General features: G+C 37.9%; 1 protein-coding gene and 1 pseudogene across 2 annotated transcripts; both read left to right on the top strand.

The window, feature by feature from the left end:
• Positions 1 to 31,764: 31,764 nt before the first annotated feature.
• Positions 31,765 to 72,812, top strand: LOC114024764 (annotated as a pseudogene).
• Positions 72,813 to 77,125: 4,313 nt separating this feature from the next.
• Positions 77,126 to 112,348, top strand: PHF6 (PHD finger protein 6). Of its 2 annotated transcripts, none has more exons than XM_027837859.1 (11): positions 77,126 to 77,296; positions 81,554 to 81,737; positions 81,942 to 82,043; positions 94,233 to 94,366; positions 94,637 to 94,680; positions 102,102 to 102,271; positions 102,433 to 102,576; positions 103,650 to 103,754; positions 106,515 to 106,648; positions 108,716 to 108,845; positions 109,142 to 112,348. In XM_027837859.1, exons 2-10 carry the CDS (start codon positions 81,600 to 81,602, stop codon positions 108,843 to 108,845), a joined length of 1,101 nt encoding a protein of 366 aa, XP_027693660.1. In that variant the 5' UTR covers positions 77,126 to 77,296; positions 81,554 to 81,599; the 3' UTR covers positions 109,142 to 112,348. The 2 variants fall into 2 exon arrangements, with proteins under 2 accessions (XP_027693660.1, XP_027693666.1); XM_027837865.1 differs by lacking the exon at positions 77,126 to 77,296 and adding an exon at positions 78,706 to 78,795.
• The last annotated feature ends 31,831 nt before the right edge of the window (positions 112,349 to 144,179 follow it).

Raw genomic sequence — 144,179 nt, 5'->3', positions numbered from 1 at the left:
TCCACAACGCCTGCTTCAGCTGTCTTCATGACCATTGGAACAAATTGTTGTCATCTGCCCATTCTGCTGGAGGAAGTCTTCACATACTTGTGGTAGACATCCCTGTAACTCACCAATAGGTCTGAGACCTGTTGGTTACCCTTAACTTGGTTTAGCCCATTTTCCAAGATGGTTTTACCAGGGTGTGGCCAATGAGCATACTACAGCTTCTTAGAGCCACAGGTGAGAGTTGGGTGGAAGGTGGACAACAAAGGTAGATCAAAGAAAAAAGAAAAGAACCTATATATACAAAAATATCTATAGCAGCTCTTTTTATGATGGCAAAGAATCGGAAATTAAGGGGATGACCATCAGTTGGGGAATGGCTGAACAAGTTGTAGTATGTGATTGTGATGGAATACTATTGTGCTATAGGAAATGACAAGCAGGATGATTTCAGAAAAACCTGTCAAGACTTATATGAACTGATGCAAAGTGAAGTGAGCAGTACCATGAGAACACTGTATACAGTAATAGCAATGTTGTAAGGATGATCAGCTGTAAAAGACATATGATCAAGACAATTATCCAAGACAATTCCAAAGGACCCATGATAAAAAATGCTGTCCACCTCCAGAGAAAGAACTGATGAACTCTGAGTGCAGTTTGAAGTATAATTTTTTCACTTTCTTTATTTTTCTTGCTTTTTTGCAACATGGCTAATATGAAAATATGTTCTGCATTATTTCACATGTATAATTGATACCATATTGTTTGCTTTCTCAGTAAGTGGGAGAGAGGGCAGAGGGAAGAAGAGAATTCAGAATTCAAATTTTTTTAAATGAATGTTTTAAATAAATAAATAATAATTTTTAAAATTAAAAAAAACTTTCCCCTTCAAAAAAAGAAATTTCCACTCTTACTCCTCAACTGTGTACTATAATTCTCTTTCTCTCTCTGAACCTACCAATGAGGGGCCCCTCAAAAACACAGGATTCAAGCCCCCAAAACCGTCTATCCCAGCAGAACCAGCTGCTGCTTCCAGATGGGAAATAGAACACATGTACTGACCTACAGGAGTTCTGGTTTTGTTTCTTCTTGTGTTGCTTTGTGTCTTCCCCTCCTCCACATATGAGGGCAGAATCAGGACTCAGCAGTAGGAGAATGCACGGCACTCCAACACAGCTGGGAAGCATCAGCACAAGCCTCCAGCAACCTTCTGCGTAGGAGAACAGAATCAGGCCTGACACAGGAGGGTGGAGTTGGGCCCTAGCAAGTCAGCACAATAGTGCCCAGACCTATAGCAACACTCTGTTGCAGCATAGGACAGAAGATCTAAGGCCCTAGGAGTAGCAGTACTCTTGCCCTAGCCCATGGGTACCATATGACCCCAGTAGAGTGATAGGATAGAGGCACAGGCCCTCACAGTGCCAGCCAAGAGCAGGAGCTAGAGCAGGCCGAAGCAAAGGCCCTAGCAGCCGTGGGACATTGATGGGTAGAGATGTGGGCCTGGTAGAAATAGAGAGCAAACTGGCTCTCTGCCCAGTGACAGAGGTATGGGCACTGCCATATGCAGTAACAAAATGCAGACCCATTGTTGCCCAATACTTATCATAATGTAAAAATGATTGGCATCCACATTGCTGCTACTATAATACTCACTGACCATTGTACAACTCTTCCCCAGGGAGGGCTTGGAGGACCAAAGGGTGACATTGTTGGGAGGGAGTTGGCTCTATGGCAACAAGGGAAAGACAAAAGTGTCTAATAAGCTACCACAAAAGAAAGGGGTATTCTGTCAGAGGCCTTTCATGGGCAAAATGTTGTATTTCATCCTCAGTTGATCTCCCAGGGAGGGGGAGGTCTTCATTGGCAGGCCAGAGAACACTAAGTGAGTGGTCATACAGTGCAACTCATCCTGACTTGTGATAAGGATCAGTGACTAGGGAAGACAAAGTAGGAAGTGTAATCACCTTTGCTATAACCCTGGTATGTCTACTGTCGCTCCTGTTCATGGTAACCTTTTTACATTGAAGGATACATTATGAATAGCAAAGACTTGGCATCACCCGCCACATGAACCTGATCATTTAGACCACGTACTTATTTGTTTCTAAGATTCTCTCAGACTCAGTCAGTCCTTCAGGGAACTGTTACATTGGTAGTTTGGGTTTGATTATGTTTCTCTTAGTTTTTCTCTACCTCATTTAAGTGGTATGTGATTCTCTTAAAAAAAGACAAAAAACAAAACTTAAGGACCTTATCAGCAAGGAGTGGAGTGTGGTAGGACCAAAAGCCTGACCCTTCCCCCTTGCAGATTAGGCTAGTTTTTCCTTCAAAGGTATTGAGATATTACTCTAAACGTGGTTGATCCAGGGAACTAAGGGCCTACAGGCCTCAAGGCTGCAGGTTCCCCACCCCTGGGAGGTTACTGATGTTACTTCCTCATTGAGCCTTCATACCAGCAGTCATAAGAAGCTGGAAGGGTCCCTCAGATATCTGGCTGCTGAATTGTGATGAGAATTCAACTTTCAATGTCTTATCCTTTTTAAATATGCTCCTTTTGCTATGACTAAATAAACCTTTTTCTGTAAACTACTGAATGATCTATGAGTGTCTCATTTTGTTCCAGTATCAAACCTAAACTACTAGGGGAGTTCTGGGCAAGTCAAAAACAAGGATGCAGGTGTGGAGGCACCTCCAGAGTGATAAGACAGCTGAGGCAAAGTGGAAAAGGGTGCAGAGTCAAGAGCAGAACCAGGACATAAGTGAGCATGATTGGCCTTGGAGTTTCCATAAATGAAGGTTCAGGGCAGAATTCAACAATGAGAGGAAGGGATCACAGAAGAGATCACACAGGGTAAGAAAACAGTTGGAACAGAGTTGGAAAAGTCGGGAGAATTGGGAGTAAAATGAGGAGAGAAGTGAGGGTGATGGGTCATGGCACTTCCCTAAATGGAAGGTCTTAGTAAGAACTCCCCATGAGAAGGAAGAGCCTGCAGGGAGGATGAATCTCCCAGCGTGAGAAAGCAACTGGGGCAGAAGAGATAAAGGCTGCAGATTCAGAAGTGTAGCCAGGAGAGAAGTAAATGTAGTTGGCTTAGGTACTTCCTCAAATGGGGAATCCAGACTGGAACTCACAAATATGAATTGGGGAATGCAGGGTCAGAGTCATCTCTAGATTGAAAAGTTAACTGGGACAGAGAGACAAAAGTCCATAGAGTCAGAAATGGACCCAGGAGAAAAGTGAACATGGTTAAGCTTGGATGCTTTCTCAAAAGGAGGTTCCGGTCTGGAACTTACAAAGACAAATAGCAGTCCATAGTCGCAGAGGCATCTCCAGGGTGAGAAGGCAGCTGGTGTTGGAGAGGAAACAGCCAGAGAGCCAGGAGCAGAAACAGGACAGCGCCATTCTGAAAAGGGAGTTTCTGGTCAGTGAAACCCTAATAAGAGGATTGGGTCACAGGAGTAGAGGCATCTCCAGGGTGAGAAGGCAGCTAGGGAAGAGGTGGAAAAATACATAGTCAAGGGCAGAGTTGGGGGAGAAGTTAGTATTATTGACTTGGACACTTTTCTCCAGTGGAAATTCTGGACAAAAACTCATCAGTGGGGTGAGGGGGACATAGGATGAAAAGCATCTCTGGGGTGAAAAGCTAGCTGAGACAGAGGTTGAAATGTCCAGAGTCAGGAATGCAGCTGGAGGAGATGTTAGATATATAGAAAGTAGAGATGACAGATAGATAAAGCATTTATTAAGCATTTACTATGTGCCAGACACTACTAAAAGCTGAAAATATAAATACAAGTTAAAAGACAGTCCCTGTCCTCAAGGAGTTTACATTCTAATGAGGGGGAGAAAGGCAACATATTAAAAAATTGCTAAAAACCAGAAGGGAGTGAAATCTAGAAAAGTAGCCCAAAGTATCAGGGGCCGAGCCAAGTTAGAAGAGAATATGACTCCTTCAGCCTTTGACGCTGTCGACCATTCTCTCCTCCTTAATACTCTCTTCTCTCTAGGTTTTCAGGACATCCCTCTCTCCCGATTCTCTTCCTACCTATTTGGACAGCTCCTTCTCTCTCTCCTTTGCTGGATCCTCCTCCGGATCATGCCCTCTAACTGTAGGTATCCTTTGCAGTTCTATCCTGGTCCTCTATACTACTTCACTTGATGATCTCACCAGCTTCAATGGATTTAATTACCATTTTTATGCTAATGATTCTCAAATCTACCAATTCTGCCCTAATCTCTCTGCTGACCTCCAATCGCACTTCTCCAACTGCCTTTCAGACATCTTGAACTAGATGTCCAGTAGACATCTTAAACTCAATATGTCCAAAACAGAACTCATTATTATTTACCCTTAAAGCCTCAAATTGAAATTATGGGGAAAGAACTCACCCAGCAGAGGAGAAAATCATAGAAGTTGCCATTATGAGAAAGTTGCTGAGGTGACAAATGTTTCCTTTATTAATTTAGATACTAAGGTATGTGGAGCACATAAGTTTAATATCAATATTGGTTCATTGTCTATGGTTCCTTTTAGCATAATGCCATTTCCTTCATCTCTCTTTATATTATGACTTTTTTTTTCCTTTGTCTGATAACACGATTGCAAATCCTACTGCTTAGAAGATACCATATATGTTTTAACTCTAAACTCTCCAGTAATTTGCTCACTTCTATATTTTCCCTTTTGTTTAGCCCTCCATTAGATTTAGCCAATTGTGAGACACATTAAAGTCTTCTACTTCTATCAAGATAACCAAAGAGGAGATTAAATCGATCCTTATTTACTGATGGAATGATGGTGCACTTAGAAAATCTCAGGGAATAATCATAGAAACCAACTGAGGCAATAGTTTGAACAAAGTTACAGGCTACAAAATAAATGCACAAAACAACAGCATTTCTATGCAACAATAAAAAAAGAGGCAATAAAAAAGAGGTAATGTCATTCAAAATAACTACAAATTACATAAAATACTTGGGTTCAATCTGCCAAAGCACACTTCTTAAAAGTGTATAGACTCAACTATGAAGGGTTCCTCAAAAAAATAAAGAACAACTTACATGTCTGGAAGAATATTCAATGCTCATGGCTAGATGTGGGAGGCAGCAGTTTTCCTGAGATAATTCTTCTTACTCTGACACAATCCAATGTCATGTGTGAAGGTTAACAAGAAAGGGAAATCAAGGCAAACTTCGAGCAAAGTTATGGTTTATTACTAGGGGTGCTACCCACCAACAAAGCAGGTCTCAACCCCTTGAGTAGCCAAAAGACCTGAATGAAGGGTGCAATCCATTTTTATAAGCATAGAACAAAGAACAGAACAAAAACAGTATAATTGGCCAGCATTACAGAGGAGAGAGATTACAATTGGTTACCTTAAGGAAAGCTGTCCTAGTCCCCATGTGGGATGAAAAGCACCTCTTTCTATCTCTAAGGAATGCTTTTGAGAATTTATGGGTCCTAGCTGTATCCTGAGATTACTGATAGGGTCTCAGGTACATAGACTCACTGGCGCCTGGGGAATTAGATAAGACCACCTTAATGGCTAAAGATGGGACAAGGTCAGCTAGTCCTAGCTTCTCAAGGATACCACACAAACCTTGCAGGAAATGGTGAGATAATGCTTTATGAGAGTATGGAGAACACAGTTTTTCTTTAACTAACAGCAATTCTGGGAAAACTTAGCCTTGGTATTTAACTTCAGAGAGGAGGAGGCTGAACTTTAGCACACATAAGCTTCTTCATCCAGAGACAGAGAAGAGAAGTATGGTTACAGAATAAAATCACTTACAGAGTAAAATCAGATATAAAATACAGGATCAAGAATTAATTCTCTCACCAGATACAATTTCCTTTGGCCCCAGCTTCCCTAGCGGCTTCCCTGGTGAAGTTTCCTCCCCTCACGAAACCTGATTGGCCCCAGCTTCTCTGATTCCTAGCCTAGGGCCAATAAAAAGTTCAAGCCATTTGGGCTCCCCACATCTCAGACTTGGTGGGTATCTGAGACCATGGGAGTCTCTGTACCCTGAATGACTGATCAAACACGTTTCCAAATGGAGACGAGGGGGGTCAAGTCCAAAGAAGCTAAGAGCTTCTGTATTATTCCTATTGTTGTACATTCTTGCCTTGTGTGAGCAAAGCAAACCTTCTCCTTTGTTAAATGTTAATTGCCTTAAGAGTGCCTCCTCTCAACACTGAACCTGAACTAAGATCCCTAGCTTTAGAGCCACACTTATGACACTAGGCTGTGGATACATAAGAAAAGTGACAAAACTATCAAAATTAATTTATAATTTTAATGCTGTACCAGACTATCAAAGGATATTTTGCACAACTTGATAAAACAAAACAAAAAAAAGAAGTAAAAGATCTAGAATATCAAAGGAAATAATGTAAAAAGGTAAGGATGAAGGTTCGGACCTATACTAAGCAGGAGTCATCAAAACCATTTGGAATTGATTAGAAAATAAAGACGTTAACCAATGGAATATGATAGAAAAGGAAGAATTAGAAGTTATGGAAATCAATAACCCAGTATTCAATAAACCCTCAAAACATAAATCACTTAGGAAAGAACTCCCTGCTTGCTAAGAACTGCTGGGAAAACCGGGAAGAAGTCTGGCAGAAATTAGGTTCAATGGACATCTTACACATTTTTTACAATAAACTTAAAATAGATATACAACCTGAATATTAAAAATCATACCATACAAATGATTAAATGATAAAAAATTTATGACCAAAGAGGAGATAGAGAGCATTACAAGATATAAAATGGATGGTTTTTGATCATATCAAATTAAAAAAGGCTTGCACAAACAAAACCAAGGCAGCCAAGATAAGAAGGAAAGCAGAAAGCTGGGAAATAATTTTTACAGCAAATGTCTCTAACAAAGGCCTCATTTCTCAAATATATAGAGAACTGAGTCAAATTTTTAAGAATACGAGTCATTCCCCAATTGATAAATGGTCAAATCATATGAACAAGAAATTTTCAGATGAAGAAGTCAAAATTATCTGTAATCATATGAAAAAATGCTCTAAATCACTATTGATCAGAGAAATGAAAATTAAAAGAAGTCTGAGGTACCACCTCACACCTATTAGATTGGCTGATATGACAGATAAGGAAAATGACAAATGTTGGAGGTCTGTATCCCAAAGAAATTTTTAAAAAAAAGCAAAAGGACTTATTTGTACAAAAATATTTATAGCAGCTATTTTTGTAGTGGCAAAGAATTGGAAACTGGAGAACGGCTGAGCAAGTTGTGGTATATGATTGTAATGGAATGCTGCTGTGCTATAAGAAATAGTGAGCAAGATGGTTTCACAAAAACCTGGAAAGACTTACATGAACTGATGCAGAGTGGAGTGAGCAGAACCAGGAGAACAGCGTACAAGATAACAGCAATATTTTACAATGATCAACTGTGAATAACTTAGCTTTTCTCAGCAATACAATGATTTAAGACAATTCCAAAGGACTCAAGATGAAAAATGCTATAGCCTCCAGAGAAAGAGCTGATGGAGTCTGAATACAGATCGAAGCACACTATTTTCTCACTTTATTTTTTTTCATGGTTTTTTGGTCTGTGTTTTCTTTCACAACATGACCAATAAGGAAATGTTTTGCATGATTGCATATGTATAACCTATATCAAATAACTTGCTGTCTTAAGGAGGAAGGAAGGGAGAGAATTTGGAACTCATCTTTTTAAATGAATGTTAAAAATTGTTTTTACATATAATTGGAAAAAAATAAAATATTATTCAATAAATGAGATACGAGATAAGGTGAGAAGATGGAACTCTAAGCTAATGGCCTCAATTTTTCCATGAAGTATGAAGTGAGGTTCCAAGCTGAGAAAGTAGGGGAGGGGTAACATGGGAGGCTTGAAGAGAGACAAGAAGGTTCAGAAAAGCTGCGGTGTTAAATATATTAGAGAATTTATTAGAAAAGAGTAGAAAGATTGCCTTGTTGCAGAGTAGACCCAGTTGAGATTAGATAACATAAATTTGTAATGGACCCAATCAGGATGATTTTATGACTTCCTCCAGCTCTGTTTAGCAGTGTGTGAAGAGGAGTGAAGGAGATAAATGATAGCAATAATCTAAGTGTAGAGCTTGACAAAGTATGAGAAAATATTGATGGGTAGAAGGATTTGTCTTGGTGAGGAAGGAAAACAGGGTCAGCAGTCATAAGGCATTGGGAAAGTGGAATGATAAAAATATTTTGACCAGATAAAGGAATTTTTTAGAGTTCATGAACATAGAAGTGGAACATTTGTGAGTGATGATCAGGGGTATGACTATCTCATCATGGAGTGGAGGTAGAGTGGAAGAGTAGGCCAAAGGAACTGAGAAGTTAGAGTACTTAATAAAACATCAATATGTATGTTGACGTCTCCTAGTATGAGGGCAGGAGTTGGGGTGGAAAGACAGTGAGCCAGGCACTGAACTCACTAAGAATGGAGGGAGACTGACCTGGGGGTTAGGTAAAAGCCATCACGATCTGGATTGGGTGATAAACTTGGATAGCTTAAGGCTCAAAGGAGGAGAGGAGAAGTAGCTGAGTGACTATGGCATAAGGAGGGTCTAGAAGAGGTAATAAGGACTGAGGAGTATTCCAATTCCTCCATAACAGTGAGTCAAAGTATGAGAGAAATTATGGCCAATGAGCGAAAGGCGAACCAGGAAAGCACTGTTACCAGAAATGAGTCAAATCTCACTGAGTGCCAGAAGATGGCAGGAGTGAGAAAGGAAAAAGTTTTGAGGAAAATATATTTAGAACTAATATCATGACAATGCCCTGCTCTAAAATCCCTGATCTCACTTGAATCGAAGACCTAATTAGTGTCTAATAAAAGACTTAAAAATTCTAAGAAGGGATCCTGACTTCCTGAAACCAGGATTAAGAGAGATTGTCTCGATTATGGTGGCCAAACTAACAGTGGTAATGTCTTCTTGTTCATTCTGAATAAAAAATGTATTCCTTTGTATATCTTTGACTAGATAGAAAATGGAATCCATAGGAGTGGTTAAAGAAAAAGTAACTGGTTTAGGAAAGACACTTTCTCTGTGAGTTCACCTTAACATTAAAAAAAAAAACTAAACCACTTTGAGGGATGGAAGTCAGCATTCCAACAGATAGTATGAGGTCCACAAACACTCTCTCTATGATTCTACCTCCTCCATAGCCAGGATGCCTAGGATTGGAGTTAAAAGAATATTGAAAGTGTGAGAGGAATGAATAAAACACTTATTAAGCATCTATATGCAAAGCTCTATGCTAAGTACTGGGAATACACACAAATGAGACAATTCCTGCTCTCGAGGGACTCACATTCCAATGGAGAACGTTTCAGCTGTAAGTACAATGGAAAAGTCCCAAGGGCACAGGGACAAAGCAGATGGTGATGCCTCTTCTTTAATGTCATTTCTATTGATGAAATCATATCAGTTTCTTCTATCGAATCATTTGACAGTAGTAAGAACTTTGATGACAAGAACTTTCTTGGGGCAGCTAGGTGGTACATGGAGGGAGCACCCGCCCTGAAGTCAGGAGGACCTGAGTTCAAATCTGGCCTCAGACCAGACAGTTGACACTTATTAGCTGTGTGACGCATGGCAAGTCACTTCACCCTATTTGCCTCAATTTCCTCATCTGTCAAATGGAGATAATAATAGCACCTGTTTCCCAGGGTTGTTGTGAGATCAAATGAGATAATATTTGTAAAGCACTTAGCATGATTCCTGACACATAGTAGGTAGTATATCAATGCTTATGCCTTTCTCCTTTTCCTTTCCTTGTATCACCTTCCACATTCAATTTCCCTGCTTCCTTCAAGTATACATATGTGTGTATTTCAGACATCTTGAATTGGATATCCAGTAAACATTTTAAATTCAATATGTCTAAAAGGGAACTAATTATCTTTTCCCCTTAGTCTTTCCCCACCTCCTACCTTTCCTATTACTGTAAAGGACAACACCATCCTCCCAGTGCCTCGGAGTCGCAACCTAGGAGTCATCCTGGATTCCTCACTGTCTCTCACCCCACCCCCATAGCTAAGTTATTCCCAAGGCCTGTTGATTTCACCTTTGCAACATCTCTTGAATACGCCCCCTTCTCTCCTCTGACACTGCCACCACCATAGTACAGCCCCTCATCACTTTACACTTGGATTATTGCAATAGCTACCAATGGGCCTGCCTGCCTCAAGTCTCATCCCACTCCAGTCCATCTTCCATTCAGCCACAGAAGTGGTTTTCCAAAAGTACAAGTCTGATCATGTCACCCCAATACCCAGTAAACTCTAGTGGCACCCAATTGACTCTGGTATCAAATACAAAACTGTTTGGCATTCAAAGACTTCTATAACATAGCCTCCTCCTACCTTTCTAGTCTTTCTACACCTTACTCCCAACATGTACTCTTCAATCCAGTGACACTGTCCTCCTGACTGTACCACAAACAAAATATTCCATCTCTCAGCTCCAGGCATTTTCTCTGGCTGTCCCTCATGCCTGGAGTGCTCTCCCTCCTCTGCTTCAACTACTGACCTCCCTGGCTTCCTTTAAGTTCCAATTAAAATTCCATCTTTTACTGGGTGCCTTCCCCAACCCCTCTGAATTCTAGTGCCTTCTCTCTGTTAATTATTTCCTATTTATCCCATATATAGCTTGATTTTACATTGCTTTGCATATTGTCCCCCCCCCATTATATTATAAGCTCCTTGAGAGTTGGAACTGTCTTTTGTCTCTTTGTATTCCCTGCACTGAACAGAGTGCCTGGCACATTAAAGGTAATTAATTAATAAATGTTTATCAACTAACTGACTAAATAGAAGCTACTGCATACTTCTTAAGGAAGCTTTTGAGAATAAAGAGATAAAAATTCCACTGTGTACTGCCCTGGTTGGACGACATGGGGAATATTTTATTCAACTTTGGGTGCCACGGTTTAGGAAGGACATCTATACACTGGAGGGTGTCCAGAGCAAGTCAGTCAAGATTCAAGGGGGCCATGAATCAATGCCATATAAGAGACAGCTGAAGTAACTGCAATGTTCAGCCAGGACAAGAGGAGAAGCAGGAAGGACAGTACTGTTGTCTTCAACTACTTGGAAAGCTGTCATGTGGAAGAGGGTTTAGATTTATTTTGTTTGGCCTCAGAGGATTCTTTTTCACGTTGCTGTCCTCCACATCATGGCAATCACTGAGTGTGGTACTCTCTTGGTTTTGTTTTTCTCCCTCTGAATCACTTCATGGAAGTCTTCTCCTCCTCCTCTGAAGTCCTCATGCTCCCCATTTCTTTTGGTATTGTAGCACACATCACGATTTGGACAGCCTTTCCCTAATCAATGGCTATCCAGTTTGTTTCCAGTTGTTTTTTGCTGCCACAAAGAGTGCTGCTGCCATAGCATCAAATCTTCCTTGTCTGCAATATCCTCCCACTGCCCTCACTCTAGTGGAGTGGTTTTTATAGAATTCAGGTTCACAAAAGAAAAAAGAAAGATTCTTTGAATACATAGGGATTAATGATAGACAATTCCTTCCCTCCCTAGGGCCCTTCCACATAAGGGCAGGTGCCTCACTGCTCTAAGCATTTCTTATTTATCTTCTTTCCAACTCAAGTCTGGACCCCTTTATTAGATTTTTACTTATACAGCTTGTTAATTTCATTCTTAAAGCCTCCCTGTTAAGCACTGGGAGCAATTGGCTTTTAGTTTTCCTGACCTACGCATTCTCTCCCGTTGCCTAGAGATCCAAGCTCTGAATCTTCTCTGTCCTTTCTTCTCTCCTTGTCATAGAGAGCCACAATTGTGTGGTCTGAATGGGAGGCAGACTCACAGGGGTCACAAATTTACCACAACAATTTAAAGCCCTGCTTCCACATTTTTAATTAAATGTTGTTCTTTATTAAACCAGGTAAACTAGACTTCAAAATCAAAGCATTTGTTTTGGGATGAATTCAGTGTCCTTGGGTTATTTTGCATTCGTTAGATGCAAATTATAGCACAGAAATGTAAAGTGCAGAGGGATTGTGACCTGCTTTGGGGGAGGGATTACCTATAGCAAAGAAATTGAAAATCCAATAGAGCATGGGATACAACTGGAAAGCAGGTTTTTGTGGGAACAAATGGCGTTTTCCCCCATCTTTACCTACAACAGTAGTTTTGTGTCTATGGGCAAATTGTTCAAGACAGCCTTGGGTGATGATTGATTTGGTTTCTGGATCCCACTCAAGTTTAGGGAGCCTCATGTTGAAACAAATTGCTTGCTTCCCTACAGCTTGAGAATAACAAATGGAAGGCACTGTGGTCTAGTGTAAAGAGCACTGGACAAGGAGTCAGAGGATCTGGGTTCCACAGTCGATGAAACACTCTTTCCTCCTCTCTGTACAGAGGTGGGGGACTGCAGGTGTGGAATGCTACACACACTGTCAGACACAGTTACTTTATTGCATGGCTTTGTTTGACCATTTTTCTTTGTCCCTATGGAGGGTTCAGTGTTGGTGGTTTACTGGGAAATTATTATATATCAAAAAAGAATAAGCATCCATAAACCAATCAAAAAACAGAAAGGATACTGGGCTGGGAGTTAGAAGACCTGTCTTTTTAGTCTGAACTCTATTGCTTACTGACCCCATATGGGACCTTGGACAAGTCACTGAACCTCCTGAGCCTTAGTTTCCTCATCCCTAAAATAAGGGCAATAATTCCTGCCCTATTTGCTTCATATAATTATAATAATCAAATGAGATAATGCACAAAGGAGATAACATATCTCCACAATGTAGAGATATTGGTCAACAAGTCAGCAAGCAATTATAAGGTGTGTACTGTGTGCCAGGCACTGTACTAAGCACTAAGAAAGGGCAAAAAACAGTTTTTGCTCTTGGGGAGTTCACAATCTAATAGGGAAGACAATATGCAAACAATTACGTACAAAGAGTTTTATACAGACTATATTGCAGATAATCTTAGAGGTAGAATACTAAGATTAAGGAGACATGGAAAAGACTTCTTGTAGAAAGTAGGACTTCAACTGAGACCAGAAAGAAGTCAAGGGAGCCAGAAGGTAGAGATGAGGAAAGAGTTTCAAGCATGAGCACCAGCCAATTAAAATGGAGTCAAGAGATGAAATGTCTTGTGCAAGTGATTACAAGGAGGCCAGTGTCATTGGATCAAAAAGAGTCTGGCTGACTGGGAGGACGGTAGTACTCCTTATAGTTATATGGAAGTTATGAAAGGGGGAGGGTTTGAGGTAGTGTGGAAAGAATACTCAATGACTTTGTAATTAGGGGACCTGGGTTCAAATCCTGCCCCTATCACTTATTACTTGTATGACCATAGACAAGTCATTTAAACACTTTGTGTCTCTATTTCTTCATATGTAAAATGAGGGGATTGAACTAGATAAACTTCAGTTCCTTCCATCTCTAAACCTCTTATTCTATGCCTGTTAAAGCACTCTATAAACTGTACATTGTTATATAAATAGGCTATGATTATTGCTATAGGACATGTATACATTTTTTATTTTTAATTTATTTAAAAATTTTATTTTTATTTTTTCAATTCTATTTTATTTTATTTTCAGAACTAAATTCTTTCCCTCTGCCCTTCCCTCTCCCTCCTTACCTCCTGCCCACTGAGAAAGCAAGAAAAACAAACCCATTACAAATATGTATAATCAAGCAAAACAAATTTCCATGTTGGCCATGTCCAATAAAACAAAACAAAATATAAGCCTCAATCTGTATTCTGAGTCTATCGCCTCTCTTTATGGAGGTAAGTAGTATGTTTCATCATGAGTCCTCTAGAATTGTGATTGGTCACTGTGTTGATCAGAGTTCCTAAGTCTTTCAAAGTTGTCTTTAAAATGTTTTTATTGTAAATTCTTCTCACTTCACTTTGTATCAGTCCATACAAGTATTCCCAAGTTTCTCTATAACCATCCCCTTCATCATTTCTTATAGCACTGTAGTATTCATCTCATCCACATGTCATAACTTGTTCAGCCATTCTCTGATTGATGGGCATCCCCTCAGTTTCCAATTCTTTTCCACAACAAAAAAAGCTGCTATAAATATTTTTATACATTTGGGTAATTTCCCTTTTTCTTTTTTCTCTTTGGAATATAGATCTAGTAGTGTTATTGCTGGGTCAAAAGTTATGTACTGTTTAATGGCTTTCAGAATGGCAGGACCAGTTCAAAGTTCCATCAATAGTGCATTAATATATCTGTTTTCCCATATCCCTTTCAGCATTTATCATTTTCTTTTTTGTCATCTTTGTCAATCTGATAGGTATTATTAGGTGGCACCTCAGAATTGTTTTAATCTGCACTTGTCTAATTACTAGCAATTTAGATCATTTTTCCATATGGCTATTGATAGTTTCGATTTCCTCCTCTGAAAGCTATCTGCATATTTCATAACCATTTATCAATTGGAGAATGATTCTTATTCTTATACATATGAATCTGTTCCCTATATATCTTAGAAATGAGATCTTTATCAGAAAAACTTGATGCAAAAAATTTCCCATTTACCTGTTTCTCTTTTAAATTTAGTTGAATTAGTTTTCCTTGTACAAAAACTTTAAATTTTTTCGTAATCACAGAGTCAATTTTGTTTTCTGTGATCTTCTCTATCTCTTGTTTAGTCATGAACTCCTCTCTGATCCATATTATCTGACAAGTAATTTCTTCCATGCTTCTCTAATTTGTTTATGATGTTACTCTTTATGTCTAAATCTTGAACCCATTTAGAGCTTGTCTTGGTATAGAGTATGAGATGTTGGTCTATTCTTAATTCCTGCCACATAGATTTCCACTTTTCCCAATAGCTTTTGCAAAATAGTAAGTGAAGGGGCAGGTAGGTGGCGCAATGGTTAGAGTACTGGCCCTGGATTCAGGAGGACCCGAGTTCAAATCCGGCCTCAGACACTTATAAGCTGTGTGACCCTGGGCAAGTCACTTAACTTCATTGCCTAACCAAAAAAAAAAAAAAAAGTAAGTGAGATCTTTGGGTTTATCAAACACTAGGTTACTGTGCTCATTTGCTTCTGTATATTATATATCTAATCTGTTCCACTGAGCAAACTCTTTTTTTTTTTTACCCAGTACAAAATTATTTCAGTGATTACAACTTTGTAATATAGTTTGAGATCCAGTACTCCTAGGCTCCCTTCCTTCATGCTTTTTTTATCTGTTCCCTTGATATTCTTATCTTTTGTTCCTGTCTTGGGCTGGGCTAAGGTAGCCTACCATGAGCTTGGGGAAGACTGAGAGGTATACATTTTGTCAATGTTGTTACTAGGGATTGTTATGCTGTAGTTTTCATTCAAGAGATAAGCAGTGTATTGTTTCTATTTCACTTTGCCTTCTGGTTCTCAGAGAATTGGGTAGTTTTTGTTTATTATTTTTTTAAATATAGTATACAAACTTTTACTTTGGATCATGATTTTCACATGGATGAATCTTAAACTGTTTCTCCTTTACCTGCTTTCCAAGCCAGTTGTTTTTTATAGCATATACTTTACAATTTTCTATTTTTCAATCTTTTATTTCATTTTAATATTTCTTGTTGTCATTTAAGTCAATGTTTTATGTTTGGCCCATTCTAATTTCTGGGGAGTTCAATTCTTGGGTAGTTTTACCACCAATGATCCTAGGCTAGTCTTCTTACTATTCTTCCTTCCCAATTACTCTATTTTTTATCTCTTGTTTCATTTTTTCCAGGTACCCTTATAGTACTTGTGGTCAACTCATTTTCTTTGAAATTCTACTTGGACTTGTTTTGTAGTTACTTTCTTCTGGGTTTACCCTCTCACACTTTTCTCAGGACGAATTATCTCTGGCCTCAGTTTCCAGATTGAGGGCTTGTGCTTGTGTCAAACTTCTCTCTCATACTCCTGGATGGTGTGGGTATGCCCTGATATATCCTGAGTTCAGTGGCTACAAGTAGGCCCCACTTTCTGCAAGACTCATCTGGCCTTGTCTCCTACCGTGATACAAGCTCAGGCTGCCTGGATACTGGGCTGGGCACTGGTTGTATGTAGACACTGAAGTAGTCATGGGCAGCCTGATGATGGGTTGGGCACAGACTATCTAGATATTGGCATGGCTATGTCTCTTACCTCAGGTGGGGCCCCTGGTTCACCTTGAATTAGGTATTTCCCTGTCCCTATGTGAGTAGGTAATATTCATGGAAGCTTTTATGGCTGCCACATCACATTGCTGATTCATCTTGAATTTGCAGTCCACCAAAACTCCCAGATCTTTTTCAGACAAACTGCTGCCTTACCATGCCTCTCCATCTTGTACTTGTGAAGTTCATTTTTGAACATAAGTATGAGATTTTACATTCATCCTTATTAAATTTCATCTTGTTAGATTCATCCCAACATTTTAGCTCAAGAATCATTTGTTCCTATCCTGTGACAATTAGTCTATTGTAGAATGGATTTGAATTTCATAGATTTGTATCAATTCCCTATAGATCTTGGATGCAATACTTTTTTATATTCCTTCTGGGTGAGAGTAGCTTACTTTTTACAGTTTTTACAGTTTACAGTTTACTTTCACCTGGGAAGGAGTTTAATATACCTACACTGACTTTCCCCAGGGCTATCTGAACTCTCCCTCATACTGGCCCATTATGGTGGGCAGAGAGATATGAAAGAGACCTCCCTTCCTGAGGACATTGATATATGACACTACATTGATGACATAATGTTGGCCAAGCCAGATGAAGCTACAATGGCAGAGGCCCAAAACAGATAGTGGCCCATGAGAGGGACAAAGGGTGAAAAATCAGCCTTAAGAAGAATCCAGAGTCCAGCCTGTTTAGTCAAGTTTTGAGAAATATATGGGGTGGGGAAAACCAAGAGAATTCTGAACACAGTCTAGAATAAGCTAGTGACACTTCCCACAATCTAAGAAGGAAACCCAAAGAAATTGGGTTCGTCAGGCTTTAGAGAATATATATTCTCTACTTGGATATCCTGATGGCCCCCATTGACCAAGTCACCCACAAGTCTGCTTCTTTCAAGTGAGCCCCAGCACAGGCTTCATCCCTAGAAGATATAAAGCAAGCTGTCCAGTAGTCTCTCCCCTTGGGGCCTTATGACCATTCAAGGCCTATGTTTCTAGATATCTCACTCCATAAAGACTAGGCTGAGTAGAGTCTTTGACAGGCACTAAGATGTGGCCAGAATAAGCTACTGTTAGGCTTCTAAAGCTTCAGTTTCCCTGGAACAACCACTCACTATACCACCTTAAAAAATCAGTTGCTTGCCTGTTTCTGGGCCCTGAAAAGATACAAGGTCATACAGTCACTCCAAAGTTGCCCATTATGAGTTGACTGATGTTAGAGTTTCCTCTAACAAGATAGGGGAGTTGAAGAAGATAGAGGGGAATATATGATATAATCAAGTCAATAGTTAACAATGAAGGGGAAATAACTTCTGAAGGAAGACGAGGGCCTTCAGTAGAATGGGTGAAGAGGCAGAGGAAGAAATTGAAATATGGGGAAAGGAAGGGAAACATCTCATTTTAGTGGTGGGAAGAGGCCTCACCAAAGAATGCTTTCATGGGGGAAGAACAATACTCTACAATTAGAGATAGGAATCTTACTCCATATTAAAGGTATGGATCAATTTGGGTAGTATCATCATTGTAGCAAAATTGTCATGAACTAGCCATGAACATTAAATTTCTCCATCTGTTTATTTCTTTTATTTCTGTAATAATTGTTTTGTCTCCTTGAGGGCAGAGACTATTTTGTTTTTATTTTTACGTCCCCAAAGCCTAGCATGGTATCTTGTACATTGTAAGAGCTTAATAAATGTCTGTTTAATTTTTAAAAGAAGGAAATAAATTGTTTTGCAGTTATGTAGATATAACTCCTGTATGTGTCTTAATAAGTAACACTCAGACTTTTTATGCATGTTGTTGAAATTTTAAACGGTATTTCTCTTTCTAGATCTTCTTCCAGGTTTTTGTTAGTCATATACAAAAATGTTAATGCTTTTTGTGGATTTATTTTATATCTGCTGCTATTTTCCCAAAGTTATTATCTTACTCAGTTAATTTGTGCAGACTCTTTAGGGTACTTTAAGTAAGCAAACAGAGATAATTATCTTCATATAGAGATAATTTTTCATCCTTCTTTCCCACTTATTCCTTTAATTTCTCTTCCAGTAGAATGAAAGCTTCTTATGGGCAGAGACTATTTGATGTTTGTCCTTGTATCCTCAGTACTTAACACAGTTCCCGGCACATAGGAGTCACTCAATAAATGCTTGTTGAATTAAAATTAATTAATTTATGTTCTTATCTTTTTGTTATAACTAGAAACTGTAGGACCATGTCAAATAATAAAGAAGATATTGGGCATCCTTGGTTCACTCTTATTTTACTAAGATATCTTCTAGTATTTATCCATTATAATGCTATCTCTCAGCTTTAGATAAATAATTACAAGTTATTGACACTAAAAATGAGAAATGGAAGGAAGACTAGATATCAGAATAGATTATTAACATTTCCTGTAAAAATGTAACGAAGGAAAATCAGTGTCAAAAGCAAGTATTCCAAAAGCACCTAGAAATTGCCCGTTAGAAAACGCTTGATTTCCTTGTCAAGTAAAAAGATATGACAGCCAAGGACAACACTAGTTTATAGCACAAACTTATTTATAAGATCTTTCACAAGAGGTTAGAGGAAGACCACAAGTAGCATAACCTCATAAAAATCAATAATTATTGGAGGAAAATAAGTTTGCAGAAACCTTGGTGAGAGACCTAACTGAGCTAAGTCTTCCTGAAGTTATTTAAAAATAAAACTGAAAGAAGCACATGAAACAGATGAAAAGTATAAAAAGTATGTAATGATATTTATAACAAATCCTTTTCTCCATCAATTAGAGCGGAATCACCACATTTGCATTCTAACATCACAGCCCTCTATGTGCTACATGTGGAAGTTAAAATGACACTAAAGAAAACAATGAAGGGAATGGAAACTAGCCAAAATTGCAGAGTAGGAGAAAGATGTACAGCTCACTTTTCCCCTACAAATACTGTAACAAAGACATAGAAATATCACCAAAGTCCTGATGGGGAAATATGTTTTGATCATCTTTAAAAAAAAAAAAGAAAAGAATGTAGAAAGGAATACATTAGGGGAAAATGAAGAGGAAGGATGAGAGAAATTATGTAACTTAATTGGGGTGTGCAAGAAGACTATGCAACAAAGAGGAAGGAGTGGGAGGAATGGATGATACATAAACTTTACTTTAATCTGAATTGGACTAAGAAGAAAGAATACATACACATGCCCAAGTATACACACACATATGCACACATACACTGAATCGGGTGTAGATATACATTTTATTCACCAGGAAAACAAGAAGGATGGGGTGGGGTGAGAATAATAGGAAGGGTATTTTCAGGGAAGGATTAGTCATAAACAAAACCAATTCTAACTACATAGAATGGACCATGAAGAAGATGTTTAAAGGAAATAAAGAGTGAAAATCTACTCTAGGTGAGGGGAAAAAGAAAAAAAGAACAGAGGCAGAACCAGATTGCATCAACCAAAGAGTACTGACACCAAGCACTCTTCTCTCCACCCTCTTCTTTGTAAAGAGGGGTCAGAGAGCAAAGAGAAGAAAAAGTATAAGAGAATAGGATGAAGGAAAATACAAACCTAATAATCATAACTATGAAGGTGAATGGGATGAATTCAGCCACAAAACAGAAGAGCAGAGCCTTATGGATTAAAAACCCACATTATGTGGGTTACAAAAAATGCTCTTAAGGGAATTGTGGGAAGATGGCAGAATAAGGCAGGAAATCACCCAGCTCTCCCAAAATCCCTCACAAATAACTTAAAATAGTGCTTCAAATTAAATTTTAGAGCAACAAAAATAATTAAAAGTTGGAGTAAAGCAGTCATCCAGCCTAAGACAATTTGGAAGGACCTTAGGAAAGATCTGAACTCCCCAGTGTGCCCAAGAAAAGCAAAAAAAATATGAAAAGAAAGTTAACCAATTGGAAAAAGAGATCCAAAAATTTACCAAAGAAAACAACTCCTTAAAAAATTAGAATTGGGCAAGGGGAAGCTAATGACTTCATAAGACATCAAGGAATAATAAAAACAAAATCAAAAGAATGAAAAAGAAGAGAATGTGAAACATCTCAGTAGAAAAACAATTGAGGACAGCTAGGTGGTGCAGTGAATAGAGCACCGGTCCTAGAGTCGGGAGGACCTGAGTTCAAATCCGGCCTCAGACACATAACACTCACTAGCTGTATGACTCTGGGCAAGTCACTTAAACCCAATTGCCTTACCAAAAAAAAAAAAGAAAAAAGAAAAACAATTGACCTTGAAAACAGATTGATAGATAATATAAGAATTGTTTAACTACCTGAAAGTTATGATAAAAAAAAAATCTAGACACTATGCTTCAAGAAATTAAGGAAAATTGCCCTGAAGTTCTTGAACTAAAGGGTAAAATAGAAATTGAAAAACAATCCACCAATCAGTGCCTGAAAGATATTCCAAAACGAAAACTCACAGGAACATTATAGATAAGTTTCAAACTTCTGAGGTCAAGGAGAAAAAATTACAAGGAACTAGAAAGACAAAAATTAAATATTGTAAAGCCACAGTCAGGATAACACAAGATTTAGCAGCTTTTACATTAAAAAACTGAAGGGTATGGGATATAATATTCCAAAGAGCAAAGGAGTTGGGTTTACAACCAAAAATAACCTAACCAGCCAAGCTGAGTGTAATACTGAAAAGGAAAAAATTGAACTTTAATGAACTAAAGGACTTTCAGGTAGTCTTGGAGAAAAGACCAGGACTGAACAGAAAATACGACTTACAAGAATAGAGAGAAACATAAGAAGGTAAATACGAAAGACTAATTATAAGGGATTTAATAACGTTAAACTGTTTACTTCTTATATGGGAAAGCAATATTTGTAACTCTTAAGAATGTTATCATTAGTAGGGTAGTTCAAAAGAGTATACATACATAGAAGGTTTGGGGTTGTGCGAATTAGGATGGGATGATTCTAAAAAATAAAATTGAGTAGGGAGAGGTAAAATGGAACAAATTATCTCATACAAAAGAAGCATGAATGGAAGAACTGTTACAGTAGAGGGAAGGATAGGGTGGAGAGCAGGTAGTGTGGGAAATTTATTCTTTTTGGAATTGGGTTAAAGAGGGAATAACATATACATTTAGTAGGGGATAAAAGTCCTCTTACCTTACAGAGAAATAGGAAGGTAAGAGGGAAGGGGTAGGATAATGGAGGGACTCTTAGAAGGGAGTGTAGATTAAGAAACAGGTGGGTAAGGGGATAGGATAAGGGAGGGACTTCTAGAAGGGTGTGTGGATTAGGGAGACAGTGGTAGAAAAAATTTAAATGCTCTTGAAACCTAAAGATTCACATGAAGTTAAAATACAGGGCTATAGTAAAATCTATTATGCTTCAGTCAAAGTCAAAAGGAAAGCATCAAGAGCAATCATGATGTTTAGACAAGGCAACAACAAAAGTGGAATTGATTCAAGTGGTCACCTACCCAAAAATAATTCATAGAAGAACTTTAAAAAGACTTTAAAAATCAAACGAGAAAGATTGAGGGAAAAAAAATTTAAATAAGAACAATCCAAGAAAAACAAGAAGATTACGAAAAGAAAGTTAACCAACTGGAAAAGGAGATCCAGAAGAAAATGACTCCTTGAAAATTAGAATTGGGCAAGTGGAAGGCAGTAATCTTGGCGGGGAGGTGGGGGGCAGAGTAGGTTAAATAATGGGAGGGCAAGATAGTGGCTAGAAGTAAAGCAGAGGAGTCAGGAGTGATAGGAAATAAGAGATACACATAAACATAAAATAAAGATCAGGAGTAGAATTTTTTAGGGAAAAAAGCAGGAGTAGTAATCATGATCTTAAACAAAGTTAAAGGTAAAATAGATCTACTCAAAAGAGAAAAATAGGGAAACTATACTATATGTCAGCCATATTAATATTGTTTTAGACTATTTAAAATAACTAGATAGTATAAGGTTGGAATAATGCTGTGGTATAGGAAATGATGAGTTGCTGGACTTAGAAAAATATGGAAAGACTTGGACTTATGAAGGAAGATGCTATCCACCCTCAAAGAAATAGAGGACAAACAAGCATAGCAGTCTTACATAGATGCATATGAATGTATATGTCTATATATGAGTATGATTATGATATCTAAGTATATGTATGTGCATGTAACTGTATGTATGTGTGTATGTATGTGTGTATATATGTGTGTATGTATATATGTATATGTGTATGCATATACATATATACATGTATATATTCACACTTAATTGTAGCCTTTTGAGGGGATGGAAGAAGGGAGAAAAAAAAAAGTAAAAAGTGCACAGCAGAGAATAAAAGAAAACTTACAAGGAAATAAAGAAAAGATAAACAGCTCTGAACACAATGTGTAGTACTTACTACATAGGCTTTCTTGAAATACAAATTTATTGCTGTATATTTTGAATCCTCTCTTACATTCTGCTGTGCACCTGGCAATGCTTTTTTTTCTTTTCTTATTTTGCATTTAAGTTTATATGTATTTCTTTTTCTTTTCTAATTGTGTATTTAAGTTTTAGAATTTAAGTTTAAAATAAAGTAATAAAAAATAGACTTTATTAAGAGACAAACAGGCAAATTGTATTATGCTTAAAGGTACCACAGAAAATCAATTAATATTAGTACTTAACATATATGCACTGGATGGCACAGCATCTAAATACTTATAAGAAAAGCTAAATGATTTGCAGGGAAAACTAGACAGTGAAACCATAGTAGTTGAAGGCCTCAATGAATCACTTTCAGACCCAGATGAATCTAATTTTAAAAATAAGTAAGAAGGAAGTTAAGGACCCAAATAGAAAAATAGAAGTTAGATATGATAGACCCCTGGCAATTATTTAATGAGAATAGAAAAGGAGTATACATATTTCTCATGCTGCGCATGGCACTTTTACAAAAATTGATCTTATCATAAAAACCCCACATAATACCTCATCAAACCCCATTAAATACATAATATCAGAAATATTACACATATCTTTTACTAACCACAATTCAATAAAATTATGTTCAATAAAAGATCACTGAATAAAAAATTAAAAAATTAGTTTGCAATTAAATAACAATCCTAAAGTACTGGTGGGACAAAAACAAAAAGGGTGCAGAAATAGGCAAAGAGAATATAAAACTATTCCTAGATGTAGATGACATGATGGTTATTTAGAAAATCCTAGAGAATCAACAAATACATAAATTGAAACATTTAACAGCTTCAGCAAAATTTTAGGCTACAAAATAAACCCACAAAAACAGCATTTCTATATAATAACAAAATCCAAGAGGCAATAATAGAAAGAGAAATCCCATTTAAAATAACTACAAAAGGAATAAAACATTTTGGAGTCAATCTACTATAGCACACAAAATACTTACAAAGATTTCATTACGAAGTTTTCCTTAAAGAAAAAAAAATTTTTAAGCTGGAAGAATATTCAGTGCTCATAGCTATGCCATGCCAATATTGTATGAATTATAATTTAATGCTGTATCTATAAACTATAAAGGAAATGTTTAATAAAACTTGATAAAGCAAAACAAAATTCATTTGAAGGAACAAAAGATCTAGAATCAAGGGAAATGATGAGAAAAGGCAAGGATGAATAAAGAATGATACTTCTAGACCTCAAACTATTTTATAAATCAGTCATCACCAAAACCATTTGACACTGATTTAAAAATAGATAAGGAAATCAATGTAACAGACTTGACAAGGAAGAATCAGGAACAGTGGAACCCAATATTATTCAGTGCTCAACACACTTGAAAATATAGATTACTTAAGAAAGAACTTTCTATATGATAGTAATTGCTGGGGAAACTGAAAAGTGGTCTGGCAGAAATTAGGCTTAGAAAGATATTTTATAACGTATTCCCCAATAAATTCAAAATGGATGTATGACCTGAATTTTAAAGATTATGCCACAAAAATAAGGAAGTAAACTATATGCCTTTTATAGTCATTAGTAGGAGACATATTCATAACTAATAAGAGATAGAGGCAATTACACAAAATAGGTAATTTTATAAGATGAAATATAAAAGTTTCTTCACAAACAAAATTTATTCACCTAGGATAAAAAAGGGAAGCAGTTTTATGGTAAAAAAAACCCCACATATCAAGTTTCTGATAAGAATATGGTATCTGATACATGTTGGAGAAGATGTGGGAAAATTGAAACACTAATGCATTGTTGGTGGAGGCTGTGAACTGATCCAACCATTCTGGAGAGTAATTTCAAACTATGCTCGAAGGGCTATAAAACTGTGTATACCCTTTGATCCAGCAATACCACTACTAGGTCTGTATTCCAAAGAGATCATAAAAAGGGAAAAGGACTTCCATGTACAAAAATATTTATAGCAGCTCTTCTTATGGTGGCAAAGAATTGGAAATTGAAGGGATGCCCATCAATTGGGGAATGACTGAACAAGTTGTGGTATATGAATGTAATGGAATACTATTGTTCCATAAGAAATGATGAGCAGGTAGATTTCAGAAAAACCTGGAAGGACTTATATGAACTGATGCTGAATGCAGTGAGCAGAATGAGGAGAACATTGTACACAGTAATAGCAACACTGTGCAATTACCAACTTTGAGAGACTTAGCTATTCTCAGCAATGCAATAATCTAAGACAATTCCAAAAGACTCATGATGGAAAATGCTATCCACATCCAGAGAAAGAACTGGATGCAGATTGAAGCATACTATTTTCTCTTTTTTTGTTTTTTCTTTCTTGTAGTTTTTCCCCTTTTGTTCTGATTCTTCTTTCACAACATGACTAATGTGGAAATATGCTTAACATGATTGTATGTGCATAACCTATATCAGATTGCAAGCCATCTTGGGGAGGGGGACAGAGAGGGAAGGGAGAAAATTTAGAATTCAAAATCTTATAAAAGTGAATGTTGAACACTAAAAATAAATAAAGGAAAAAAATAAAAATAAAAAAATAAAAAAGAATATAGTATCCAAGATCTCTACACAACAGGTATATATAAAACCAAAAGTCACTCTCCAAATAAATAAGTGTCAAAGGATATGAACAAACAGATCTCAAAAGAAGAATTGAAAACTATTAATAACTATATGAAATAGTGCTTCAAAGCAATGCAAATCAAAACAACCCCTGAGGTTTCACCTTATACTCAGAAAATTGGCAAAAATGACAAAAGATGGGAATAGTCAATGTTGAAGAGGTTGTGGGAAGACAGGCACACTAGTACATTGTTGGTAAAGCTGTGAATTAATGCAACTGTTTTGAAAAGCAATTTGAAACAATCTAAATAAAGTTACTAAATTGTTTATACCCTTTGACCCAGAGATTCTAGTACTAGGTTCTCCAAGGAGGTCATTGATAAAAAGCAAGTCCTCATATGTACCAAAATATTTATAGCAGCACTTTGTGTGCTAACACAAAATGGAAACAAAGTAGGTTGTCCATTAAATGAGAAATGGCTAAACAGTGTTATATGGATGTAATTAAATGTTACTGTATTGTAAGAAATGATATATATGATAAATACAAAGAAAGGTATTACATAAAAAGACTTACATGAACTGATGTGGAAATAAACAGGGCCACGAAAATTATATACATGATGACAATATACACAATGTAAATGGAAAAAACAACAACTACAAAGCAATCACAATTGAATGTTATGGTCACATGAGCAAAAAGATGGAGGACTAGACATTGTCTCTGATCCCAATGACTTCTCAAACCTCTCCAAAACAGAAATTATACATCAAAGATAAAGCAACTTCAGCTGTCTCCATGGTATAGGACACCCAGAAACCAAAAGAAGGTTAAAAAAAAACCAAACCCATGAACTGATGCTCACTGACCCTGAGTTCATTAAACACCCTTCCCCTACTTCTCATGCTAACAAGGGCAAGCTGTATTAGTAGACCAAAGGACCTGATGTATACAAACTTGTAAAAAAAAAAAAACACCCACATCTCACTTCCCTCTCCCTCTTTCCAGTGCCAGGGCTATGACAGACAGCCAGTGTGGCCACAGCTCATTAGGAGCAAAAGCCTTCTGGGGGCTATAACCCTGTAGCATCAGCACTGCAGAGTTCTGAAATGCCAGTGCCAGGGCGAACAACTTGTGCCAGGGTGGACAACCGGTATCACCAACACAGGAGCTCTCTGAACTGCCAGTGGTAGCCCAAAAAACCCAGTAACAAAGGGAGCAGGACAAGACAACAGGACACAACATTGTGTATGTATATTAAGGAAGGGGGGAGAGCTATGCAGCATTCCACTAAGACTGAGGGAAAGAGCACAGAATTTAGCAGGACCTAGTTCTGATCACTCAAAAAGTCATTTGAGGCAGAGACCTAGGTTTGTGAACCATGAATTGTCTAGCATGAGAGGAGGCTAAGACTCTTTGAGATCCAGTCCTCAAGGAAACCACCATCAGAGGGGACAGATTCAGAAAGTGAAAAGGGAAAAACAAGGAGTTAGGGTGAAGACTGAAATTACCAAAGATTTCAAGAAGAAAACTAAAAGATCTTGAGCATAAGCAGAAAAATCAACAGGGAAAACTTTAACAATAGAAGGAAATATGGCCTTGTTCAGGCATCTATGAATAAATACTAGAAAATAAAGGAAAATAATATAACATTTGATGAAATAGAGGACCCTATGGAATATAAGAAGAACACAGAACTACAACATGATGTTCCTGAGTAGTTCAAAAGATAAAAGAGAATTTGAGAGTCAGAATTCATGGCCTATATAACAAAAATAATGAGCACCATAGAAAAACTGGGAATCTGCAATGGCAAGTCTCACCAAAGAAACAAAAGAGAAAACAATAGATTGGGAATGCAAATATACAGAAATGAAGAATATAGAAGAAGAAAAGCAAAAAACAATAGCATTAAAAGAAGATATGCTCATTATACAAGCAAAACTTACTGATCTCAAAGACAGGATGTATAACGACAACCTAAGGCTTCCAGAAGAACCCAACAGAACATCCAGGAGTGTGGGATATTGCATGTATTTTCAGACTTTTTCAGTGTATTGATGAATAATCCTAATTTTTTTCTCTTCATCCCTTTTTTCTTTAAAAACAAAATTCTAATTTGAAAAAATGTAAATGAAGGAGTTTTAGCAGTACCAGATCTTAAACTGTATTAGAAGATGGTAATTATCACAACTATCTCATACGGACTAAAAGAAACAGAAAGGTGGATCAGTGGAACAGAGTAGACATACAGTACACAATAGTAAATGATTATAGTAACCTTGTGTTTGACAAATGTAAAGATTTAAGCTTTAGGAATAAGAATTCACTATTAGGTAAAAATTGTTGGGAAAACTGCAAAGCAGTCTGGCAGAAACCAGGTATATCTTACACTATTTAACAAGATAAGGTCAAAATGTATACATGATCTAGATATAAAGGGAGATATCATAAGTAAATTAGGAGAACATGAAACATATTACTTATCAGACTTATGAATAGAAGAATTTAAGAATAAACAAGAAATAGAAAGCATTGTGAAATTTAAATGGATAATTTTGATTACATTTAATTTAAAAGATTTTGTACAAATAAATTCTATGTAGCCAAGATTAGAAGGAAAGCAAAAAATTGGGGGAAATTTTTAGAGACAGTTTCTCAGATAAAGGTCTCATCTCAAATATATAGAGAACTTTGTCAAATTTATAAGAATATGATATGATATGAATAGTCAGTTTTTGGAGGAAGAAATCAAAGCTATACAGTTATATGAAAAAATGCTCTAAATCATTATTGATTAGAGAAATGCAAATTAAAACAACTTTGAGCTATCATATCATACCTATCAGACTGGCTAAAATGATAGAAGGGGGAAATGACAAATATTGGAGGGGATGTGGAAACATTGGGACACTGAGACAATGTTGGTAGAACTATGAACTGATCCAACTGATCCATTTTGGAGAGCAATCTGGAATTACGCCTAAAGAATTATAAAACTGTGCATACCCTTTGACTCAGTAATACTGCTATTAGGTCTAATTCCCAATGTGATCAGGGGAAAAGGAAAAGAATCTATATGTTCTAAAATATTTATAGCAGCTCTCTTTGTGGTAGGAAAGAACTGAACATTGAGAGGATGCCCATCAATTGGGGAATGGCTAAACAAGTTGTGGTATATGTTTGTGATGGAATACTACTGTGGTGTAAGAAGTGACGAGCAGGTTGATTTTAGAAAACCATGGAAAGACTTGGATGAAATAATGAGTAAAATGAGCAGAACCAAGAGAATGCTAGATACAGTAACTGCAATATTGTTTGAAGAATAACTGTGAACAACTAAGCTATTCTGAGTATTATAAATATTTAAATCAACTACAAAGGACCTATGAAGGAAGATGCTAGCCACCTCCAGAGAAAGAACTGATAAACAGAAGTATGCATAGTATGGTTTTACATATGTATGTATGTATACATATATGTATATATGTGTGTTTATATGTGTATGTATGTATGTATATGTGTGTGAAAGGGCTTGACCCTGGGCCATTCAAGTATGGGGACATATTTGTCACCTTTCAGTGAAAAACTAGCCTAACCTATGATACAGAAGAAGGGAAGAATTCTGGCAGATAGCAATCGCATTACAGGGGTAAAGTAAGGATGTACATTATCACCACTACTATTAGATGTACAGATAGAAGTGTTAGCTATAGAAGTAAGAGGAAAAATAATTTGAAAGAATACACAGGCAAAGAAAAAACAAAAATATTATTTTTGCAAAAGATATGATAATTCACTTAGAGAACCCTAGACAGACAACTAAATAACTAATTGAAATAATTAATAACTTCAGCAGAGTAGCAGGATATAAAATAAATCTACATAATCAGCACTTTGTATATTAACAAAAGATCCCAGCAAGAAGAGATACAAAGAGAAATTCCATTTAAAATTATAATAAAATATCTAAAATACATCGGAGTCTACCTACTAAGACACAAACCAGAACCATGTGAATACAACTACAAAATACTCTTTATAGAAAAAAAGACAGACCTAAATAATTGAAGAAATATTCACTGATCCTGAGAGGCTGTCAATACAGTAAAAATGATAATACTGCCTAGATTAATTCATTTATTCAGCACCATGCCAATCCAATTGCCAACGGATTAATTTATAGAACTAGAAAAAAAGAATGATGAAATTCATCTGTAGGAACAAAAGGTCAAGAGTCTCAATGGCAATAATGAAAAAAGTGAGAAGGAAAGGAGTCTAACAGTATCAGATCTCAAACTACACTGTAAAGCAGTAATTGTGAATACAATTTGGTACTGCTCAAGAAATAGAGATAGATCAGTGGAATAGATTAGATATACAAAATACAGAAGCAAATGAATCTAGCTGTCTAATGTTTGATAAATCCAAAGACCCTTTTTGACAAAAACTTCCGGGACAACTGGAAAGCAGTCTGGCAGATACTAGGTAAATATTAATATGTCACACAGTATAATACCAAGATAAGTTCTAAGTACATACATGACTTAGACATAAAGGGTAACATTATAAACAAATTAGAGAAACAAAGAAGAAATTGCCTTTCAGATCGATGGATAGAAGAATTCATGACCAAAGGATAGAGAAGGTCATGGAAAATAAAATAAACAATTTTGATTATATAAAATTTTTAAAGATTTTTCATTTAAAAAAATTAATGCAGCTAAGATTAGAAGGGAAACATAACTAGGAAAAAATCTTCATAGTAAATTTCTCTGATAAGGATATCATTCCAAAGATATATGAAAAACTCACCCAAATTTCTAAGAATAAGAGCCACTCCCCAATTGATAAATGGTCAAAGAATACAAAAAGCAAATTTTCAAAGGAAGAAAGCCAATTTATTAATAACCACATGAAAAAGTATTCCAAGTAACTAACAGAGAAATGCACATTAAAGCAACTCTTTGACAACAAGTTGGCAAATTTTACAAAAAAAGAAAAATGATAACTATAGTAGCAGAAACATAAAACAGGCACATTAATGCACCATTAGCAGAACTGTGAATTGGTCCAGCTGTTCTGAAAAAGAATTTGGAATTATGCTCCAGAAGACACAAAACTGTTTATACCCTATATCCAGGTATATCACTACTAGGCCTATGCCCCAAAGAAATCAAAGAAATAAGAAAATACGACAAAAATGTTTATAGCAACTTTTTGTGGTGGTAAAGAAATGGAAACTACTATTAATTAAAGAATAGCTATAAGCAATCTTGGAATATAAATGTATTGTAATATTATCGTTCTGTAAGAAATGATACAGGGAACTTTCAGAGCATCCTTCAAAGACTTGTGAGAACTGATGGAGAATGAAGTAAACAGAACCAGGAGAGCAATTTATACTATAATAGTAATACTGTAGAAATGAACAACTTTGAAAAAAGAACTCTGATCAGTACAATGATTTCATTGCATTGGAATCCCATGATTCCAGAGGACCTATGACATGCTACCTACCTCCTGACAGGTGATGGATGAAAGATGTGGAATAAAACATATATTTTTTGGACACGACCATGAGGGAACTTGTTTTACTTGAATATGCATATTTATTACAAGAGTTTTTTTCTCAATGGAGCAAGAGAGATGGGAGAAAAAGAAAATAAAATTTTTAATTAAAAATATAATTGAACTAAAAAAGAAAACAAATGCTTGTTAATGGAAGGAAAAATAATTTTTTTTAAATTTTTAAAGAAAGGATTGACAAATAATTGGAGAGCTTTTCATCAGTACAATTCCATCCTGCTCTAAGCCTCATGGAAGGCAGAGCCAAGCAGTCCACCCTGCCAGGCTCTGCTCTGCTCTCCTCAATATTATTGTCCAATGGAAGACTTATTGGAAATAAACATGGGCCCTTCACTGAACTCAGAACTTCCTTTTCAGTTTTGAGCTAAAGGCAGAAAAAAATGATCATTTTAGGATAGATAACCATCTAGATGAGCACCAATTGTTATTGCGGATCAGCTGCAAAGAATGCATTGAATGATGCGGAGAATTCATGCAAAGAATGAATTGCATGTTGCTGAAGAAGAAGCACTGTATTATGGCAAACTAATTAAGTAACACTGGCATCTTTAAAAATATTTTTTGCAGGTCTTAACTTCTCTAGGTGACTTTGATAGTATATCACCAGTAGTTTTACAGTTGAAATGTGGTTCAGTGATGATGAAGAATGCTAACCACCTCCTTACAGAGAAGTGATAGACTAATTGCCTAATGAGAAATGAATTTTTGGATATGGGCAATTTGAATATGTGTTTTGCTTGATTATGCCTATTTGTTGCAAAGGTTTTGTTTTTCTTTTCTTTAAAGGGAGAGGAAAGTGGAATGGAGGAAAAAATAAATACCTGTCAAATGAAAAGAATAAACGTAATTTTAAAAAAATGAAATGTGGGGAGCAGCTAGGTGGCACAGTGGATAGAGCAGCAGCCCTGAAGTCAGGAGGACCTGAGTTCAAATCCAGCCTCAGACCAAACACTTGACGCTTACTAGCTGTGTGACCTTAGGCAAGTCACTTAACCCCGATTGCCTTAAAAAAAAAGAAAGAAAGAAAGAAAATGAAATGTGGTTCAGTGTCTGTATATGATAATGACCAACACATAGTAGCATTAGAGGAAGACTCAAAAGCAAAAGAAGCAGAAGCAGAAGCAGGGGAGGAGGAAGAGAAGAAAAAGGAGAAAGAGAAGGAGAAGCAGAAAACAGAAGAAGAAGAAAGGAGGAGGAGGAGGAGGAGGAGGAGAAAAAGAAAAAGAAGAAGGGAAAACCACAACAGCTCTTAAATATGTCTGGCAAGTAATCTCATGGAGTTGGTCACAAGTTTCCACAGAAAATGGTAAAAACTGTTTGAAGAAGATCATAGAGATTTTGGCTATGACATTCCATTTTGAGATTTCTTTCAAGAAATGATAGTGGATTCTATTTTCCCTTTGTCATCTTGTTCTAATATGTCTACACAGTTTGGGCGTATTTCTCAAAATATGCTATCTGAGCTCTTTTTAGTCATAGCTTTCAGACAGTCCAATGATTCTTAAATTATCTTTCCTTGTTCTGTTTTCCAGGTTGTTTGTTTTTGATATGAGAAACCATATATTTTTTTCTATTTTTGTAATCTTTTGACTTTGTTGTAACTTTTTTTGTTCTTTTGTGAAGTCATCAACTGTTCAGTCCATTCTAATTTTCAGGGAGTCTGTTACTTAGCTAAGATTTTGTATGTTTTGTGCTAAGCTGTTAATTCGCCTTCTAAGTTTTTTCTTCACGATTCTCGTTTTGTTTCCAATCCTTTTTGACAGCACTCTCATTTCATTTATAGTATTATTTTAACACTTTATTTCTTCTAGGAATTCTAATTAATCTTGATGCCAGACCTTTTTCACTTCAAAATTTCGTGTGTAGATGTTTGTGATTTATTCTTCTCTTCTGGGTTTGGATCTTGGGCATCATAGAAACTCTTCATCTTTTTCTTCATCTCCTTCTTTCAGCCTTGCCTGCCAGATTAGAACTGTGTGTTAGGGCCAGGCTCTGCCAACTTCTGGAGGAGTTGTATCCCTCTTGTGAACCAGGGAATAAGTCAGTGATTCCCTCTCCAGAGTCATAACTATAGTGCTGCAGCACAGTTCCAATCCCTGTTGCTGAGTCCATAACCCCTCTCTGTCAGAGCATTAACCCTGTACCATTCTTCTGAGCTAGAAGCTGTTGGCCCAGGAGCTAAGTCTGCAATCTCCTCTCTCCTCTCTTGAGTCAGAAAAACAGCACTGTGGTTCTCTTTGTGGCCCTGTTCTGAGGTGGGGAAGAGGAGAGGGTCAGTCTCTCTGGACCAGAGCTGCAGAGCTGGGGCCCTATTTTGAAGCAGGGGCTGAGTCTGAAATCCCCTCTCCAGGGTCAGAGTGACAGTGCTATGACCCTGTTCTTAGCCTGGAGTTTAGGTCTGCGATCCTAGCCCACTCCTATTCCACATCTCTTGCCCTGGTCACCTTGCTTGTGGGTGAAATTTGTGATCTTGTGTTAGAAAGATGACCCAATGTGGTTTCTCCTTAATTTTTCTGATCATTTCTCAGTCTGTCTTGTTTTTTTTAAAATCATTGTTAGAGTAGTTGTAGGGGGAGCTGGGCTCTGTAGCTTCCTCATACTTCACCATCTTGGCTGATCTCCAGCAGAAGATAATGATGTTGAAGATGATGATAATGATCATTTTGACAAAAATCAAGAAAAGACACTTTTAATGAAGAAATCCTTTTGTGATTCGGCAGCCAAAAAAAACATACAAAAATCAAACCAGAATGGGAAAGATTTAAAGCCACCCACACAAAAATTAAAAAATGTCAAAAGCCCTTCAAAAAGCAGGACACAACTTACTCCCAAATGACCCAGTTCTCTAGAGGATATTAAAGCAAAACTTCAGGCAAGCAGAGTAAAAAGGTTGTTTCCTCCCAATAGTGGAAGGCAAATTCATCATTTATGTGAAGAATTGCTTCCAGATGTCTGATCAGGAGGCTATTCAAATTCTTTGGCTGTGGAGGAAATTTCTAAGAAATAGTTTGAACAGTAAGTTAAAATTTTCCATTTTATCTTGATAACAGTTGATATCTGGCTGTTCTTTTTATAATGTAGAATGAGAACTTTCTCTACCACGCCTGATAAATGCCATCCATATTACTTTGCCAAGAATGTGTTGCCCAAAATTCCTGCTTAGTTTTTAAAGATCAGACCCCTCTCTTTGCTTCATTTGAGTATGTATGGAATGTTATGATAGGGAATAGTAGTCAGACAAATGGAAATAGGGAGAAGACAAATATATGTGAAATAATTTCAGTATTTTAATAAAGTTTTTTAAAAAATTAATTTAAGGCCAAATAACTTAATCCTAAAGAACTGGTGGGTCAAAGAACAAATCACGGAAACAATAGGAAATTTCATCAAAGAAAAAGAAAATAATGAGGTGACATGCCAAAAGTAGTCATTAGCAGAAAATTTCCATTTCTAAATGCTTTCTTCAACAAAAGAGAGAAAGAATAAATCAATGACTTGAGAATGCAGCTAAAAATAATTTTAAGCCAATAAATCAAAAACTTACAACTAAATACCAAAGTAGAAATTCTGAAAAATCAAACATGTTAACAAAAGCAAAGCAAAAACCCCACTAAATTGATATTTAAAAATAAGAGCTTATTTTTTTAACTAATAAAATAGATAAACAGCTAATGGTTTTTTAAAAGAAAAAAGAAAACCAAATCATTACTATAAAAATGAAAATAGAGAATTCACAAAAATTGAAATGTAAATAAAAGAAACTATTTTTGCCCAATTAAACACCCAAAAATGATAACATAGAAGAAATGGATTTAAAAATATGAAAAACTTTGATTAACAGAAGAAATCAATTATTTAAATAACAGGATATTAGAAAAAGAAATAGAACCAGAAATAAACTTTTTCCCTCAAAAAAAATCCAAGATTAGATATATTTACAAGTGAATTCTATTAACCATTCAAAGCACAAGTAACTCTAATATTAGATAAACCTTTAGCAAAAGCAGGGAAAGAAGAGACTCTTCCATACTCTTTCTATAAAACAAATAAGATTTTGATACCTAAACAAAGGAGAAGCACAGCAGAAAAATAAATCTATAATGCAATATTTCAAATGAACATTGACACAAAAATATTAAGTAAAATAGTATCAACTAGGCAACAACAACATACTAAAAAGATTATATACTAGGACCAGGTTGGATTTATGCCAGGAATACAAGGTTGGTTCTACTTTAGGAAAACTATAAATATAATAGACCATATTAATGACAAAATTCACAAAAACCACATGATTATATAAATAGATGCTCAAAAGGCTTTTAAAAAATCCACACCCATTTCTGTCAAAAACTCAAAGAAAGAATGAGTATGAATGGAATTTTCCTAACTGGAATCAGTAGTATCTATTTAAAACCAAGAGTAAGCATTATATGTAAGGGAAAAAGGTTGGAGGCCTTTCAAAAAAGATTAAAGACAAAGGAAGAATGCCCCTTATCACTAATGCTATTTAACATAGTGCTAGGAATGCTAGCTACAGCAATAATATGAGAAAAGGAAATAGAAGGACTTAACATAAGCAGAAAAGAAACAAAACTATCACTTTTTGAAGATGATATTGATGGTCTATCTAGAGAACCCTAAAAGGTTCTTTAGGGTTTCTGTTAAAAAATAACTGAAATATTAAATGTTATAAGATACAAAATAAATCTACATATATCATTGGCATTTCTGAAGATATAGAAAGAGAAATCCCATTCAAAATCAATACAGAATGTATAAAATATTTAGGAAACTGTTTACCAAGACACACATGGGATCTTCATGATCAAAATAATCTTTACATAAATAAAGGCATTAATAATTGAAGAAATATTAACTGTTTGTGAGTGGGTCTTAATAACAATACAAATAACACATTGTTGTTTAGTCATTTTTCAGTTGTGTCCTACTCTTCATGACCCCTTTTAGGGGTTTCCTTGGCAAAGATACTAGAGTGGTTTGCCATCTCCTTCTCCACCTCATTTTACAGATGAGGAAACTGAGGCAAACAAGGATAAGTGATTTGCCCAGGGTCACACAACTAGGAAGTATTTGGGGCCAGATTTGAATTCTGGTCTTCCTGAGTTCTAGGCCTGGCACTCTATCCACTGTACCACATAGCCACCCAACACAAATAATGACACTGCCTAAATTAATTCACTTATTCAAGTACCATACCAATCAAACTACCAAAGGATTGCTTAATGGAGGTAGAAAAAATAACAACAAAATTCATCTGAAGGAGCAAAAGTTTAAGAATATCATAATGAAAAAAATTATGAATGAAGGGAGCCAAGAAGTAAAAGAATGCAAACTGTACTGCAAAATAGTAAACATCAAAATAATTTGATAGTGGTTAAAAAACAGAGAGGCTGATCCAGGGAATAGATTAGGGTCACAATGAACAGAAGCAAACAAACCTAGGAGTCTCAATACTAGTAGAGCCCAACACAACTGGGCTCAATAAAGACCCAAATTCTAGGGTAAGGACTCACTTTTCAACAAAAACTGCCAAGAAAATTTGAAAACAGTCTGGCAAAAATTAGATTTAGACCAATATCTCACACCATATATGAAGGTAAGTTCTAAATGGATACTTGACTTAGATATAAAAGGTCACATCATAAACAAATTAGAGAATGGAAGTTGAAAGAAATGGAAATGGAAGAAATTACCTTTTAGATCTATAGATAGGGGGAGAGTTCATGAGCAAACAAGGGATAAAGATTATCACAGAAGACAAAATGAATAACTTTGATTATATAAATTTTAAAAGTTTTTGCACAAACTAAGCCAATGCCTCTAAGATTAGAAGGGAAAAAATTAACTGGGGATAAAACCTCTGCAGCATGTTTCTTTGATGAAGGTCTCATTTCCAAGATTTATAAGGAATTCATCCAAATTTATAAGACTACATACCATTGCCCAGAATAAAAATGGTCAAAGGATATAAATAGGCATTTCTTAAATGAAGAAATATAAGCAATCAATAGGCATATGAAAAATACTCTAAATGACTAATAATTAAAGAAATGCAAATTCAAGCAACTTTGAGTCTCCCCCCATACCCATCAGATTGGCAGAAATGACAAAAGAGGAAAATGACAAATGTTGGAAGGGCTGAGGGGAAACAGGCACTTTCATGCACTGTTGGGGAAGCTGTCAATTGGTTCAGCCATTCTGGAAAATAATTTGGCATTATGCCCAAAAAAGTCACAAAACTATTTATATTCTTTGACCCAACTGTACCTGTGTGTGTATCCTAAAGAGATCAAAGGAAGAAGAAAATTACCTATATATACAAAAAAATGTTTATAGCAAGTTCTTTTTCAAGTAGCCAAAAACTGGCACCTAAGGGAATACCTATTACTTGAGGAATGGCTGAACAAATTATGGCATATAAATGTAATAGAATATTATTTTACCATAAAAAATTATGAAATTGATGGACCTGGGAAGACCTACCAGGAGAACAACTTATACAATAGCAACTACATTATAAAGGAAAACAATTACGAAAGACTTGAGAACTCTGATCAATGAAATGACTATGGTTCTGGAAGATTGATAATGAAGCATGTTGCCTACCTCTTGACAGAGAGGTGATGGACTCAAGATGAAGAATAACATATTTTGAGACACAGCCAATGCTGCAATTTGTTTTGCTTGACTATGCATTTTTGTTACAAGGTCTTTATTTATCTTTTTTCCAATGAAGGGAAGTGGGAATGGTAATGAGAGATAAGATAAGGTAGCAAAAAAGAAAAAAAAAAGAAAAAGAGGAAAAAAGAGTAATTAAAGCTTCTTTTTATTGTTGTTAAATGCAGAGTAGGGATCAGAAATTAGGTCAGAAAGAAGCATAAACAGAATAGCTTTGAAAGCTACAGGTTGAAGTTATATACTTAAAAAATAAAGCAAACTGTACATAATAGAGATCTGCAGTTTCATGTGCAATACCCTTTTTCTATTTCATTATGCATATAGAAATATCCATTTTATTTGCTGTTCAAGCTCAGAATAAGAGTACATTAAAAATACAATTCATATAATAAAACACAATCTTTTGTTACATAAACTATGGTCTAGCCCTGATGAGAAAGAGCTAACTAGACAAAAGTCTCTGCAAAAAAGAAAATACAAAGAAAAACCTCAGCTGTGATTGAGGAGTTAAGACAACATTTTATGTGGTTCCTCTCATGAGAAGCTGAAATGGAAAAGAAACAAATGATGAGGAGAGGAGAAAAACAAGAGAAAGAACAAGGAGTCAAAGAAATTTGAAGAGAGTCAAGCTGCAAGGTGTTTTAGGACCCAATTAAGCTTGGATGAGTTGACAATCAATAGAGGCAAATTGTCAGTGAGTTTTATCTAATGAGATTACCAAGTAACTAACCTACTGACTTATTTACATCCTAACATCTATTTACTCTGTACTGAAAAACTATTTGTGCCAGTTTTTTTGAAATTTCAATCAAATAGTACATACCTTTAAACACATCTTTAATACTCATGATGAAAAATGCTATCCACCTCCAGAGAAAACTGATAAAGTCTTAATGCAGATTGAAGCATAATATTTTTCATTACCTTTATTTTTATGGGATTTTTTTGGTCTGTGTTTTCTTTCAAAACATGACCAATATGGAAATGTGTTTTGCTTGATTGCATATGTATAGCCTATATCAAATTGCTTACCATCTCATGGAAGGGGGAAGGAAGGGAGGGAGAGAATTTAGAACTCAAAATTTTAAAAAACGAATGTTAAAGATTATTTTTACATGCAATTGGGGAAAATAAAATATCATAGTAAAAATAAATAAATAAATAGATAAATGAATGAATGAATGAATAAATAAATAAACAGAGCCTTAACTAGCAGAGAAAGACTGGGGCTTTACTCCAGGGTATGAACATGGATGAGGATGGGGCACTTTCTCCCTATGGACATCCTCCATCCCAAACGTTTCTGCTTTGTGTAGGATTGCATTGGACAACAGTGCCACCATTCCCAATATCCCCTGCTTGCCCTGCACCCCTCCTCCTGGGGACTTTGGGAAGAAAGAGTTAAAGACCACCAGCCGTGTACCACTTGCCACACTGTCTAGCAAACAGACCACCCTCTTTCCTGTTGCAAATACTCCCAAAAAAGATTGTCCTCTGGAACCACATGTATGAAAATATTTATAGCAGCTCTTTTTATGGTGGCAAATAATTGGAAATTGAGGGGATGCCCATCAGTTAGGGAATGGCTGAACAAGTTGTGTTATATGAATGTAATAGAATACTATTGTGCTATAAGGAATGATGAGCAGGCAGACTTCAAGCAGACATATATGATCTGATATTGAGTGAAGTGAGCAGAACCTGGAGAATATTGTACACAGTAACAGCCATACTGTGTGATGACTAACTTTGATAGACTTATCTCTTCTTAGCAATGCAAGGATCTAAGACAACTCTAAAAGACTAGTGATGGAAAATGCTGTCCACATCCAGAGAAAGAACTATGAAGTCTAAATGCAGATCGAAGCATATTATTTGCTTTCTCTCTCTTTTTTTTTTTGTTTCTCCTTTCTTGTGGTTTCTCCCATTGGTTCTAATTCTTCTTTACAACATGACTAATGTGAAAATGGGTTTAATATGAATGTATATGTTCAGCCTATATCAATTTACATGCTGTCTTGGGGTGGAAGAAGGGGAGAGATGAGGAGAAAATTTGGAACTCAAAATCTTATGGAAGTGAATGTTGAAAACTAAAAATAAATAAATTTATTAATTAAAAAAAGATCATCCTCTGTCTGCATCACCACATCATTCCATGCCATCCGATCCCAAGGCCAACCTCAATTAAATAAATATATACCAGATTCAAAAATCTCTAGTTAAGTCTAGGGAAGAACTAGAGCCAGCTCTAACTGTCTTATAAGAGTCAATTGTCAAAATTTCAATGTGAACAAACTGGCACTGTGTGTGTATATATGTTTGTATGTATGTATATATATATATATATGCGTGTGTGTATGTGTATATTATAAATACATATATGTATATCATATATACATATGTGTGTATGTACATGCATAAATATGTATATATACATACACACCCCTCATAAACGTCAATGACTTTGAATCACGGATTGATTTATTGTTTTATTGATTGTATAGGCTTAAGAAAGTGTTAATGATTCAGATTAAAATTAGAAGTGTGTGTAAATATGTTTTTCCCCCAGAAAGTCTGGTTGTTAAACATTTACCAGTACATCCCAGTATTACTCTATAAACATTGCTTGAGCTCAGCAGGAATACAGTAGAAGGTTCATGGAATGAAATCATAATCAGACTAGAGGCTTAGTGGTGACTATAGAATAATAATAATATGATAATAGTAACTGACGTATATAGAGTGCTTTAAGATTTGCAAGGTGCTTTTAATCCAATATCTCATTTGATTCTCATAATACCTCTAGTTAAGGCTCTATGGAAGACAGCTGAACTTCCAGAAGATGTAAATGTTTTTAACAAGAGTTCTTTTGGTCACTGAATGGAGAGAGATGATGCCTTTTTTTCAAAGAGGTCAGAGTTTCTCTACTTTGAAAAGTCAAGTGTCCTAAAGTCCACATACTCCTTAATTTTTTATAAGAATCAAAATATGTTTTAAAACAGTTTCTGAGGGGCAGCTAGGTGGCGCAGTGGATAGAGCACTGGCCCTGGAGTCAGGAGGACCTGAGTTCAAATCAGGCCTCAGACCAAACACTTGACATTTACTAGCTGTGTGACCCTGGGCAAGTCACTTAACCCCAATTGCCTAAAAAAAAAAAAAAAAATTCTGACAATGTTCACCCACTTTTTTAATCAAAAGGATTGGTATTTTTCCAAACAAGAACAATAACTTCTACTCCTGGCTTACAATATTTTTTTTTCCATCCTTTCCCTTACCATCATCTGCAACGACTTCAAAATCCATCTTTAAAAAAAAAAAGTATTGATAGCTTTTTGTTTTTACTTCATACTTCTCTCTATATATAAACACATGTATAACACATATGTATATATATACGTATATATATATACAAATATTAATGCATCCTTTTCCTCTTCCCTACCCAGTGAACCATCCATTGTAACACAGAAAGAGGGGGGGAAAGTAGCTCCCCAAAACTAAGCAACACACCAACCACATCTGACAATGTATAAAAAAATCCACATTTATATATAGTGCCTCACCTATTCAAAGAAAGGAGAAAGGTGCCTTTTCTCAGATCTTTTCAGGGGCCAAGATTAGTCATTATAATTATACAGTTTACAATTTTGGTTTCTTTGTTCATTGTGCTGATATTTCCAACTTTCAGGTTAATGACCCACTCACCACCCTTGCTGCATAATTCTTCAAGCTTTTCAGCTCCATGAAATTCACCAACACTCCATTTCACCTACTCACCCATGGCCATACCTTAGACCTTGTCTTCATCTGAAGCTGCTCTAGTGCCAAGATCTTGAATTCTGATCTTCTCCTCTCTACTTCCTAATCCGTTCTCCACCTCCCTCATTTTCTGAATTTTCTCTCTTCACCCTCATTGTGACTTCCAGTCAATCAAAAAAAAATCAATTTGCAAGTATCTTTAAACATCTACTATTTGTCAGGCACTGTTCTAGGCACTGGGGATATAAAGATAAAAATGAAACAGTCTCTGCCATCAAGGAGACTTACCTCTTATAAAGGGAAATAACATGTTTGTGCAGTGCTTGGGAGTACCTCATCCCAATTCACAAGGTAGATTCCCCCAAGGAATGGCAACTTTAGGGTTAAGGTACTCTGTGAGTCCATATTCCCTAAAATCATAGCTCATCTTGATGAAACATGCTATCCACCTCCTGAAAGAAAAGATGGACTCAAATTGGGGTATGTGTGTGTGAGAGAGAGAGACAGAGACAGACAGACAGAAAGACAGAGACACACACACACAAAAAGACACAGAGACAGAGAGATTTGACATGGCCAATGAGGGGATTTGTTTTACTTGACTATACATATTTGTTACAAGGGCATTGTTTTTCTTACTTTTTCAATGGGAGAGGTAGAGGTGGGAGAAAGAAAAGGTAGATTTTGGATAATTGAAAAAGATAAAATTTAATTTAAAAAGAAATAAAAGTACCTATTCCTATGCTTTGGCCATTTACTTATTGAGGGAATGACTCATTCCTATAAATTTGAATTAGTTCCTTACATATCTTGAATATGAGAACTTTATCAAAGAAACTTGCTGCAAAGATTTTTCCCCAGTTACTCTTTTGCCTTCCAAATTTAACATCAGTAGTTTTCTTCTAAAACTTCTTAATTTTCAGTAATCAAAATTGACCATTTTATCTTCTGTGATCCTTTCTATCCCTTCTTTGGTCACGAATTCTTCCCCTATCCATATATCTGAAATATAATTACTTCTTTGCTCCTCAAGTTTGCTTTTGATGTGACCTTTTACTTCATATACTCCTCAATTTTTTTCCTCTAGAGCTCTTTTGTCATTTATTATTTCTTGCTTCATTTCTTCCATGCATCCATTCCATCCATGTGCCCAAGATATTTTTTCTTTAAGGTTCTGCTTGCAGTAATTGTGGAGTTATTCCCTTCTTCTGGATTGGACTCTTGGGCCTTTCACGATACATAATATTTCTTTATTTTGATCAGAGTTTTCTTCTGCTTCTCCAATCTCAGTTACCTCTCTTGCTCTCTTGAGTAAAATCGGAGCAGTTGGGCCCTATTTCGTACTAATGTTGATTTCCTACACTCCTACTCCCAGCTTTCACTTCTAGTATCTGCCCTTAGAGGTTTCAGGCCCCCTTGGATTATAGGAGTCCAAAGCATTGAATGTTCAGGTCCCTCTAGAGCACTTCAGGTCAGAGTGATTCAGATCACTGGGGTAATCTTTTAATCTGATCACTGTTGTCCCACTCAAGCTGCTATTGAGTTCCCTTGTGAGTCTACGGTCACCATGTTTTGGGATTCAGATCAATTCGTCAGGGGTGGAGCCAAGATGGCAGAATAAAAGCAGTGACTTGCTTGAGCTCTCCCCCAAACCCCACCAAATACCTGTAAAAAATGGCTCTAAACAAATTCTAGAGCAGCAGAACTCACAAAAAGACAGAGTGAACAAATTTCCAGCCTAAGACAACCTGGATGGTTGATTGGAAAGGTCTATTGCACCAGGCTGGGAGAGGAACACAGTTCAGTGCAGGCACACAGGCAAAGACCAGGCTTCAGCAAAGCTGGAGCAGGCCTTAGGGGACCGAATCATGGGCAGTTGTGGCAAGGTTTCCAGACTTTTCAATCCACAAACACCAAAGACAATTTAGAAGGTCAGTGACTGTGGTGAAAGAGAAGCTTGGTCTAGCCCCAGGCCCAGCATAGTGTTGGGGCGGCAGCTGCTTCTGGAGCTCTCAGCCCATAGACTGAGGGGAAATTGAGTGACTGATCAGAGGGGAACTGCAGGGCTCTCTTTGCTGGCACTGAGGCAGGATTCTCTTGCTTTGCCTGTGCTTGGATCTGGGTCACAGTACTGGGTGGTGGTCCTAGGGTGAGGAGGAGCACTGGAGTGGTGGAGCTTGTAGTGGTGGTGGAGAGGGAATCCTCCTCACAGTTCCAAGGCAGAAAAGAGTGTTTGTGGTCACTCACAGACCAGAGCACAGGCCAGGAAAGTAGTAAACACCTCGCCCTTGATAGTACCACCTTGGAAGAACTGAAAATTTACAGGTCCCTAGAAATATCTCTGAAAACAGCTGCACAAAACCCCTGAAGTTTGGAACAGTACATTCTCCACACCGAGAGCAGACCCCTACCTTAACAAAGAGTTCACAAGTTAAGTGATTGGCTGGGAACATGAGCAAACTGCACAAAAAAGGTCAGACCATAAAATCTTTCTTTGATGACAAAGAAGATCAAAACGTACAACCAGAAGACAACAAAGTCAAAGCTCCTAAATCCAAAGCCTCCAAGGAAAATATAAATCAGTCCCAGGTAATGAAAGAGCTCAAAAAAGATTTTGAGAAGCAAGTGAGAGAAGTAGAGGAAAAACTGGGAAGAGAAATAAGAGTGATGTAAGAAAATCATGAAAAACAAGTCAACAGCTTGCTAAAGGAGAGCCAAAAAAATACTGAAAATCAAAAGAGAGAGGATTATAACCAAGAATCACCTACCCAGCAAAACTGAGTATAATCCTTCAGGGGGAAAAATGGAAATTCAGTGAAATAGAGGATTTTCAATCATTCTTGATGAAAAGACCAGAGCTGAATAGAAAATTCAACTTTCAGATCAATTCATCAGTTTCTTGTTAGAGCCCTCCAGTCTTTCTGCCCCTAAGGACAGAGTTCTGAAGCTTTATGTATCCCTGGTATATCTCTGGCATACATTGGGAGGCTTTTTCTTGTTTGATCCGTGTTAGAGCTAGTTTGTCTGGCTTGACTCTTTTCTTATTGCGCAAGGGTTTCTGGCTCTCTTTTTGTGCAGTCCTGGACTGGATAAAAAATATTGTAGCTTCTTATTGTTAGGTCTTTACAATACTACTTGTGTGAGAGCTTTGCTCTACTGTGGCCATTCACTTAGACATGTTAACCAGAAGTTCCTATCATGCTTTGTTTTTAGCTTAAAGTACATAGAATCTTACTCACTCTTTTAAGAAAGGCAAAAACTACCAGATGTAGTGGCACATACCTATTACTAGGAAAGCTGAGGGTGGTGGATCTCTTGAACTTAGGAGTTCTGAACTGCACTTGGCTAAGCCTATCTAGTCTCTACACTAACCAACAGCAATATAGTAAGCCGCTGGGAGTTGAGGGAGGGAGGATCCAAGTTGCCCAAGAAGGGGCAGCAGATCAAAGTTCTCATAACTATTGACCTGTGAGTTGTCCCTCTTGACATTTTAATTCTGGGCAAGACAAAAAGACTCAGTCTTTTAAAAAAGAAGTGAAGGGGACTTTGACCTGGAACCATAAAAAAAGTCTCTCCTCCACTTTTCCTATTTTCTTCCTGCAAAGTATTGGCTCTTGTCTCCCCAGAAGAAGATTTTCAGCCCTAAGAGTCCAGTTTATTCAAACTAAGAGCATAGTCATACTGGGTAGCTAATGCCCTAAGACTTGGTTTCTTCTTTGGATAATGTTTCAGGTCCAGAGCCTTGGGTCCTTCTGCCAGAGACTTACTGCAGTTCATGGTTGAAGTTCTTTTTTTTTTTAGGCAATTGGGGTTAAGTGACTTGCCCAGGGCTAGTAAGTGTCAAGTGTTTGATCTGAGGCCGGATTTGAACTCAGGTCCTCCTGATTTCAGCGCTGGTGCTCTATCCACTGTGCCACCTAGCTGCCTCCAATGGTTGAAATTCTTATGCCAATGATCCAAGATAAGTCCAAAAGACTCACAATGGAAAATGCTATCCATATCCAGAGAAAGAACTGATGGAGTCTGAATACAGATAGAAGCATACTATTTTCACTTTATTTTTTTCATAGATTTTTCCTTTCATTCTGTTTCTTCTTTCACAGCATGACTAATACAGAAATATGTGTTACATGATTGTACATATATATAACCTATATCAAACTGCTCTCTTAGAGAGGGGGGAAGGGAGGGAAAGAGGAAGAAAATTTGGAACTTAAAATTTTATATAAAAAGTGTTAAAAATTGTCTTTACATGTAATTAGAAAAAATAAAATACTATTAAAAAAAGAAAACTCTGTATGCTTCCCAATTTTAGTCTCTTAAGGCAAAACTTTAAACCGGGTAATGGCTTATTTGCCTGATAAGCACCAAACAGCCCTGAAATACATGAATTTGAGTTCCTCAGTTTTCCCAAGACTTTTCTAAGTCTCTTTCTTTCTCCCATGCAGGTGAGTAGGTGAGAAAAAGACATAGGATACCAAGCCCAGTGAGTTGAGGTTCAACCTCCCAGCCTTTTTACTGGCCTTTTCATATATAGATGTAGCTAGTTGAAACCCTCCGAGGGGCCTTTGAGGCACACCCTTACAAACATATAGCAGTAGTTACAAAATATGTACCTACCAAATATAAAGTAATGTGGGGAGGGACACACCAGTAGCTGAAGGGGTCAGGCCAAATCTAGGAGATGGTGCTTGAGCTGAGTTTTTAAGGGAGCTAAGAATTTCAAGAGTCAGAGGTGAAGTGGGACTATATTACAGACATAGGGAACAGCCTATACAGAGACATGGAGACAGAAGATGGAATATTAAGTACAAGAAATAGCAAGGAGGACAATTTGATATAGAGTGAGTGAAAAGGAGTAATATGTAAAAAGCCTAAGTGGTAGACAGATTGTTAAGGGCTTTGAATGGCAAACAGAGGAGTTAGAATTTTATCTTAGAGGTAATAGAAAGCCTCTAGGGTATTTCAATCAAGGAAATGACATGGCCAGACCTATGCTTTAGGAAAATCATTTTGGCAGCTGGCAGCTCTTGATTGAGAGTAGCAGTGCCGACATAGCACCAGGTAGTCCCTGCAGTTGGGGAAGCTGAAGCTGATGGATCTTTTGAGTTTTGTAGTTCTGAGTTTCAATAAGGATAAAGTCAACTAGATATCCACATTCAGTCTGGCACTAATATGTTCAGCCCTTGGGAGTGGAGGGCTACCAAGCTGACTAAGAAAGGGTGAACCAGCCCAGGTCAGAAGAAGCATGCCAGTTAAAGCTTCCATGCCAATCAGTATGGAGATTGAGCCCATGAGTGATCAAAAATGAAGAGTCTGGAATGATTCTGAGGCTGCAAACATGGGTAACTAGAAGGATGGTAGTGCTTGCAACAGAACTGGGGAAATTAATAAGATGGGTAGGGTTTGATAGGAAAGATAATGAGCTCTGCTTTGGATATGTTAAATTTGAGATGACTATGGGTCATCTAGTAGGAAATATCCAATAAGTTGTTGCTGATATAGGACCTGAACCTAAGAGAGACTCTAGGGATGAATATATAAACCCAGAAGATGATAAGTTAACCCATCTGAGCTAACGAGATCACAAAAAAAGGGCTCATGACATAGCCCTGTAGTGCAACTACAGGTAGAGGGTGCAATGGATGATGATAGGCCAGCATAGGAGACTAAGAAGGAGCAGCCAGACAAGTATGAGGATAACAAGAGAGAATAGTGTCAGAAAAATCCAAAGATGAAAGAGTGTATGGAAGAAGGGGGTGGTCAACAGTGTCAAATACTACAGAGTGGTCAAGAAAGATGAGGCCTGAGAAAATGGTACTAGAGTCTACAATTAAGAGATCACTGGTAACCTTAGAGAGAATAATTTCAATAAATAGATAAGGTTGGAAGCCTTTTAACTCTTCTTTATTCTCCCAATCTATCAGCTCCAGAGGTGCTTGCCACAAATCCCACCACACACACACACACACACACACACACTTTATTTTTTAATTATTATAGACTGAAATAACATCCCATAAAATCCTATTGAACATTAAGCCCAAAAAATATACTCAAATGTACAAATAATAATAACAGCTCTCTATCTAAATCCCCTTTGTATTCATTTAGGATAGATAGAAAAACAGATACATACTTACATACGTGTATACATACATACAAACAAACAAAATTAGGTAGGTAGGTAGATGATAAACAATCTTGTAGAGGTGTTGAAGAGGAATAAACTGGGCCCAAGGGAAATTTCACTGGATTATGCTTGGCAAAGAGCTCAAGCTTTCTATAATGCTGAGCTGCCTCTTTCCACAAAAGCTCATCTTTCTAACATCAATATTCTCTTGGTGGTGCCATATAGCAATGAATCATGTATCACCATGATCTCTGAAGAATCCAAATTTCAGATGACCCAAATGGCAATGCATGGTGGGAGTAAGCAGGCTGTGGTATGTTGTTACCGTGGATTAATTGCCCACAAGAAATGGTGCAAGACTCATCATGAAGCATGTGTACTATCAGAAAAGGAAGTGGTCAATAAAAAGGGGGGCCACCAGGAAAGCTAGCACCAGTACAGGTAAACAAACTGGTTTCCTACCAGTCCAACTAGACATAGGCCAGAGGCATGTGTAGCCTACAAAGCTCTATACCTAGAGGCAGCAAGAGCATAGGGCCTGATCAAGAAAAATCCAGGGAAGGAGCAGCCAAGTGGCGCAGTGGATAAAGCACCAGCCCTGAAGTCAGGAGTGCCGGACGCTTACTAGCTGTGTGACCCTAGGCAAGTCATTTAACCCCAATTGCCTAAAAAAAAAATCCCGGGAGATCAGAAAGCCCCAGGGTAGAGACCCTGGAAGCCTTACAAAGACCCAGAGACTACGGCATTGTATCAGTGCTCAGAGTAAGACTCAGGCATGGGGACTGCAAGATCTCTATACTCTGTCCTGAGACACAAGGAGAGTCTGAAGACCCAGTGCTCTAAACCTCAAAGATTCAGGACACCCTAACCCCAAGAGGCGGAAATCAGCGCAGAAAACCAGGGGCCACAGGAAAAGACTGAACAAAACTAACAACCCTAACCTAAAGTGCAGCAAGAAGCAGAGCCTGACCTGGAATAGAACTCCAATTCAGGAACTAAAGCAGGAGAAATGAGTAAATTAAAAAAAACCCAATCAACCAATATAAAAAATTATTTTATATCTAGATGCCCCTAAAAGAAGCAGCATATAATTCTTTAACAACTGTGAGCAGAGATTCAAAAGAAATAAATGAATTTTTCACAATGACTACATGAATGCTGAGAAGAAATGAAGTAAGAAGCAAAAATTAAAAAAAAGTACTAAAGGAAAGAAATGGAAGGAGAATTAAATAGCTTATAAAAGAAAATGGCCAAGTAACAGATGCCCTGATAACTAGAATAAACCAAAAAGAAATAAATGACTCTATAAAGCACCAAGAAATATCAGAATAAGGTTATAATACTGTAAACAAATAGAAGAAATAATCAAATATCTACTATTAAAAATAACTGACCTGGAGTAATGGTCATGGAGTAATAATTTAAGAATTATTAGACTCTGTGAAAATCATGATTTTTAGAAAAGCCTGTAAACTACATTTTAACTGCCCAGATCTATTAGAACCAGAGGTCAAAAAGAAAGTAGATCGAAACTAACAACTGACTTCTAAAAGGAATTCCAAAAGGAAAAGTCCCAGGGATGCCATAGCCAAAATCCAGAGCTCTCACATCAAATAAAAATATTGCAATCATCCAGGGGAAAAGAAGCAATTCAAGTACCAAGGAACTATTGCCAGCATCACATAAGACATGGCAGCTTCTAATATAAGCAAGACATGTCGCAATACAATATTCCAAAAATCAAAATATAGAGATTGCATCAGGAGTGAAGCAAGGATGCCTATTATCACCATTATTATTCAATATTATACTAGAAATGCTAGCTATAGCAATGATGAGAAAAAAATTGAAGGAATTAGAATAGACAGTGAGGAAACAAAACTACCTTTCTTTGCAGATGTTATGATGGTGTACTTAAAGAATCCTAGAGAATCAACTAAAAAAAACTAATTGAAATAATAAACAACTTTAGCAAAGTTGCAGGATATAAAATAAACCCACAAAAATCATCAGCATTTCTATATATTACCAACAAAGCCCAGCAGCAAGAGATAGAAGGAGAAATTCCATTTAAAATAATTGTCAACAATATAAATACTTGGGAGCCTACCTGCCAAAACAAATCCAGTAACTGTATGAACACAATTACAAAACACTTTTCACACAAATAAAGACAGATCTAAATAATTGGAGAAATATTAATTGCTTGTGGGTAGGTTAAGACAATATAAGAAAAATGACAATTCTATCTAAATTAATTTACTTATTCAGTGCCATACCAAACTACCAAAAAATTATTTTATAAAGCTAGGAAAAAATAATAACAAAATTCATCTGGGAGAACAAAAGGTCAAGAATATTGAGGGAGTCAGTGGAAAAAATGTGAAAGAAGGTGGTCTAGCAGTACCAAATCTCAAACTATATTACAAAGTGATAATCATGAAAATAGTCTGGTACTGGCTAAGAAACAGGGTGGTAGATCAGTGGAATAGATTAGGTACACAATACACAGTAGTAAATGACCAAAGTAATCTAGTGTTTGATAAACCCAAAGATCCAAACTTTTGGGACAAGAATTCACTATTTGACAAAAACTTCTGGGAAAACTAGAAAACAGTTTGGCAACTGTTTGATCAACATCCCACACCATAAGCCAAGATAAGGTCAAAATGGATACATGATTTAGACAGAAATGGTGACATCATAAGCAAATTTGGGGACCTTGAAGAATCTTACCTGTCATATCTATGGATAAGAGAAGAATTTATAACCAAACAAATTATAGAGAGGATCATAGGATATAAAATGGATAATTTTGATTACATTAGATTAAAAAGGTTTTGCACAAACAAAACCAATGCAACCAAGATTAGAAGGAAAGTAGAAAACTGGAGGGAAATTGTACAGCAAATATCTCTGATAAAGGCCTCATTTCTAAAATACATAGAGAACCGAGTCATTATAAGAATATGAGTCATTCCCCAGTTGATAAATGGTCAAAGGATATGAGCAGACAGTTTTCAGATGAAAAAAATCAAAGCTATCTAGAGTCATACCAAAAAAATGCTCCAAATATCTATTGATTAACAAATGCAAATTAAAACAACTCTGAGTTACCACCTTACACCTATCACATTGGCTAATATGGCAGAAAAGGAAAATGACAAATGTTAAAGGGGATGTGAAAAAATTGGGACACTAATGCACTGTTGGTGCAGTTTTGAACTGATCCAACCATTCTGGAGAGCAATTTGGAACAATGTCCAAAAGGCTATAAAATCACGCGTACCTTTTGACCCAGCAATACCACCATTATATCTGTATCCCAAAGAGATCAAAAGAAAAGGAAAAAGGCCTTTATATAACAACTCTTTTTGTGGTGGCAAAGAATTGGAAACTAGGGAATGGCTTAACAAGTTGCAGCATATGATTGAATTGAGATACTATTGCACTATAAAAAATGAAAAGCAGGATGATTTCAGAAAAACCTGGAAAGACTTACAGGAACTGATGCAAAGTGAAGTGAGCAGAACCAGGAGAACACTGTACGCAGTAACAGCAATACTGTATGATGAACAATTGTGAATGACTTAGTTATTCTCAGCAATATAATGATCCAAGACAATTCCAAAGAACTCATGAGGAAAAATGCTATCCACCTCCAAAGAAAGAACTGATGGAATCTGAATGCTGATCAAAGCATACTATTTTTCATATTTTTTTGGTCTGTGTCTTCTTTCACAACATGACTAATATGGAAATATGTTTTGCATGATTGCACATATATAAACTATATCAATTTGCTTACCATATCAAGAAGGGGGGAAAAGAGAGGGAAGGAGAGAATTTGGATCTCAAAATTTTTAAAAAATAAATGTACAAAATTGTTTTTTACATGTAATTAGGAAAAAATAAAATATTATTTAAAAAAATGATTAGAAGCATGGTTTCAGAAAAACCTGGGAAGACTTATATGAACTGATGCAAAACAAAGTGAGCAGAACCAGAAGAACTCTGCACACAGTAACAGCAATATTGTACAATAATCAATACAATGATCCAAGACAATTCCAAAGGATGCATGGTGAAAAATGCTATCCACCTCCTAAGAAAGAACTGATGGAGTCTGAATGCAGATTGAAGCACAATTATTTTTACTTTCTTTATTTTTCTTGCTTTTTTGCAACATGGTTAATGTGAAAATATGTTTTGCATGATTTTGCATGTATAATTGATATCACATTTCTTGCCTTCATAATGGGGGGGTAGAGATGGTAGAAGAGGGGGAGAGAATTTGGAACTCAAAAAATTTTAAATGAATTTATAATAATAATAATAAATTTAAATATATTTGTGTGTGCTTAACAACCAGGAATAACTTACCCCACAAAGCTAAGTTTAATCCTACTAGGGGGAAAATAGACTTTTCATGGAATAGAGGCAGGGTTATGTTGTTAAATATTTAACAACTGACTTTCTAAAGGGAAAAAATTTTATTCATAACACACTTTTAAGTTTAATCTGCATTATTAAACATTTTCCCATCACTTTCTTAAATCTAGACAATCACCAAAACAATAAATCAATCCCCGATTTGTAGCATTTGCAGCTTTTTGAGGTATAAATGCTCACATTGAAAATTTAACAATAGGCTATTGAGAGGCAGTCTGAGCTGGCTCCAGCACAGTACTGTATTATCACCTAAATTTGTGTCATCTGCAATGCAATCTATGCCCTTATCTAAGGCATAAAGGTCAAACATCATAGGCCTAGACCAGACCCCTGAAGCATTCCACTAGAAATCTCCTTTCACCGTGACAATGAACCATTGATTAAGGTCCAACTCTTCAACTCACCTCTCAATTCTGTCTACAAGAATAGACTTTCTTAAATATTTTACTAAAACCTAGGCAAGCTATATATCTACAGCATTTCCCTGATATACCAGCTTAAATGGTTTATTTTTGTTTTATTTTGTTCTAGATGAGAGCTGTGTTTCCATTGGTGTAGAAAGCTCCCAGTGGGACATCCCCCTACCTATTGCAGGTCAATCCCTTCTCAAGAACTTAGTCTTAAAGAGTTACTTCAAGCCCAGAGAGGTTAAATGATTTACCCAGAGTCATCCCAGGAATATGTATCAGAGGCAGATCTTGGAACCCAGGTGTTCCTGACTCTGAGGGCAGCTCTCTATCCATTATGCCAAGAAGCCTGTCATCAGTTTAGTAACCTTATCCAAAAAAAAGGCAATAAAGTTAATCTGGCATGACCTTTTTTTTTAAATAATTTTTTTCTGTCAGCAAAAATCCACCTTCTCTTCCTCTTACCCTACACCATTCAAAAAATACACATTGCACAATTCTTTGGACTTTTTCTATGTATTAGTCAGTTGAACTGATTTTTTTCCCTCTCTGAAAAATACTATTTTTTATATGGAATGGCTCTCTGGGAGGGAGAGAAGGAGGGATACTTGGGAGAACTATGATGATATAAGAAATAAAAAATATCAATAAAAACTTATATGAAAAAAGAAAGAAAAACAAAACTCCTATCATAAACATATAATAAAGCAAAATAAATTTCCTCATTGGCCATATTAAAAAATGTCTCATTTTGCACTATGAGTCTTTCATCTCTCTATTAGGAGATAGGTAGCATGTTTCACTATTAGTCTTCTGGAATAGTGATTGGTCATTATGCTGATCAGAGTTCCTAAGTCTTTCAACATTGTCTTTACAATATTGTTATTATATAAATTGTTCTCCTGATTCTGGTCATTGTACTCTACATCAGTTCACATAATTCTTCCCATGTTTCTCTGAAATGATCCCTTCAATCATTTCTTATACTACAATGGCATTCCATCACATTTATATAACATAATGTTTAGCTATTCCCCAACTGATGAGTACCCCCTCAGTTTCCAATTCTTTGCCACCACAAAAAAAGCTATAAATAATTTGTACATCCCTATTTAGAGTTTATTTTGCTCAGAACTAATCCCTCCCTTAATCGAGCCTCCCTTTAATTCCTCCTTCTTTTTCCCTTCCCCCCTCCACCCCTATTTCCATGTTGATTGAAATGTATTTCTGTACCCAACTGTGGGTATATTCTTCCTTCCTTTGACCACTTCAGATGAGAGTGTGGTTCAAGTGTCATTGCTTCCCCCACACCTTCCTCCTTGTTTGTATAAACTTCTACTTGCACATCCCAATTACATAAGAAAATTTTCACTAACCTTCCTCTCCCTTTTCTCCCCTAATATAGTCTTCTTTCCCTCCCTTTCTATTCTTCTTTTAAGATCATAGAGATATAATCAAACCATTCTGAGGCCTTCTGTCTAATTAGACTACCTCTATGACCCCTGATAATCATAGGGTTCAGAGGGGATACATCTATCATCTCTCCATATTAGAATGTAAATAATTTATCCTTGTTTTTGCCTTTCTTTCTTTCTCTTGTCTGCTGTGTTTGCACTTGAGAGTTGCTATGAAGCTGTGGCCTTTTCATCAGAAATTCTTGTAAGTTCTGTGTATTGTTATTAAATGTTTTTCCTATAAGAGCATACTCAGTTTTTCTGTATAAACTATTCTTGGCTGTGAACCAAAATCCTTCGCCTCCTGGAATATCATATTCTAAGTTCTCCATTCTTTACAGTAGTACTGCTAAATTATGTATGAGCCGACAGTGTCTCTTCAATAATTGAATTCTTTCTTTCTGGCTCCTTTAAGTATTTTTTCCTTGATCTGGAAGCTCTGGATTCTGGCTTTGATGTTCTTGGGAGTTTTCCTTTGGGGGCCTCTTTCAGGCAGTGACCACTGGATTCTTTCTATTTCTACTTTGCTTTCCGGTCCTAAGAAATCTGGGCAGTTTTCTTTTAAGATTTCTTGAATTGGATGTGGAGATTCTTTTTTGGTTATGGTTTTCCAGTAGTTCAATGATTCTTTAATTTCTTTCACCTCTATTTTCCAGGTCAGTTGTTTTTGCTATGAGATATCTTACATGTTCTTCCAATTTTTTAGCCTTTTGACTTTGTTTTAATATTTCTTATTATCTCAAGGATTCATTAGCTTCTATTTGGTCCATTCTAATTTTCAGGGAGACTGCTGCTTAGGCAAGGTTTTTATACCTCTTGAGTCAAGTTGTTAATTCCATTTCTAATTCTTTCTTCAACATCTCTCATTTCTTTTCCAATTTTATCCTCTAGTGCTCTTATTTCATTCAACTCTTGTTTCATCTCTTCCATGAATTCTGTTTGGACTTGTTCCCATGTTGTTATTTTTTTCTTTGAGGTTTTGCCTATAGATATTTTGAAGCCATTTTCTTCTGGGATCATGTCGTTAGCGCCCCCATCTTCATAATAGCTTTTTATAGTGGGATTCTTTTTTTGATTACTCATTTTTCCTGGTTACTCTGTTGCCTGACTGTAAACTTTATATTAGGTCCAAGCTCTGTGCACATCTGGATGGAATGTATAGATTGGTCCTGCTGTTGCTTTCTTGGGGTATTGAATACTGTGTTATTTTAGGATCTCAGGGGCAACTCAGTCTGGGGAACTACAAGCTCTCAGTACTCCCAAAATGTGTGATCCAGGGCAAAGTATTATCACTGTCCCCTTGGTCCTAGCTCTGCAAGTTCCTTACCTGGGTTTAGTTCTAAGCATAGACCTTTGGGTTTGTGCATTTGGAATTTCAGTAGACTGTTTCTAGGCTCAACCAGTATTAGCCAGCTAGAAAGCTCTGCTGGTTTAGTGATAGAACTGCAGGCTCCCCTTTGGTCTGGGATCCGTGTCCTGATTTTTTTCTCTTTAGGTTTCAAATTGGGCTAGAGGCTGAACCTGAGGCTCTGCTTTGCTCCTGGGGTCCAAGCTACATTGTGGCTGCTTGCTTCTGAACTTGCTCCTTGCTTGGCATGTAGCTTAGGATTTGTCATTGATCCTCACCCCATTATACCACCCTAAGTGAAGGTCCTCTCTTCAGTCTTCCCTAGATGCTAATACTTTGTCTTGCTCTGGTACACAAACATTCTCTGCGCTGTAGTGTTCTGCACATTGAGCCCCTGGACGGACCCCAATCTCCATGTCCATAGACCTCTTTTATGCCAACCTGGGCCAGAAAAATGATTCACTGTGATTTTTTTCTTGAATTTCCTAATCAATATTCAGTCTGGTGTATTTTTAGAACCATTTAGAGGAGTTTGGGGAGAGGGAGCCCACTGTACTTCTTCTTACTACTTAGCCATCTTGGCTCCAGGTCAGTAACTTTTTTTCATGCCCTTTTCTTAATCAATCTATGTTCTTAACAAAGCTAAACTTGTTTGTGAGCACTTCTTTTCTAGAGATTCACTCATGATCCCTTACGTAATACAATCTAGAATTTTGCCACAAATTGAAGCCAAGCTTACTAATCTCTACTTTGTAGATTTCTCTTTCCTTTTGTGAAAATCAGGATGTTTGCCTTTCTTCAAACTTGAAGTATTTTTCCTGTTCTATATGATTTTCAAAGACAATTCCCCAGCAACCCCATCTGCCAGTTGTTTCTGTAACCTGGGATTTAGTTTGTCTACTAAGTCTGGTGACTTGAATTTATCAAATGCAGCTAGAAGCTATCTTACTATTTACATGACTATTCCACTCCTTCCTCCACAATGACCATGTTATTGCAGAGACTGATCCAGTACAGCACAACACAAACCCAGAGCAGAAAGAGACAAACTAAAAACAAGCAAAAACACAGAAAGATACAGAAAGATAGCCACTCAAAGGAGGAAACCACTTCAAGGATCATGACCCTTTGCATCAAAAAGGAATGGACTTCTAGTGACCAGGAGATAAGAGTTTACCCTTTGGACATGTGAGTTCTCTCCATGTGTACTTGTGGGACAGTGTACCCCAGAATTTGGAGGGGTGGGAATGTTTTATAACAATTGTATTTAGGAAATACTCTCTTCTTTTTTTTTCTTTTTTTAATTTTTAGGCAATTGGGGTTAAGTGACTTGCCTAGGGTCACACAGCTAGTGTCAAATGTTTGGTCTGAGGCCGGATTTAAACTCAGGTCCTCCTGAATTCAGGGCCAGTACTCTATCCACTGTGCCACCTAGCTGCCCCAGAAATATCTTTTTCTAAAAGTTAATTAAAAGCTAACTGACCTCATGTAAATGTGAAGCACAACAGTACTAGAAATCCAGTACCTCAGAATTCTGAGGATAGTACTAGTAAACTAACCCTCTGGGGATCCAAACCCCTGGGTTTAGGTGCAGGTTAGGGAAGTGGTCTAGAGGGAGAACTACACTAATATGGATTTAAAAAATAACCAAAAAACAACCTTTTTGTTTAGCTTCCTTCACTAGCTCAGCTCATTCTAAACTGCTACATTAGTAACCATAAAATATTAAAGTGCTAAAGTAAATCTTCTAATAAAGGGAGAGACACACACAGAGACAGAGAGAGCATTTCTTTTTTATTATTTCTTTTTAGTTTTCAACATTCACTTCCACAAGATTTTGAGTTCCAAAATTTCTCTCCATCCCTCCCCTCCCCCCCACCTCATGATGGCCTGCATTCTGATTCCCCTTTCATCCAATCAGTTCTCTCTTCTATTAACCCCCCTTCTCTTATCCCCTTCCCCTTCTGTTTTCCTATAGGGTAAGATAGATTTTTATACCCCTTTGCTTGTGTATCTTATTTCCAGTTGCATGTAAAAACAATTTCTAACATTTGTTTCTAAAATTTTGAGTTCCAAATTCTCTCCCCTCCTCCCTCCCCACCAACCCTCATTGAGAAGGCAAGCAATTCAACATAGGCTATACATGTGCAGTCATGCAAAACACTTCCATAATAGTTATGTTGTGAGAGACTAACTATATTTTCCTCCATCCTATCCCGGCCCCCATTTATTCTAATCTCTCCTTTGACATGTCCCTCCTCAAAAGTGTTTGCTTCTGATTACCCCTTCCCCCAATGTGCCCTCCCTTCTATCACCCCTCCCTTTCTTATCCCCTTCCCCCCTACTTTCCTGTAGGGTAAGATAGATTTCCATACCCAATTGAATATGTATGTTATTCTCTCCTTAAGCCAAATCCAATGAGAGTAAGGTTCACTCATTCCCTCTCACCTCCCCCCTCTTCCCCTCCACTGTAAAACATTTTTCTTGCCTGTTCCATGTGAGATAATTTACCCCATTCTACCTCTCCCTTTCTCTTTCTCCCAGTACATTCCTCTCTCACCCCTTAATTTTCTTTTTTAGATATCATCCCTTCATATTCAACTCACCCAGTGCCCCCTGTCTGTATATATATATTCCCTCCAACCACCCTAATAACAAGAAAGTTCTCATGAGTTACAAATATCATCTTTCATGTAGGAATGTAAACAGTTCAACTTTAATAAGTCCCTTATGATTTCCTGTTTACCTTTTCATGCTTCTCTTGAGTCTTGTATTTGAAAGTCAATTTTTCTATTTAGCTCTGGCTTCTCAAGAATGCATTAAATTCCTCTACATCATTGAATGTCAATTTTTCTCCTCATTGATTATACTCAGTTTTGCTGGGTAGGTGATTCTTGGTTTTAATCATAGCTCCTTTGACCTCTGAAATATCATATTCCAAGCCCCCCCACCTCAATCCCTTAATGTAGAAGCTGCTAAATCTTGTGTTATCATGATTGTGTTTCCACAATACTTGAATTGTTTCTTTCTGGCTGCTTGCAATATTTTCTCCTTGACCTGGGAACTCCCGAATTTGGCTATAATATTCCTGGGAGTTTTCCTTTTCAGATCTGTTTCAGCAGGTGATTGGTAGATTCTTTCCATTTCTATTTTACCCTCTGGTTGTAGAATATCAGGGCAGTTTTCCCTGATCATTTCTTGAAAGATGATGTCTAGGCTCTTTTTTTTGATCATGGCTTTCAGGCAGTCCAACAATTTTTAAGTTATCTCTCCTGGATCTATTTTCCAGGTCAGTTGTTTTTCCAATGAGATATTTCACATTGTCCTATATTTTTTTTTCATTCTTTTGGTTTTGTTTTATAATTTCTTGATTTTTCATAGAGTCATTAGCTTCCATTTGCTCCATTTTAATTTTTAAGGAATTATTTTCCTCAGTGGGCTTTTGGATCTCCTTTTCTATTTGGCCAGTCTGCTTTTTAAGGCGTTCTTCTCCTCATTGGCTTTTTGGAGCTCTTTTGCCATTTGGTCTAGTCTATTTTTTAAGGTGTTATTTTCTTCAGCATCTTTTTGGGTCTCCTTTAGCAAGCTGTTGACTTGTTTTTCATGATTTTCTTGCATCACTCTCATTTCTCTTCCCAACTTTTCCTCTACTTCTCTTATTTGATTTTCAAAATCCTTTTTGAAGGGAAGCTAGGTGGCGCAGTAGATACAGCACTGGCTCTGAAGTCAGGAGGACCTGAGTTCAAATCCAACTTCAGATCAAATACTTGATACTTACTAGCTGTTTGACTCTGGGCAAGTTACTTAACCCCAATTGCCTAAAAAAATCCTTTTTGAGCTCTTCCATGGCCTGAGATCATGTTTTTCTTGAGGGCTTTGGACGTAGTTACCCTGACTTTGTTGTCTTCTAGTTGTATGCCTTGATCTTCCTTGTCACCAAAGTAAGATTTTATAGTCTGAGCTTTTTTCCTCTGTTCATCTTCCCAGTCAGTCACTTGACTTTTTAACTCTTTGTTAAGGTAGGCTCTGCTTCCAGTGTGGAGGGTGTACTGTCCCAAGCTTCAGGGGTTTTGTGCAGCTGTTTTCAGAGATACTTCTAGGAACCTGTAAGTTTTCAGTTCTTTCAAGGTGGCACAATCTAAGGAGAGGTGTTTACTCCTTTCCTGGCCTGTGCTCTGGTCCATGAGTGACCACAAGCACCCTTTTCTGCTTTGGAAATGAGAGGAGGGTTCCCTCTCCACTGCTACCACAAGCTCTGCTATGCCAGTGCTCCTCCTCACCCCAGACTGCCACCCAGGACTGGGACACAGACCCAAGCACGGGCAAAGCAAGAGAATCCTGCCTTAGTGCCAGCAAAGAGATCCCTGCAATCCCTCTCTGATCAGCTGCTCGATCCCCTCCATGGTCTGTGGGCCTAGAGCTCTGGAAGCAGCCAGAAGCAGTTGGAAGCAGCTGCCCTGGGTCTACACCAGGGCCAGGGCTGGACCACACTTCTCTCTCTCTCTCTCTCTCTCTCACCCAAGTCAGACAGACCTTTCCCACTGACCTTCTAAGTTGTCTTTAGTGTTTTAGGGTTGAGAAGTCTGGAAACCACCACAGCTCCCCTTGATTCAGTCCCCTGAGGCCTGCTCCAGGTTTGCTGGGCCCTGTCTTTGCTGGCGGCGCGGCCTACACTGAACTGCACAACTCTCCTGGGGCAGCAGATCCTGTCAACCATCCTGGTTGTTTTGGGCTGGAAATTTGTTTCACTCTGTCTGTAGGTTCTGCTACTCTAGAATTTGTTTACAGTCATTTTTTACAAGTATTTGGAGGGGTTTGGGGGAGAGCTCAAGCGAGTCCCTGCTTTTACTCTGCCATTTTGGCTCCATCCCCCCCCCCAGAGCATTTCTTAAACACTTTGTGTCAGACACTGTGCTAGGCACTAGTGATATAATTGTATACAACCAAGGCAGTCCCTGTCCTCAAGGATTTTACATTCTAATGGGAGAAGACAATACCAAAAGGGAAGCTGGAAAGCAGAGGTGGGGTGCTCATATGGTGAGAGTTGTGGAGATTGCCAGGAAATGCCTGGTTCCAGGCAAGATAAGGCAAAAGTTCATCTATCAGAACCCAGCTACTTAGGAGCCAGAATCCATGATTGGGGGTGGGGGGAGGGGGAGGAGTCAGAAGAGGGGAAAGATGAGTATACTACAGACAAGACTTGCACAGGATGAAAATTGTGAAAGGGATGCCATTTGTATCAGAGGAGAGAGTATCCATACTGAGGAGAGCAGGGATCTATTAAAGAAAATAATTGTAATTACTTCTATTTCTTCTTCTCTTTCTCATTTTGCACATGACAAAAACTTAGTTATCTAAGTTTTCACCCTTCACTGTTCTGTCAACCCCTTGCAACATGGTCTCCACCCCAGTTGCTCTACTGAAACTGTTCTTAAAGGTCATTAGGGATCCCCCCTCCTTATCACCAAATCTATTGGGCTTTTTTTTTTCCAACTCTCATCTTCCTTAAGCTTTACATCATATTTGGCACTGGTGACTCCCTCTTACTAGATACTCTCTTTTCCCTTGAATCCAAAATCACCATCCTCTTCTCCTTCTTCCTTACTCTCTGATCACTTACAGTAGCTGCACCATTAATATCTGTCATTGACCTTCTTTCTCTATACTCTTCCTTAGCAACTACTTTACCTAACACCTCTAGATCTCTATCATCATCTCAGATCTCTCATCTAAACCTCACACTCACATCTCTTACTACCTATAGGACATCTCAACATGTTCAAAATTTAGTCTATTCTTTTTCCTCCTAATCTTGCTCCTTCTTCTGACTTCATTAATTGCCATTTCTACCTTATCCTCCCATATTTGAAACTTTTATGTCATCTCTGATTCTTCCCTTTCCTTCACTTCTTTTCTCCAGTCATTTACAAGTCACATGAATTCTATGTCCATGACATTGGCCTCTGTTCCCTTCTCTCTATTTCCATTGCCCTCATTGCCTACACTCTAGTATAGCCCTCATTGCTAACCCATTGGGATTATTCCTAACAAAACTTCCCACCACTATTTTCCCTCATCCCAATCCATTCTTCATAACACTACCAGACTAATCTTTCTTGTGCATAAATCTCATTGTGTCATGTCCCTTCTTGAAAATCTTCATTGGCTCCCTATTAACTAAAACATAAAATCCAAACTTCTTTACCTGACATTCAAAGTACTCCAGATTTTGGCACCAGCCTATCTTTTCAGCCTATTCACATGCTGCACATTCCATGCACCTAAGACTTCAGCTAAAATGTATTACTCTCTGCTTCGTGAATATATCCTATACTTTGCCACCACCATACCTTTGCTCATTCTGTGACCTCTACCTGGTGTAGCCTACCTTCCCTTCTCATCATGAATCCATCCTTTGAAATACAGCTCAAATGCCAACTGCTTCACGAAGATTTCCCTGATAATGGGCCAACTAGGTGGTACAGTAGATAGAGTGCTGGGCCTGAAGTCAGGAAGACTCACCTTCCTATGTTCAAATCTGTCCTCTGAAACTTACTAGCTATGTGACCCTGGGCAAGTCATTTTACCCTGTTTGCCTCAGTTTCCTCATCTATAAAATGAGCTGGAGAAGGAAATGGCAAACCATTTGGGCATCTTTGCCAAGAGAACTCCAAATGGGGTCATGAAGAGTCAGGCAGACTGAAAACAACTGAACAACTTTTTCTATTGAACCTCACATAGAACTAGGTTTGTACCTCCCCAATGCATTTATCCATGTAGTACTGGTATCTGTGTTTCTGTTTGGTCCTCCTATTAAACTGTGATCTCTATGAGGGCAGGGGCTATGTCTAGCTGTGCACACAATATGGGCTTAATAAATGTGTGTCAAATTGAATTGCTGAATTATTTAAATTTCTCCTATTTTTCATTATTTATGGTAATATACATACATGGCAATCTGTTCAGCCATTCCCCAACAATTGGACATATCATGTGTTTGCAGTTTCATGCAAAAACCACAATTATAAATATCTTTTTCCAGATAATTGTTTTTCCTCCCTTTTGATTTACTTTCTGGTAGTGTATTCCCAATAGTCAAATAACAGGCTAAAAATGTATAAATAGTTTTATGGCTCTTGTGCTATCCAATTTCTCTCTGGAAAGATTGTATTAGTTTGCAAGTCCACCATCATTGCATAAATATACCTTTTTCAACAAAGCACCACAATACTAAGTTTTGGAGTTTTTTTTTTAATTTGCTTTTCTTTAGTTACTAGTGAAGCTGAATTTTTTTCAAGTATATTTTTAAAATTTTTGGTTCCTTTTTGTAAACTGTTCAAATACTTTGACCATCTGTCCCATAAGATAATATATGTAAAGAATTTTATAAACTGTAAAGAGCTATATGAATGTTAACTATCATTATTATTTTTATTGTTAGGCATAGATATGTATGTTATAAATATGTATCAATTCTCTCTAAATTCTAAATTTCAGGCTTTTCTCTGACATACCATGAAAAAAATTCTGGATATCCAGCTTTTCTCTGACATATTTATCATGAAAAAATTACCCAATCAGTTACTTTTCTCTTTATATTAGATAATAATGGTTTTTACTTTTTATAAAATTTTAATATGATTAAATCTATCCATCAAAGATGCCTTTCAAAACTTTAGTCTTTTATGAAAGTCATAGGTATGGATAGAAGGTTTGAAATCATTTGGTTGAACTTGATCATTTGATAAATGAGGAAACTGAAGCCCAGAAAGAAAAGGTAAAGTGATTTGATCATGGCTTGGTTAGGATACCTAGGACTTGAGCCCAGTTTGGAGTGGGGGAGGGGGTAGTGAAGAGGGGACAGAAGGCAGGGATGATTGGAAGCATGATATTTATTAACTGTTTGGATACAGGATGAAGTGGAATTTTGAAACTCTAGTCAGAAATGTATGAAGTAATATGATTTGAATAGTGTATACATGTCATGTAGTAACAATCATAATGTCTATATAGCAACTTAGTTTATAAAGTGCTTTAATATGCATAGGATCATAGATTTAGAGATGGAAGGAAACTTATGGGCCATCTAATGCAATCCCCTCATTTTACAGATGAGGAAATTAAGGCACAAAAAGGTTAAATGATTTGCCCATAGACTTATAGGTAGTAAATAACAAGGGTAGGATTTGAGACCGAGTTCTCTGATTCAAAAGTCAGTTCTCTTTCCATTATCCCATAACATAACTACTACGTTACATTTGATTCTCTTCATTCCATGAAGCAAATAGGACAGGAATTATTGCCCTTATTTTAGGGATGAGGAAACTAAGGCTCAGGAGGTTCAGTGACTTGTCCAAGGTCCCATATGGGGTCAGTAAGCAATAGAGTTCAGACTAAAAAGACAGGTCTTCTAACTCCCAGCCCAGTATCCTTTCTGTTTTTTGATTGGTTTATGGATGCTTATTCTTTTTTGATATATAATAATTTCCCAGTAAACCACCAACACTGAACCCTCCATAGGGACAAAGAAAAATGGTCAAACAAAGCCATGCAATAAAGTAACTGTGTCTGACAGTGTGTGTAGCATTCCACACCTGCAGTCCCCCACCTCTGTACAGAGAGGAGGAAAGAGTGTTTCATCGACTGTGGAACCCAGATCCTCTGACTCCTTGTCCAGTGCTCTTTACACTAGACCACAGTGCCTTCCATTTGTTATTCTCAAGCTGTAGGGAAGCAAGCAATTTGTTTCAACATGAGGCTCCCTAAACTTGAGTGGGATCCAGAAACCAAATCAATCATCACCCAAGGCTGTCTTGAACAATTTGCCCATAGACACAAAACTACTGTTGTAGGTAAAGATGGGGGAAAACGCCATTTGTTCCCACAAAAACCTGCTTTCCAGTTGTATCCCATGCTCTATTGGATTTTCAATTTCTTTGCTATAGGTAATCCCTCCCCCAAAGCAGGTCACAATCCCTCTGCACTTTACATTTCTGTGCTATAATTTGCATCTAACGAATGCAAAATAACCCAAGGACACTGAATTCATCCCAAAACAAATGCTTTGATTTTGAAGTCTAGTTTACCTGGTTTAATAAAGAACAACATTTAATTAAAAATGTGGAAGCAGGGCTTTAAATTGTTGTGGTAAATTTGTGACCCCTGTGAGTCTGCCTCCCATTCAGACCACACAATTGTGGCTCTCTATGACAAGGAGAGAAGAAAGGACAGAGAAGATTCAGAGCTTGGATCTCTAGGCAACGGGAGAGAATGCGTAGGTCAGGAGAACTAAAAGCCAATTGCTCCCAGTGCTTAACAGGGAGGCTTTAAGAATGAAATTAACAAGCTGTATAAGTAAAAATCTAATAAAGGGGTCCAGACTTGAGTTGGAAAGAAGATAAATAAGAAATGCTTAGAGCAGTGAGGCACCTGCCCTTATGTGGAAGGGCCCTAGGGAGGGAAGGAATTGTCTATCATTAATCCCTATGTATTCAAAGAATCTTTCTTTTTTCTTTTGTGAACCTGAATTCTATAAAAACCACTCCACTAGAGTGAGGGCAGTGGGAGGATATTGCAGACAAGGAAGATTTGATGCTATGGCAGCAGCACTCTTTGTGGCAGCAAAAAACAACTGGAAACAAACTGGATAGCCATTGATTAGGGAAAGGCTGTCCAAATCGTGATGTGTGCTACAATACCAAAAGAAATGGGGAGCATGAGGACTTCAGAGGAGGAGGAGAAGACTTCCATGAAGTGATTCAGAGGGAGAAAAACAAAACCAAGAGAGTACCACACTCAGTGATTGCCATGATGTGGAGGACAGCAACGTGAAAAAGAATCCTCTGAGGCCAAACAAAATAAATCTAAACCCTCTTCCACATGACAGCTTTCCAAGTAGTTGAAGACAACAGTACTGTCCTTCCTGCTTCTCCTTCTGTCCTGGCTGAACATTGCAGTTACTTCAGCTGTCTCTTATATGGCATTGATTCAAGGCCCCCCTTGAATCTTGACTGACTTGCTCTGGACACCCTCCAGTGTATAGATGTCCTTCCTAAACCGTGGCACCCAAAGCTGAACAAAATGCTCTCCATGTGGTCTGATCAGGGCAGCACACAGTGGGATTGTCATCTCCTTATTTCCAGAAGCTCCCTTAAGAAGTGTAGATTAAGGGGCAGCTAGGTGGCACAGCGGATAGAGCACTGGCCCTGAAGTCAGGAGCACCTGAGTTCAAATCTGGCCTCAGACCAAACACTTGACACTTACTAACTGCGTGACCCTGGACAAGTCACTTAACCCCAATTGCCTAAAAAAAAAAAAAAAAGTGTAGATTAGGGGCAGCTAGGTGGCACAGTGGATAGAGCTCCAACCTTGGAGTCAGTAGGACCTGAGTTCAAATCTGGCCTCAGACACTTGACACTTACTAGCTGTGTGACCTTGGGCAAGTCACTTAACCCCAATTGCCCTACCAAAAAAAAAAAAAAAGAGGAAGAAGAAGAAGTGTAGATTAGCTTTTAGGTCTGCCACATCACAGTACTGACTCATCCTGAGTTTGTAGCCCATTAAAACCTCCAGATCTTTTTCAGACAAATTGCTGCCCTTATCATGCCTCCCTCATTTTGTATTTTGGAAGTCCACTTTTGAACCCAAGTAAAATATTTTACATTTGTCGCTATTTAATTTCATCTTGTTAGATTTAGCCCCAATGTTGCAGCCTGTCAAGAGCCATCTGAGCCTATCTTTTGACAACTTATCTATTATAGAATGAAGTTGAATTTTGCAGATTTGTGTCAATTCCCTATAGACCTTATATGTAATACTTTTACCAGAGATGTATTGCACAAAAATGTTTTCATAATCTATATCTTTTTTTACTTTTTCTAGCTACATTTATTCCCTTTGTATAAAATATTTTTATTTTTATAAAATCATAATCTATTTATCTTTTATGATATCTTCTATATCAAGGATACTTACAAATTCATCCCCTATTCAGAATTCTGAGAGATATAACTTTCCATTTCCCACTCACTTTTTACTATTGTGACTTTTTTGTTATAGCTCATTTATCCAGTTGGAATTAGGAGGACAAAGTGAGGCTGGCAACTTTGCACAGCTCTGCTTCTCTTAAATACAATTCACATGCAGGTCAAGGCATCCCCCTCATAATATCATTGGTCCTCTTTAGAGAATGAAAAACAACAACAAATATGATATATGGTGTAAGATGCTACTGATCTAGCCCTGTTTTCCACCAAACTGCCAGCAAGTTTTCCCAAACCTCCTTACTTAAAAAAAAGTTATTTCCCTATTCATTCTTGAAGTTATCAAAGACTAGACTGATATACGTTTCCATCTCTAAATCTTACTTATATAATCAGTTCCATTGATCAATTTTGCCATATTTCATCCAGTATCTGATAGTTCTGATATCTACTGCTTTATAATATAAGATATGGAAATACCAAATACCCTTCATTTTTACTTTTTTTTGTTATTTCCCAATATATTCTTGACCTTTTGTATGTCTGTATGAATTTTGTTCTTATTTTAATTTATTCTTTGAAATAGCCTTTTAGTAATTTCTTTGATATAATATTTAATCTATAAATTAATTTGGATAACACCATCATTTTTACTAGATTATCATGAACTAACAATGAATATTAAGTCTCTTTGTTTAGGTCTTTTTTTCTGTGTAAATTGTTTTGGAGTTATATTGATAAAAGATCTAGGCATGTCTTGGTGGGCTAACTCCCAGATTTTTAATGCATGTTGTTTTAAATATTTTAATATTGTTTTTAATATTGTTACTTTAAATATATAAAGAACTTTTTAGCTCTTTTTATAAGTGTTTTTTCTTCATATACAAAAATGCTGATTTTTGTGGATTTATTTTGTATCTGCTACTATTTTGTCGAAACTATTGACTCTCTCAATTACTTTGAGTGAGCTCTTTAGGATTCTATAAGAGAGCAAGTAGAGATAATTTTTCATCTTCCTTTACAATTGTTATTTCCGTTCCAATAGAATGTAAGTTCCTTGTTGGCAGGGACTCTTTCATGTTTGTCCTTTAACACCTGGCACAATTCCTGGCATACAGTTGTCACTTAATAAATGCTTAGTGAATTGAGTTTAAGTGAATTGAGCTGATTTAATATCATATTGCTATAATTAGTAATTGTAGTGCTATTTCAAATAATAATGGCAACAGTGGGCATCCTTCTTTCACTCCTTGTTGAGAAATCTTCTAGTGTTTCTTCATTACAAATAATGCTTGCTCTTGGTTTCAGATAAATGCATTTGATCACTTTAAGGAAAGATCCCTTCAGTTCTAGTTATCTTGTATTTTTTTTTTACTGAGTATCATATTTTGTTAATGGTTTTTTCAATGTCATTGTTATCAATATGTGGTTTTTGTGGGTTTGTTATTTATATGATTTATTATGCTGATTGCTTTCCTAATGATAAGCCATCTTTGTATTCTATAAATCCAGCTTATTCCTAATGAATATATTTTGGATATATTGCTGTAATATTTTTGTCAGGCTTTTATTTAACAATTTTGTATCAATACTCATTGTTGATATTGGTCTATGTTTCTCTTCTCATTTGGAAATCAAAATATTGTTTGTCTCATTAAAAAGTTTTAAAAGAAACTTCTTTCTCTATTTTTGAAAACAATATGTAGCTTAAAGATGATTTTTTAAATGTTTGCTAGAATCAATTGTCCATGCACAAAACACACACTTATTAAGACTAAGCTCAAAATCATTGTGAAACTAGAAGAATAAAGATGAGAAAAGTTGGCACAAAATTGAAGCAATAATCTAATTCACTTAAACTTTTTATGTCAAAAATGAGAATGGATAAAAGAATAGATATTATAATAGATAATTAGCATTATCTTTTTTTTTTTTTTGGCTAGGCAATGGGGTTAAGTGACTTGCCCAGGGTCACACAGCTAGTAAGTGTTATGTGTCTGAGGCCAGATTTGAACTCAGGTCCTCTGGAATCCAGGGCCACTGCTCTATCCACTGCGCGATAATGAGCAATTTCAAGGAAGCTTAACTAAGATATACCAATTTCTACCTGAGTAGATCAAGTACACCAAAATAGTCTAGAAATAGCTCAGTCAGAAAACGCTTTAACTCTTTCCAAGCAGAAAGATATGATAGCCAAGGGCAACATCAATTTCCAGCATAAACTAATTTGTAAGATAGTACAGAAGAGGGTGGTAGAATATCACAAGTAATATAACATCATAAAATGTCAAGAATTGGTGGAGGGAAAAACACATTTTCAGAAACCTTAATGAAAGAACTAACTGAACAAAGTCATTCCAAAGGCCTTTAAGGATGAAACTAAAAGAAGCACATCAATCAGATGAAAAGTGTAAAAAAATCTGTAGCTATTTTTATAACAAACCTTTTTAAATCCATTATAGTGGAGCTATAACATCACATCCCCCATGTGCTACAGGAAAAAGTAAAAATGGAACTAAAGAAAACAATGATGGAAAGAACAGCTAGACTAAACCAAGTATATACCAAGGAGGTCCATGTTGGAGGCAATGCAGTTTTGAGGGAATTGAGGAATTTCTTTTCCATGAATCTGAAAGAGGGAAAGATACCAAAGAGATGACTGAGATAATACTAATTACTACTGTACCATAGGCCTACTCTACCATCTTTACAAATTGTTTCATGAGAATAATCTTCAAAAGTATCCAGGACATCTTTGACAAAGATATGAGATGAGAACAAGAAGATTTTCACAAATAATATTCTGTAACAGAACACATCTTTACAATCACCCAAATGAATGAAAGACATAGAATACACAGGAAACTACCTGAGATTATTATTTTTTTGTCTATAAAAAAGCAGTTGACTCAGTAGAACAAAGCACCACCTCAGAGGTTCGAGGCCAACAAGGTGTCCCCCATAGATGTGTAAAAATTATAACCAAGATTCCTTGAATTGTGGAACAGAGAAAATTTTGTTTGACCCTCTGATTATTAATAAAAAGCAAAGATTTTACAGGGAGAGGTATGCTGGCCAAAGGTGTTTGTCACTATCTTAGAGAATGCACAGTGCAGACTCCAAAGGGAAAAAGAATTCTCTGTTGGTAGTCAGGTCTTCCTAATGCTACTGTTTGTAAATGGCATTTTGGAAGATAATAGACTCTCCTAAATGAGATTCATAATCACTCAGAAGGATGGATAGAGTTCCTACATACAACCTTGACTTGATGTTTCATTATTTATGAGGCCTTTAATCATAATGTGGTTTTTCTATGCATTTCTCTTAATTTTATCTGATTGCTATGGCCTTAAACCTCATGAAATCATGAAAGAAAAGAAGGGGAAGGGAATAAATATTTATATAATGCTTCCTACATGCAAGGCAGTCTGCTAAGAGCTTTATTTTTACAAATATTATCTCATTTGATCCTTACAACAATCTTGTGAGGGAGGTGTAATTATAATCTCCATTTTACAGTTGAGGAAAGTGAGGCAAACAAAGGTCACACAGCTAATAAGTGATTGAAGCTGGATTTGAATTCAGGTCTTCCTGACTCCAGGACCAGTGTTCTATCCATTGTGCCACCAGATGCCCCTTCAATTTTTTTTTTATTCAGTTAAAGTATAATGGATTTTAAAAGATTCTGTCCCACTATATTCTTTGCATCTGTATGAGTATAAATTCCTATGGCTTTTTTTTCTTTTTAAAAAATAACTTTTTATGCATGTGTTTTCTACATTACCATAATTTTCCCCAGTATATCTCCCAATCCCCACCCAAAGAGCCAGCCCCTATAACAAAGAGCAAAACTCTTCTAAAACAGAGAGTGTTTGAATGGGCAATGATATGAGTTAACTGGAAAAGTATACGGAGTCAGATTATAGAGGACCTTAAATGCAAAGCTAAGGATTTTGTATTTTTACAGAAGATTTCTAAGTATTATAGGATGGAGGAGGAAGTGGGGAGGGGTAACCTTGATCATATATGTGATTTAGAAATAAAAGTTTGTCAGTTTTGTGTAGAATGGAATGGATGTGGGAGTGGAAGCAGAGAGACCAAATAGTACTATTAGAATAATCTAAGCAATGAGAGTCTGAACTAGGGCAGAGGCTATGTGAGTGAACAGAAGGGAATTGAAGTTAGGGAATTCTAGAAAGTTGGCAGAATTAGCTATAACATGAGAAACAGGAACGCTGTACATGGTGGCAGGTGAGATTGGCAGTAGATAGCAAGCATAGAGTTCCAGACTGGCAGTTAGCATCAAGAATGTATAGCAGCAGGAACATAGGGAACATAGTCATGTTAACTGTGGCTTGGAGCCAGGACTACAGAGGGCAAAGCAGGACTTGAGATCCAGAGGAATTAGAATATCAGGTAAAGATTTAGACACAAGGGGACAAGACAGGGTCTAAGTTATCAGGTAAGGGGTTGATCATCTTCCATTCTTCATAACTTCTCAGTGTCATTGCTCACACTACTATCACAAATGTCAGAGTTGAACACTCTGTTTGAAGGTAACTTCGAAATCATCTAATCCAACTGACTTATTTTATAAAACTGAGCCTCAAACACCTCTTCCCCTGGTCATAAGAAGGACTATTCTATCTCTATTCCTCACTGAGGCTCACCTCTTTATCCCACTCCCTCTGACTTCCTTCTACATTTTACTCCAGCAGTCATCCCTTTCATCTCATACACTGCAGTATCCCTTTCTCAAATGATTCTTTTTCATCTGTTTACAAACATGTTCAGCTCTCCCAAATCCTAAAGAAGCTGAGACTTGTTATCTCTCTTTTCTCCCTTATTACTACATATAAACCTATTAAAAACTATCTACAACCAGTTGCCAGTCTTCTATACTCAACAATGTCTACTGCAACTGTTCTCTAATAACTGTTTCACTAATAAATGATTGTCATATTCAGTGGGCTTCCTTCAGTCCTCATTCTTCCTGAAGAGTATAACCCAGATTTTGGGGGAGGGGAAAGATTTTTTTTTTGCTCTGTTTGCTCTTTTAAAAAAATTTTTAAGTTAAATTATATTTTATTTTCAGTTTTTCTCTTCCTCATCATTAAGAAAGCAAGAAAAACAAAACTCCTGTTACAAATACATATAGTCAAGCAAAACAAATTCTTACATTGGCCATTTACCATCTGTTCCTACTATGTCATCTTAATAAATAACTTGGCTAAAAAGCTCATTAGATCAACAGCCCCATGAAAAATACTCCAAAATATTATTAATTGAAGAAATTCAAATTAAAACAACTCCACGGTTCCACTTCACATTCATTAGATTGGCAAAGATGACATAAAAGGAAAATGATAATTGTTGGAGGAGCTGAGGGAAGACAGGCACCTTATTGCACTGCTAGTAGAGCTGGGAATTAATCCAGCCATTCTGAATGGCAATTTGGAACTAGGCCCCAAAAGTCACTAAACTGTGCATCCCCTTTGATCCAGGTATACCACTACAAGGCCTATGCCCTTAAAAAAAAAAACCTTAAAGAGAAATGGGGAGAAAATTTAGAACTCAAAATCTTATGGAAGTAAATGGTGAACACCAAAGATAAATAAATAATTTTTTAAAAGCCCTAAAGAGGTAAAGAACCCATATATGCAAAAAAAAAAGTTTATAGTGGCTTTTTTTGTTATAGCAACAGGGGAAATGCACATCATATAGAGATGGCTGAATAAGTTATGATATATGAATTTAATGTAATAGTAATGAGACATTAAAAATAATGAAAGAAATTGTTCCAGAGAAAACTAGATAGACTTTATGAACTAATGCAAAGGGAAGTGAATGAGACAAGGAGAACAATTTGTACAATAATAACAGCATCGGAAAAAACAACAATCGGGACAAGCTGAATCAACAACCAATCATGATTCCAGAAGAACGAAGATGAAAGAATCCTTCCCACCTCTTGGTGGAGAGATGATGGACAGGAGGTACAGAATTAGATATACAGTATTGGACATGGATAATATGTGGATTTATTTTGCTTTACTATCCTTTATATGTTGTGTTTTCCCTTTTATATTAGGATTATATATTATATTTATATTAGGATTGTGTTTTCCCCTTTATATTGGGGGGGACTTGTGAAGGGAGACAGTTATTGAAAATATTGCCCCCCCAAAAAAAGAAGTCAAAAAGAAATAAAAGAGGGTCACTGAAGCATCCTTTAAAATGTACAGAAGGGAACAGAAGAAAGTTTAGAGAGAAACAGGGAAATAGGAAAGCTCAGAAAGTAATGTATTGAATTTATGTGTGTGTGTGTGTGTGTGTGTGTGTGTGTGTTTTAAGGAAGCTGTGCTTAATGGATTCACAGTTCCATATATAAGCCTCTTTTCTATTTTCCTTTGTGTATAGAAATGTTCCCTTTTGTGCTCATTAAATTTAGAATAAAAATAGAATTAAATTACCTTAAAAAAAGCTCATTGAGTTAATAGGAAACATACCAGTTGGGGGCTTGTGAGTGACAGCACTAGAAAACCAGTTTTTCATGATTACCCCACTAGAACCATGAGAGAGAATAGTACAGCACCACTCTAGGTCCCCAACCTTCCAATGTAAGTGTGACTTTTGATGGGGTGAGCACAAACTGGGTGTTATACTGTGGGAATTTCATCATTTGGGAGCCTTTTGCATTTCCCCTGGAGAGATCCTTGGATCTCACACACACACACACACACACACACACACACCCCTAGTTCATAGAGAAACACTGGAGAAGAATTGATATGTGTTTGAGTGTGGGGGGGTTCCTCTTCTTTGTTTTAGACTGTAATTGAACAGTACATTTTCTGATGTTTCCCCTTCAAGTCAGACCAGTTGTGATGAATTTGACAGCTGAGTGGAGGATGAACTAAGTGGGGAGAGACTGGTGGCAGAGAAATCAACCAACAGTCCGTGGTAATAGACCAATAGTCCTGATGAGGGCTCTACCAGCATGGTAGTAATGTAAAGATGGACGGATATGTACATGAGAGATATTAAGAAGGTAAAATCGACAAGACTTGACAACAAATTTAAAAAGAGGGATGAGAATGAGGAGTAGAGGATGACACCTAGGTTTTGAGCCTGGGTGACTGGGAAGATGGTGATGCCCCCCACAGTATTAGAGAAGCCATAAAGAGGGAAAGGTTTTGGGGGGAAAAGAAAATGAGTTTGTTTTTTGACATGCTGAGTTTAATATGTCTACGGGACATCAAGTTTGAGATGTCCAATAAGCAACTGAAGATTTGAGACTGGTGGTCAGAAGAGACTTTAGGGCTGGACAGGTAGATTTGAGAATCTACATAGAGATAATAATTAAATCCATGGGAACTGATGAGATCACCAAGTGAAATAACAGAGATGGAAAAGTCCCATAGTCTTTAGGGTATAGTGGTAAAGCAGATGGTAATTTCTCTTCTTTTATGTAATTTTCACTGATAAAAAGCATATCAGTTTCTGATGTTGATCTATTTGACAAGGCCAAGGACTTTGGTGGCAAGAACTTTATTTTCAGGGTTTTTAGTAACTGTAGCTGTAGCACCTGCAGGAGCAGTCCCCAGGCTATATCTTCCCAGGGGCTGCTTCCCAGTATGGTGGCTGAGGGCACTGGGCTGGAAACATTGTTATTCCCAAGGCCCTCGAATTCAGGGTCTTGGGCTGTTTCCATTAAGATCTGAGTAGTCAAGGTGGTGGTAGTAATAGTCTGACTTGTCTGGCTCATGCTGCCTCTTCTTCAAGGTGCCCTGCTGGTTCAGCTAGGCTGGTTTGCCTGAGATGTATGTGCATGTATGGCAGTTGATGGGGATGGCTGGCCCCTTCTCCATAGGCATTGACAGCTGTGAAGACTGGGCTGGAATCTGGACTGGTGGTCTGTGAGGTGCTGCCGCTTCCAGGGCTCCTCCCTGTTGGTGGCAATTGATCAGCAGTTGTTGCTGGTGCTGAGGAGAAAGGTGGTATGAAGAAGGTAACAGGGTTAGGTCCTGCAGTGAAGGATAGAAAGTGTGAGTAAGACCTTTAAGAAAGAAGAAAGAATCTGAAAAAGCCACAAGTATTTAACACATTCAATATTATATCATGCATTGTTAAGGGAACCACCAGCCTATGTTAGCACAATGTGACTACTCTTAGTGGCATCTAAATGATGACAATTGGGTTAATAAACAGAACCTGAAGTTAAACACCATTTAATTCAGATCTGAAAACAAAGTGGATTTATTGATCTTCTCCTGCCCCTAACTCCTACAGCACTAGTTTGTACTTCTCTTGTGGGATTCTACTGTGGTTTGTAGTGATTGTATCCCCGTCAGCTACCAAATAGGCATACTCAGTAAGTGCATATTTTTTGTTTTGTTTTGTCTACATCTGTGATTTTATCAATGTGGAAGAACTCTCTGGTGTAGAAGCAACCTCCAGTGATGCAGAGTGGCAACTCCTTTGCAACTGACAATCTTAGAGAGTTGCCTAGGGCACCAAAAGGCTAAGTGACTTTCCTATGATCATACAACTTGTATATAACACAGGCAGATAGATATTGAAGTGGATTGAGACTGAGTCTGGAGTAAGGAAGACTTGAGTTCAAATAAAGCCTCAAACAGTTATTATTAACCATGTGACTCTGGACAAGTCACTAAACTTCTCTTTACCTCAGTTAGCTCAACTGGTAAATGGGGAAAATAATAAGATCTACCTCCCAGGATTATTGTGAGGATAAAATGAGACAATATTTGTAAAGTGCTTAGCACAGTACTTGGTATATAATATATGTTCAATAAATATTTCTTTCCTTCCTTCCTGACTGAAAATGTGGTTCTCTATGCAATACTGGCCCACACTGCATAACAAAAGAATGAATAAAAGTAGTCAAGCTATAAGCAAACAAAAATTTTATAGAAATCAAAAAGGTGATTCATTGCATGGGTACCATAGCTCTACAGGCATTCTGCCATCACTACCACAAAATTGGCACATGGGTGAAAACTTGGTGGAAATTGCCCCTTAGGGACAGATATTTTGAATCTGTTTTCAAAAGTCCCATAAATGTTTTGAACATAGACATGTTCTAGTCTTTTTATTAAAGACCCTGCAGCCTTACTTGCTTTAACAGTAGGCCTGTGTATAAGAGCTGGTATACACCCCAAAATAGTCTAATAATTCAGGTTTGATCGCACTACAAAAAAAACAAAGAAAGATTAGTGTCTGGAAAACCCACAGATGAAAGAGTATCTAGGAGGAGAATATAGTCAGCAGTTCCAAATGCTACAGAGGTCAAGAAGGATAAAGATTTGAGAAAAGGCTATCATATCTGGCAGTATTGATGACTGGTAATTTAGGAAAGAGTAGTTTCATTTAGTGATGAGGTTGGAAGCCAGATTACAAAGGATGGGAAAGTGAATGAGAGAAGTGGAGGTAAAGAGAGGAGACGGCTGGGAGTTTGGCTGTGATAGGGAAGAAAGACATAGGCCAATAACTTGAGAGGCTGGTAGGGTCAAGCGAGGGTTCCTTAAGGATGGGGGAGACCTGGGATTGTTTGTAAGGCTCAAGGAAGGAACCAGTAAATAGGAAGGGATTGAAGATTAGAGAGACTGGCAATTTGCTGAAAATTTCTGGAGGGAGGGGATCAAAAGTACTTAAAGGAATTCGTTGTGCTGTTAAGAGCTGCCTCTTCACCAAAGACTAGAGAAAAGGAGAGAATGGAGAATGATGTCAAAGGGTTTTGAGATGTAGTAGAGGGAAGAAGGAAGAACAGGGAAGAAAAGGGATCTCATAATGAATGGCCTCTATTTTCTCCATAAAGTATAAGGTGAGGTCTTCAACTGGGCTGGTGGTGGGAGGTCTAGAGGTGAAAATGTTTTCGAATAGCCACAGCAGGGAGCGTGATAAAGACCCAATTAGAGAAGAGAAAAAGGATTGCTTTGTTGTAATAAAGCCCCAGTTAAGATTAGATAACGTGAATTTGTAGTGGAACCTGTCAGCAGAGTAGTTTGACTTCTACCAGCTCCTTTAAGAAGTATGTGTATTTGGAGTCTGGATACCAGAATTCAAAACCATTCCACTTATTATTTAACCTGTAAAACGAAGTAGTTGTTCTAGATGGCCTCTGAAGTTCCTTTCTTATCCACAACTATGACCCCATCAATCTCCTTCTTTGCCTCCCAGTTCCCTCCTTTAAAGCTCTTTGAAGGTCAGGGACTGTTTCACTTTTGTTTTTATATCCCTAGTATCCCAGTGCCTGGCACATAGTAGGCCCTTAATTAATACTTGTTAACCAGCAGATCTCTAAAGTGCTTTCCAGTTCTCAAATTCTAAGATCCTAAATCCTTGTTGCTACTTAGTCTAATCTCTGGTACTGTACAACATAATTTAAAGGGCATGGATCTTCTCTTCTAGGAGCTTAAACACCAAACTGGAAACGAAAAAATATCGAACAGATACACAGGATGATACCAGGGCAAACCTACCCCTGTACTACTAGGAAATCAAACCAACCCCCCAAAACCTCAAAGCCTTTTCCTTCCTGCCATCTTTAGTGACACAAGACATTGTGGGGCTTTCTCTGGCTTGAAGTCTCAACCTGTGGGGCCCCTGGGCTGATCCCTGAAGCAATGGGGCCTACAGAGAGCCTGGGCCACCTGGGTTCTCCCCTCAGCTGTGGGATAGCCTAAAGCAAGACGATTTCCCCAGCGGGAGGCGGCCCCAAAAAAGAGGCCCCGCAGAGATGCTGTGTGACAAGAAGGACAAAATGGAAGGGAAAGTGCTTTGAATGCTAGGGCCCGCCTCCGCCCCACACGGTTTACAGCCCCAACCCTGGCTTTCTTCCCCCACCTCCCGCCGCCAATGAGGAAGGGCTCGCTTTCCCTCCCTTTCTCCCCTCTCTTCCCGGGCCCCATCTCAAAGCAACGCCCCCGGGCCCAGGCAAGGCGCCGCGGCGGCAGTCGAGCAGCAGAGAGGGGGCCTCGAGCCCTGCCTCCGCCCGAGCCGCGCCTCCCGCGCATGCGCCGCCGCGCCACTCGGCCCCGGAGGAGGTGCCTAGGCGACCAATCGGGGTTCCCGGCGCGCCGGGAACGTGCCTACGCTACTCGGGGTCGGCTGCGTGCGAGGGGAGGGGGGGCCGACGTCAGGGTGTTCGGCTGGAGCCCCGTCTCTCCTCGAATGAAAGGAAACAATCTCCGGCGGCTTCGAACTGCTCCCGAGCCGCCGCCGCAGGAGTCCCGCCGCCCGAGCCCGCTCCCGCTCGCTTCCGTCCGCTCCGCCGGCCCTGCCTCGTTCCTGGGCCCAGTCGGTGAGTTGCCCGCGCGCGCCTGCCCCCCGGCCCGCCCGCGCGCCGGCATTGCCTACCCCGAGGCCCCAAGTCCCGCTCCCGGGAGTTGAAGGAGAAGGAGGAGGAGGATGGCGGCCGCCGCCCCTGCCTCTGCTGCGGGGGGACTCTCAGTGGGCTCCGCCGCATTGTGCAGGACCCCGGGACCGAGCCTTAGCGGCCTCTTGCAGGAGGGGCCCAGCCGGGGGGACGGGGAGCCGAGAAGGGGGCGTTTCGGGGAGTGGGGAGGACGGGTGCCCAGGTAGAGAGGTGCTCGCCCTTTTGGAGGGAGAACCTGGGGGCTCTGGGTTCTTGGGAAGGGGAGGGTCCCAGTCTGCGGGGAGTGCGCTGGGGGTAGGGGGAACGGGTGGGGGAGGGGCCGGCCCGGGGGAAGGAGAGATGAAAAGAAACTATTGGGGGGGAAAGTCTAGTTTCTTGGGTGAATCGGGGAGGTCCTGACTTTTGCAAAGGGTTCAGGGATCATCCCAGGTTTTAGGGGAGTTGGAGGGAAGCTAGGGGGGAGCTGGAGCAGGGTGCTTGGAGAGGGTGGGGATCCTTCTGTGCGGGTTCACAGCAAGTCTTCGAGAGTTCCTCGAGGCCCTAATGTGGGGAGAGGTGTCATTAGTGAAAGGGGCCGCTATCCAGGTAAGTAGCATCGAGTTGAAAGGCGCCTGATTTGGGATCCTTGTGCGTCTCTTTTTGTCCTGAAGTGGACCAGCCGGACAAAAAATAACTATCGAACGCCTGTTCTGTGAGACATTGTAATTGTTGTCTCCTCCGAAAAATCCCACACCCTCCCCTTTTTGGTGGTCTTACAGCCTCGAGAGTCAACCTCAGTTATACATTTGGGGCTGCTGTGGGCTCTCTTTGTATTTCTGGGTTCCTAACTGGAAAATCCTCTCACTTGTCCTTTGAGCAACTGCAGAAGACAGTAAAGAAAAATCTGATACTAACCAGCCCTCCAAATTCAAAGGCCCTTCCGGTACATTTTATTCATTTAGCATATTTTTTCAAACACACAAGTTTTCTCGGAATTCAGTTTCTCCGTGGTTGAAAATCTTACAATCACGTTTACATGTTGCTTTTACCTATCTGCCCTACAGCTTTATTTTTCATGAGACTTCTAATTCATCTGGATCCAAAAATCATATGGTAAAAGTCCAATAAATGTTTGTTAAATTTCACCGAAAATAAAGATTAGACTGAATGTGATTCTCGGGTACAGAATGAACTGATTCTGTGCTCTTCAAGCTGATGCTGTGCTCTTGAATGCTCTCCTTGATGTTTGGTTTACTTGCGGTACCAGGGTGCTACACAATGATCTAGGAAAATCGCAAAAGCATTGATTTGCTTCAATCTAACTGATCTAGCTCTTAATTATGTTCCAGACATTTAAATGATGTTTTGCAGTAAACAGTTGTAAGGCAAACAGTTAAAAGGACATTGAAGAACAAAACTTTTAAGGAGAAAGGCACAGTCGAAGGGTGAGAGCATCCAACTTTGAGCTTTATATGCACACACACACAAAAGCTTTTTGGACTAAAAATAAATTCCCATCTGGCTATGAACCCCTTAATATAGGTTCTTGGCAAACCCCCAGATCTTCCTAGGTAGAGATCACAAATGTCGTGCTGTGAGCTCAAAATCTGTATTTTATGGCATATTGCTGGGGAGTCATTGTTTCCTCAATAAACTTCTTTTCAGGTTTTACAAGGTGGCTACAAAAAATTTTAATGAAGTCTATACACTTAAGCATTATTCAGGTTAGAGTGGAAAATCCCACTTATTCCATTTTTCAGGAAAATAACTTAATTGGTTTGATCCATACTTTGCCTATTTTTCTCTTTATGAATCTAAACTATTTTGTGCTTTTTTAATCTATAAACATTTTTGTATCAGTTGAATTTATGCCATCAGTTTACTCTTTCAGACTTTGTAGTCTTTGATACAAAGAGTAGTAGGCTATCTAAATTATGATGAGGAAATTGACCCTTTCATAAGCTGAGAAGATTTCAAGACTAGATAAAAGTTACCTTTTTTTTTTGACAATAAAAAGTGTTCACTTGTTTTCAGTTCCAGATCTTCTTCCTCACAACCCAAAATAATTTTTTTATTTGTCATAGGCCGTTTTATGGCCAATGATGGGAATTTATAGAAACTACTTTAAAAATTAAATTCAACAAAAATGTCTATTATACAGATTAAATATATCTATCTATATCTAGCTATCTATAATATAGCATTCTTTCTTTGGGAGGGGAATATGGAGAATACAGAATGGTGGTTTTAGAATGATTGCTTGGGATCAAAAAAAATTAATTTAGAATTTGACCGTTAGATGGAAAATCTTGGGGTGATTTCTAAATTTTGATGTTTTGCATATTTATCTACGATAGATAATTTAAAGATTTTGGCAGCTATACATAAATAGGATAAAGCAGCTGTTCACATACTTGCATGAGCAAATGTGCAAATACTTCTTTTGTTTCTCTTTTAAATTCTTTTTTATTTTAGGATTGATTTCCATCAGTTTCAAAGTATATCGTGGTGCCATGAATAAAGCATTTTTATAAATCATTAGGAATGCCATCTTAAAAATTGTGATAGCAGCAAGTTAGATTAAAAGCTCCTAAAACAGAAACTATTAGTTCCTTTTAAGTTTCAAATTTAAAGGAAAATTACTAATAAATTATAAGAAAAGGAAGTATATTTCTCTCTGGCATACTTTAACATTTGATATAATATTTTAATTTTTCATATTGTTGGAAAATGCTGCAAAGTTTATTAAAGTAAATTTGCTCCCCCCCCCAAAAAAAACTGTCTTCTTATAGGTAGACAAGTGCTCTTCAACAAAAGATAAGATATAATAATGGTGATTATTTTAAAAACAAAATTCTTGAATGAAGTTATATAAGATATGCTACGTATTCAGCAAGCCGTGGACCCTGAACTGTTCAGTTGAATGTAAAATTATACGTTCTGTTGGATTTGAGATTATAGAAAATTAATGTAATTCAGTCAAAACTTATCTTAAATGCTTTCTCCGCAATGGCTCTCAATGGGATACTTTTCCCCTCTTCCCTTTGTTTTTAAGTATGCCATTTACTATCATTATTTTACTTTAATTAAAATTAAAGTTCATTTGGAAAATTTTTCCACTTATTACTGTTGAGGTTTCTGCATTTAGGTCGCTGTCATATTTTACCCCTAAGGCCTACCTAATTAACAACAAAGCTGTGAGTCACTGAAAGAGATTACAGTATTGATGTATAAATCAGCAAGTTCTAAAATCCTAAATTTTTTAGTGTAGTATTATTAACTTAAATTTTCCTTTACCATAGAAAAAGAAATACAATGGTGTAAAAGTAATTTGACAAAATAAATATTCAAGATATTTCTTTAGAATTGAAATTTTGAGTTATTAACAAAATAATTGCAGGAAAGTTGTTATGATTAGTAACCATGTAATAATCATAGCATAATGAGGGCCCTTTTTGGAAAAAGGAGTAATGAGATGTTTACCATTAATCTCTTTTTCACAGTATGATCATAAGTGAAGTCTCTGCTGGTCTCTCTGCCTATAAAATTATAGATCTGTATCCTTGTACCATTTCATCTCACACCTTTTAAAAATAGTTTCTAATTAATGTCACTGTGACTTGCTTCCTTATCTCTGAAAGTCTATATAAAGAAAAGATAAATTTATTTCACTTTCATTGTTTTATTGAGACATGAAACTTAACTCTTTTCTGACTATTGTGAGTATAGAATGTTAGTCAATTATACTTTTTTTGGTTGTCATTGTATACTATGACCTGTAATTCTTTTTTTTCCCCCAGGGGCATCTAAATTTGCTTTTAAAAAAAAAATTGCTACTTCTGTCAAAAGACATTGACTTATTTTTTTATATCATGCACATGTAGATCAAGTAGAGATGTTATGCACATAATTATAATATTTTCCATTTTCCATTGGGCTGAATGATGGGTCCTCTTCCAGATTTTAAGATTCTAAAATTGTAGTTCAGGAGCTATTTCTATAAACTTTACCTGGGAAGCGTTCATTTGTAGTGCCTTTTGATTGTGGTCGCATCTTGTGCTTCAATATGAATTTATGTATATATTAGACAGATTTCTCAAAATGAGTGTCTTTTTTTAATTATATGGCAAATACAAAAGAATTTAGACAAGGAGGCAATTTTAAGATGGAATGAACAGTTGTTGCCTTTTTTATTCTCTGTAGCATTTTTTGAGACTTAAAGTGGCATTCTAAAGGCAATTTAAAAATCATGTCAAGCTCAGTTGGACAGAAAAAAGGGTCTACAAGACAGCGCAAATGTGGCTTTTGTAAATCTAATAGAGACAAAGAATGTGGACAGTTATTGATATCTGAAAACCAGAAGGTGGCAGCACATCACAAATGTATGGTAAGTACAGTAAAAAACACAAAAAGAAGATATTCATTAGACTAGGAAAATATTAATTAGTGTTAAAATCTCAACTAACTCTTTATGGAAATCGTATATGACTGACGACACACTGTTTTGATTAGAAATGTTCCCGTGTTGGGTTTTACTGTAATGCCTTAATATAAGAAGCTTTTAAAATGTTGTCTTTTGTATAACTTATAGCTTTTTTCATCTGCATTGGTGACCTCACACTCTGATAATGAGAGTCTTGGTGGATTTTCTATTGAAGATGTTCAAAAGGAAATAAAAAGAGGCACTAAACTGGTAAGTTAGTATGTACTGCCAAAGATGAAATTTATGCATTTCATAGTGTATAAAACTATTTGCTTGTTATGGTGTGCCCTTTAAAAACCAGCCTTTTTATGGGTCATTGGAACCTAAGGTATGATAAATAACATAGACCAAATGCAGAGCAAAAGAGCTTTGAATATGTATTTATATGTATATATGTGCATGTACATATATATGTATATATGGCTTATTCAGATGGGTATAGTGTTCCCATTTTCACCAAAAAAAAATAAGAATTTGAGGATAGAGTAAGTATACTTAATTAGCCAATTAATTAGTTTGGTGTAATGTGCAAAGTTTTTTATACTAAACAAGTAGTCTGTGATGTCTTTTTTCCCCATCATGAAATGCTGATGTATTTTGATGTCATAAAATTATTGTGACCAACACAAATGAGAAAGGTAATATAGTTTTACTAAGAAGATGTTTATCCTTGAATAAAAAACATGATTTTCTGGTGATAGAAGATATAAGTAATATTTGTGAAGTTAGCTATTTGAGATTTTAATAGCTTCTGGGGAACTTTGTGGAAATTTTACTGAAACCATACTAGTAAAATAAACTAGCAGTTCTGCTGTCAGTAAGATGACTGGGAAGTTGCTGTTGCCCATTGTTGTAGGAAAGTAGTGTTATCTTCTTTAAAATTTGTGAAATGAAGAAACGTTTCAAAGTCATTTCTATTTTAATCTTGAAAATTTTACTCAAAAGATCTTCTTTCTCACATTTGAGTATTCCTTGGTTTAGTCTCTTTATTAAAATATGTTTATTGAAAGTAAAATGATTGAACATGCCTTTCCAGTGTCCCTCTCCAGTCCTTCTTACACACAGCTGCCAAATTGGTGTTCCTGAAGCTCTGCTCTGCCTATGGCACTCCCCTGCTCCAGAAGCTTCAGTGATTTCCTGTTGCCTTTAGGATAAAACACCAGATCCTCTGACATTTAAAGCCCTTCATGGGCTGGCTCCAGCCTTCCTTTCCAGCCTGATTTCACATTACTCCCCCCTACACACCCTAGGTTCCAGCCAGACTGGCCTGTTGCTATTTCCTGTACATGACATTCCATCTTTCCCACTCTGGTGCCTTTGCACAGGCTAGCCCTCCTGTTTGGAATGCTCTCTCTTCCCTCAGCCCTTTGGGATCCTTGGCTCCCTTCGGGGCTTAGCTCCAGTGCCACCTCCTACCCAAGGCCTTTCTGAGTGCCTAGTTGTTATCCCCCACCCTGTGACATTGCTTCACATTAATTTAGGACATGTTTTGTCCTCCGGCAGAATGTAAGCTCCTTGAGGGCAGTTTCATCTCGTTCTTTGTACTCCCCTCTGCTTGTTGAATTATTGAAGGCACTTCTCTAACTTGCTGTCATCTCACTGTTTTAAAGACGGAGTTAGTTACACAGAGGAGTGATCCAGTTTGTCCTCTAAGATATATTTCAGAATCTGTTTAGACATAAAATGAAATGGTGATGGGAGGGGGGAGGTAATCATGATGATGATGAAACAGGTATTTTGTTGAGGCAAGAATAATACCATATTGAGGGATTAAGAAAAAGCAATTTTAAGAGAGATAGTCAAAGGAAGTTATTTTTGGTGGAGAGGGATGGTGGGTCTTTTCCCCTTAGTTCCTCCTGTTAGGATCAGAATACAGATACTATAGTCCTGAGTATTCAAAAAGCAAAACATTTTCTATAATCTGATTTTATTTTTGAAAATAAAGAACATTAAAAGACTTAAGTTTCTCTCGTGCCTCTCCGAACTTTAGAGTTCATTGGAAAGCCCCATATTTAGGGTTGGTTGTTTTTTTTTTTTTTTTATGACCTTCACTCTAAGTTAGCTTAAAGAAAAGGGAGATTTGCTGAAATATAACAACACTCTTTATCCTTCTGTCACATTCAGCTATAGGGTAACAGTGCTATTTACTTGAACTCCTTTGAACCTGGAATGACATTACCTCCGAATGTCTTTGTTAACATAGTACATGTTTCTAGAATGTGGACATAAGTACTGACTTAGGATGATTTATTCTCCATCTGCAAGACTAAGTAGCCACAACTTTATTTTAACTTCAGGAAGCCTTGTGTCACTGCAGTAGGCATTGCATTCCTATTGTTGTTAATTGAGGTACCACACGCTTCACCTCAGATCAGTTTAATGAGAATTTTAGCTACTTGGGCCTCTCTTTGTGAACAGGACATCAGAGGTTCTTAAGGACAACATAGCTGCAATCTTGTAAATTGTGTGAATCAGTATAGAGGTCTTGACATTATACCATAAGAAATTATTTGGAGGGGAGGGCTCCTAGTGTAGTGGGTCATAAATCATTTTTTAAATCCCTTTATCTTTTCATGAGATAAAAGGAAGAAAATCAAACTCAGCTTATTGACTTTGGGGATATGGTGTCACAGGCTAAGGAAGACCTTGTCCTGTGCACTCTTCAAGAGGTCTGGGTTTTAATGTTAGCTCTGTTCCTGACTCACTTTGTAACCTTGGATAAGTCATTAAACTTCTACATTTTGGGGGTAAATTGAGGATAATACTAACCGTGTCACACCCCCCTACTCAGTAAATTTCAGTGACTCCCTGTTCCCTCCAGGAGGAAATAAAAAATCCTCTGTTGTTTTTTAAAGTTCTTCATTACCTGGCCTTTTCCTCCCTTCCCAGTCTTACACTTTACTCCCTTCCACATACTCTGCAGCCCGATGACACTGGACTCTTTGCTGTTCCTTGCACAATACACTCTGCATTTACTGAGTCCCCACATGTCACCTATACCTGCAACTCTCTCCTTCCTCATCTCTGCCTCCTGGCTTCAAGTCTCAGCTCAAATCACACCTTCTACAAGACATCCTTTAATGCTAGTGCCTTCACTCTGAGATTGTTTCTAATTTATCATCTACATATTTCTGGTACATAGTTTGCATATTGTCTTCCCCCATTAGACTGTGAGCTCCTTGGGAGCAGGGACTGTTTGCCTGTCTTTGTATTTCCAGTGCTTAGCAAAGTGCCTAGCACACAGTAAGTGTTTAATAAATGCTTGTTGACTGACTGACTGACCACTGCCTACTAAACAAGTATATTGTAATGCTGATTAATTTGGTGCTGCATGAAAGACAAGGTATTACCTTTTAAAGGCTATTCTGGTTTTCCAATCTTATTGCTACTACCCCCACAGTATCTCTAGAGTCCACCCATTTCTCTGCACTTCCACAGCCACCACCTTAATTTAGGCCCTCATCTCCTCTCACCTAGACTGTTACAATAGTCTCCAGCCTCTAACCTTTAATCCTCTTTAATCCACTCTCCACAGAAATGATATTCCTGAAGCAAAGGCCCTATTTCCCTGCTCAGAAAATTCCGGTGGCTCCCTATTGCCTCCAGGATCAAATATGAATTCCTTTGTTTGGCATTTAGAGCCCTTCACAGTCCGGCTTTCCTCTAGCTTTCCAGGCTTATACTTATTGCTCCCTTTATGCACTCTACAATCCAGCCAAAGGGGCCTAATTACTGTTTTTCAAACATAACATTCAATTTCCCACATCCTTCTGTGCCTTTGCATAGGTAATCCCACATGCCTAGGATGGACTACCTTCTCACCTCTGCTTCTTAGAATCTCTCACCAGCTTCCTTCTAAGCTCAACTCAAGTAACACCTCCTACTTAAGGCCTTTCTTGATTTCCACCTATCCCCCCCCCCCCAGTTACTAATCCCCCCCTCTACCCCAGTTACCTGGTATTTACTGAATTGTACCTGTTTCCTCTGAGTGAGTAGAAGTTTCTTAAGGGCAGGGACTATTTGGTTTTTGTCTTTGCAACCTCAGCCCCTAACAGTATCTAGCATGTAGTAGGTGCTTAATAAATGTTTGTTGGTTGATTTTTATATGGTACTACTAGTGGCTACTGAATATCACTGAGAATATCATTGAGCCTATATGTGATAAGAATAAATTACACACACACACACACACACACTTCTTCCCATAGTAATTAGAATAGACATTTCTCAAGCGTCTGTTATAATAAGAAACCAGAGGATAGCCTGGTTAAATAAAATCCACATATAATTTCAAGTCTTTTTTTACTTCCACCAAACCTTGAAGTGCTAGCAAGTAGCAAAATTGACAAACTGCAGTTGCTTTGTTTAGTCTTCAGTGAGCAATAAAAAGGCCAAAATCAGTCAGAAGGACAGAGCATCTTTGTAATTGATCAACTGGATAAACAGCAACTTCCTCTCCCCCAGCCCCCCAAGTTGACTTTTTTGTGTGTGAGACGTTTTACCGTGTGAGCATGTCTATTGTCGGCACAGCAGGCTGCCTGTTCATCTCATATCTATTGTCAGCACAGCAGGCTGCCTGTTCATCTGTGTTTCTAGGCGCATGGGTGCCAGTTGAAAGCAATTACCTCTGGAAAAGAACAAAGGCTTTTGAGCTTAGCTGCTTTCTAAAACAGCCTGCACCTGGTATTGCTCGGGCACCTTTGGGAAAGGAAGAAAATAGATGGGTACCCAGAGTGGAGAAAGTGGCTGAAGCTTAAGAGGAGCAGAGCCCCTGACTTGTGTCTGCCCCTTAAGAATGGGTGGCCCCATAATAACTTCCCTTCCTTCTCAGCTGCTGATACTTGGGATGTCCTCATTTTCCTTCTCTGTTATTCCAGGCCTTGCTTCTTAGGATTATAGATTTATAGCAGGAAGGGACCTTAGAGCTCACCTATCCAACCCCCTTACTTTACAGATGAGAGGTTAAATTGCTTCATCGTTGTCACAAAAGTAGTAAGTGGCAGAAGCCGAATTTGAATACTGGTCCTCTGACTCCAAAACCATCACTTCTTCCAGTATACCATGGTATTTGGTATTCAGTACAGGTTAGGTCTTTGGGACAAATGAAGGGGAAAGAAATAATGAGGCAAGGTTTCCCTACTCTGCATTCTCCCTGTTCCTCAGCATGCCATATCACTGACAGATATCTCTTAGGTGATCTCTTAGGGAGCAGCCTTGGACTAAAAAGATCACTAGACTAGGATTTGACAGGCCTTGCTTTTAGCCCCAGTTCTGTCATAGTGTGGCCTTGCAAAAATAGTTTCACTTCTCAGGTCTTCAGTTTCCTGATCTATATGAAGTGAGGGGTTCTGAACTTTTGTATGTGTCATGGAACCCTTTGGCAGTCTGATGAAACCTGTGGACTCCTCAGAAGGTTTTTAAATGCATAAAATAAAATACATAAGATAACAAAGGAAACCAATTATTTTGAAATATAGTTAGCAAGATATTAATGAAACAAGTTCGTAGAGCCCAGGTTAACCTATAGACTAGGTGATCTCCTAAGATCCCTTCTAGAGCTAGGATTCTTTCTCATGACTGTTGCTTAAGATCCCCAGCTCCTCTGGGGAACCCTCTGAATTTGGTAGCGTCTTGAAAACGTAGGTGATCTTTTGTCTATACAAAGATATACCTCTGACAGTAGAAAGCAAAGCAGGCGGGCCAATCCCCAAGGCCCTCAGAATAAAAAGTGCTGTTAGAGTCAATCCAAGATAGATTTATACTGGGAACCCCACTTCTTTACCGTATTGTCCCCTTCCACACTGCCGTATGTGGGAGGTCAGACCCAGGCCATGGATTCTGCCAGCAGTGATTTGGAGCTAGAGATAAGGGAAGAAGGGAACAAGCATTTATTAAGTGCCTACTATGCGCCAGGCTCTGTGCTTAGTACTATATTAATATTATCTCATTTGATCCTCACAACAACCCTGGGAGGTCAGTGGTGTTATCATCCCCATTTTACAATTGAGGGAACTGAGGCCGACATAGGTAAGTGACTTGCCCAGGGTCACAGCTAGTATGGGTCTGAGATCAGGTCTTCCTGACTCCAGACCCGGTGCTCTAGCCACTTAGCCACCTAGGGATAGTGCCTCATCCTACTGCCTAGGAGGTGGGGGTAAGGTGGGGGGGGGTGTCAAATAGAGTCACTGAGTTCCTGAAAAGTAAAAATGATGAGCTGTTATCTATTATCTTTCTGCAAGGGCTTATTGGGGATGAAAAATGTGTTCTTGGACCACACTGGCTAGAGAGCTCTTGGGCAATTCATTTAACTTCTCAGTGTTCCAGGGAACTCTAAGGCTCGAAGTTACCAATATGCTGTTTATTGGTATCACTGAAAGCACTTTCCACACCAGAAGTTGCCTATACAAGTGAAATCACAGGTCCAGACTTCTTCAAAATATATTACATGCTTTGGGATAAATGGACTTTGTGAGCTAGTCTGGGAACCTTACCTTACCTTACCTTACCAACATTGTTTTGCTGGGGAAATTCATTCTAAGTTCCAAACGATGGACTTAGAATGCAACTTGTTGGTAAATTGGGCATTCTTCATATTATTCTCCAGCTGCAGCAGCAGCAGTCGCCTAAAAACGCTGAATGGGGTTTTTTGCTCAGACATTGACCCTGGCTAAGAAATGTGACTTCCAGAGAGATAGTAAAACATAATCTCTATTAATGCTATCTTCACTTTTTTGAGATGGTTGGGAAGCAGAGTCTGCTTCAGCAGTATGTCGGAAGTACATTTTTCCCTAGATGAAGCTAAGTGATAGGATCATTATTATGTCTGCCTTATATAAATGACAAACTGGTTATCAAGATGAGAAAAAAGCACAGAATCTTAGAATCCAAGAACAAAAAAGTAGCTGAGAAGTTGGTTCAGTTCTGCCCCCTTGCCACTAGGCATAAATTGGATTGATCAAATCTAGATAAAATTATTGTCTGGCAATCTTAAATATTTCTGGGAAGTGAGATTGTTATTTTCCAAGTATCTAATATTCTTTTTTATATAAAACCTTTGTGTTATGTATAACTGAAATAACTCTCTCTCTAATTTATAGCTGTTTGCTGAGTATTAAGTATCTTCTATGTGCACTGGATTGTGCTGGGCACTAGGATTGCAAAGATGAAACCAGACATAGGCCCTTTCCTGACAGAGCTTACAGTCTAATTGGGATAGGGGATGGGGGCATGGGGACGAATAAGATAAATAAATTACAAACACCAGTTAATATATAAGAAGTGCACAGAAGGACAGATTGTCATGAGACGTTCCAGAAGTGAGTAATCACTTAGAGCTAGAAGTGACCTGGGAAGAATTTATGAAAGAGGTGATACCTGAGATGGACCTTGAGAGAAAGACAAAATGTGGGATATAGGCCGTTCTAGGCATGGACACAGCCTGACTAAGGTAGAAGCAAGAAAGGAAAGAATGAGATGAGAGAACTGATGAGTAGCCTTGTTTGGCTAAAACGTAGATTACATGCTGAGGAATCTGCAATTAAGTCTGGAAAGGTAGGTTTGGGAGTCTTATAATGAGAGACTTCAAATGCCAATATTAGAATACCTAAAGGTTTTGAGCAAAGGTGCGATATGATCAGATCCTGTGTGCTAGGAAGATTATTTTGGCAGCTATTGAAGGATGTGTTGAAGATAGAAGACTAGAGGCAGGAAAACCAATTAGTTGGGGCCACACTGAGGATATTTCCTATTGGAAAGCTAGGATGGAAACTGAGACATAGAGGAAGAGATGAGCTGTGTGAATAGAGTAGTAGTACGGTGCTCTGGTTAACTGAAGGTTCAGCACAGACCCTTTTGTGTTCTAACTCTGTTGCAAGTCTTTCTAAGAAATATTCGTCTATATTCCTACCCTAATAAGTACATTGCAGTGAACTTTTCATTTCTGGTTGAGAATCATGAAGTGCCTTGGCTTCATCATTTTTAACATCACACCTCATTGCTTTACTATAATTTTAGTCATACAAGGTATAGGAAATTGACCTGAATATATCCACTGTATATCCTGGAAATCAGTTTTCATTCTAATTTTTCCCCTTTTTACCCCCGCCCTGACAATTACAGTTAACTGAAGATTCTGATTAGTTCAAATTTTACTATAGGTTACTTGCTTGAAAAATTTGAAAAAGAAGAAAAGTTAGTAAGTGGAAGGACCAATTGAGGGGAAAAAAGGCATTTTTGAGGGCTGATTGTTGGAAACTGAAGAGTTTGCAGGTTTCTTCAGCCTTTCCTCATCTAGCTGTCTGTCACTTAGGGAAACACTGCAGCAGTTAGGTGTCATGTAAAGTAAATAACTGAACTCATCCCGTGTTCATTCAGTAAGCACTCACCTCCCTTTTTTTATACAGAGAGTCATTAGAAGTCCCTCTGGTCCCTCTTCCAAACTCTTTGATTGATGTTTTGGACTATATGTTTTTAAGTTAACTAATTAGGTCTTAAAAAGTGATTGGGGGGAGGGGCAGCTAGGTGGTACAGTAGATAGAGCATGGGCCCTGGAGTCAGGAGGACCTGAGTTCAAATCTGGCCTCGGACCAGACACTTGACACTTAGTAGCTGTGTGACCCTGGGCAAGTCACTTAACCCCAATTGCCTAAAAGAAAAAAGAAAAAGTGATTGGAGAGTGAGTTTTTAGGATAGGTGTAATTTATGGTCAGTTTACTTAGTTTAAATTATGTAGCATCAAATGGAGCTTTTCTTATTTTGATTTTAACATTTTTAATGCAGGTGTTTTGCTTATCCACTTATGCTGAAAGATACATTCCTTTATGACTTCTGAAGATAATTTAGAAGGAATAGCTAGGAAGGCAGAGACAAGAGCTTTGAGAGGTCCAATGAGAATAAAAACTGGGTCATTGATTATTATTGGCTGACTTTGTTTAATTATATATACATTCTTCATTGCCTTTTTAAAAAATCTTACAGTTCATGTGATTATACACTTAAGAGATTTTGTTTGTTGTTTAATCGTATCTGACTCTTTGTGACCCCTTTTAGGGTTTTCTTGGCAAAGATACTGGAGTAGTTTGCTATTTCCTTCTCTAGCTCATTTTACAGATGAGGAAACTAAGGCAAATAGGGTGCAGTGAGTTGCCCAGGATCACACAGCTAGTAAGTGTCTGAGGCTGGATTTGAACTCGTAAAAATGAGTCTCCCTGCCTCCAGGCCTGACACTGTCTCCATTGCAGTGCCACCTAGCTTCCCCACTTAAAGAGCTAGAAGGGACCTTATAGGCCATCTAGTCCACTCCTCTCATTTAACAGTGAAGAAACTGAGGCCCAGAGAGGATAAGTGACTTGCCTGAGGTCACACATATAGTAAGTGACAAAGCTAGGATCTGAACTCAGGTTATCTGACTCTTGGAATCTCATAATTTTCACATGAAATTGATGCCTTATCATCTATACTGAATTCTCAGTTATTTATGCTCAATGGAAGTCAACTCAATGGCATTTAGAATCCAAAAATGATAATAATTCACATTTACATTGCACTGATACTTCTTGGGAAGAAAAATATGCTTTGCTGTGTGGGGGAGGAGGGTGTGTCACTGAATATATGGGTATGTTTGGTGTATTTATTCTTAGACATTGCCATTGCCAAGCAGAGTATAAGGTAGATTTGGGGCACAGTGAGTAGAGCAGTTGAGGTGGAGCACTGGTTTTTATTAGGTAAGTAGTAAGAGTTAAGGCTGGAGCTAGATGAGGACTTTGAATCTCAAGCTAAGGAGTTAAGACTTGATCTTGTCACAAATTACCATCGTAGTAGCTGAATGCAGACTTTTGAACAGGGTAAAATGACTTACTGGGAATACATTTGTAAAGATCTCAATAACTCTTCTGTAACACATTTGCAGCTATGTCAGCAGATGTAAATTGGAAATTTAAATTTCTTTTCCTTTGGCTGTTTTGTTTCTTTTAAACAGCTGTGGGTAGGCTGGATAGTTTAGAAAATTGCTGGTATGCTCTCCAGTTTCTTCACCAGTCTTGAGTTGACTGTGGATGCTGCATAAAACCAGTGCTCATGAACACTGGTTGAATAAAATGTCTGTGTAGATATATACCAGTCCTTTCAACAAAATCATTATCATCCTCACCCCAGAAGGTGAACTGATAGCAAATAAAAGCAGCAAATTTTTCATTCACTTGTTTCAAGTTTCATTTCATTTGTTTAAACCATTTAATTATGGCAAGTTTACATGCATAACTATACCTGAAATCTTTTAGCACATTTTAGACTTTCTGTCATTTTTGTTATATTTAACAGAGGTGAGTACTCAAAGTATTTGTCATGTTTCACCCATTTTATGTTCTCCCTATTTTTGCATGTCAACAAAATAATTTATTTTTTCCAAATGATCAATGTCACATTATTTATATGGGCAACAGCAGTAGCTCTGCTGCTTACTACCTTTGAGCAAATCATTTACACTGAGTGGGCCTCAGTTTCCTCCTCTCTAAAATGTGAGGCTTTAGACTGGATCACCTTAAAGGTCCCTTCTAGCTCTTTAATTCTGTGATCCTCCAAGACATCATGACCAAATCTGTTTGAATGCCTCACTCACAAGCTGCCTACTGAAGAAATCATCAGGAATCACATTATAGTGGCTTTTTTTCCCCTATGGGAATTCCTGAAGTAACTCTGAGGTTCCTCGTAAGTTATTTTGGCAAACGGCATTTCCTGAGTACTGGTGACAGGGCCTGTAGCATTGATACAGTGGCTCCCAAATTTCCAAGATTCACCTATAATAAGGAATTGTTTTGTTATAACATATATTAACACATTAATGTGTTTCAAAATGATAGATTGGATAAGAGTTGGGAAGATTGGAAAATAAGCTTTTTGCTGAATGCATAATCATCTCTAGTTCACAAGAATGGCTTAAGGGAGTAGTTTTTTGAAATACAGTACAATAGCTAACATTTATATAGTGCTTACTATGTGCCAGGCACTGAGCTAAGGGCTTTACAATTATTATCTCATTTGATCCTCACAACCACCCTGGGAGGTAGGTATTATTGTCATCCTCATTTTACAGGTGAGGAAACTGAGGCAAGCAGAGGTTAAGTGACTTGCCCAGGATCATACAGCTAGTTAGTGTCTGAGGCTGGATTTGAATTCAGGTCTTCCTGATTCCAGGCCTAGTGCTTTATCCATTGTGCCACCTACTTGCCAGCATGGCAGCAATATTCATGGGCATGTTCTTTACCTTAGAATTAAGGAGAAGGAATAGAAAGAAATTTCTGAGCTAGGAAATGTTACCATCAAAGACAAAAAAAAGAAGAAAGGAGTGTTCACAAGTTCACTTAATGGTCTACAGTCTCATCTAGTAAAAAAAAAAAAATCCTCAGTAAAATAAAACAAAGTTCCAAAATACTTAATTGTAATCAATTTTTTACTCTTTAAAAAAAACACACTTTTAAAAAAAGTACTGCAGTTAGGAGTTAACTATTCATGCATTTGACCTTAATATATGATGTGAACATTAAGTATTGTAGACTGTTGAAATTGAAGAAACTTCATTATATATGTAGCTAACTAAACTCCAGATATCTTTGAGGTATTAAATATTAAACTGACTCCCCTACAGCCACCCCTGAAAACAGATATCTTACTAGGTCTCCACATCCTTTATGATGTCTTTTCACCCTAAATTTAGTGGTAATTTTTGCCCAAAGATAGGTTTCAGTTTGTGTTCTTCTATGAGATAAGTTATTTTTATGATAAAGGGTAGTTTTCCTTGCATACTGTTTTGTGTAGTTTTGTTCATCTAGAGCATGGCTTCTTCACCTAGGACCTTGGAACTTGTGTAATTTTTAAAAATATTTCACTGGTTGTATTTCAGTGTAATTGGTTTCTTTTGTATAAAATAATCCTATGTATTTTATCTTATACACTTAAAAACATTATTCTGAGAAGGGTTCCATGGACTTTATGAGCCTACTAAAAGGGCCCATGGCAGAAAAAAAGGTTAACTCCTAAACTAAAGGAATCCTTGCTTGTAAGACAGTTGGGGGGGGGGGGCGTTGTCATAAGCCCCTTTTGTAATCATTATTATTCTGGCCACATAGCTTTCTATATGAAGCTTCTTAATAGTAGTGTAGACTTTGTCAGTTCTTAACTAGAAAACAGAAAATGACTTTACAATTGAGATTAATTGGAAATTATTTCCAGGAGGGAAGGACCAAGAAAGGAAATAACATTATTAGTTTGAATATTGTATTGACTCACCTGTCTTCCTTGGTGGAAATTGACGTGCCTCTAGTTTAAATGTCATGGTCTAAATGAAATCTTCCATACTAATAATATTCATGGGGGGGGGGTGTTTTTTTGTGTGTTTTGCTCTAGATGTGCTCTTTATGCCATTGTCCAGGAGCAACAATTGGCTGTGATGTGAAAACGTGTCGCAGGACTTACCATTACCACTGCGCATTGCATGACAAAGCTCAGATACGAGAGAAACCTTCACAAGGAATTTACATGTAATCATTTTTTCATATTTACCCTCTTTGTAAAGAAATCTCCAAAAATCTGAACGTCTTCTCTATATAACCAAGCATATCATCCTCTCGAGGTACTTTAACTATATGGAATTCACTGCACAGAGGAAAACTGTAGGAATTTTGATACTCAGCTCTTAGCCTAACTGTCTCATGGCTATGAAGAGTGAAACATCCTGCTAGTTTTCTTAATTGAAAATGAGCTTAATATCATTTGCTTACTTGGTAATTTTTAACTGCTTCATTTTATAGGGTTTATTGCCGAAAACACAAGAAAACTCCACACAACTCTGAAGGTAAAACTCTTCAACCGTCTTCTAATTTCAAGAAGATGCGTTAATTGAGTGAATTGGATTGAACCAATATATATTGTTAAGAAATATTTGAAAATCCTAAATGGAGTTGGAAGAATTAAGTAAAATGTTAAGATAAATTTAATATACAGAGTGAAATGATGAGAATTCTCGAATAAATATCTGTCCTAAGGTTCTTGTTGAAGGTGATATGCTATTCTTTAGGAAGAAAGTTTTTGGTGGATGATTTATAAGTGCAGGTAAGTGAATTGATAGGTTTTTAAAGTAGTAATTAGTATTACTGTTGACCATAATATTTCAGTTACTGTAGAATATAATTGAGATTCAGAAGATGAATAGTTTCTGTGATTGTCAAACCTATTAAATTAAAAACCACATTATGATACTTTTTTAAAAAATCATTCCAACCATCAGCCTGAGCCAGCAGAAAATGAGTAAATTTACAGTATATACTGATTTTCCTTTTTAAGTTTATATAAAACTGGATAGTCAGATTTCTATGTACGAAATTGCGCGTGATTTTTGGAAAGCATGGAAAGTAACAGCTTTGATTTATTCTATATTGTCAATATAAAATGCTCTTAAGTTTAATCAGGGATTTTATTTAATTTTATTCTTACCATCTAGATTTTGGGGGTTCCAGACTTGTGATATCATTGGTGTAGAGAAACTCCTTTGATTAATGCAGGTTGGCAATTTATCTGTACTTCATAGTCTCAGAGAGTTGCCCGCGGGCACTGAGATTTGATGACTTTGCCATGGGCAGTCATATAGCAAGTATGTGTCTGAGACAGGACGTGACCCCAGAACTGCCTGACTCCATGGTCAGCCCTTTAGCCACTACATCTCTTTTCCTCCTACCATTTAGGTTAATGATAGAAACAACTGATAGTTCTCTTTCCTAGCCCCAGTGAATGTGTCAGTACAAATCAAAATGATATAAGTACCCTTATCTCTTTGGAATTTTTGTCTTTTATAAATGACTTACTGTCCATTTGTGACTATAATTTAATACAAATATGCCAGTTAAATTAGAAGTTTGATTTGATTTAGAATAACTTTAACTCTTATAGATATAAGGAAGTATGTTGACTGTTTAGTTACCTAGATGTCTAGAGGTATTGGTTATCAAGGCCTACTGTATAAACTGTTCCCTGCAAGGTAGATTGTAGATAAGTGATTGGTACAGAGTGCTTTTGTAGCATAAATGAATTTAGATTTATAAGCTTTTATGGATTTTAATTTAAAACTAGAATTAGAATTTAAAAATTTTTGTTATCTGTAGAAACTACTCACTTTGGCTGCTGCTATGAATTTTATCAATCTGTTCAGAAACATTGCCTAATAGAGACTGGTTCCTTTTTACCTTTTTATGGGTTTATTTCTTGGTTTGCTGGTGTGGGGTATTGCCATCATGTGACAAAGAAAAGAAAGAACTGTTTTTCTTTTGTTTTACTGTTTTGGGAAAACAGATTTAAGGTCTGAGGAATGATTTTGAATGTCTCTCTATGCAGCAGGAAAATTTATCCAAGAGTAAAGGAAGGCATGTGTTCAAACTTCCCAGGACAGCTTTTTTTTTTACTAGAAGACCTAAGCTATCTTTATCATCTTCCCCAAAGTCAATCTTATTTCCACAAAAGCAAGAAAAACTGTTGTTAGTTAAATGCTTACTATTTTTTATAGTAAGATTATTAGGTTTGATACAGTAAAGGGGTGTGTGTGTGTGTGTGTGTGTGTGTGTGTGTGTGTGTGTGTGTGTGTGTGTGTTTAGTTAGGTTCGGTATAGGCCCAGCCTACCTCATTTTAGACAGAAAGACTCATCACCAGGTTGGCCTTAGGGTGATGAATTTTTTCAGTTAACAGCAACTCTTGAAGAGAAACCCCTTTATCTTAGAGAAACTGTGATCTGTATTAGCAGAAAGAGTATTCACACGGATGAAATCACAGATCCTTGAGGTAGTGAAATAAGAAATCAGCCTATATATGCTGCAGAACACAAACACAAGAGGCACCAATATATGCTATAGTTAAGCTTATTTTACAAGACTTGGAATTTAATTTTATTAAGTATCTCTTTGGCCTAAATATAGACCATACGCCTAAAGTAAGATCTTTGAAAGGAAAAAGGACCAAGGTATACCCCAAAAATGAACAAGGCTAAGCTGCAGTAAGGTTGATAAAGGTATTATCTTGACTGTAGCTTTGTTTCCATGACATAACATTTGTTCCTATGAGAAAACAGAATCTACTTTGTGGTCTGGTTTCCAGGAATCTGTTGCATGAATGAACAAGTACTGCCTGTATATAGGAATGCACTAGAGCCTTGTGTGCTAGCTTCATAACCACGTACTCTCTGTTAGATAGATATACACTTTGCCAGTACTTAAAATGGCTCATATGTAGGCCATTCCAGCTTATTATATCAGGTCAGTTTGATATGCCATGATATTAATTTCTTCACTTAATATAATAGAATTTTAAAATAGTAAAACCTTGTAATTATGTCACCAAGAGTCCTATGTTTAACAACTCTTTTCATCTTTTTTCTCGCAGTTACAACCTAGAATAGTGGAAATAGTTTTGAGCTACCATTCTAGGATACTAGTCTGGATATTTTACAAGGCCAAGTTTGGAAACTAAATTTATGTGACTCGCTTGCTTGGTCTACCATTAGTTTGCTTTGTCGATACCTGTTCTTAGGGACAGCCTGCTGTGTAGACAGCTTCCAATATGGCCCGTCTTGAAGAGTACATTATTACCTCTCCCCCTTCTCCACTGCTACTCGCTGGCCTGTGCAAACCAGCAAAAAAGCAAGACCCTTCTGGATTGGGCATTGCACAGAGAACTTTGGTGGGGGGGGCGGGACCCAAAAACCAAGGAAGAGGGAAATCTAGGCCTGGATGAGGCACCATAGTTAGGGGCCCTAGGTGACCAGGTGTCAGGGAGATAGCATGAAGGACACACTCATATCTATCAGTTCAGTAAACAGTAAGCACTTACAAGACACTGTGATACAAAGACCAAAATATGAGGCCACCCTTACCTGCACTTCAGAGTTTCCCCAAAGGCCTACCTAGCCTGTTGTTAGAAGTAATATATACCATTAAAAATTAGCAGTGGTAATCGAAAGTATGCACTGTGCCACTAAGATTACTTAGATCAAGGTGCTATTCAGGCTAGTGGTATCACTCATTTTTCTCATCATTTTATGCTTTGTGCGTGTGTGTGTGTGTGTGTGTGTGTGTGTGTGTGTATGTATGTGTGTGGCTAGAATATTTAAGCATAATCATAGTGGTTTGGGGGTTTTGGGTTTTTTTTCTGCCAGTGTTACCCTATTATGGAAAAAGCATCATTTTGGCAATAACTCAATCTTATTGTCATTTTTTTTAATTAGTGCTTTATTAAAGTGCTAAAACCATCGAACATTAATTGAGCAACTACAGAGAAACTGACACTGTAATGAGTGCATTGAACAGTGCCATTGTTAGATAGCCACTCTTTTTTTCCATTTTCTACCACTCACCATAGGAATTGCAGGCTTTTATGCTAGGGATTGAAGGGAGATTGAGCACATCATGAATTTCACATCTCCGAGGGCGAGTGCTGTAATTCCTGTGTTGAAGGAGGAAAAAAATTTCGCCCACTGTAGAGATATTCATCTTTAAACTACCCACCCTAGGGATTTGTAGCAGATCATGATCACAAACCAAGTTCTACTTTAAACTGTCTTAACTTTAACTCTTCTGTTATACCATTTAAGACCTCCATCACCTACAGTAGCTTTAGATAATTTCAAAAGTCCCATCTTAATCACTGCTCATCTTTGTATGACCTGCATTGAAAAGTAATAGGCAGAATTTAAGTTGCATGTAGGTTTATTTTGTAATATTTTATTAAAATAAAATTAAAAAGTTAGGACATTTTATATCATCCTCACAGTGTGAAGAACTATGACACACTTGAATCCACTTAGTTAAATTCACTTTCAGTATCACATTAGGAGGGGCAGCTAGCGGGCACAGTGGATAGAGCACTGGCCCTGGAGTCAGGAGGACCTGAGTTCAAATCTGACCTCAGACACATGATACTCACTAGCTGTGTGACCCTAGGCAAATCACTTAACCCCAGTTGCCTAGCCAAAAAAAAAAAAAAAATAGGGCAGCTAAGTGGCACAGTGGATAGAGCACCAGCCCTGAAGTCAGGAGGACCTGAGTTCAAATCCAGCCTCAGACCAAACACTTGACACTTACTAGCTGTGTGACCCTGGGCAAGTCATTTAACACCAATTGCCTTAAAAAAAAAAAAAAAACAAGTATCACATTAGGTTATTTGGTCATCGCACATAACCACAGCCTACTCTTTGGGCACTGATAAAAGGTAGGGCCACTAATAAAGAGCCCCAAGTGAAAACTAACATAGGCCTTTTTCACTCATTTTCATTTTAAAGAGGCTGAGATTCAGGGAAATTACTAGGAAGAGATGAAAGTATTGGATTGGTCCCAGAATTTCCCCTCCTCACCCATGTACAAGACTTGATTTAATAGGAACTGTAGCAGCATAAAGAAAGAGTAATTAGGAATTCAGAATTAAATACTGTCTAGTCAGTTGGACGAATGATTGAATTATCTCTTATTTCTAGTTATCTCAATCTTGTGGAGGTAAATACAGATTGTTTGCAGTGTAGCTCTCTAGAGCCAGACAGACAAGTTCAGTAGGAAAAACCATGAGGCTCTGTATGCCATTAGAGTATGATCCAGAGGTCTTTGTGGCCATGCTGGAAGAGGAAAAACCAAGCTTTCCACTCAGTTATTTCAGTTTTCTTCCCTGCTTCCTTTTAACTGTCCTTAATTGTTGTAACTGCTATAATTCTGAGTGTGGTTTAAGTCCTAACTCGGCCACTTGCTAGCTATGTAAGTCATTTTACTAACTCTTTGAGCCTCAGTTTCCTCATCTGTAAAATGCAGATGATATTTGCACTACAACTACCTCACGTGAACACTGTGAACCTTCAAGTCCTGGATGAATGTGATCTGCTGTTATTCTTCCCATGACATTTACAAGTATGTAGGTCAGTTCTGCCTGTGTGTAGTTTTCTGATGGCTTAATTCTCTCATTATTTATTTCCCCTTTAAAATTCCCCTCTCTACATGCTGGAATGTGAAGTGTGAGATCAGTGTTCAGTGATTATTAGAGACAGTACCTTCATGTAAAGGAGCTAGAACACTTACTGCTTTTTGCCAGTGGGAGGAGACCAAAGGACACGGCTTCCTCCCAAACTGCTATTGTCATTGGAATAGTGATGGTGGCAGCAGGAGAAAAGAAGGCCTTAAATAAATGACCATTTGGACGTGGTCCTGTAACAGGTGGTATCGAGAACAATTCAGATACTTGTATAAGCACCCCTGGCCTGTATGCTTTCCTAGTCACTAGTTAAGAATTTTTACACTGAGCTTGTGATTAGGAATTTGGAGTTTGGCTTCTCTGGAGGGGTACCCTGGGATGTGCCAAGCCCTCAGGAATGGGTACTCTCACAGCAGCTGCTGCACCAGCTCCTGCCACTGCTTCAAAAGGCCAAAGCACCCACCCTGCTAGAGTTGTTCAGGTCGTGGCCACTGATAAGAAAGCAGTCATAACTGCTACTACTTTGGGGAGTGCCTCTAGTGACCCTTGGAAAATCCATAAAATTGGTAGCCATGGCTACTGAGGTTTTGCCTGGAGCAACTGTTGCCGAAATGTTTCAGGCCCGAGGAGATCTTTCTTCAATTGATAGGAATCCTACATACAGAAAAGGTAAGTAATGGAAGAGTTTGGTTCAACATTTAAAGACAATAATCTTAATATCTCGTGTTTCTTATAGTTTAAAAAAAAAACCATCATACTGCATTGGTCCTTCTTGAATCATGAAATAGATACTGTTAGCTATTGAAAAACATCTAGGAGAGAATGAGATAGTGAAAATATTTGCATTTTGAAAATTATTGAGCTTCCTTTGTTTTTTAGAAGGCACGATGAATTCTTTTGAACTCAATATTTTCATCTGTTTCTGTGAAGAATAAGTAATTATTGCTGCAGTAAGGTACAGAAACATAGTCTCTTAGACAAATCCAGTTGTATGTAGGTAGCATCTTAGACCTTCTCTCCCTTGACACATAATACCTTTTAAATATTTTGAAAAGAATTAGCATCTGCAAGAATAGGAATCACTGTGCTTTCTTAGTAAGAAATTAATCAGTGAAATGGTAAGACAGGAGATTGGCAGTGACCTGTGGAAAAGTAAACAGGAAGGAAAGAAAAAAGCTTGCAGGAACAGTACTCTCAAATTGTCCTTCTTTTTCTTTCTTTTTTGATATTTAAATGATCAGTTGCTTAGGCTCTTTTTAAAAAAAGCACTTTTTATAGGCCAAATATTAGACAAGTGAGCATTCAGTTACCATGTTAGTTTTCTTCAAGCATAGTGCTTTGCACATAGTAAGTGACTAAAATGCTTTTGCATCCATCTATCAAGATTTTTCAGTATAATTTAACATCTTACATATGTTAGACACATAAATATATGAATGAATGGATATATTTCTTTAATGATAGCTATCCAAGTCCAAGAAGGGAGATCTAAAATTGTGAAATATTGAAAAACTACCTAGGAAAACAGTCATTGATTCCTTAACCCCGTGCTTAATGGGATAAAAGTTACATATGTAACTTTTAAGTGTTTCTAATTGCTTATATGTATAGAGGTCATTGCTAACAGATTTTCTACTGCTTGTTCCTTTTTCAAAGTGGGTCAGGAATGCATGTAGTATATAAACAGCTGGCTTGATTTGATTGATCAAAAGAGAGCCTTAGAGCTTTAAAGAAAGCAACATAGTTTGCTAAATTCAGTCACGTGATTTCCTTGGCAGACATAAGTTTATTTTACAGTTGTTAAAGTAGTATCAATACTTCTGTTTCCTTCATCTCAATTACGTAGTTCTTTTCATATAAGTTAGTATCTAGGTAAGTATGCTGTTATGATTGAAGGTTATCTAATTTCATTAAAAAAAACCAATATGAAGCAAAGCTTTCTAGGAACCTAAAATAACTAGAAATTTACATATGATCTTTTTAAAAAATCTTAACTAGTAGTAGAATTTGAAAATCTTCTGTATTGAGTTATGTGTTTAGATCATAAGAGTATAAATGCATGTTTTCTAGCTAGTACGTTTGGAGGAGAGTGTGATTAGATAAGGACTTTAACATTTGTTAAATGCCTCTGACATGTTTGATGCTTTTTGATGCTTTGGAATATATCAAAATTAGTCCCTCTCCTAGAATGTAACTTGCATGCTAAGGAAGAATTTAAACTCTAAGGACAAATAGTCATTATTGCTAGATTGATTTATGTATACTTTTCCTTAAATTTTAAGCCGCTGATGTAGAAGAGAGTATCAATGAACATGAATTGGAGCCTTCATCACCCATGGGAAAAAAGAAGAGTCGCAAAGGAAGGCCAAGAAAAATGATTTTAAAGGGGCAGTCAGAAGATAATAGATCTACATCCTCTCATGGCACAGATGAAATAGAGAGCAGTTCCTATGTAAGTAGAATTTAAGTGTATCCTTATTCATTTTGTCACTTTTAATATTATGGTTTATCAGTTGAGAAGATGTCCTGCTATGAAATAACAAAAGCTTGAGTCACTGACATGGATTTTCTAAAAATTGATTTTTTTTTTTTGGGGTGGGGGTTGACTTTCAGAGAGAGAGGTCTCCACACAGAAGCAGTCCCAGTGATACCAGGCCTAAATGTGGATTTTGTCATGTAGGTGAAGAAGAGAATGAAGCAAGAGGAAAGCTTCATATATTTAATGCCAAAAAGGCAGCTGCGCATTATAAGTGCATGGTAAGCATGGTTTCTTATGTGTGGTTTGTAAATATGTCCTTCAAATGTTCAATAAATGTATATCTTGGGGCTGCTAGGTGGCACAGTGAATAGAGCACTGGCCCTGGAATCAGGAGGACCTGCGTTCAAATATGGCCTCAGACACAACACTCACTAGCTGTGTGACTCTGGGCAAGTCACTTAACCCCAATTGCCTCATACAAAAATATAATAAAATAAAAACAAATTTATATCTTTTGACTAAGGGAAAATAATTCTTACTGGAATTAGCACTTTCTATCAAATTGTATTAATTGCTGTGAAATATTATATTCAGGGGATTCTGATAAAATTTTCAAGTAATTTTTTGGTGAGTTGCCAAATATAGGAATTTTTCCTATTATGCTTTTTTTTTTTGGTGAGGCAATGGGGGTTAAGTGACTTGCCCAGAATCACACAGCTAGTTAAGTGTCAAGTGCTTGGTCTGAGGTCAGATTTGAACTCAGGTCCTCCTGACTCTAAGGCCGGTGCTCTATCCATTGCGCCACCTAGCTGCCCCTTTTTTTTTTTCTTTTTTAAACTGCCTGTTCTGTAGCCTGGAGACTTGCCGAAATAAAATGGTCTCTAAGCTCTTGGGTGTATTTCCCTTTATTTTACTTAGTCAGAATTTGCAGTAATCATCATTCTCTAGCCCCTCTCCCAAAAGCTCTATGGCTTAGTGAGTGTTAGTGACCAAAGATCGTGACTTGGCTCATGGTCATAAATCCTGCATTTTTCAAGCTACTCACATCATTTATGCTGAGAGTTATCATTTAGGCAAGCCTTTCAAATGTGGAGAAAAGATGAAGCAACGTGGCTGTTGCCTTCAGACCTAAAAATATTTCCAAATCAAAATATTACTTATTGCCAAAATGAGCCTTAGTGTTTATGTCCTTGGTCTTCCTTTTGGCAGGCCTGCCTGTGAGAATACAAAAATCCTTGTATTTTATCCATAAACAAAAGTAATAGAATGTCTTTTTCTATTATACTTTTTCCTTATCCTTCATCAAAAAGAGATTCTGGATTTTAACGTCCTTGGATTTCTCTTCCTCTAGTTGTTCTCTTCTGGCACAGTTCAACTTACAACAACATCAAGAGCAGAGTTTGGTGACTTTGATATTAAAACTGTCCTTCAAGAGATTAAGCGTGGAAAAAGAATGGTATGTTCTTTTCTCTCCCTCTTTTGATACCAGGAGTGTTTGCTGTTTATCTTTCTGCTGTATATTTAGAACATAATTTCAAATTCATCCAGGCATTGAAAAACCTGGATATGAAGTTGCTCTACTATTATGACAAAGTACATTTTTGTAGATAGATGATATTGACCTGTTTGGGGAGTCAATGAGTGGATGGTGTTGACTACTTCCTTTCAGCATAAATCCTATACTGAGCCATGTCATTAGAGAAATGTGATTGATTGATTTCAGGTTATTTTGTGAGCAATGGACATGAACTAACACATTCAGTGATGCAATCTCAAGTGTTTCTAATTGTGATTTAAGCAGAAGGGGTTGTTTTTCAGATATGTGAAACAAGCTTAGTGACCCCTAGTGAGGCATCCATTTTAAGCACACATGTATAGTCTGGTGGCTCAGATATCCATCTTCGCCTTGCCATTATGTTTGGGAAATATGCCTTCACATGTTTTAAAAATATAATGAATTCCTAATATGCTGGATGTGTTTACCTGCTTATTCTTATCTGTGACTTATGTATATTTATGAATTACTACCTCCATTAGTGCTTATAGGTACTCTGAATTGTAGAAGATACACAAAATTTTTTTCAAACTAACACTTGTCTTTTAAAATATTGTGGTATTGATGATTTAAATCAGAGGTTCTTAACCTGAGATCCTTTAGCTCGTTTTAAAAATTTTTTGATAACTATTACAGTATGATTGGTTTCCTTTGTAATCCTGTATATTTTATTTTATGCATTTAAAAACATGATTCTGAGAAGGGGACCATGGGCTTCACCAGACTGTCTGCCAAAGGGGGTCTATAACACAAACAAGGTTAAAAACCCCTGCTCTAGATGCTATTTTGAACATGTAGAAAAAGAGAAACAGAAAGACATTAAATGGCCCAACTGATTTGGGAAGTGGGAGGGAAGGTGGTTTAGATTAGTGATTTCATTGGTGTAGAGAACTTCCAGTAAGAAAAGTCACTCCATAGATGCTGGTTGGCAACATATCTGTAACTTAAAGAATTCTTTGGGACCTTGAGAACTTGTGCCTCCTGTGATGGCACTGCCAGTATCTGTCATTGGCAGGACTTGAACCCAGGTTTCATTGAGTCCAAGGCTGACCTTCTGTCACTTATGCCAGGCTGCCTCTGACCAAATAGTAAACTTTCTTAAATAAAAGTGGACTTTATAGGAGAATTTCTGTGAGGATTCTTGACTTTGTCATTGGTTTATCTTGAAACCAGGTCATCATAGTGACTTATCAATTAATCTTCTGCATATGAGCCTCCTTTATAATGGAGTAGTGTCTGTCTCTATACAATACAGATTAGTATTCTTTTGGGCATGTAGCATGATACCTTATATTATTAATTTTTCCTGTGTGCCACTGAGTGACAGATGTTTGAGGGGACAGATCTTTGGAGTGACAATATTTCTGGAAGAAATTAATGCAAACTGGCTTTTTAGTAAATGTTTCATTATTAGAAATGTCAGTGGAGAATTTAAAGTGTTGGTGACATTTATCAAAATGAAATGTGGCTTTAAATTGTAGCAATAATAGTAGGGAGAACTGGTACTAGAATTTTCATCGGTATAGGGAATTCCCAGATGAGGACACTCTCTCTACCATTGCAGGTCAGCACCTTCTCTGCAACTTTCTAGTCTTAGATAGAACGTTACCTAGAGCACAGAGCTACAAAGGGACTTGCCTGGGCTTACACAGGCAGCATTCATTAGGCACAGGGCTTGAATCCAGAGTCACCAGCCTTCTGTCTGCTCTGCCTGCAAAAGCCTTTACTAAGTGCTGTCCTCATAACAACCTTGTAGGATAAACAGTACCAACAGTATTATTCCCATTTTACAGAGGAGGAAACTGAAGGGCCCAAGGAAGAAGTTGACTCATCCATGGTCAGATAGCTAAACTTTGTAGTGTTCTTTCCACTACATCACAATGCCTCAACTTCTGTTTCAGTTTCAGCTTATAGCTAATGGAGATGCATTTGTGCAGTGCACGGTTTAAAATGTGCTCCATATTCATTTGAGGTGCCAGCTGTATATTAAAATTAAATGTTTGAGTCTGAAAACTATGGCATACTCTTTGTTAAAAGAGCATATGAGCCTTTACATTTTGATTTTAGTTTGTGGTTTTATTTATTACAAAGTTAGCTTTAATGAACATGAAGCTACTGACATCCCTTCCAGTTCTCCTGTTCTCTTTACAACTATGTAAGAAAGGATGTTTATTGAAAAAGTGTATGTGCTTCTTTTGTGTTCTACATTGGCAAGGTTTGCCTGCCATGTAGGGCATATAGATATACATCAGAAAATGACAGTGAATGGAAAAAGACCACACTCTTTTGTTTTATAGAAACCAATTTTCCAGTGTTCCACCATCTTAATATAGTTTGCTTAGCCATTTCCCTGTTGTTGAACAATTGAGTTGTTCATGGTTTCCCCACCTCTTATTGCTGTTAAGATCATCCCCGGGACAGCAGTATCACCGTGTCCATATACTTGTTTCAACATTAAGGTTTATCATTTTCATTTCTTTCACTAATTTAATAAGTATCTAATGATATCTTAAAGTTGACTTAGTCTTGATTCCTTTGGTTGTGGGTGAGTTCTACCTGTTTTCTACATGGTGATTTATTATATGTATTTGTTTTATGTGTAAACTGTGGAGTGAACTGTCAGTCCTACTTACGGGTACTCCTCTCTGTCCCTGGTAACAGAAGTGTACACTTTGTAGCCAGCCCGGTGCTACTATCGGATGTGAAATCAAAGCTTGTGTCAAGACTTACCATTACCACTGTGGCGTGCAAGACAAAGCTAAATATATTGAAAATATGTCCCGAGGGATTTACAAGTAAGAAACTATAGTTCTTGATCTTTCTTTTAAAAGTAAACAATTAAATAATTATGTTTCAAAAGAGCACCTTACCTTATGCTGCAATTGGTGTTCCCCATAGCTTTGGTAGCACAAAGTCAGAGGTGGCTGCACAGGCCGTTTCTACCCTGGCTCTACATGCCTGGGGAGAGAATTCCATCTGGGCGCCGTATTAGCCTATTTTCTCTGGGTCTTCTGATATTGCTGGGCCTATGCACTGATGGTGGGTTTCCATATTGGAGCAGCATTGCCACCTACCTATTCCATCAGATTTTTCTGCAGCTGCTTTGCCCACAGATAGGGAAAAGCGGGCATTCATTCACTGCTCTGACTTCTCCCCTATCCTATCCAAAGTAGAGTTAGCTGTCATCTTTTCATTGACCAAACTGGTTGATGGTTTGCTTCTGAGAAAAGTCAAGTATGTTATTACTTGCATAGGCTTGGCTTGTAACTATCCTGTTTATTCAGTATCTGACAACCTGGGTAGCAAAATATTCAGGTAAGCAGGTTGTTAGGGTCACCGTGCAGGGTCTAATTCTTGCTCACAAAATTGATCTGTTTATAATGTTATTTGCTAACATGGAAACTTAGAATGTATTTTTATTCCTCTTAGAAGAAGATAATCTTTATTTATCTGATGTACTAGAATTACTGATGAAAATAACACTGTCCCACCTACATTGATTTCTTTGAATTGATTGGCAAAACTTATTTCAGTTTGACTTCTAAACTGGGCACTAGGAATTGCGATTTGCCTGTCCCCTTTTTGGTCCCACATTCAGACTGGGTTCTAAAAGCCTGCTGTGTTCTTTAAATGGACTCTGAATTCTGTTTTTCACAGAAAATACTTAGATCCCAGAAGAGAACCAGGATACAAGAGGAGTTTTGTAGGACGGGCAGAAGCGTGGGTGTTACCCAGGTTTAAGTAGGGGAGATGACAGGGACTCTGTATCTGCATCAAGGATCTTAAGAATGAAGCAATGTCTTGAGATACCTCCTAAGGTTAAACTCTTGTCCTAACTCCATTTTAAGATTTGGAGTGTTCTCTCATTTTCTCATTCCCAAGATGCAGTATTTTTTTTTAATTTTTTATTTTTTTTTTTGGCTAGGCTTTGGGGTTAAGTGACTTGCTCAGGGTCACACAGCTAATAAATGTTATGTGTCTGAGGCTAGATTTGAACTCAGGTCCTCCTGAATCCAGGGCCAGTGCTCTATCCACTGCGCCACCTAGCCACCCCTATCTGTATATTTTTAAAGGAAAAAAAGTGTTGTAATGAGTCAAACTAGTTAAATCAGATTCCCATGCCCCTCCCCCCCGCCGCCTTTTATCTCTTTGAATTATGAGGAAAATTGACTTATGTTTGATTTAACATAAATAACTTCTAAGTTCCACTCCCTGCAGAGCATTTTGGTATATGGAATCTTTTTTTTCATTTTCCTTCTGTTCTGTCTCCCTACTAAGACTTTATGTTTATAAGCTTATCATATTTGATCATCCCTTATTTTGGGTCATAGCTGCAAGAGAGCATTCTATAAACTGTGTAATGCCACCACCTTGAGGGATTCATGTACCTTTTTATGCTCCTTTGTGCAGTTGGCCCTAAAGGCTGTACTCAGACCATCCCTATACTTTTTTGGGGTGGAAGGATATTAATTGGAATGAGTAATCATCTCTTCAGGGGTACATGAGAAGGAGGCCAGATCACCTTAGCAATTATTTTTGATAAGATAATTATTCAAATTAGCTTCAGAACTAATTGCCTTACTGATATCTGAAGAATGAAATTAAGTTCTATCAAATGGTAAACTGCTGAGCATAATGGAAATAGCTCGTTTATTACTGTCTAAAAGGCATACAAGCACCCCTGTAATTGATGTATCCCATTTATATGTATACCTACCTTCAACAGTGTAAAAGAGCAGGCCAATTTCACCCACTAATAGTAACATATCATGGGTTCTCAACAGTAGAAATCATATGTCATCTACTATTTCATCTAACTTTGTTTCCTGATGAATTTCCTCTTGTTGCTTTCATTGCTCTAGACTATACTGTAAAAACCATAGTGGAAATGATGAACGAGATGAAGAAGATGAAGAACGAGAAAGCAAAAGCCGGGGAAAAATAGGAAGTGATCCTAGTGGCTTCCCTCAGCAGCAACTCAATGGAAACTAGGTATGGAAGTTATTCCTGATACAGAGATGCCCATCATTCAGTGTGTTACTGACATGACTAAAATCAGGCAGATTCAAAAATACTAATGTGTTTAGTTGACAGCATGTTATTAGAGAATCCCTTAGGCTCGAGGAAGGTTCTGTAACCTTAGCTGATTTTGTAACAGTTTTAAAAGAGAGCAAGTGAGCCATTTCATCAATAAATGTAGATATAATGTCAAATTTGTAAGATACTCTTTTTTTTTTCCTGTTTTCTCTATTTTAAATTTACAATTGTTTTCATCATCTTTTGAACAGGTTCAAGGGACAGAGAGTTAGAAAACTGGGAATGAATAAGACATCCATAACTACTATTCTTTTTCACTGTTTTCTAAAATCAGAAAGGGTTAGGAACTTTCTACTGCCTGACGCTATTAGATCCTCCATTGAGCTGCCTGAGATGTTCATGTGTGTGAGCCTTCAATAAGTGGCAGAGTTTTACTTGTTGATATTATGTAGTTTGTAGTCTGCAGTGTCTGGAAAAAAAAAATAGAAACACTCAATGATATGTACAGTGTCAAAAGTTAAGGCAGACATTGAAATGAACTAAGCTCTATTTCTGGACTGAATAAAATTCTAAGATCTGGAACATGTAAAATGTTAGTGGATTCAGTATCAAGGAAAAGTTGAAGCTAGTTGTACTTCACATTGCAGACGTGGCCAGGGTGACAGCACAGTTAATTATGAGTTTTGTGATTTCTCTACACACGCAAACAATTGAGGCTACAAAGGAAGATGGCCTCTTGTTCTTCCTCTCTTTGCTTGGAAAGCACATGCAGAAAAGAATTTTTCTTTACCACAAAGTGTGCTAAATAAAGATTTTTCAGTTTGTTCCAGTTGAAGTTGTTCCCACTTACCAGCATGGACTCCAAGCAACTGGTGAGCTCCAGTGCTTACGCCAAAGGGCTGTGTGTATTTTCCTTTTCTAACTCCTGTTGCCTCCCTGCCTTGCCCATACACCTTTCGTCTTTCCAAAATATACCAACAGCTTTGGGCAAAAATGGTTGAAATCTTTATACTAACATATGGAAGCAGCAAATTAAACCTCCTTGAAATTTAAAGGGTCATTATTCACTGAGGAATTTAGCCACCGTGTCTGAAACCCACACCTCTCAAGTGCCCTGTTGTATGGAACACTTCGCATATTGGTCCCAAGTATGAAAGTAGGTCTTGTGTGCTATAGGAATAATAAAGACTCTTTTCATAAAGCAGCAGTATTTCTTTTGAGTATGTGACCACTATTTTAGAAACCGTATTTAACATTTTTGACTTTTTTGAGTCATTGCTTTGATTTTTATGCCCTACTGTTATCTTGTGTGTGTAGGGCTGGCTCCGTGTGCTCCTGATTGGTGATTCCTTAGGTGGGGGTTAATCAGTGGCTAACTGCTCAGTTCTCTTAAAAGAGTATTTTTCCACTGGCCCTTCTAGTGAATGATAAGGATAGTTTCTTGCATTTACTTATTGAAGCACATGAGTACATTTCTTTCTAATAAAACCAAAAAACCTTTGTGGTCTGCCTGATACTACCATAGCACCTCAGTAGCAAGGTAGGAATTCTGATTTTCTACATTTGAAGCAAATCGACAAGCAAGACACATTGACAACTTGACTGTACATTGAGAAGATTATTCTGCAGCTGATATAAACAGTTCCTTTTTTATGTAACAGGTGAAAACTTACACTGTGCTTAAGATTTTGTTGCTTTTTTACTGTTAGTATTTTAAAGCCACGTTTGTCAAATATATTTTCACGCATATACTTAAAACAAGGGACCCAATTATGGCTATAGTCAAACTTCTTTTTTTTCTTTTTTGCCTCTTTTTGTTCTAGAAGGATAATGTAGTTTTAGTAGGAGCTTGTCCTGTAGGTTATGAATGTTTTCTTTTTGTTCTAAATATGCCATTGATTTTTTTTTGTAAATATGATTTTCAAAATTAAACATGACTTGAATTGCAATGACAGATCTCTAGATAATTGTTTACCAAGGTATGTGACTTTTCCCCTAAAAGATCTGTACTTCATGAAGTTTCTTATAACAGGTTGAAAATGGATTAGTCTAAATCTTGAAATCACTGTGTCCAGATCACTTTTTTATATTGTGTGCCACAGGCATGGCTTACCCATGGAACAGAACACCTTCATTTCTGGACAACTACTGTATTGCTTTGAATTAAGGAAAATGTAAGGTGTTTTGGGTATTATGGCCAGTCTAATATAATTATTGTATAAACAAGGACTTTCAATGCTCTAGGTGTCAATTGCTGGATTTGGTCTTTAGTAAAAATTTAAGTGTGTCTGAGTTTCTTCAATCCATTCTGTGCCACTAGCAACCAGCATAGCACTTTACCTTTGGTTGACAGAACAAGTGGCTGGCTACCTATTCTTTCACTGTGGTGTGATGATTTGGCTAAATGATTTTTCATTCGTAATAAAATGTAGACTAAAGTCACATGAAAAATCACTTTGGGTCATAAACCTACAATATTCTAATTCTCTTCATATTTTTGTCATATGCTGAGTCAAAGTGCCTTACAATGTAAAAATTGTACAGTACTTATGTTCCCAATATCATCTTCTGGGTAGTAATTACATTGTGGTGTCAATATTTAGAAAAATGTACCTCAGCAGTGTATTTACTATACATCTCTTATGTCCTTAACTGTACTTTTATTAAGCATGAAAATTATTTGATCAGTATACAGCATCGACATAATTTTAAAAGCAAACAATACTGCCATTACTGTCTTTTATGCGTATTTTAGCTTGGAATTTTAAAGAGTGTCTTTTTCTTTTCTTTTTTTTTTTTTTAAAACAGTGTAATCTTTGCAAGCATATATTGAAGATTATTCTGGAGCATTTACTGCCTTACCAGAAATGTTAGTAAAGAAAGTTCTTTATAGTAGAAAGATAGACTTGAATTTCTGTACTTTTAATAAGACCTATTCGTTCCTAGAAAAGAAAACAATTTAATGGGTGTGTTTTACTTTCATTTCACAATTTTAAAGACTACAACTGAAAATAATTTATTTCCAAGATCTCTAATAATTTTAAGATTTCAGTCATTTCTTGCTCAGGAGTGCATCCTATTACTAGGCAAGTAATAATATAGATCTTCCATTGAGTCAACCTTTATATACATAAATAGATGCACATGAAATAATCATCAGCGAAATATCAATTTTATCTCAAAACAAACTAGAGAGGATCCTGGTGTGGTGCTTTTTGAAAAGCACTGAAGTTTGTTTAGACCACAGCCTGTAGCTTTTGCTCTCACGTACATCTACACTAAATACTAAGACAAGGAATGTGTTATGGGGTTTCAAACAAACAAAAACATTCCTCTCAACTATGTTATGTATATTTTGTTCTTGTTCTGTTGGCTTTTATTTCCAAAATTGTAGTTTGCAGTATTAGTTTCTTTTTATTGGTATTCTTGCATATATTCAATAAATGAGTTAAAACTTTCTTATTGGCATATGTCTTTTTTATGAGAGCATATGATAAGCTTATGGTTTCGCTCTATGAGCCATTATGTGTTGAATTCCTCTTAGCCTTGCATTATTTTGTGGTGAGATAGTTACAGTTTAATAACTGTTTGCTAACCATTTGTGGGAGGAAGGAAAATGCAAGGGTTAAGAATGTAAAGCACTATTGAAAGATCAACTGCTCTTTCTGTATCCTTCAGTATTAGAATCGTATCATTTTGGCCCAAATAAAGTGTTTTTATTTCTTTTGAAAATTCAGTGAAAGTTCCCCTCCTTCATCTCTCTCCTGCCCCAACCTCCATTACATCTTGACCTATTAGTACATGGATTTAGATATACTTGACTATATGTTCATGGGGACGTTACTCTTATAATTGTTATGATACAGTAAAAATCTGATACTAACCAGGTTATATGATGGCTATTAGTCCAATCTTCCCAATGTTAAAAAAAAGGGGGGGGAAGAGGAGGGGGCACTTCACTTTTATCAGTTCTAAATTTCCATCGATGCTAGGGCTGGCTTGACACTATGTGCAAAGGGTATGTTTGCTCAAAGTGACAGTACCGCAGATAGGGAGCAGATGTTTTATGTGTTCACTTATGTTTCCTCGGATTCTTCCCAACCTGACCTGCTGACTGACCTCAGGCGGGTGTGCAAGCATTGATCAAGGCAGCAAATTATACAAAACAGGTCCTAATTAATACAAGAACATGACAAAGTGTCTTGCTGTGTGTTGGTATGCTTTAGTGCATGAAGATTTCTTGATATTTTATGTGAAAATCCTATTTTGATCATATTTTTAATGAGCAGTCAGGATATGGATAAACAGTTGGTTTTTTTAAACTTAACTATGAATGAGCCTACTGTCTAATTACCTGCCTGCTTCAGTGGACTTCTCTCTAGTCACTGATAATGTGACTGAACTCATTCCTCAATAGTTAGCGTATTCTCACTCCATCATGTTTTCCTCATCCCAGTGATTCTGAACTCCACCAGTAGTCATTACACAAACCCCATTTCCTATCACCTACCCACTCCCTTATTCCCATCCCCCTCAACCCTAGCCCCTCAATGACCCACTGGAAATCTGCCTACCCCTACCACTGGAGCATCTGTCTGCTCCATAGTTAACAAACTTGTTTTCATCTTAAATGTTTTCCTTTCTTATTCCTTCCATCTTCCAGCACTCAACGAGTTCTCATAACCTTTTAATGACATAGCATCCCTGGCTACCCTTTCCAGTACCAATTCACTCATACCTATCAACTTACTGGTTTTGTTTGTTTGTTTGTCTGGGGGGGTGTCAGAATACTTCATTGCCACTTTCAAATTCTCCCTCTACCACCATCACTCAGCAACCTCTCTTCCTTTGAGATTCATTCAATCCATATTTATTACCCAATCAAGATTGTAGTAGCTGTTACTTACCAAACCCTAGGACACTCTCCTTTCTTCCTCAGTGAGTTCAAGTGCCTTTCACTTCACCCAAACTCGTCCTCATACTAGAAGACTTCAACATATATAATGATGCTCCATCAAACATATTAATTTGCCAGTTACTCAACTTAATCATTTTCCACTACCACTCTTCTGCCTTACCTCAGCTACACACAGAGACGGTCATGCCCTTGGTCTTTCCATTGGCCAAAAGTATTTCACTTACATGTTCATGAATACTGAAATTCTTTTATATGATCATAATCATTCCATATTTCTCTATATCTTACAGCCCTTTTGCTCTTTGTCCTCACCATGACTCCAATCCCTGCCCTCTCAATTTTCCCAGGCCATTACCCCTGGCACTGGCTACAGTATCATCCCTTTCTTATTGGCCCTGTGGTGACCGTGTTCAACTGTACACTATCCTCTGTACTCCCTTGCTCTTTTATCCTTCACTGATCATGTATTGCTAAGCCTCAGCCTTGACTTATTCCCTCCTCCAGCTGCCTTTCATTCCATTCATACACTGCTGAGTGGAGATAGAAAAAAATCATGAAACCATGCTGACTGAGTCCACTACAATATATGTTATATAATCTCAACTGGGACTTCACTGCAGCAAGGCAATCCTTTTTCACCTCCCTAGTTCTCTAGTAAATGGCTTTACGAGACCTTTTCATCCTTCCTCAAGCCTCCCATGGCACCCCTTCCTTCAGCTAATAACGTATTTCACTTTTTAAAATTGAGGCTATTCTTTGAGAGCTCCCTTTTCTCCCCTCCTCCTCATCTCACATCACCCAGATGTCTTCCCCCACTCTCCTCCTTCACCTCTGTCTTCTGAAGAGATGGCCTTTTTCACCTCCCAAACAGATTCACTGTCTCACTCACCACAGCAGCTTTTCCCAAACTCTGTCATCCCAAAGAAACCCCTCTTTATAAACCCTTAATCCAATTCCATCTCATTTTCTCCAGCAGAGTGCCCCCTCTATCATTCCCACTCATTCATTTTTACTCTCCCCCAATTACTGGCTACTTCCCTGCTGACAACAAACACATCCAGTCTCTTCTATCCCTAAAAAAGTGTTGATTCAACCATCCTCTCTAGCTATTGTCCTGTATCTTTCCTCCCTTTCATTGCCAAATTCCTTGAGGAAGCTATCTACAGTCAATGCCTCTACTATCTCCTAAACTCTTCATTCTGATTTCTGATATCATTTAACTGAAACTGCTTTTTTCAAAATTATCATTGATCTCTCATAATTACAAAATAGGAAGGCCTTTTCTCACCCCACATCCTTCTTGACCTTTCTACAGCCTTTGGCATTATTTATCACCCTTTTCTCATGGATACTTCCTGAGTTTTTGTTACACTGCATTCTTTTGGTTCTCCTCCTGCCTTTCTGATCCCTCAGTCTCTTTAGCTGGTTATTCATCCAGGTCACACCCAGTAACCATGGGTATCCTCTAAGACTCTTATCCTCTCATCCTGAGCCCTCTTCTCCCTATATACTATGTCATTTGGTGATCTCATGAGCTCCTTTGGGTTGAATTATTATCCTTATGGAAGTGATTCCTAGATCTTCACATATAACCCTTATTATAATATATAATCTTCATATTTAACTCTTTCCCGGAGTTATGGTCCTGTTATCATCAGCTGCCCATTGAACATCACTGGATGTCAACATATACTTCTACCCATCAAGTGCATATCCCACAGACATCTTAAACTCAACATGTCCAAAACTGAATTCATTACCTTTTCCTCACTAAACCCTCTCCCTTTCCAAACTTTCTGTTACTTCCCAGGGCACCACCATCCTACCAGTCCCCCAGGCTCACAACCTAGGTGTTTTCAATTTCTCACTCTCACTTGCACCCCATATCTAGTCTGTGCCAAGCCCTATCAATTCTCTTTTCAAAACATCTCTTTGATGCACCCCCTTCTCTCCTCTGACACTGCCACTGCCCTCACCCTGGTGCAGGCCCTCATCACCTCACATCGGGATTACTGCACTTGCCTGCCGGTTGATCTCCCTGCCTCAAGTCTGTCTCCTCCAGTCCATCCATTCAGCTGCCAAAGTGATCTTTTTAAAGTACGGGTCTGACTACGTCACCCTCTACCTACACAATAAATTCCAGTGGCTCCTTCTTACCTCCAGGATCACATATAGAACCTGTTTGGCATTTAAATCCATTCATAACCTGGCCCCTTCCCACCTTTCTAATACTCATATTTTATTTCCCTCTTCCTACTCTTATCCAGTGACACTGGCCTCCTCCTTGTTTCTTTCCTGACTCTGCATTTTTACTGCCTGTCCCTTCCTTACCTGAAATGGTGCCCTTCCTCATCTCTGCCTCAGCTTCACTGGTGTCCTTCAAAACCTAGCTCAAATCCTACTTTCTGCAAAAGGTCTTTCCAGATTTCCCTCAATGCTAATGCCTTTCCTCCATTGATTATCCCAAATTTGCCCTGTCTGTATCATATATATGTAGTTATTTGTATGTTGTTCCCCAATTATAATGTGAGCTCCTTGAGAGCAGAGATTTCCCCTCTCCATTTTTTTTCTTTTTAAAGCACAGACTTTTTTTTCAGTTTCAGATTCTTCTCCTTCCCCTCCCCCTCCCCCACCCAATGAGAAGGCAAGAAAGACAAAACTCATTGCAAATATGTGTAAATGTGCAAAACAAATTTCCAAATTAGCCATGTTCAGAAAGAAAAAAACAAGAAAAAAAATATGCATCAGTTTGCATTCTTGAGTCTATCAGTTCTCTATCTGGAGCTGGACAGCATGTTTCATCATGAATCCTTTGGAATTATAGCGGGTCATTATGTTGATCAGAATTACTGAGTCTTTCAAAGTTGATTATCTTTACGATATTGTTACTGTGTAGATCTGGTTCTATTCACTTCACTTTGCATCAATTCATATGTGTCTTCCCAGGTTTCTCTGAAACCATCCCCTTCATCATTTCTTACAGCACAGTAGTATTTCTTCACCTTCATATACGACAGCTTGTTTAGCCATTCCCCAAATGATGGACATCCCCTCAGTTTCTAAGTCTTTGCTACTTCAAATAGAGCTGCTATAAATATTTTTGTACATATGGATCATTCTCTTCTTTTTTTGTTGTCTTTGGAGTATAACCCAAGTGATGGTATTGCTGGGTTGAAGAGTATGCACGGTTTAATAACCCTTTCCAGATTTTTTTTCCAGAATGGTTGAACAAATTCAGAGTTCTACCAACAGTGCATTAGTGTGCCTGTTTTTCCATATTCCCTTTAGCATTTGTCATTTTCCATTTTTGTCATCTTAGCCCGATGGGTGTGAGGTGGTACCTCAGAGTTTTAAATTTGCATCTCTCAAAATATTGATGATTTAGAGCATTTTTCCATATGGCTGTTGATAGCTTTGATTTCTTCCTCTGAAAACTACCTATTCATATCCTTTGACCACTTATCAATTAGGGAATGGCTCTTATTGTACATTTGACTCAGTTCTCTATATATTTTAGAAATAAGACCTTTATTAGAGAAGCTGGCTACAAAGATTTTTTTCCCCAAATTTCCTGCTCTTCTAACTTTAGCTGCATTGGTTTTGTTAGTACAAAATTTTTTAAATTTTATATAATCAAAATTATCCATCTTATCTTCTATACCTCTGTCTACCTCTTCTTTGGTCATGAACTTTTCCCTATCCATAGGTCTTTCAGGTAATTTCTGTCAAGCAGGTACTGTTTTACCTTTCTTTGTATCCCTAGCGATTAGAACAGTGTTTGGTACATAGTAGCTTCTTAATAAATGCTTCTCAACTTGGCCTAATGAAAGCTCTGGTTTTCTTTAAAGTCATCTGTGCCCAATAAGGGGTATTCCAAAGCAAAAGTACAAAGCATCACAGAGCTAGAAGAGACCTTAGAGCTTATCTAGCCCATTTCTGCCATCTTACAGTTGATAAAAAGCTTGATGGCGCTTCCTAGAAAAATTCTCAAAGTTGGTCCATTTCTAGAATGGTAAAAGTTTTTTCAGTGTGTCCAATGTGCTGATTTGGCTTACCTTTTAAGTGACCCTACTTCAGTGCCTCATCCTTGGGTTCTTTAAGTATATGCCTGTGGAGCACAAGCTCTAATGAGTCCTACCAAACTGGAATAGATAAGCCTGGCAACAGGTAACACATCTGTTGGTACAAAGACGCAGCCTAAGTAAATTCATCCCAGTGGCACAGTGCATAGAGCACTGGGTCTGGAGTCAGAAAGACCTAAGTTCAAATCTGGCCTCAGACATTTACTAGCTGTGTGACCCTGGGTAAGTCATTTTATCTCTGTTTGCCTCGGTTTTCTCATCTATAAAGTGGGGATAATAACAATAGCTCCTACCTTCCAGGGTTATTGTGAAGATCAAATAAGATAATCATTAAAAAGCATTTAGCACAGTGCCTGGCACTTAGTAAGTGCTATATAAATGTTGTTATTATTATTATTAATACTATTGTTAGAGAGGTTCATCATCAGGTTGGCTACAAAGGGATGAATTTTTCAGCCATACATCTCTAAAGACCATACATTAAGTTTTTTAGGTTATCATCTACAAAGGTAGAGGGAATGGCCATACTGATGAAATTCCAAAGCCTTTGAGAACATTGCCTACAATAGCCACATGTACAATATGTAGCTAGTGGCCTTTAGATCTTTGCTTCAGAAGTCAGCAGTTCAATTCTGCTGCTTATCTGTTATTACACCCCTGCCTGCCATGTGCTATTACATGGCCCTCTGGCCATATGCTCTAACAAAAGGAAATCACCTTCACTACTAAGGTATATAGGGGACTTGCTCCCTTTTCATTTAACCAAATACTGAAAAGAATAAACCCCATTTTTTCATAGTACTTAATTCAAAAAAACTTCAGTTCCAATAATGTGATCAGTACCCTATAAATATTTAGGCTAGGGCAGGAGTTCTAGGTCTCAGGGGTCCACAGATAAATTTCGGGGGGGTGCATGAACTTGGAAGGGGAAAAACTTAGATCTTTCTTTTCATTAACCTTGAACTGAAATTTAGCATTTCCTTTAATTATTGAAATACATTATTCTGAGGAGTCCATAGGCTTTACCAGACTATTCCCAAAGGGATACAGGACACAAAAAAAGTTAAGATTACCTGAAATAGATGTTTTCTTTTGGGCCAAGCACATTAGACTGCTTTAAAAAATTTTTAATGGTGATTGTGTTAGAGAAACAGTACCATGGAGTGGAGTCAGAATACTTGACTTCCAGGCCCCGCTCCACCATTTAACTAACTCTCCAAACCTCTTAAAATGAGGGGGAGAGGGTCGTTAAACACGGACTACTTCCTCCCTCCTGTGATTGTGAGACAAGTGCCCTAGAGATGTGAATAGCTATTTCAGCAAATCATCAAGAAATGGCAAGATTTCACCAGATCTTTTGTCCTTTCCACTGACATTGGCAAAATGGCGGTGGAAGGGGGCTACTATCTTGTAAAAAGCACTGAAGGAAATTGATGGCATCCTTGATGCTCAGTCTAAATCTTTTAAGGCTAAGTTTACATAGCATGCATCTCAAAGTTGGATAGGGCTGTGCCACTTTTTAGCTGTGTGACCTTGGGCATACATGCTCTGGAAGTAATGAACACAGTGGATGACATTTAGGATTCAGAAAGAGCACTTGGCCAAACTGAATGAAATGAAGTTGTTTCCCTACTCCGAGCCTCAGTTTCCTCCTCTTTACATAGGAATGATAATGCTTGTATCCCCTGCTTCAGGGGTGAAAAAAAGGCTTTAAACCTTCAAACTAGTCAGTGCTGTAGGAACTAGAGTACATTTTAAACTCTTGAAGCCCTAGTTTCTATCTATGAAAGGGTTAAGGTTAAAAGGTTTTCCCTCTTATTTATTATTAACAGCAATATTTTAAGGTTTGGCAGCAGGGAGCTGCTGGAGCATTTCCCTTCGCCCTCCCTTCTGAAGTGGAACAAATTGCCCAGCTGTTCCTTGAGTCCATATAGACTCTTTGCTCCATACGTGCAAAATTAAATGTGGTAGACTGTTCAGTACACTTGAAGTGTTATGTATGTACTGTTCTAGTGAAAGGATCAAATGACCCTCCTCTGCAGGGTGATGTTTCTTATTCCTAAGGTTACAATTAGGTCTAACAACTGGTCAGTTTAAAAAAGAATATGATTTTAAAAAAAAATAGTTGGTTGATTAAATTTTTCACTTTTCAGCTGAAGATTTTTAGCAGAGACTTAACCTGAGTGTCCAGGAAAAAAAAAAAGGATTTCCTATAGGTAGCATTTTCATTGATTTTCCTTTTTAAAAAAGTTTCTTTTATTCATTTATTTTTAGCTATGTACTTATAAAATAAGCAAAGATAATGCTACCTTCAATCAACAAGCATTTATTAAGCACCTACTATATTCCAGGCACCATACTAGGCACTGGAGATACTAGTATATAGAATGAAACATTCCCTACTGGCAAGAGGCCTGCATTCTCATGGAAGAGACAGCAAGTACATATATAAAGTTAATAAATACACATCTATACAAACATAAAGTAGTTAGATACAAGGTAGTTTGGGAGGGGGTACTAGCAATTTGGGGGAATCAGGAAAGACATAATGCAAAAGATGGTATCTGAGCTGCATCTTAAAGAAAGAGGGGGACTCTGAGTGCAGGTGTTGCAGAACTTTATTCCAGGCATAAGGCATGGCCAGTGCAAATACAGGGAGATGGGAGATTGGAGTGTCATGTGTGAGAACTGGAGAAGAGAAAAATGTGGCTGGATCACAGAGTGTAGGAGGGGGCATAATGTCCATTAAGGCTGGAAAGATATTTGGGGCCAGGCTTTAAAAGCTAAACAGAGGCATTTATATTTATCCTAGAGGTAGTAAGTCATTGGATGGTTGAGCGGAGGAATTGCATAGTTAGATCTGAGCTTAAGGAAAATACTTTGACAGCAATGTGTAGGATGTGCTTGCAGTGGTTAAGAGACTTGAGGCAGAGGGACCAAATAGGAGGCAGCTGCAATAATCTAGGTGAGAGATGATGTGGACCTGAATTACAGTGCTAGATGTATGAGTGGAGAGAAAGGGTTAGATTCAAGAGAGGTCATGAAGGCAGAAATACCAAGATTTGGCAAGTGAGTGAATAGATGGGATGAGGGAGAGAGAGGAGTCCAGGATAATGCCAAGATTATGAAAAGATGGTTGCACCTTAGACAGAAATGGGGGTGCTTTAGGAACAAAGATAATGAGTGTTTTAGACATGCCGAGTTGAAGATGTCTCTAGGACATCCAGTTTGAAATATCCAATTGCAATTTATGACATAGGACTAAGGCTCAGGAGAGAGACTGGGGCTGAATATGTAAAACTGAGAGTCCTCTACATAGAGATGGTACTTAATCTCATGAGAACTAATGAGGTTACTAAGAGAAAAGTATGAAGAGAAGAGAGCCCAGGACAGAACCTTGGGGGACACCCACAATTAGATGATGAGTCAGAAAACAAGACTGAAGAGTGATCAGACAGAAGGCATACCAGCAAAGAGCAATGTAACAAAAACCTAGAGAGGAGAAAGTATCCAGGAAAAGAGAGTCAGCAATGTCAAATGCTGTAGGCAGTTCCATAAGGATTAGTCCAGAGAAAAGGCCATCAGATGTGGAGATTAATTAATCATTGGTCACTTTGGAGAGAATATTTTCAGTTAAGTGATTGGATTAAAAGTCAGATTGGAAAGGGTTGAAGAACGAGTAAGAAGAGAGAATGTAAAGGTAGCATAACTTTTTCAAGGAGTTTGGATGAGAAAGGGAGGAGATAGAATGACAGCTTGAGGGATTGGAAGGTCCTAGGGAAAGGTTTTTTTTTAAAGGATGGGGAAAATGGGCATGTTTGAAGGCAGAGAAGGAACCAGTTGATAGAGGCTGAAGACTCAAGGGGCCTGGGGAGAGGAGATGATTCAGTCATCTGGAGAAGATGGGTGGGAATGGGCCCAAGTGCACATGTAGAGGAAAAGGGCCACCTTTTTGTCAGCAAGAGGGAGGAAGGAGAATGTCAAGGCATTTTGAGATCAAGAAAATAGGCAAAGAGGAAGCTTACATTGAACGGCCTGGGTTTTTTTTTTTGTTTGTTTGTTTGTTTTGTTTTTTCAGTAAAGAGGCAAGGCTGTCAGTTGTGAGAAAAGGAGCAAGGAGGAGATATGGGGGCTTCAGGAGGGAAGAAACTGTTTGGAACAGCTTCTATAGAGAATGAATGAAATAGGTAGTCAAAGAATGCAGCAAGGGCCCAATTTTGCTTGGATAACATGAATTTCTAATGTATCTGGGCAACGTGGTTGTGGGCTTTCCTCCAGCTTCATTCAGTGGCTCACGAGTAGAGGTGGAAGTGGGCAACAATGGGCATAACCCAGGGCCAAGACATGGCAAAGAAGAGCACTAATAGGTGCAAGGGACAAGGGATCCAAGAGCAAAGTAGAGGGTAGAGTTGAAATAGCAAACCGCTAACTTGGGTTTGGAGAGGGAAGTCAGAGCAGGGGCAATGGCCTGAGAAAGTACTAAGGGGTGGAAAGAATAGATGTCTCGATGACAGAGGAGAACAGGTGTAGGAGGGGGAAAGCACAGGGAGAGGTGGAATGATAGGAGGTTATGGTCAGCTAGGGGAATGTCAGAGTTTCTAATTAGGGAAGTGGAACATTTGTGAGTAAGCTCCAGATCTCGTGTATGACCATGCATGCCTATGTGTGACGGAGGTGGAATAAAGGGGTAGGTCATGGGGCTTCAAAAGGTTAAGGAAATGGAAGGCTAGGGGGTTTGAGGGACCATCTGCATAAATATTAAAGTCCCCTGGTGTACAGGCAGGAGTCAAGGAGGAGAGGAAAATGATGTCAGATGCTGAACTCCTTGAGAAAGAAGGGAGTTGGTATACCACCTGGGGGTCAGTATACTACCACCATAATTTCAACTGGGCTGAAAATTTAATTGTGTGGACTTGAAATGAAGAAAGATGACTGATAAAGGCAAAAGGAGAGTCTGGGAGTAATAGTGGGGAGCAAAGAGTATTCTGATGTTCCTCCTGAACCAGTGTTTGGCAGGGAGGAAGAGAGAAGTCCAGACAGTGCTGGAGAAGATAGGCGTGGAGGCATTGTCCTCAGAAGTGAGTCCGGTCTCCATGAAGGCTAAGTGGAGAGTATGAGTGAAAGAGGCCTAAAATGGAGGATTAATTCTCCATAAAATGGGGATTCCAACAGGGGGCAGTGGAGGGTGTGGGCACAGTTGGAATGTGACATGAGTGAGGTTGGGTTGAGGGGGGTGGTGATGAGAGAACAGAAGGAGGAGACAGGAGACAGTTTTTTTTTTCTTAAATGGCCTGTGATTGCAGTCATAAGAAGAGAAACAGGAAGAATGACAGGGATAATAGTGGGTGGCAGATGGGGAGAGAAGCTCACAGTCTCTAAGGGAGGATACAGAGGGTCTGGGTCTGTTTCTTCACCTAGAAGGTAGAGGTGAGGAGTGGGGAGTTAAAGGGGATGGTGAGTGGTGGTCTGGCCTGGCCTGAGCCTGGGCCTGGCTTCAAGCTAGGACCTGCCTTGAGCAGGTAGTGCTGCTCTCCTGTTCAGGGCGACTGGTGGAAGGGAGTGGAGAGGAGCAAATGGTTGAGGAGGTCCATGATGCCAACCCCTCCATGGCAGAGCCTGTTAGGCAATTCATTCCAGAAAAGGTGTAGAATTTCAAGGGAAATCATTAGAAAAAATATGAATGAAAGAGACCTTGCATTACCAGACCTCCAACTATATTACAAAGCAGTAATCACCAGCACTGTTTTATACTGGTTAAAAAACAGAAAAATAATGACCAAGCAAGGGATGGAAAGAATAACAGAAGATAAAATGGACAATTTTAAATTGTGCAAAATTTAAGAGGTTTTATACAAACATAACTAATGAAATTAAAATTAGGAGGTTAACAGATAACTGGAGAAAAAAATCTTTGTAGCAACTTTCTCTGATAATGATGTATAAGGAACTGATTCAAGTCGGTAAGAATAAAAGCCATTTCCGAGTAGATAAAAGGCCAAAGCACATGAACAGGCAGTTTTCAAAGGAAGAACAGCAACAGCCATATGAAAAAAAAATGCTCTAAATCACTAATAATTAGAGAAATACAAATAAAGGCAATTCTGAAATCCCACCTTATAACAATCAGATTAGCAAAGATGAGAAAAGGAAAATGACAGATGTTGGAGGAACTACAGGAAAACAGGCACACTAGTGCACTATTAGTGGAACCATCAATTGGTCCAGCCATTCTGAAAAGCAATTTGGAACTAGCCCCCAAAATCACTAAACTGCCCATACCCTTTGACCTGGAAATATCACCACTAGGCCCATACCTCCAAAAGGTTTAAAAAAAAAAAAAGAAAAGAAAAGGACCCATGTACAAAATTATTTATAGTAGCTCTTTTCAAAGAAGCAAAAAACTGGAAATGAAGGCAATGTCCGCCTATTACGGAATGACTAAACAAATTATAGTATATGAAATGTAGTGGAATATTATTGTGCCATAAGAAGTGATGAAATGGACATTTTCACAAGAGCCTGAGAAGATGTCTAAACTGATTCAGAGTAAAATGAGCAGGAGTAGGAGAACAATTTATATGATGACAATAGCATTTTTAAAAAAAAATACATCAAAAGCCTTTAGACTTTGATGAATGCAATTAAAAACCATGATTCTAGAGGACTAAAAATGGAACACACTACCTACCCACCTCCTGCCACAGAGATGATGGACTTAACATGAAAAATGAGAATACATTCTTAGACATGGCCAATGTGGGAATTAGTTTTGCTGGATTATATACATTACTTATAAAGGTTTCCTTTTTCTTTTTTTAATTATTCAGTGGGGGGGAGAGTAGAAGAGAGAGATAATAAATGTTTGAAAAATTCAAAACACATATAATATATGCATATACATGTTATGGTATATTAATGTAATGGAATATTATTGTGCCATCAGAAATAATGAAATGGACATTTTCACAAAAGCCTGATACATATAATAAGAAACAAAAAGATAGATCAGTGGAACAAACTTGATAAGCAAAAAATAGAAACAATCAAAAATAGTAGCCCAGTGTTTGATAAACCCAAGAACATAAATTATTGGGAGCATTCATTTGACAAGAACTGCTGGGAAAACTGGAAAGAAATTTGGCAGAAATTAAGTTTAGCTCAGCTTCTTAAACCATATACCAAAATAAACTCAAAATGACTACATAACCTGAATATAAAAATTCACCTAAAATTAGCTTTTATAGCTGTAGCTGGGGATGGGATGGGGGAAAGGGGGGAGGGGAATTCTTAACCAAACAAGAGATAGAGATTATAAAAGACAAAATAATAATTATATAAGATTTAAAAGATTTTGTGTGTACAAAATCAATGGAGAGGGAATAAGAAAAAATACTATCGAGTGGGAAAAATACTTGCATCAAATATTACTGACAAAAATCAACATACAAGGTGTGTAGGGAACTGACATAAAATAAACACAGGGTGTTACAAAAGTCTTAGGGTAGTTTTGAGCTTTAATAGCTAACTGGCAGTGTGCAAAATGAAACCTCAGAATTATCTAAATTTGTTTTTGAATGATCATTATGATTTACAATATTTTGAAACGCATTTTTGTCATTTGACCCCCTCGTCTATTAGGGAATGGCTCTTGGTTGGATATACAAGGTGTCCCAAAAGTCTTAGTGCGGCCTTAAACTAAATATTAGGGCCTCACTAAGACTTTTGAGACACCCTGTTTGTACAAGAGCCATTCAAAAACATGCTCTGAATCACTAAGAGTAAGAGAAATGCAAATTAAAACAAATCTGAGGTCTGCCTTCTTCACATACTGCCAATTAGCCAAGACAAAAATGGGAATAGTCAATGTCGTCTAGCCTATGGGAGACAGGCAATTAACACACTGTCTGTGGAGCTCTCAATTGGTTTAACTCTTCTGAATATCTGTTTGGAAATATGCAAGATAAATGACTAAACTGTCTAAACCTTTTGACCCAGCAATGCTACTACCTGTATAATGCCCCCAAGAAAGTCAGGCGGAAAAAAAGGTCTATATACAAAATCACCCATTCCATAGTGAGCATATATCAAACTCAAGAATGTGGGTTCGGAGGCAATTGCACACCTTCCTAATTCAGCATTTGTTTTTTTCCCAATTCTCCCCCAAATGAATCTTTTGAGCTGATTGATTATGTGGCTTTTTTTCAATGATTCATTTCTTAAAGTGATGGGCTTCAAAACTCCCAAGTATAACTGTTCTTCTGTATTCTTAAATGATATGGGCTAAACATGGGCTTACTCTAAAAGCTGATTTCCAAATATTCCTTTTCTTTAACAAGGTTTATAGAACTCACTTTTACAGAGAACTTTTGGGGCTTGCTTCCAGGGTACTTTTCTTGCAATAGTCTTATACATTAGGTAATAAAAAGATTATTTACCTATTTTTCAGAAGTGGAAATTGGGGCATGCAAATGATTCATCCAAAGTGCCATAGACTGACTCTTGGGCCAGTGTTCTTTCCACTACACCCTCAATGAAGAGGCCTATTTTTAAGTTCTGCATAGCAGGCATAGGTTATAAATTGACTTTTGATTTAGCATTAGCTTAAAACATTTCTTTGAGCCCTCATCGCTATGGATTCCTGGTTCAGGAACTGAAGAAAAAAGAGTGGTTTTTTTTTTAACATTTGCTGGGAAGGGGGCTAAGATTTTTGTACTCTGCTCAAAAATCTCACCAACAGTCCTCTAACAGAGTTTTTAATTTTTTTTTCACTGATTGATAGTATTTTCTTTTTTCCAATTACATGTAGAGATAATTTTTAACATTCATTTTTTATAAAATTTTGAGTTCCAAATTTTCTCCCATCTCTCCCGTCTCCCCAAGACGGTAAGCAATTTGATATAGGTTATATATGGGCAATCATGTAAAACCTATTTCCGTATTAATCATGTTGTGAAAGAAAAAAACAGTTTGCAAAAAAATTACAGTGTAGCAAGCTTTTTCTCAGGCATTTCATTTCCTTCCTCCTGCCTAAAAGGCAAAGCGGGGGCAGGCCAGGGTTTGAGGTAGCAATCGTGAGAAAGAGGAAGATTAGATTTCCATTCATTTCTGATAGGGAAAATGCAGGGCAGAAGCAGGAGGCTAAGGCAATCCCTGCAATGGTATCTGTAGTCTGGGGCACAAAGGGGTGACCTCTCCCTCCTATGGAGTGTGAAAATTCAAACCCCAAACCCAGAAGTAGGAGACCTACTTCTCAAGGAAATTTTAGCTACTCAACAAATGTTAAGTTGTATACTGCCCAGTTAGTATAAAAATGGCCATCAAATTACAAAATAATCCCTCTTTTGGACCCATTAGCTTTTAAGGCAGAGGTCTTTAACCTTTTTTAAAGTCTTAGACCCCTTTGGCAGTCTGGGGATGCCTATGGACCCCTTCTCAGAATAAGGTTTTTAAATGCATAAAATAAAACACATGGGATTTCAAAGAAAAGCAATTATGGTATATTGAAATACATTTATCAAAATATTTTTAAACAAATTTAGGGACCCTAGGTTAAAAATTCTTGTATTAGGGTAACAACTTTGTAAATTTATCTAAGGAATGAAAGTTTGTAAGGGAAATATATAGGAAATGTTAAACTGAGCTTTGGGGTTGAAATTCTATTTATAAAGCAAGACAGAAAGACTGGAGTTCAAATCTGCCTCAGATATCTACTACCTATGTGATCCCAGGCAAGTCAATAAACCTATCTGTGCCTCACTTTTCTCATCTGTAAAAATGTGAGATAATAATAGCTCTTCCCCCACAGAGTTGTTGGGAATATCAAATGAAACAATATATGTAAAGTGCTCAGCAAACCTTAAAATGCTATATAAGTGCTAGAGCAATTCTTGTTTTTATAAAGTGATACCCAACCCTGAAATGTTTTGTAAACATCTTGGGACATTTGTCCTTTGCCATTAATTTTTGGACATCCTAAAACAATATCCATCATTGTACAAGAAAGAAAATTATCACTGATATGAAAATTGATGTTTTAAACTCTTCTGTGGAACTCAGTCCCAACCATGGTTCCAGACTTAGACACAGATAGATGCTTTTGAGTATTCTAGCAAGCAAAATGAGGATCTAAATATACATCATTTGGCACAAACAGCAACACAATTAATTGTTCAACAAAAAAGGACAAAGCATAAGACCTTGAAGCCTGAGTACTTGGCATATATGAAATCTGGAGGCAAATTAAATTTTCTAAGTGCCTCCTCTACGTGTAATGCTATTGGATGGCAAAATTCAAGAAAAGAAAATTTAAAAAAGAAATAAAAAGAAAAGAATTTGAAAACCATTTTTTGAAAGAAGTAAAACATAACTATCAAAAGAGAAGGTGATATTGTAAATTTCCCTGTGGGCAAATCCTAACCATTTTCTCCTTGGCCCTTCCACAGTGTAGTTTTATGCCCAAATCTCCTGGTTAGCCCTTTGTAAATACTTCGTATCAAAAACCAGTTCACAAAAACATTTTTGCCAGGTTCTCCTTCTCCAGTTCCACAGAAGAGCCAGGGTACCAAAAAGTGAACTGACAACCTATAGTCCTTGGGTATGAAGCAGGACACAAATTCACGTTTCTTGAATATTCAGGCCCTTGATTTTTCACTTCACTAAGAAACACTTCAATTAAAGATCTATTAAGGGTTGTTGTAGAAGTAGGTGCAGGTTGGGAGCCATGGCAGTTTCCCCATATTGCCCAAACCTTGGAACATGCCTCGTACTTGAACCCAGGGCAGAAAAAATACTGTGGGATTAACACCACCTGGATCAGGTTGAGCTCAAGCTAAGCCTCCTTTGCATGTGATGCTTAGTGTAGAATCCCTATTTAGCTGCATACCCTTCCAAAAGGGCAAGTTCCTCAACTCTAATAAAAGGTCCAACCCTTGTGGAGCAGATTCCTGGCACCAACAATAACATAGCTGAGATTTAAAAGGGTCCTGGGGCCAGAGGAGCCTTTTAGAGCAGTTATTACAGCTTAATGTCATCTGGAGATTAACATTTCTATCTCCTCATATGTTTAAATAAAACCTATGCATGCCAACCAACCTTGAATATATTTGTCAGATCATGAGAATCTTTTTGGAACGGGGACTGGACATTAGCACAGTCCTTCCTCACATGGTCTTTGGAGTAGACTTTCTGTAAGTAGTTTCGGTCCACTAATCATGTGGTAAAAAGGAGCCTCTTTAAGGGGGTACAATTGTGTAGGCAGACCTGGGATGCATTCAAAAGACATTAGTCAAACAGAACCTGCCTCTTCTTTTGCTGTCTTATTCCTGCCTGGTGAGAAAAGAGAGGCAACACGGTCAAGAAGGCCCTCCCCATCCTAAGTCAACATGTGGCCAGTGACTATGGACCTGGGTTCTTTTCCTCAGTGTTTATTCTTTTGTTTTAGATGGAGATTGGAGGCTACAACCTCTTTGCAAGTTTTGAAAAGTCAGGAGAGGTCCAAGATTAGAGTTTATGCTAGAGCTTATAGCCAGCGTGCCTAATTTGAAGGCCTTGAAGACTGAAAAGTAAACTTGAGGACCCAGCCCAGTGATAGCTGAGGCAAGAGCTCATCCAGCAGCAATGCTAAATTTTTATGTGAACTTCATGGGACCAATGCTGTGCAGGAACAATGTTAAGTCTGAGCACATTGTCCTCAGGAACTGAGGTGGTATAAGGGAGAGTATACCCCCAAAGTGTTGGTGAAGAAATGTTTATATATCTGTTACTGTTATATCTTTGAAGTAAATTGGTCAAATGAAACTGTGACACTAGTCACTGGCGGTTAACAATAAGGCAGACATGCCAAAATGGGGCCTCAAGAGGATAGCATTAGAAAAGAAACACCCTGACCCCACATGAGTACCTGTAGCCCTGTAAAGGGCAGACCAGTTCAGCCTGGTTCAGAGAGAGTGGAGCTGGAGTACTCACTTCACTTCGAACCATGTAGAGTAGACCCAAAAAAGCACCTACTATCTGCCAGGCACGATGCCTGTCTCTGAAGATGCAAAGACCAGAAATGAAAGACAAAACCACCAAATTGGCCATGGGGTGATGGTTTCTTCAACCATGACAGCTTCTAAACACCATCAACCAGGTTATAGAACAGGGATTCTTAACCCAAGATCTGTTAACACATCTTTTTAATATTTTGATAACTGTATTTTGATATAATTGGCTTCTTTTGTAATTCTATATATTTTATTTTCTGCATTTAGAAAGCATTTCTAAGCATTTAAAAACATGATTCCACAGCGTTCACCAGGCAGACTGACAAAGAGGTTCACGACACAAAAAAAGATTAAAAACCCCTGTTACAGAAGATTTGTGATCTGTTTTGGTGGAGAGGGGGCCCACCCCAACATCATAGATCCTTGAAGTATTTAAGTGACAATCTCAAACATGTCCAAATGAAAACATCCCAGTGGAGAGAAGTCTGGAAATCTTGCCCAGTGATGAATGATGAAAGGAAATATGTAACCTGACAAAAAGACAACTAAAATGGAAGAGGAATTAGACTTACTCTCTGAAGTTCTAGAGAACAGAATTAGGATTACAGGATTACAGGCAGGCAGATATAAAGAAGAACTTTGCCTCACTGAGGAGTGAGTTCCCATCACTGAATGGGTTCAAGCAAAGAGTAAATGACCACTTGTAAGGGATGTTGTAGAAGGTATTGCTATAAAGATTCAAGATTGGGCCAGATGACATCTATTTTCTAGATGTTGTGAACTGGGCACATCATGGGACAGCTTTTACTCAGCCTGGCATTGAAGTAGTGCTCTTCCTTTTCGATATTGAGAGCTGGAGGAAGGTGATGGCGATCCAGGTCAGAAAAGAAAAGAGCTTAAGCACATCTGTAGCTTGAACCTGTGGGAAATTGTGAACATTTCCATGCATATGAATAGCATTGTACGCACAAGATGGCAGATGAAAGGAGAAGAAACTGGTGGAGAAGATATCTATGGTCCTTTGCTTTCTTCTTTCCTAGCCCAACATGTGTTTAAATGGACATAAAAATCAGTTAGATATTTTGTATTTCATGCTTGGAATTGTACTTTTCTGAACATTTACCATAGGCTCATTTACTCAGTTTACTTGACATATTCTACTTGGTATCAGGGCCTCAGGAGTGTCATGTGAAACTTGGCAAATAATATGCATGTGGCAGCTGCTAAGAGATCTAGTGACTTTACCAAGGAGCACATCTGGCAGGGCCCGGACTTGACAGAGACAGCTGACTCCCTAGGAGGGGGATGGGAATACTTGGGACTGATCCATCATCTCTTGTAGTGAAAGTGACCTTTATATTTTTTTGGTCCTAAGTAAAGAAGGCTAAATAAATAGCTTCACCTTTAGGAATGGTCAGATCCATTTCTAAAGCACTTTCCTTACACTAGCCCTGGGAGAGAGGGAATCTAAGGATTCTGATTCTACTACTGAACAATTCAACCCAAAATTTATTATGTGTTTATTAAATGCAAGGGCTATACTAGGCACTAGGAGTACAAATGTAAAAATGAAAAAATGTCTTTTCTCAAAGAGCTTATAGTCTAGTGGAGATGGGGGAGGTTTACAACGTTTACACAGATAAATAAAAAGTAATTTGGGAAGGGAGATACCATCAGGATCAAGAAAGTCTTCACAAAGGATGACATCCAAGGTGCCATCTTGAATGAAGATAAGGATTCTGAAAGGCAGAGATGAGGAGATGGCAAATTCCATGGCTTATGTGAATGCACAAGGCAGGGGAGGAAGGGCATGGAATGCTGACTCTCAGAGACAGCTAATAATTCATAGAATTAGCAAAGGAGAATAATATGAAATAAGGCTGGAAAAGTAAACTGTAGCAAAATTACAGAGGGTTTTTTTAATTCCTCACTTAAATGCCCTCCTTTCCAAAAAAGAGCTTTTCCATATACCCAGCAAAACAGAAAAATAGAATTGTACGTGAAACTGTAAATCTCTATTTCATATATTTTCCTTTCAAAAAAGTATATCTTAAATCCACACACTACTTTCAAACTATTCTATGTGTGCTTTCTTTTGTCCATTTTGTACATTTTAAAAACTGTTTCAATGACCTTTTTTTACATCACTATTGCTAAAATCCCTTATCTTCCCCCTTGCCAACTCCTGCATCCCAATTAAGTAAGAGAAAGACAGAAAAAAACTCTTGTGAACAGATAAGTATAGTCACAATGGCTATGTCCAAAAATGTATGCATCATTCCATGTCCTGAGTCCACCACCTCTGTCAGGAGTGGGGTAGCATGCTTCATCATATGTCCTCTGGAGTAGAGGTGTCAAACTCTTAGCAGCCAGTGGTTGAGGCCTGCAAAATTTCCCAGGGAAGCCTGACCTAGATTAAAATGTAACTGGGAAATGTTCAACAAAAATAAATAAAAATATAATGCCACATAGATAATGTTAATTTGTGGTTTTCTAAGTCAGTATGTTGCCAGCAGGGATCTATTTCTATTTGAATTTGACACCATTGCTCTAGACCACATGGTCGATCATTATTGATCAGAATTCTTAAGTCTTTCAAAGTTGTCCTTACAATGTTGTTGCTATTGTATAAATTGTTCTCTACGTTCTACTCACTTGACTCTGCATTAGTTCATACTACTCAAGATTCTCTGAAATAGTTTCTTTCATCATTTCTTATGGTACAATAATATTCCATTACTTTCTTTTTTAAATTGTTAATGTATTTTTTCAATTAACAAAAATCTATTTTTTTCTCTCTCACTTCCCCCTCCCCTTGAAACAAAGAAAAACAAATTTCTTGTAACAAATATGTATAGTCAAGCAAAACAAATTCCTCTAGTAGCCATGTCTTAAAAAAAATCTGTCTCATTCTGCACCCTGAGTCCATCACCTCTCTGTCAGGAGGTAGGGAGTATGCTTCATCACATGTTCTCTGGAATCATGGTTGTTTGTTACATTGTTCAAAGTTTGCAAGTCTTTCAAAATTGATTTCATTCGCAATTTTTTGTCCTTATATAAAATGTTCCCTGGTTCTGCAAACTTTACATCAATTCCTATTATCCAGAATGCTCTGAAATTCTCTTTCATCATTTCTGATGGCTCAGTAACATTCCATTCCATTCATATATACCATAATTTGTTCAGCTATTCTCTGATATTTTTGCACATATTCTCCAATCTAAGGTTATCCCCTGAGAGTCTAGTTTTTTACTTTTTTCTTTTTCCTTTTAATCCACCCCCCTTCAGGATCAGGAAGTTTGTTTAGTTCGTGATTATCTCGATTATCTCCTCTCCGGTGTTATCCTCTCCCTTAGCACTTCCTCCTTAATCCCTGTTTGTTTCCCTGTTGAGTTTGATATATTTCTACGACAAGCTATTTGTGTTCTGTTCTAGCTTTCTTTGTCCACTTCAGATAAGTGAGGTTCACCTGATGCCTGCTTCTTCTACCCCTTCCTCCTTATTGTTATACTCTTCTTCTCATGTACCCTGATGATAAGACGTAGGGCTGGGGGAGAGAGGAAAGGGATTTGGAAGGGAACGAGCATTTACTTGTTTACTTGTCTACTTTACTTACCCCCACTTCGTGTCAGGCACCATGCTATGCATTTCACAAATATTCCACCCCTTTCTACACTACTATATTTTTTTTTACCTTCCCTTCTTTTTCCTCTCCACCAATGTTCAGGTCAGAACCAATTCCTTTCCCTTCTCCCCTCCACCTCTATTTTTTCATTACCCTTTGAAGATATTAAGGTCCTGAAAAGACACTTACTTCTTCTCCCCTATTAGAATGTTAGCACTACATCATTATACAGCCCTTCCAATTGCTAAAAAAAATAGCTTTATAGGTTTCTCTAGACTCTTATGCTTGCATTTTAAAGTTCCTGCTCAACTCCAGTTTTTTCATCAAGAATGTTTGAAAGTTCTCTATTCCTCCACAATAAATTTAAAATGTATACGCAACTCCATAGGAAGTCTTTCCCTATCTCCTTTAATTCTAATGCCTTCCCTCTGTTAATTATTTCCATTTTATCCTATGTGTAGCATGTTTGTGCATAGTTTTTTACATGATTTCTCTCCCATTAGACTGTGAGCTCGTTGAGGGTAGGCACTGTCTTTTGCCTTTCTTTGCATTCCCAGCTCTAATCACAGTGCCAGGCTCATAGTTGTTGTATATCCTTCATTCTCAAAGAGGACCAATGACATCAGGAAGGTGATGTCTTGACTTGAAAGTCAATTGGATTTAAGTGAGGCAGGGCTGTGCAAAGTCACCAGCCTCATTGGCACATAGTAGATGTTTAATAGATACTTATTGGCATACCATACCAGATCATACCATAAGAAAATTAAAAGGCAAGCAGATTATATATCTTTCACAGCTATGGGCAGGAGACATATTTCTAAAAATAAGAGATAGAAGCAAATACAAAAGAAAAATGGAATGTAACCTCTGTCCCAAAGCCCATTGGTATGGGACTCTCTCGTTATTGGTGGCAATGAATGCCCTGCCCTGTATGAAATTGTAAACCATCTGCACCAACAAAAATCAATACATGTAGGACAAGAAGAAAAGTAGACAAGTGGGAAAAATCTTTGTACTAAATTTATCAAATAAAGGTTTAGTATCCAAGATATAGAGGCAAATTATAGAAATATATAAAACCAAAAGCTACTCTCCAATAGATAAATGGTCAAATAATATGAACAAACAGTCTCAAAAGAAGAATGGAAAAGGAGGAAGGCAGCACAAGGAGGCCCCTTGTCTTTGCTGGGCCCTCCTCGATGCTACTACCATAGAAATCAAACTTTTTGAGGTTATAAAGCCCTTCTGTGCAGTCTTATCAGAAATTCTGATAACTAAAAGGGAGTTCTAACTTAGAGAGAAGATATTATGGACAGCTATAACGTTCATTTTCTCAGTATGTGCTCAGCCTGGAAGTTCACTCCTCTTCTGGCCTTCTCAAACTGGAAATACACTTTGCCTTTGTCACTCCTTCCTCTGATTGGTTCTCCAAGAACCTCCATTTTAAAAGCTTGGGCTCCACTCCTGACTCTCAAAACTTTCTTTAACATATCCCTGAAAGTACTTCTCCCCTTCTCTGCTCCCCTTATAATATATATGCTTCCCCAAATAGAATGTAAGCTCCCTGAGGGCAGAAACTGTCTTTCTTTTTGCTTCTTTTGCATCCCCAGCACTTAGCACAGTGCCTGGCACATTGTAAGTGCTTACTAAATGCTTGTCATTTTTTAATGTTGACTATTAACAACCATATAAAAGAATGCTCCAAACCAGTAATAATAAGAGGAATCCAAATCGAAAAGACCCTGAGGTTTTGGATCTTCAGGGACCCCTCTGACATCTCAGAACAGAATGCTAGGGGACCTCAGAGCCCTTTGACCTGGGCTGCCCTCCTGTTCTGAGCTCTGCCACTCTGCTCTAGTCATCTCCTCTCCCTGTGGCTTCCAAGATCCTCACCCTGAGGTTCTCTGATCTCTCTGGGCCTTTCTGACCTCCCTGGGGCCTTCACAGGGGAAAAACACAGTTCCTTGTAAATTGCACAAGTCTCTGGCTGTCTCTGATCCTGCTGCGAAGCATTGCTTTACCTGTTCCAGTGCTGATTTTGCTGAAGACAACTTTTTCATTACCCATGGGCTTCTGACTGGCTTTTTATTCAGTTCTAGAGTGGAAGAAGTCCTTTACTGCAGTTTCTTCATGGATTTCTTGATCATTTTTCTGTCTGGTGGTAATGTAAGGGTTTTGCTGGAGTAGCTATATGGAAGCTGGGTGGCCTGCCTCCCATTCAGGCAACGATCTTGGCATGAAGTCCTGTGGAGGATTTTAAATGCCGGCCTGAAGAGTTTGTATTTTATCCTAGAGGCGACAGGGAGCCCCTTGATATTTGAGCAGTGGAGTGACATGGCCAGAGCTGTGACTTAGAAAACTTATTTTAGAAGCTATGGAGAGGATAGATTGAAGAAGTGAGGGAACAGAAGCAAGAAGGCCAATTATGGAGCTATTACAATAGTCCTGGCCAGTGATGAGAAGGGTGTGTAGTATGTAGGATGTGGGGACCATGTGAATGGAGGAAAGAGAATGGTTGCAAGAAATGTTGCAAGGAAAGAATCAGAAATTGAGGAGATGCTCATTCATCAATTGGGGAATGGCTGAACAAGTCACAGTATATGAATGTAATGGAATACTACTGTGCTACAAGAAATGACAAGCTGGTGGATTTCAGAAAAGACTTACATAAACTGATAGAAAGTAAAAGGAACAGAACCAGGAGAATATTGTATATAGTGACAGCAACATTGTTTGATTGACTTAGCTCTTCTCAGCAATATAATGATCCAAGACAATTCCAAAAGACTCATGATGGAAAATGCTATCCACCATCAGAGAAAGAACTGATGGAGTCTGAAAGCACATCAGAGCATACTATTTTCACTTTCTTTATTTTTTTCATGGTTTTTTCCTCTTGCGAACTGTAATTGTTTTTGCAAACTGTTTCTTCTTTCACAACATGACTACTATGTAAATATGTTTTACATGATTGCACATATATAACCTATATCAAAATGCTTACCATCTTAGAGAGGAGAGAGGGTAGGAAGGAAGGGAGAAAATTTGGAACTTATAAAAATGAATGTTAAAAATTGTCTTTACATGTAATTGGATTACTATTAAAGTTTTTAAAAAGATGGTTCAAGGGCAGAATGACAAAACACGGTAACTAATTGGATGAGAGGGGTCAGAAAGAGTATAGAGTCAAGGATGACTCTGAGGTTATGAACAAAGCAGGACAGTGAGGCCCTCAAAAGAAATAGGAGGGTTTGGAGGAGGGATAGATTTGGGGGCAGAAGATAACCAGTTCGATTTAGAATGTGTTACATTTGAAATTGAATTGTCAACAGGACAATCTAGATGGAGACATCCATCAGGCAGTTGGTGATATAAAAGACTGGTGTTCAGGAGTGACATTGGGGCTGGATATATAGATACAGGAATCATAAGCATAGAAGTGATTACTGACCCCATAGGAGCTGATGAGGTCACCAAGGGAGAGAGACAAGAATAGGGCACAAGACAGAACCTTGTGGGATACCTATGCCAAGGGGGAGAGAGATAGATGACGATCCCCCAGAAAAGACTAAGAAGGAGCTGTCATATAGGTAGGAGGAGAACCAGGAAACATAAAAGCCAAGAGAGGGGAAAGAATCCAGGAGAGGATGATCAACAGTGTCAAAAGCCACAGAGAAATAAAAAAGATTGAGGACCAGTAGAAAAGATCACCAAATTTAGTCATTAAGAAACTGTTGGAGAGAAGTTGGAGAGAGAAGTTTCATAGGAGTTAGGGAGGAGTCAGATTTCAAGGGGTTTAGAAGAGAGTGGGTGGTGAAGAGGTAAAAGCAATGTGCATAGATGACCCTTTCTAGGAATGTGATAGTGGAAAAAAAGAGGAGAGATAGAGGATGATAGCTTAAGAGGATAGCAAAGATGAGAAAAAGAGAGCAACCTAAGCACATCCCTAAACAAGTGGGGTGAGGGAGCAAGTAGATAAGAAGAGATTGAAGATGAGATTGAGGGAGACAGAATAATTTGTGGTGTAAGCTCCCAAAGAATATGAGAGGGGAGGGGATGAAGTTAAGGTTGGCTTTGGCAAGGAAAAGGGCCAGTGCTTCCTCAGTGCCTGGAGCAAGGGAGAGCCGTAGAGAGATTCTGAGATGTCGAGTGGAAGAGATAATGATACTTCCTACAACTAGAGCTATCCAAATCTGTACTGGTTTGCCTTGGAAAGTTAGTAGGTTCCCTCTTCTTGGAGGCCTTCTGGCAGAGGCAAGATGATTATTACTTGGTAGGGATGTTACAAAGGGGATTCCTGGTCAAATATGGTTTGAATTAGGACACTGAGAGTCCTTCCAACTCTGAAATTTTGTGAGTCTGTGGCTCATAACAGATGGCCTCGATTTTGCTGAAAGGAAGGATTGGGGTGGCTTGGGGGACTTGAGGAGAGGGAAGGTTTGGAACAACTGCTGTGGTAAGTATTCAAGGGAGTCAGAGAGAATAAAAGGACTGTTGTGTGGCCATGAGAACACAGTTCAGATTGGATAATATGCATTTGTAGTGAACCCATTTGGCACAGTTTCATGACTTCCTCCAGCAACATTCAGCAGCTTGGCAGTGTAAGGGGTGGGGGGAAACAGGTGGTGGGTGTATGACAGAGTTTGAACAGAAGCAGGACCAAGGGGAAAGGGCATTCAAGTGTGAAGGACGTTGAATAGTTGAAATGGTCAAGATTGTAAAGGGAGGAAATTGAGGCCAGAGAAGGGATGATTGAGAATATGGAGAACAGGGATAGGCGAAATGACTACAAGTTGCAGTGAGTACAAAGAATAGGGTTAGGGGAAGTGAGGGAGAGGAAGAGATTTGAAAAGACAGGAAATTGTGATCATGGATGGGTAGGGCAAACAAATGACAGATATTGAAGGAAACTCAGTTATAGGTCACAGGGGTCTTTCTGTGCCCTAGAAGTTATGACTACCTCTCCAGGATCCTGAGGTAGAAAGAAGACAGCATAATGGAAGCCAAAAAAGTTGATGTACTGGGATGCTAAGGTATTCAAGAGGATATGGACATGTATATTAAGTCTCCAGTCTGAGGTTAGGAGTTGTGGTGGAGAGGAAGACTCTGAGGGACAGCCTAAATTCCTTGAGAAAAGATGGAGAATGCCCCAAAAGGCCTGGAAACTTGAAGATCTGAACTGGAAAATATAGATCTGGATGTAGTAACCCTTAGAGGGTTTGGAAGTACCGGTAAGTGGACTCACTCTTCCTGTTGGTCCAGTGTGTCAGGGATCATAGAAGAAGGAGCAACCAGCGTGGCAGAGGGTGACCAGGAATTCAGTGTCATCCTGAAACAGCCAAGCTTTTATGAAATGCACGGAAATAGAAAGAGTGTGAAAGAGGTCTATGATTAAGGTAAGCTTGTTCATATTATAGTAGAGTTTCTAAAGGCCACAGTGGAAAGGAAGGTCAGAGGACTTCCCTAGTAATGACCTGAATAGGAATAAGAGAAGAGGGACAAGTAGCTGGGGAAGAGAGTTCACCCTTTGACCGACAGTGACCCTGAATCACAGAATTGGTGGAGCAGGAGATGAGTGTTTGCTAGCCACTGAACAGGGAAACTACAAGTTGATTGGGGTCCCACCCACTAGGGGCAGGCACATCTGAATTCATGATATATTTGCTCTCCAAACACAGGGAAGATGGAGCTGGAGCTGGTAAGGAATTCAGGCTGATCACCTGAATGAGCACATGGTCATCAGGGCTCTGGGGTCCTAAACAGGCAGTACTGTTTCCATAGCCTCATTCCAAAATGGTGATAGATGAGTCACACCTCAAATATCCAAACACATGGTGCACATGCCTGGCTCCTGGTCAGGCCTAGTGTCTGTGGCCTTGGTTCTGTAAAATAAAGAAGTTGGACTAGTGCCTTGCACATTTTTCTTGCTCCAGACTTCATCCTCATGGGGAACAAGCCATGTGGAAATCCCCTCCACTGATATAGGTAAATATCTCTAACTTGTCATCTTAGAAATGTATCTGAGGGCACAGAGAGATGAAGTGACTTATCCACAGTCACACAGCTAGTATGTGACAGACAAGGGGGACTAGAATCCGGATCTTTCTAACTCCAAGTCCAACCCTCCCTGTCATGGTATCTTCTTGCCATAGTAGATGTTTGTTGTTCACTCATTTTTTTCAGTTGTTTCCAAGTCTTTGTGAACCTATTTGGGGTTTTCTTGACAAAGATACTGGAGTGGTTTGCCATTTCCTTCTCTACCTCATTTTACAAATGAGGAAACTGAGGCAAACAGGGTGAAGAGACTTGCCCAGGGTCAGAAAGCTAGTAAGTGTCTGAGGCCAGATTTGAACTCAGGAAGGTGAGTCTTCCTGACTCTAAGGCCGGTGCTCTATCCATCCACCTAGCTGCCCCAGTAGATATTTAATAAATGTTGATTATATTAAATGATCTCTAAGGTCTCTTTTAGTTTTAAATGTTATAATGTTATATGTTAAATGTTATAAATGTTATAAACCTATTCTCATTTTTTTTCTAGGAGGGAGGGGAAAGATTAGGTGCTGGACCCTGGACCTGTGGTTTCATTGGTATAGGGGGCAAGGGAAGGAGAATAAGCATTTATATAGTGCCTACTATGGGCCAGGCACTGTGCTATACAAATATTATATCTCATTTCATACTCACAACAACCCTAGGAGGTAGGTGCTGTTATTATTCCCATTTTACAGTTGAGGAAACTGAAGCAGATAGCAGTTAGGTGACTTGCCAAGGGTCACATAATTAGAAAGTGTCTGAGACTGGATTTGACCTCAAGTCTTTCTGACTCCAGGCCCAGCACTCTATCCACTGAGCCACCTAGCTATGTAGGGACTTTGTGGTAAAGACATTCCCTCAACCAATGCAGGTCAGTACCTACTCTGCAACTTATAGCCTTAGAGAATTGCCAGAGGAGTACTGAGAGGTTGTGACTTGCCCAAGGTCATATAGCTAGGGTGTGTGTGTGTATGTGTGTGTGTGTGTGTGTGTGTGTGTGTGTGTGTGTGTGTGTGTGTGGGTATGTGTGGTGAGCCTCCATTGTAGACTCTGAAAGGAGATTTCATATGTGTGTGTGTGTGTGTGTATAATAGAAATATACTATATGTTAAATAATGTTATTATATAATTGGAAAATATATGAATAAATTTGGGGATACTAGGGTAATGGAAACGTGGAATAACTTATGATTAGAACTATATGAGGTGATGCAGAATGAAGACAACAGTTGGAGATGGGCACACATTGATATTTGTTGTTGTTCAAGAAAAAAAAAAGAACTGGTTCAAAGGGGGTACCCAGAAAAAAACATTTTCTTTGCTTCTTTGCTAACTCATTTGATTCTGCCATGTTAAAAGGTAAGAATTTTGTGTAAAATTGTGCCCTTTGATTTGTGTGTTTATTTGATTATTTTTGTTGACAGTACATTTAATATAAGTTTTTAAACTTATATCTAAAAAATATTTAAAAAAAAAGAGAGAGAGAGACGGGCAGCTAGGTGGCGCAGTGGATAGAGCACTGGCCCTGGAGTCAGGAGGACCTGAGTTCAAATCCAGTCTCAGATCAGACACTTGACACTTAACTAGCTGTGTGACCCTAGGCGAGTCACTTAACCCCAATTGCCTCGACAAAAAAGAGAGAGAGAGAGCGAGAGACTCGAACCCTCATCTCCCTTTGTTGACATTCAGCTCTCTATCCACTATGCCATGCAATACGGCTTCTTTCTCATTTAAAAAATGACAAATCTGAGCCTCGGGGAGATGAAGTGGCTTCCCCGAAGCATCCAGTCAGTAAGATAGTAATAACTGAGATAATAATATGTATAGCACTTAGCACAGTGCCTGGCACATGGTAGGTGCTTTTTCCCTAAATGGCAGGGCCAGGATTCAAACTTAGTCGGAGGCTTTGTCCTCTTCCTAATATTGCCTTAGGAACAACCTAATAGAATCTTCCATAGTAATAATCGTGCTCCAACTTCAACACCAGCTCGAAGACCTAGGCTTGTGAGTTGGACCATAGTTCCCAGCTTCTGGTCCAACACCATACTGAGTAATTTTTTAAGGTTGTATTTTAAATGCCAGGAACATGAATCAATGCAATAATTGTTCTTTTCAAAGTATGTGTTTGGGGTGGGGGAACAGGGAGGAGGTTTATCTTTCAAAAGTACAAATTAGAGATGGAGAGACACTCAGCTCAAAGTCTATGATATATAGGTGAATTGACAAGAGTCCCACAGAATGAGTCCTGTGAATTGGTTTCCATTGGAGAGAGTACTCACTTCTTTAAAATCATAGCTCAAAATGTATGTGAAATTATTTAAAGGCCCAGCACTGATGTTTTTGTTTTTTTTTTAATGCTTGCTAGGTGATTTCTGACAAAATACAGAATGTCAAGGAACATTCCACAAATTTTTTTTTGGACAAATAAAGTTTATGTAGAATTTTGAAAGAGCTAGAAAGCTCAGAAAGCACAGCCTGCTTAGGACAGAGCACTGATTGTTGGTGTTACATTTAAAATAAACCACACTCGTTTGGTCATGGAATGCTTTTGGCCTTAAAACATGGTGGGGCCAAGGAGGGTGTGGAAATGAGGTCTGGGAGTATGGAATACGCCTGGGATAAAAGTAGAGAGTTGGGAACATTTGTGTAGATGCTATATAAATAGAGAAAGCTAAGCCTATTTCCATACTGAAACAAACTGCCAAGCATAATAAATCAGTTTTTTAAAATATATTAAATGTACTATCAACAATCAAATAAACACACAAAACAAGAGGCAAATATCTTATATAGAACTCTTACCTTTTAACACAGCAAAACCAAATGATTAAGCAAAGAAGTCAAGAAAGTCCTTCTGGTCCAGTTCTCCTTTTCTTTCTTGAACAACAACGAAAAATGTCATTGTGTACCCATCTCTATGGCTTTTGGTCTGCATCACTTCATATAAGCCTAATCATAAATCCTTGCAGGCTTCTATTACACAAATGTCCCACCATTTATTCAACAATTTTCAAATTGCATTATTATGATTTTATACTATATTATATATTTGGGATGTATATTATTTCAAAGGCTCGAAGGCTCAACACCCTGTACATTCATCTAGTCGGTCAGGAAGCTCCCCAATCACTCCCTTTACACATATCGTATTCCTGATATTTTCAGATCTTAGAGTCATAGAATTGAGCCAGAAAGGAACTTAGAGCCAACTCCTTCATTTTATAGATGAGAGAACCAAAGACCAGAGGGATTAGTGATCTGCTTGAGATCCCACAGGTAGTAAGCTCAAATTTGAATCCAGCTACTCTGACTGTGAAGAAACTTTCCATGGTACCCTGCTGCCTCTTGAATCTGGGCCTACTGTGAAAAAAATTACTAAATTTCTTTGTTGATATGCAAACAAACAAACAAAAAACCAGAAAAGGAAGGGAGAGAGAGAGAGAGAGAGAGAGAGCAAAATATATTGGGTGACCGCAGGCAAATGGTTTGAGTATCTGTCTCTTTGCTGAAAATACTAAAGAAACAGAAAGAGCCAAAAAAGATGCTAATGGGTTTCAAGGGGGAAGTCTCACATCCAAACCTACCCAAATTAACTGTTTAAATGACTTATTTAAGAGAAACCAGCTTTACAGACAGCCAGTTCCCAAAAACAAACGCCACCCAGACAGCAGGGAGTAGCAAAATGTGCCGATTTTATTTCTACCAGTTTATTATGACTTCTGAGGTCCCTTCGAGCTTTAAGGCTATGAATCTACAAATGTATATGGAATGATTTTTTTTAATTGTGGAAAAACTGGTAAATCTTTATTAGTTCTTTAAAAAGGAAGTGAAACAAGATCAAGGCCAAGAATTTTGGTCAAATGGGGTCTTTGAGAAATATTGTAGCCATTTCATGCAGTGTCCACATAAATGTTGACCCAAGACTGGTCAAGACACATAGTAACAATTTTCAAAAATGTCCAACCTCCGTTGGTGGGAGAGATAGAGGAAGGGAGTGAAAGTGTCGCCCCTGCACAAAAAAAAAAAAAGAATAAAAGGGTCAAGGAAATATTTAAGAAATACACAAAAAAAAATTTCAGAAAAAGAAACACAAACAAGCAGACAGTGTTGGTGGTACTGCATTAAATGTAATATATGGGGATATGGACTGGACCTGTGATTTCAATGGGATAGGGACAAAGAAAATCCATCTACCAATGCAGGTTGGCCCCTTCTCTGTTATTTTTAGTCTCAGCAAGTTGTCTATACACTTTTTACAAAACCAAGTTGCAAGTAATAGAAACTCATAGTTTCATGGACAATTTTCCATTTATGTTCTTTGTATATGGAAATGTTCATGTTTGCTAATGCTTGTCAAATGCATAATAAAGACCATTTTAAAAATTAAATAAGGGATCTAGCTTATTTCTGACTTTTAAAAGAAAAAATTAGGCAAAGTAAAAGATGCAAATTTCCAATTTCCGTCCACTTGGGTTTAGCTGCAAGTGTGCCAGAGAATAGTTAAGAACTGTATAAACCTGTTGCAAGCAGTTATTTTGTCCTACTTAAAAATTTTCCAGTGGCTGTACTGAGGATTACCAACATGATAAAGTCTAAAATTCTTAGCTTGGGATTCATGGCCCTACACCATCTATTTCCAACCTACCT

This window comes from Vombatus ursinus, unplaced genomic scaffold, assembly GCF_900497805.2.
Source record: "Vombatus ursinus unplaced genomic scaffold, bare-nosed wombat genome assembly UNPS02004573.1, whole genome shotgun sequence".
NCBI lineage: Eukaryota > Metazoa > Chordata > Mammalia > Diprotodontia > Vombatidae > Vombatus > Vombatus ursinus.
The sequence above is the reverse complement of the archived record's forward strand: the minus strand, read 5'-3'. Positions and strand labels throughout refer to the sequence as shown.

Excerpts from the sequence above, each read along its gene's own strand:
- PHF6 (XM_027837859.1), top strand. The coding sequence starts at position 81,600 with ATGTCAAGCTCAGTTGGACAGAAAAAAGGGTCTACAAGACAGCGCAAA. Across the intron at positions 102,272-102,432 it reads AAATAGAGAGCAGTTCCTAT|AGAGAGAGGTCTCCACACAG; the intron begins GTAAGTAGAATT and ends GTTGACTTTCAG. Across the intron at positions 106,649-108,715 it reads ATGTCCCGAGGGATTTACAA|ACTATACTGTAAAAACCATA; the intron begins GTAAGAAACTAT and ends TCATTGCTCTAG.